We start from the raw sequence: 144179 nt of genomic DNA on the forward strand, positions 1-144179 counted from the left end.
TAGTTATCATGCAACCTGCTGACATTTTTGACAACCAAATTATAAGGTGAATCGCCACTTCTTAAAGTGAGCGGGCAACTTATTTTTTTTCTTAGCTTGCCTATCAAATATTCCAAGTCTTGTTGTTTTTTAACAAATGTTTTAAAAAGAGCAAAACTTGGAGGATTATTCTTAAATTTACATGTATGAATATAATACTTCAAAAGTAAAAAAAGGTATGAAATGAACTTATCAGTTGAGAGTCCGAACATTTTTTCAAAATTAGAACCATTTATTTGAACATTATTTTGGGAAATTTTCGTTAAAAGGGATTGCCAAATAGGAATTACCCTTTCACATTCGCAAAAAAGGTGGATAATTATTTCCTCACTTTTATCACAGAAAACACAATTGGGTGAATCTTAGTTTTTCAGTGATACTTCATTACCCTATTGTACAAGTTTCATGAACTAGGTCCATATATTTCATAAGTTATGATTACATTTCAAAAACTTAACCTTTGGTTAAGATTTTGACATTGATTCCCCCAACATAAGTTCATTGACCCTAAGTAACATTTAACCTTGGACTTGTGACCTGAAACTCAGGCAGGATGTTCAGTAATACTTGATAATCCTTGTGTCCAAGTCTCGTAACCTAGATCCATATACAATGTACTGCTAAGTTATGATGTCATTAAAAAAAACTTAACCTTAGGTTGTGACGGCATCGCAAAAGCGGCGCCTATTTTCATAAACTCGCTCTGCTATGCAGGCGAGACAAATTGGGCTTGCATTATTCATTTAGGCTTTATAAAATACCTTTCTTGTTTGTAAAATAAAGATATAAAGCTTCATTCTTTATTAAGGACTATCTTCTGATAAAAAATAATATTCCACTTTAACATGTAGCGGACGATCTGGACAAATGTTGACAAATACATTTTTCTACCCCAGCCTATTGGCAAAAGCTTGATCCGCCCCTGCTCATACAGCTGCCTATTTGAAATGGACCTACATGTTGTAAGTCCATGGTTCCCCAAAAATATATGGGGTGGAGACTGGTTGAGAGGGAATATGAACAGGCGATTGCATTTGTGGGAGAATTTATATTATATATCAATTGATATTCCATTGTTATGCAGTTTGGAGACGATGATGTATTTCAGTTTATAGCAATATTATTTAATCATAAAACATTTTTCAATTCAACCTTCATTTCCAAATGTTTATTAAATGTAAAAGCATAGGAGGATCCAGGGGGGCGAGGGGCCCTTTGCGGAGCAAAAAAAAGGGGAAAGAAAGAAAAAAAAAACAAGGGGAAAGAGAGGAGAGAGAAAAAAAGAGGAGGAAGACAAGTGAATAAAATAAGGTGAGGGGAAGACTTGGAAAATTTAGCATTAAAAAATCGTACATGTCAATATAATAACATTTTCGCCCGCACTTCGCTTGTATTGCATGTTCAATATACATATCTTGGTCAATAGGCTGATATGGAGCTTAAAATATCAAGTTTGGAAAATACAAAACATATTTCAGCTCGGAAATCACAACTTCGTCCGAAATACCTCAGTCACATTTGCTTTACGGCGGCCGTATATACGGCGAGTCGAAAACGGCCGTTCTTGTATTAATTTTTATTCAAACCACCTATATACGTAGCTGTTACGAAAAATGTTAAAACGGTTGTTTTCGACTCACTGTACTGCCACCGTGGGCAAATGTGACTGAGGTATACTCATATCAGGGGGCGGTTTCATGAAATGACTTTTATATGTTTTCTCCGATAGTTACCATAGCAACATTGCCTCTCGGGCAATCAAAATCATGGAAATTGTCAGATCTGACAGCTGGACGAAAAATCTTGATGGTTTTACCTCTCACCATTGATGTGGAGAGCGTTTCATCAAATTTTTCGTCAGACATGTTGTCAATATTTACTGTTAAAAATAATTTAAACAACGCTGTTTACTATATGTGAATCGCACAGTAGTTGTTTAAACATTTTTAAACAAGTGTTAAAAATCTTAAGCAACAAAGTTTAAATTGAAATATCTAATTATCAATAATTTAAGCATGGTTGTTTGAGATTTTAGACACTTGTTTAAACTGTTTACACAACTACTGTGCGCGGGTTCACATATATAGTAAACAGAGTTGTTTGAATTATTTTTAAGTGTATCAACTTTACTTGATTTTGATGGGATGAGAAGCAATTAATGTTCTGGGGCCTGTACAGACGCAAAGCTTATCGGAGGACATTTTTTTTTAAAGATTTTTTTTTACCGCCGTATGATTGCATTGGCTATTAATGTACAATTAATCATTTTATACTAAGAATCTCAATATGAAAACAGAGATCACGCAGGAGGAAAAAAATGCATATACGTATTGAAAACGTGATTGGATCGGTTTGAAATTATGCCAAGTTCTGGAAAATAAACCTGTATTGGCAGAAAGCTTCTTCTTCTTCTTCTTTTTTGTTTTGCTTTCTCTATGACAAAAATAGATGCATTATTGTGGATCAAATGTCAAATGTCATGGATAGTGCGTTATAAAGTGAACAAGAATAACATCGTGCATGGAATTGAGGTAAAAAAAAAGAAGAAAGAAGGTAGGCCTTTGATCTATATGTGTTTTGATATTTTACATGAAAAAATTATTTTGGATGGGATCTCGACCAAAATAGAAATAGACCTAATTGTGTATTTTCGACATTTTGGGGAATATAAAGCGATTTCTCACTAATTGGTTACACTCTTAAAATGTTGGGCCACATGTATACTGTCCACACAATAATTGGCTAAAACTTCTGGGTAGTTTTAAACCAATAAAGTGTGCTTTCGGTGAAAACTACCCATAGGGTTGGATAAATTGTTTTAACCAATATTATTGTTGTGTGGAAAGTATGTTGCCCAACATTTTAAGAGTAATAGGATATGGCCTTTTTTTTTATTTTATATATGCCGCAATCAGATTTGTAAGATATAGGGCTAGGCACATATTTTTAAGTGTTCAGTGTCTTTTCATAGAAAAATAAAAACATTAAATCAATATAAAGTTTGCAAAAATTTGCACAAAGAATCAATTGATAAAACAAAGAATCAGCAAGGCGTGGCATACATTTGAATGTTTCATATATCATAGGCGGATCCAGGGGGGCCAGAGGGCCCCCCCCCCCCCCATTGTCGGAGCAAGAAAAAAATAAAAAAAGGAAAGAAAGAAAAAAAGGAGGGAAAATATGGAAAAGGAGAGGAGACAAAAGAATAGGAGGACGACGAGTGAATAAAATAAGATAAGGGGAAATCTTGGAATGTGAAATAAATCTTTCATGTCACTATATAAAATTTTCGCTCGCGCTTCGCGCTCGCATTGCCTGTTAGGTATTTGCATATCTTTTTCAATGTGGAGCTGAAATATCAAGTTTGGAAGTCAATATACAAAACATATTTCACCTCGGAAATCGAACTTTCATCATATTTTGTGTGATTTCCAAATTATTATTTTTTAAGTGCTCTGTAACAATTTCAGTTTTATGGTCTGAATATGGTCACAGTTCACAGTTCATGATGTTGCAATAAATTCAGAAGATGTAGCTGATACCTTAAATTCCTTTTTTGTTAACTTAGGACCCTCATTGGCAAACAAACTTGACAGACCTGATGAAAATTTTGGAAAATTACTTCCCACACCCATTAACTCTTCTTTATTCTTTAACCCAACAAATGTTCAGGAATTAATTGAAATAACAAAAAATCTCAAATCAAGCAAATCACAGGGGAATGATAGAATTAGTACTTCCCTTCTTAAGCAGATCATACACCATATTGCCTCTCCTTTGTGTTATATTTTTAATTTGTCGATTAGCACCGGAATATGTCCTGATTCCCTAAAAATTGCAAAGGTAAATCCTGTTTTTAAAAAAGACAATCCGCATGAAATAACAAATTACAGGCCTATTTCTATTCTTCCCAGCATTTCCAAAATATTATAGAGAAGATTATTTACAATAGACTTTACAAGTTTCTAGATACTTTTCATTTTCTAAATTCAAACCAATATGGATTCAGGAAAGGACATTTGACTGATCAGGCTTTTATACAAATATACGATAAAATTACAAATGCAATGGCAAAAAAAGATCATATAATAGGAGTATTCATGGACTTAAAGCAAAGCCTTTGACACTCTTGACCACCAGATATTACTTACAAAACTTGAAAATTATGGAATTCGCGGAATTACACTATCATGGTTTAAGAGTTATTTGTCCAATAGAAAACAATATGCAATTCAAAATAATATTCCTTCTGATTTTCAGTTAATACAATGCGGAGTTCCACAAGGATCAATCCTAGGCCCGTTGCTTTTTTTAATATATATCAATGATTTGACTACTGTAATACCTTTGTTATCATATGTACTATTTGCAGATGACACCAACATTTTTTGTTCACATAATAGCTTAGAAACTTTAGTAGATAAAATTAACTGTGAATTGCCAAAACTATCTTTGTGGTTTAAATGTAATAAGCTTTCACTCAATATAGATAAAACAAACTTTGTATATTTCAAGTAAACACACTCACATGGTAACGAATTTCCTTCCAATATAAACATAGATAATATTCCTCTCAAAAGGAAAAGAGAAACAGAGTTTTAAGGTGTCACAATAGATGAAAATTTAAATTGGAATGAACATGTACGTTGTATAACTACTAGTATTTTTAGAAACGTAGGTATACTTTACAAAATGAAAAACATAATTCCACATACAACTCTTATCATAATATACAATTCATTAATATTACCTTATATATCGTATTGCAACATAGTTTGGGCAACATGTGCAAAAGCTAAAATTAATACAATATACTTATTACAGAAAAAAGCAATTCGAATCTGTACTGATTCCCAATATTTATCACACGCAAATCCATTATTCCATAAACTAAAGACTCTAACAGTATTTGACATAAATTCACTTCAAAGTTTACTACTTATGTTTAAGTACGTAAATAACATGCTCCCACCTTCATTCCACAATTTTTATACTCTGAATACATCTATTCATTCATACCCTACCCGTAACTCTTCACATTTCCATTTAATCAACCCCAAATTGCTTATTGCGCAGAGATCCATAAGACACCATGATCCAGATTTGTGGAACTCTCTACCAGAGTCTGTAAAACAATCTTCGTCTCTTCACTCATTTAAGGCAGACGTTAAATCTATGTTATTATCAGAATATTTGAAGTAAATTTTTTTGTGTCGTTGTATCCTTTTTTATCGTGAATTCATTCCTTTTTAGATTTAGTTATTACCAATAATATCTCCATCATGACCACCATCATCTCCATGGCCTTCATCGTCATCATCATCATCATCATCATCTTATCACCGTCACCCTCACCTTTATCATCTTCATCTTCATACTAAAAATATTGCATGAATTGATGTTTCGTATTTAAAAATATATGCCCATTCTGCTTTATAAATGTATTAATTAATTTAATTAGTTTTAGTTTGGGATTGTCATTTTTCTTCAAGCAATCTGCTTATGATGACAATCCTTTTCCTGCAAATTGTGAATATCATATGATAATTTGGTAGTTAATCATTTTTGTCTGGAATTATTTTTTTTTAGTACACTTTATTATGATTCATGCCAAATATGCTAACATATTTGTTTATTATGTTATGGAAAATGTATTATACAAATGCTCCATGGATGCAGAAGAAAACAATAAATCAAATCAAATCAATATTAACATTTTCTGATCGCTCTGCGCGCTCGCAAATGTTGATTTATCAGGTATATACCTATTATTTTCGTGTATTCCATAAAGTTTTTATCCCTTTTCAGGTCTGATTGTCAAAACGTATCAGCTAGCGCTGCACGCTCGCACTTTGATTGACGAGTTATGTATGTCTAAATATTGATTATACAACAAACTAATTAAAATCCCATTTTCATGACAGTTTATCAAAAATTTCGGCTCGCGATTTGCGCTCGCATTAACGGTTAAATTAACTGATGCATCCTATTCATAATTACAAAAGTGCTTGAAATTTCCAGTTTTCATGCCATAATATCATCAGATTTCGTGCCTCATTATGCATTAATAAATAAGATATTAATTCAATGATTAAATTGTCCCTTTTGTTTCATCTCGCGCTTAGCAAGAGGAATAAAAAGATATAGTCATCATTTTCATATGATGACAATCATGTTCTAAGGATGTCCCGATCCTATATGTTACTAAAAGTAATAATAATGAAAAATATCAGCTCTTTATTAACTGCGATCCATATCCACCTCACAATTTTCCTACAAAGTGCTTGAAATTGACCCTTTATTAAGATCTTAAGCTCGCGCTTCGCGCTCGCTTTGATTTTCATGATAAAAGATGTATTTAGAATGCCTATAGATTCTCGGTCTAAATCAGAAACACGCGTGCGCATGTTTATTTAGATACCCAACTTGTTCTCTGTTTAAATCATTATCCAGATTCAGATCGAAAAATTTCTGCTCGCACTACGGTCCTCGCATTATTAATATAGGAAGATCTCCTATTACTCATCCTTTTCATGATTTACAATATATGAATAGAGTGTCCCGTTTTTAGGTCTAAGTCTCGAATTTTTCCGCTTGCGCTTCGCGCTCGCATCAAGTGTTATATAGCGATCCTGTTCACGATTACAAAAATTGATTAAAATTTTCAATTTTTTATGTAGAAATTTCAAAAATTTTCAGCTCGCGCTTCGCGCTCGCATTATTCTATTGTTGATTATGTAACGTCTTCATGGCTAAGTGCAATAATTAAGCAGTCCTTAACAGGTACCTTTTCGATCAGTTTAAAACGTATATAAAAATTTTCTGCTCGCTCTTTGCGCTGGCATTATTAATGTAAGGATGATCACCAATTTCTCATCCTTTCCAAGATTTACAAAACATGAATAGAGTGTCTCGTTTTTAGGTCTAAATCTCTGAATTTTCCGCTCGCGCTTCGCGCTCGCATCAATTGTTTAGTTATATATCTATTCTGTTTAGATTACAAAAAGTGCTCAGAATTTCCATTCTTAAGGTAAAAATGTCAAACTGAAATTTCAGCTCGCGCTTCGTGCTCGCATTATTTGATTGTTGAAATATGTAACGTCTTCATGACTAACTGCAGGTACATTTTCCATCAGTTCAAAACGTGTATCAAAAATTTCTGCTCGCGGCTTCGCGTTCTTAGTAATAACTTAGTTGCATACACATCTTTTTTCAGGATAACATTGCCCAGAATTTTAAAATTTTAGGAAAAAATACCTTAAATTTCAAAAAAATTTAGCTCGGGCTTCGCGCTCGCATTATATAAATAAGGATTATGATATCATATGTTGATTTATAAGAATAAAGCTAAGAAGTGACATTATATTAGGACTACCCCTTCAAAGAAACAAACAAAAATCCTCTTCGAGCGGCCGATAGGGGAAAATATGGCTTTAAAAAATTCCGCCCCCCCCCCCTATTGGCGAAGGCTGGATCCGCCCCTGTATATATTGCAATTATGATACACGGGTCATATTAACCATTACCTAAGTTGAGTAGGCTCAGGAGAAATGGCCAATGCCACTAACCTCGGGGAAAAAAGAAGAAAAACAAATACCCATTTGACCACTGGCGTAAATCCGTGTTGATGGGTGGGGGGGATGACTGAAATATTTGTTTTGCAATCATGTTTTTAGATATGCAAGGAATTGTCATTGATATGTCCACAGTGGCGTACATTGGGGGGGGGGGGCACCAGCAAAATGTTTGAATCACTGAGTGAGTGCGCTAGTGAGCGCGCGAAGAGTGCTCAGTTGCCAGTTATACTGACCTAATAGAGACATTTTAAGGACAATGTTATTAAACGGATATGTATCTCACTGATCAAATAATGCGAGCGCGAAGCGCGAGCTGATTTTTTTTATATTCACACCTAAAAATGGACATTATAATCAAATTTGTGTAATCATGATAGGTACCTGTCTCGCTAAGCAATGCGAGCGCGAAGCGCGAGCTGAAAATTTAGATAATTCAGACCTGAAGTGGGGCATTTTAAGGTTTCTTTGTAGGAATTAACTAGGACCATACGTATTTCATTAACCAAATGATGCGAACGCGAAGCGCGAGCTGAAAATTTTTTATATTCAGATCAGAAGAAATGAAGAGCAGACATATCTCACCAATCCACTAATGCGAACGTAATCACGGACAGGAAATTTTTCATATAATACGAAGACCTTAACTTGGGGCAATCACTTTTTGAGTCATGAAAAAGAAGCATATGTCACTACATAAAACAATGATAACTCAAGTGCTAGGAAATATATTTGGTTTATATTGAATTGAAAACTGGATGTTTTAGTACAATATGATTATATATATCTCGTTAAGCAGACAATGCGAGCACAATGAAGACGTAGGCCCTGGGCAAATTATGTTTCATAAAGTTATGATAAAATGTTTCTTATGTAATGTAACATAACATAATTATAATATAATATAACATTATAATGAATAATATTTTTTTCTTTCCCACTACGTTTCTCTTCCTTTCTCCCTCTTTTCTCCTTTCCTCCCTTTCCCCGTTTTTTTTTTTGGTCAGCCGATGGGGGGGGGGGGGGGGATGTGCCCCCCATGCCCCCCGTAATTACGACACTGTATGTCCATATGGCAAATTCCCCTCCAATATTATTATCTTTTTTACCCCACGATGGTTTAATGGTTTTATTAGAGATTACATTCAAATTTTTTTGACATTCCATCTTATTCCCTTCCCAAAGACCCCAACATTGATGAATTGGAAGAAACGGGGGTTTCTCTTTAATTTTATAATAAGGATATAAGTATTTCGTTTGGAAATGGTGAACTGGCTCTTTATTTGCATTTTATGATTCAATAATATTGTTTCATTTGTTATGCGGTATTTTAGGAAGAATTTTCACCAATAAAACAATTATCTCTTGTGATTTTTTTTTCTTTTTTTTCGTAAAAAGTGGGGGGATGTTTGTACAGGCCATCCCCCCTCCTCGAAAAGTAGGGGGATATATCCCCCCCAGTGGCGTAGACAGGTTCGTACACCTGGGGGGGATGACTGGGCTGCCAACGCTAGTGAGGGCGCGAAGCGCCCGAGCGAGGGAGCGAAGCGACCGAGCGGGGGGAGGGTGTGGGAGGGGGGTGTCCCCCGTCCCACGGTAGGGAGCTTTTGCAATTTTGAACTTGAAATCGTGCAATCTGATGCATACTTAATGCGGTAAAATAACACACTCAAGCGCGCACGCACACACACACACACACACACACCCTCACACACACACACACACGGGTGCGCGCACCACACACATACTACGCCTTGAATGGACAGACATACATCGACAAGATCTACACACCGTGGCATACGAATACAGAATGGACTGACACATAGTATTGCATATTGAACCACACTACGTATTTATTTATCTCTGTGAATTTTGCTGTTACACCTCTTCAGAAAAAAAAACAATGTCAACTGTGTACACGCAGGTATAGTCTTTGTTGTCTTGATATGGGTATGTGGTTATGAATGAAAACAGCCTCTGTGGCCATTTGTGAATAGAACACATAAACAACAAACAAATAACAATATGTCTGTTCATTATAAAGCATAATGAATACGTACATACTATGCTTTTTTTTAACCTCAAAGAAACAGGCATAGTATCCATAGATGGATATTGGCTGGCGGCTCATTAACATACAGATACAAAAAACATAAACAGTATCACTATGATCCATGGAGTAACAATACTGCTTTGTAAGTTTGTGAAGAAATCGGAACCATAACGGCATTGCATCGTTTCAAATTAGGGCATTATTTACTTCTATTTGATCTCAGTCTTATAATAGTAATAATAATAATAATAATAATAATAATAATGATAATAATAATAATTAATAATAATAATAATAATAATAATAATAATAATAATAATAATAATAATAATAATAATACAAATAAAAAATAATACTAATACAAATAAGAATGCTAATACTAATAGGTTCCTTTTATCTTGCATTTCAAGACGGTAAATTCACACTGCGCTTTATTATTATTATTATTATTATTATTATTATTATTATTATTATCATCATCATAATTATTATTATTATTAATATTATAATTGCAATATTTGATCTCAGTCTTATAAGAGTAATAATAATAATAATAATAATAATAATAATGATAATAATAATAATTAATAATAATAATAATAATAATAATAATAATACAAATAAAAAATAATACTAATACAAATAAGAATGCTAATACTAATAGGTTCCTTTTATCTCGCATTTCAAGACAGGGTAAATTCACACTGCGCTTTATTATCATTATTATTATTACTATTATTATCATTATGACTTATTAAGTAACCAAATATCTTCCCCAAAACCTGGGGGGGGGATGATAGTCCCATACATGCCATCCCCCCCACCTTGTGAGGTGGGGGGGATGCATCCCCCTCATCCCCCCGTTGTCTACGCCCCTGATCCCCCCCCCCATCCCCCCGGGATTTACGCCAGTGCATTTGACTATTTGTGAGATAGTTCGGAAACCTCAATGTTTTCTGTTTTGGCCGGAAATCTGATCATATATATTTCAAAAGTAGTAAAGTTTCGCCAAGCACAATGATTTGCGTTCTGCGCAGTCGTCGAAAAAAGTTCATAGCGCTTGCGCAAGCCAACAATGAATGGATGGACGGATGGACAGGTGATAAGACCAAAGTAGAAAAAAGATTCGGGATATTAGCTGTTCAGACATGGGGCATGCCAGATATGGGGGCACGATATGGGTTGATGTTCAGATCGGGAAGGAAATAAGTCGATCCACAAATCGATTCGATATAGTATTTGACATATTGAGATGTCTTCATTTAATAAAACAACGTACCCTTATTCCACAATGTATCAATTATAAACCTTTATTTTTCCCTTTCAGCATGCAGTGCCATTATAGCTCAGTGGTTAGAGCACTGGTCTTGTAAACCAGGGGTCGTGAGTTCAAATCTCACTAGTGGCTACCTTTTTTTTTTTTTTTTTCAATCTTTAAATAAAAGGAGTTTTGCTTGAGGACGATCGCAAATACCCCATGCCACATTATACATGTCATCTTAATAATAAAAACAAATAAGAATCATCATGATTCGCATAAATCACTGTCTGTGCACTGTGTTTTGTAATGTTGCTCTGCACATCGGAGATATCTCACGCATGCACACAAAACATCCGGGTACTTTACATGTAAAATGGCCGACTTCTGTACAGGCGGGCGACGTGTGGGTTAATAAAGTGCCCGACTAAATTTTGAAATAGCTGTCGAAAATACGAAAAATTACGTTAATGTGTTTCATATGAGAAAGAAGAACGGTCAAACGATCAGAAAATGCAGAATGGTGGACAGAAGAAAGCGACAGGCTCGCGTAAAGAGAGTAAAACTGTGAGTAAGATTAACGTGCCGAACACACACGCAAATGCAAATTCTGCAATAGAAAAGGCTCAACTCCTCGCCTCACTTCAACAAGATTTAATGGCCGAATTATCAGGAAGCGAGGAGGGTGAAGTATCAGAGGTAAGTTCAAGAAGGATGGGTGGTATTGAAGTTTGTATATATTTCAACCATGTATATCTTAATACCGATTGTGAAGTGAATGAACCATTCAAATTTTACAGATCCCACAGCCACACACCTTCCCCCGCCGTCTGCAAGTGACATGAATCATTGAATGAATGATGATGATCATTGAATGATTGTTGTTATAAAATAGCTGTATTATTTCAAGCATCGCGATTGGTCAATACGCGTCACATGACATCCAACTTTTTTTGTGCACTGCACGGTAGTGCAAAAGGTGTGCAACGAAAATTGACATTGCACGCTCGAGCAAACCAGTGCGGTAGAAGTCCAACAAAACTGTACTGTAACTTAAAAAAAAATTGTTTCTGTGTTGCTATTTTATAAAACAAATAATGCACTTGCTCTGTCGTGCGTAAAAGTAAATGCAAAGAAAGCTCGGTTTCTTCAGATGGAGCACACTGGGCACTCGCCGCAAGCGGCTCGTGCACAGTGCGACTCCTATCTAAAGAAACCTCGCGTGCTCTGCATTTCCACTAACGCACTCGGCTGCATGCATTATTTGTATATTGCTCCAGCGTGGAGAGCATGCATGACAACTGTCGAGTATTTTTGTAGGGTAGGTCTAATGGCAATGCAATGGAAATGACAAAGTGTGTATGTGTGCTGAATGCTGTTAGACCAAGTTTGAAATATGCCTAGATTCTAGATCTAATTCCCACGTCGGTTTGCCCAGCTAGCAGCTAGCTAGCATTCAAAACTTCAAGTTCAATTACAATTACAGTTACAAAAAAATGTCATTAATTACGTAATTGATCAATTACCTTGTAATTGAGCCCAACCCTGCCCTTGTTTCTCAACTACGATGTTAAGAAGTACCGAGTGTGTTATTTTTTATGCAAGATATGGTCATTTACTATTTAGGTAACAAAATTTAACTTTTTGTCCATTTCACCGGATGATTTTGTAGTGTGGGAGTGAGTTAGTGAATGTGTAGTGTACATGTCTAGAGTGAGTTGGTGATTTCAGTGGTGTATTGCCGAGTCTGCTAAATGACCGCACATCAACCCCCGGCCGCGCACCGACGCAGTTACTCTTCTAGACTTGGCTAGAGACAAGTCATGAGACTAGAGACTAGCGCTAGACTAGACTGATAAATCTACTGTCTCGGAGGAGTTTTTCAACATTTTCTGATTTTTTTGTCCTCCTCCTACACAGACGGGAGATGGCCATTGGACTCGTAATGGTGGAGCAAACAACCGCCGCTTAACTACAGCATCTATGGAGAAAGGGTGTGATTTTGCACCCTCCTCGATTACTACTAAGCTTTGCTTTTTGACGGGGGTAAAAGGAAGAAATGATAAAGATAAATTTATATCAAATACAATCAGCTTACCCCCTTTCTGAAAAATTTGCTGGAAAATAACGAAAGGTGGTAAGCTGATTGTATTTGATATAAATTCATCTTTATTATTTCTTCCTTTTTCCCCCGTCAAAAAGCAAAATTCAGGAGTAATCAAGGAGGGTGCAAAAGCGAAACCTTTCTCCACAGACGCTGTAGTTAAGCGGCGGTTGTTTGCTCCACCATTATGAGCCCAATGGCCGTCACGGGTCTATTGACGGAGGGGATGCTGCGGAGCCAGACGAAGTCCCAGCGGAGCATATCCATGACAGAAATAGACCTATTTATCAGTCTAGCGCTAGATTAGAGTTAGACTCGATCTCAATCTTTTGGCCTTTCCCAAATTTGGAAAATTGGATTTGAAATTTATTTATTTGTTTTGAGTTATGTTTTTCAGCTCTGGCTTGGCCTTGGGGCCGTTCCACTTTAAAGTTCTAAATTCTGGGCGGAGGAAGTGTATCATGAATTAGCTGATCCAATCACAGTCACATAACTGACTGTTTAACTTTGTCATAAGTTGGGTCGGCCGTTTTATAAGGATATTCTTTTCCTTTTTGGCTGCTTCCCTCTCAATGCTTTTTTGTATTACTTTTATGTCTTTGATGTTATGTAAACTTTGTTCCCATGTATTTAACCACAATTATGTTCATTTTTATGCAGAGAGCAAAATAAACTTGAATAAATAAATATAAGTGATATTGATAACCCTTGTTTTTAGACCTGTAATGTAAATTATGTCCCAAAATTTTGGTTGAAAAAAGTTTGGCATTCGATCAAAGAAAGAATCGTGCCATTGTTACTTTATAAAAATGCACTTGTTCAAATGGGAAAAGTATGAAACGCTACATTTTACAGTTAAACCGCCCCAAAACTTCTGATATTGGACAACTTGCAAATTTGGAGTTTGTCTGAATTAAATTGGATGTAAGATTGTTTGACTCAATTGGTTGAGACTGATGCTAGGCTATACATGAATAAAGTGGCATCATTGTACATGAATGTGAAAGCATTATTTCATATTTTTTTGGAAAACGGGCAAATTCAACACTGATATTACATCTTAACACATTTGGGGATGCACTTTTAATATTTATGCAGTATGGAGAACATAATCAACGAAATTCAACTTTTTGATAATGGTCATCAATAGTAACTTAAAAGGGGAGTACAATATAAAAAGTCAGTTTAAAACTTAATTTCTTATAACTTATAAATTATGATTCTGGGTCTTATTTGACTGCGAAAATCTAATTGCCTGAACCAGAAGGTAGAATGGTTGTTTTACCTTTAATATTCTTAGCATGCACAGTATTCACTGTGTGTTTAAACTTTCTGATTCCATGCCCAAGCTGAAATCATCTCAAAACAGGAAGGTGTCAATACACATATGTCACCATTTTAACAGGTCTCGGTATTGCCCAAAACCTGGTAACATAAAGTTTCTTGTTTATCTTAATTTTCATCTACTCACCCCCATCACCCCAATTTTTTTTTTGCCTATTCAAGCATTGAAATGGTCTGTAGTAGATACAGTTTGAAATATCACAACACTTTTTTCTGTTTAATTTACTGATAAGAACCATGTACCTATCCTGCATGTATGCCAATGTCTCAGGTTGAATCTTTCATCTTGGATCAGGAGGAGCTGGAGAGTGGACCTACCATTGAGATTGCCAACAAACTCCTGAGGCTGGACAGAGAGGGACACCCAGACCTAAGGGCTGTGGATCCCGATACCTTGGAAGCATTCCTAGATGCAGCAGGTAAGTGAGAAATCCAGGGGGTGGTTTAAAGGTCAAGTCCACCCCAGAAAAAAGTTGATTTTAATAAATCAAACATGAATAACGCTGAAAACTTCATCAAAATCGGATGTAAAATAAGAAAGTTATGACATTTTTAAGTTTTGCTTATTTTTCACAAAGCAGTTCTATGCTCAACTCAGTGATATGCAAATGAGAGAGTTGATGATGTCACTTACTCACTATTTCTTTTGTTTTTTATTGTTTGAATTATACAATATTTCAATTTTTACGATTTTGACAATTAGGACCCCCTTGCTTGAACCACAAAATGTTAAAATAATGGAATTCTACGTGTTCAGGGAGGAATGAAACTTTGTTTCACATGGCAATGACGAGAAAATCAAAATATTTCATATATCATAAAATACAAAAGAAATAGTGAGTGAGTGATGGCATCGGTCTCCTCATTTGTATACAGAACAGGATGTGCATAAAACTGTTTTGAGTGATTAGGCGAAAGCATCCGATTTTGATGAAATTGTCAGTGTTATGCTTGTTTGATTTTTCTCTTTCTATTCAAATCAGCTTTTTGTTGGGGTGGACTTGTCCTTTAATGAAGCTGTTTCGGTAGTTGGGTATGACTTTTTATGTACGACTGGCGGTGATCCTTACACCCAATGGGTTACCCTTTTTGAAATAATATCTCTTTCTAGAGCTCACATGACACCCAGGAACATGTTCCAGTTATTCTTAAAGGTAAATGCCAGTTTTGGTAACGATATCAAAATGAGTTCGTACAGAATCCAATAAAATGACCACCAAAGTGTCTGTTTGTATAAATAAAACATATGTGCCAAAGGATTCTGGAAGAAATTGTGTAATTGCTGAGAAATCAGCAAATAAGCACAGGATTCGGGTCAAGCGTCGGGCCGACGCTCAAAGCAATAATTATACACTGCCCCACATGCGCTTATCTGTGTTGGTGATCTTCAACGTGAAAATTTTTCAGCGTAGATTTCAAGATTTCACAAAGTTTGGTTTATTTAACTGTACCAGATCTAGATCCTCGATGATATACTGACAATAAGCCTTGTTTTACAGACTTTCTCATGAAATCAGTGTTTACTGCAAATACTGGAATTTCTCTTCAATGTTGTCTGTTTTCTCACTTTATACTAGTTTGAATTGATGGTGACTCTTACATGACAAGACCCTGCACTTGATTGTCCTTATACTTGTAGATACATTTGTTCTCAAAAAGCTGGTGAACCCCACCTAAAAGTGCACTCCTTCATGCTGAGGGCTGAATGTAGACACCAACACTACAATGTTCAGCAAGCCCTTAGAAACATACTTTATTTAATGTTATATTTGATCACCTGACTTCACAATTAGATATCTAAAACCTGGCAGAACTTGAACACTTTGAATTTGTTCGTTTTTTGGTGGGTTCACTAACTTTTGAGTACCACAGTATATGTTAGCAATCAGTGTATGGTCTCACTACACTGGTCATTGCTTTGTGGCCTGATAGTTGGTCCTGATGTCTTGTATGGATACCCTTCTTTACAGGTATCGATAAGCTCGGAGGGCCATTCGATGGGAAGATTGAGGCTTATGACCCAGAGATCCTTGGGAGATTAACGTCTTCTGTCAGCTCTGCCCTGGACCAAGCGGAGGCCGCCCTCTATGGCATCAACAAGGAGAACACCGTCCTTCCAGGCCAACATACTGAAGGGTATGTAAAAAAAAAAAGTAGCCCTTGTACATTGTAAAAGAGTGCCCTTTAAGACTCTCCTATTGATATTTATAGGTTCCTGTGCTGGGATCAAAAGTCTAAGTTGATACTTTGTAACTTCTTTCTCATAGTGTCTCAGCAGTCAGAGTCTGGTATTCCAATAGGAAATGTCTGGAACGTGAACCCTTGATTTTTTTCCAAAGTCAGGTTTCATTTTTCAACAACTAAAATTCTGAGAATAAGGGTAAACCCACATTGAATATGTGGAAAGATGTTAAGAGTAAATTCAATTTGATGCAAGGAATGTGGGAAGATGATCCATGGGAGATGCACAAAGCTGAAGATGCGACTCCATGCTTGGCAAGGGATTCTGCGTATGGAAGATGCCAGAAGAGTTGGAAGAGCTGTAGGAAATTCATGAGGGCGATTTTCGCCCACATAACAGCCCAAATCGCCCCTAAAATTTCCTCAAAATGCGTGTTTTGGAGCGACTGTTCTTTCGAGATCGCCCAAAGATCTGTCAAAAACAATATTCAATATTCCTTAGAAAATCAGAATTCTAACTGGCAGAATAATGATACTTCCTTTTACTGCATGATTGCTTGTTACTCCTAAAAAAGTAGCCCTGAAAATGAAGTAATAAGCCCCCAAAATCCTGCAATTGCCCCCAGTGAGGAAAAAAGATAGCCCCTAAGAAATGAAAATTATTTCCTTCCCTGGTTGGAAGGAAGGGAAGGACAGGAGGAAAAGTTGTATGATCAGTAAAGGAATTCTTATACCAAGGAGACCAGGTAGGTATGGGTGGTGCAGGCGTAATTTCGGAACCACGTACCCGGGTATCACAAATTTGGTCTCAAAAGACTGAAGTAAAAAGTCGGCGAGCGGCGTGGTAAAAAAAATAATGTGCAAAATGTTGAGGGGGGCCTCTGAGGCCCCCCCCCCCCCCCCACCTAGATAGGGTTAAGTTTTTAAAGTGTCATCTTACATGTAACTACTTTCCCTATCGCAGAAAACTAATATATACCATTACCAAATGTCAGCAAATAGATGAATGAAATTATGGGTCACTAGGCGAAGGTCAAAGTTCATTTGAGGTCAATTAACTTTATTATTGTTTATATGAATGTTTTTTATTGTTGGGAAAATTGTTCATTTAAGTAGTTTGTTCAGTCAGCACCGCTGCTATATTGAATCTGGTAATGCAAGATAGACCGCCATTGGCTTTCCACTTGTTGATTAGTTGACACCAAAGGACATGGTGAGAATCAAAGACTTCTTTTTGTGTCTAAGGTGTTTTGCTCTGCTGGTTTTTCTTTAGAGCATTTGGTGGTGGATGTGAGGGGGCTGTGACAGCTAGAGCAAGGTATGGGTATAAATGAAGTTTAGAGAATGTAGAGAACTGTTACATGGGATAATGTTCATTTGAAGATGAGAGGAAATGATTGATGTTAAGAGTTGTCTAAGTTTGATGATGTTGAATGGGAGTGAGACTTGGGCCCGAATTCACAAAGGTGGTTTTGAAAACCCACGGTTGAATCCATGGTTTATGCAGATTTCCTGTAACCATAAGGTTAATCAAGTATTACTGAACATCCTGCCTGAGTTTCAGGTCACATGACCAAGGTCAAAGGTCATTTAGGGTCAATGAACTTAGACCATGTTGAGGGAATCAACATCAAAATCTTAACCTAAGGTTAAGTTTTTGAATTACCATCATAACTTTGAAAGTTTATGGATCTGATTCATGAAACTTAGACATAAGAGTAATCAAGTATCACTGAACATTCTGTGCGAGTTTCAGGTCACATGATCAAGGTCAAAGGTCATTTAATGTCAATGAACTATGGCCATGTTGGGGGTATTTGTTGAATTACCATCATATATCTGTAAGTGTATTGGTCTAGTTCATAAAACGTGGACTTAAGAGTAACCAAGTATCACTGAACATCTTGTGCGAGTTTCAGGTCACATGACCAAGGTCAAAGGTCATGTAATGTCAATGAACTAAGGCCAAGTTGGGGGTATTTGTTGAATTACTATCATAACTTTGAAAGTTTATTGGTCTAGTCCATAAAACGTGGACATAAGAGTAATCAAGTATCACTGAACATCCTGTGCGAATTTCAGGTCACATGACGAAGGTCAAAGGTCAATGAACTTTGGCCATGTGGGGGTATCTGTTGAATTACCATCATAACTTTGAAATTTTATGAATCTGATTCATGAAACTTGGACATAAGAGTAATCAAGTATCGTTGAACAGCCCGTCCGAGTTTCAGGTCACATGACCAAGGTCAAAGGTCATTTGAGGTCAATGAACTTTGGCCATGTTGAGGGTATTTGTTGAATTACCATCATATATCTGTACGTGTATTGGTCTAGTTCATAAAACGTGGACATAAGAGTAACCAAGTATCACTGAACATCTTTTGCGAGTTTCAGGTCACATGACCAAGGTCAAAGGTCAATGGAATTTAGCCATGTTGGGGGTATTTGTTGAATTACCATCATAAATCTGTATAAGTAAGTAATAAGTATATTGGCGCAGTTCATAAAACTTGGACATAAGAGTCATCAAGTATCACTGAACATCTCATGCAAGTTTCAGGTCACATGACCAAAGTCAAAGGTCATTTAAGGTCATTGAACTTTGGCCGTTTTAGAGGTAATTATTAGATTGCTGTCATAACTTTCAAAGTTTATAGATATAGTGTATAAAATGTGGATATAGGGGTAATCAGGTATCACTGACAAGTTTTAGGTCACATGATCAAGGTCAAAAAATGTCAATAAACGTAGTATTGTATCATTATATGAAAGGTGTTTTTTGTGAAAAATTATTTTATAGTAGTTTTCAAAGTCAGCACTGCTGCTACATGTATATTGAATCGCGTGATGCAGGTGAGACAGCCAGAGGCGTTCCACTTGTTAAGAAGTGTTGGACCGATTGGCCAAGGCTTCAAGGAGTACATGTACCGTACGTTAGTATGAATAAATTGCCATGGAGGTATTACAGGCATGGTTTAGGCAGGGTTTGTGAGTTGGAGATGGGCGGATCAAGGAAGAAGCACAAGAGGATGCACTCAATGGTACAAAGTGAAAGTGACTGTGGATGGCGGCAAGGATGAGATGAATCTAGGGAACTGCAAAATAATACATGACTCACTTCCACTGCATGTTGAATTGGCAATTGTGACTCTGTGCCCATAACAATGAAATTTATGAATTCAGAATTCGCTTTTAATCTAAATTAGGTTTTTTTTAGTCTTGCCTACATGGCAGAAGCAAGACATAGATGTACGTATGCACAGCTTTCCGATATCGACGTCATCAGCATTGAAATCATAACTGAGGTTAAGTTTTTGAAATGATACCATAACTTTTCAAAGTACATGTACATGTATGATAATTCTTGAAACCTGGACCTCAGGGTAATCTAGTATCACTGGTCGCCTTGCATGAGTTTAAGGTCATGTGATGATCAAGAACAAAGGTCATTTATGGTCATTGAACTTTGTCCATGTGGCAGTATCAAGATTGAAATCTTAACCAAGGTTAAGTTTTTGAAATGTCATAATTTTGTTGGTGGATCTATTTCATGAAACGTACTAAACACTTAATGGTCAGTAAAGATGTATTTTAGAAAATTGTTAATGAGTAAATTCATTTAGTAATTCATATTAATCTGATTTACATTCACACAAACATACATGTAGCTGAAATTTACATATAATTTCCTGTCATTAAATGATGATAATTGCATGGAATAAGTAATCATATGTTAAATAATAGAACTATAGGCCTATCTGTTATTAATGGAAATGCACACACGTAGCTTGTCCACTCATACATATCTGAACTTTCAAGGATTCTGGCTCATATCGCCCCCACATTTACCTCATTGCAAATGAGCTGCCTTTCATGTATAACTACCCCCCAAAAAAAAATCATGCTGAGATGGGGATTTGTAACCTTATGGTTTCCCTGTAGAGTATTGTAATGTGGGAAGTAGATAGTAGCTCCATGATTTTATCAATTATATGAGGGAGGCATACACATTGTAAATAGTAGAATTGGATTATAAAGGGGACATTTTCATTGGTTCAGTACAGACAAGCTTTACTGAAAGTGGTAAAATACATATCTTTATTTTTCAAAGGATTCTGCCATTCTGGCAAGCATAAGTCATTTGCGATTTTTTTCTTACACAAGTACATGTACACATGTACATTGTAAATATGTATTGAATCGAATCAATATTTTCAATTAATGGGAAATTGGGAATTAATTTCCACACTGCTTCTCCATCCTCAATCATCTAAATCTGTCTGTCTTTGCCTCTGTCTTTCTGACTCTGTCTGTCTGTCATTATGACTCTGTCTGTCTGTCTCTCTGTCTTTCTCTCTCTTTCTTTATGACTCTGTCTGTGTCTCTCTGTCTTTCTCTCTCTGTCTGTTTTTGCCTCTGTCTTTATGACTCTGTCTGTCTGTCTCTCTGTCTTTCTCTCTCTGTCTGTCTTTGCCTCTGTCTTTATGACTCTGTCTGTCTGTCTCTCTGTCTGTTTTTGCCTCTGTCTTTATGACTCTGTCTGTCTGTCTCTCTGTCTTTCTGTCTCTACCTGTCTGTGCCTCTGTCTTTCTGACTCTGTCTGTCTGTCTTTCTCTCTCTGTCTGTCTTTGCCTCTGTCTTTCTGACTCTGTCTGTCTGTCTCTGCCTGTCTGTTTCTGTCTGTATTTGCCTCTGTCTTTCTCTCTCTGTCTTTGCCTCTGTCTTTCTCTCTGTCTGTCTCTGTTTTTCTGTTTCTGTCTTTTTGTCTTTCTGTTTCTGTCTGTCTATCTTTCTATCTTTGTCTCTGTTTTTGCCCCTGTCTTTCTGTCTCTGGCTATCCTAGCATCTGTCTCTCTATCTCTGTTTGTTTTTGCCTCTGTCCTCCTGTTTCTTTGTCCCTGTCTTTCTGTCTATGTTTGTCTGTCTCTCTGTCTCTCTGTCTTTGCGTCTGTCTCAACTTGCCTGCCTGTCTGTCTCTCGGTCTCTTTTCTCTCTCTGATTCATCCATCTTGTGGAAATACATGCATTTCATTCACTGAGATCTATGTCTGTGTGAAGACTTTAATTGAAAGCTACATGAAGGAGAAGGGGAAGGATCTAAATTTGATTGGATTGCATAATGTATAGTGGATGGATATGAGCTCTAACCAGATGGAAGGAGGGAGTCTAGTGGGTTCATTTCCACTATGCTCGGGTGTCCATCCGTACAGATGACTACCTGCCTTCTTACCAATAGCGCCTAGTACACAGTCGATCAGTGTTTCTACATACATGTACACCTGTAGGATAGGCATGGTATTCCCTTCTTTCAACCCTGTAGCAGAATAACATTCTGTACAGCTATGTATCTCAAATTCATTTAGTATTCATCTTATAAATGAAGCGTGTTCTGCTTCCTCTTTCTGAAAGCTGGAAATATGACATACTTTATGTGTCAATAGTGAATAAAAGTCATGTGACCTTTGAAGATCATGACCTTTTATCACAACCATTGTTTCAGTCATTTAGCATTGTTGCAGCAACAGTACAAAATACATTGGCCTGTATTCTGAAGTCAGGTATAACTTAGACCACGGTCTAACTCTGTGCTAAAATTATGGGGAGCCAAAAGTTAAAAATATTCTGTTTATATTGTATATTTCTTATGTTTACTAGTTTGTTTCCTTTTGCTTTCATAATGAAAAAAAATATTTCAGTTATCAATATCATTCCCAGACAATTATGAACAATTTAGGTGTCATATGAGTTAATATATTGAATGTGTACTGTTAGGGATTTGTGCTCCAATTGGCTCTCCATAGTTAAACCACAACTTGAAACCAGCGTTGAATTTAAACCCGAGTTCAGAATACAGGCCATTGACTTGAATTCTGACAAAGAGAATGTTAACATGATTATTGGAAAGTATGTAGTCTTGGTCATTTCAGTTATGTACTGTGTGTAGCTTTAGTTTATAATGCAAAACATCCTCCCTCAACCTATGTCACAACCAAAAAAATTAGTGAAACTATGGAATTTGGTTCTAACTGTGCAGATTTGGGTATGGTATGCCCTCTTGTGCTGAAATCCTGAAAAGTGAATGTAATAGAGACTCATGTGAGAAAATATTGATTTCAGAAATTATGATCTGAGGCCTGTAATACAAAAGCCTTAGCAAACATTGTACAAATATATGTTTGTTATGATTGATTTCATTGACTGCAATGTGTAAAGTCAAGCGTACGATTAATCGCTAACCTTTGTTTTTCGGACTCTGTTTCCCGTTCTATTCAAATCAGGACAATTTATTTTAAATAGTAGCCTACTGTGTTGTGTGAATATGGATTAGCATAGGCCTACATTATTAAAGAAGAGGTTGCGCTGACAGCAGAATTATCAATATATTCTCTCCTAATTACACACCATATTAAAGCGTCCACTGTTATCAAGGAAACTACATCAGTTGCATACATGTAGATGATGAGTATTTTGAATGACCTTGATCATTCTTCTTCTCAAAACAGTGGATTGTTATACCCCCGTCACACTTATTCGGAATCAGCAGGAATCGAGCAGAAGCTGGAAAGAAAAAAATATTTTAAAAATCTAGAAATTTTTGGGAGGAACTTATGAATTCATCAAACTGGAGTTGAAATTCAGTAAATTAACCAGGTGTATCATCATACACTAGTAAAAATGAACCGCAATGGAGTCAGATTGATAATTCGTGCTGCGTTCTTGGACATTCTAGGGGCATTCTAAATATTCTGAGTGCATTCGAAATATTTTTGTCATTTCTTTTGGCCGTCCCGAAGGTTTTGGTCATGTTCAAAACATTCGAGGGGTATTCTCGAACGATGTTGGAAGTAGATTTAAATGACCAATTGGTGGTCAAACAATAGTCCTTTCATTCAGGCCAATTCTGCTTGATTCGGAATAAGTGTGATGGGGGCTTAGATGAAAGAAAAGTCTCATCAAACTCTGGCCTGCATTGTAAAGTGAGTGAGTGAGTGGATTGCCATAGTCTTTTCCATGAAAATGGTTCCTCACAGTGTGTCCTATTAATTGCAACAGGTGTTTGTTATGGCTAGACACATGGTCTCTAAGTGACAGGAAGTCAATGCTTTAATTATGCATTGCTTCCCTCGGGTGAAAGGGGGTGGGGCTTCACATAGTTCGGAGCATCAGACATATGGTATATATATGCAGGTATTTCTACACATTTGTTCCACTGTACATGCATGCAGTACATGTATCCTGGCTTCTCTGCATGGCTACATGTAAGACATGTGCCATGTACTTTGTGTACAATATACATGTATTTACTGTATTTGTAAATCATGCATATTTAGTACACATGTACATATATGTATTTGTAAGCCTGTAATGTATTCTTGCCCCTCTTACAGATGCAGTCCACCAGGGCGTATTTAGATATTTTTGAACAAAATTCTCTTGCCTTTGAATAATGATATTTAAAACCGGGGGGAGGGTACTTAGATTTGGTTTGGACGGGGGTGTGCGGCTGAAGGTTCAAAATCCATACCCATATTTACGGGTCATTTTGGCTAAAAAGGTACCCATTATTTATTTATTACAGGGGCGAATCCAGGATTTTCCAAGGGGGGGGGCACATTTTCCCCTGGAAATATGACAAGCAAAAAAAAAGGTTATCACCCAAAATGTAAGTTGGGAGGATAATATGGACCCATGTTTAAGGCCAGTATCTAGAAATTGGGGCCATGTTTATGGATTTTCCATCATAAAAACCATACCCCATGTTTAGGGATTTCTTCTCCGAAAAAGCGACCCGTTCCAGCGGCACATCCCTGTATGCCTTATTTTGTGAGGACCCCCCCCCCCCGGGATTTAAGAGTTGTTCGCAGGAGGGTACAAGAAAATGCAATCTGATTCCCATACACATGTATACATGTAGGCCGCCTAATATAGGCTTCCATGTGAGATTCTGGGCTCATGTTTCTGAGTTTATAAAATAGACCTTGCATAGTTTGTTTATGACAGCCCCAAAACCTGCCAGATATGGTTTTAAAAAAAAACTCACCAACATTGTGCATACAGTGTAAGAAGTACATGTATAGTGCTACATGTATATAACCATGGACCTACTACCCATGGTATACATGATAAGTTTATCAATCACTGTTGGGCTATTAATAGGTCCCCCGGAAAAGATGTTTGAATGGATTTAATTGAAAATGGGCTTTTCATGAGAAATAAAGACTTTCCATTTACTGAAATAGTATTTATTTTATTGATTCAAGGTTTCAAGGGCACAAAATTGATTTCATTGAGGAAAAGATGGGAAAATATGTGGTTGTTAGGAAGTTGAGGTATCCTGTATAAGTCCAAAGGGCAAGTACATAAAAAGACCACAAAGTGTAAAATTCTCTGTGTTCCAAAAGTACGTTTATCATCAACATGAATGAAAATGATGAACCATCCCAGCTGGATTTAAGATGAAGGGATGGGGAGGTTGCTGCAATGTAATCTCTGGGGGAAAATAGTTGATCCAATGGTATCACATATAAAATGCACATTCAAGTCTATGGAATGCCAAAAGTACACTGTATCAACATGAATGAATGTGAACTATGTTTTCCAGTTTACTTTGAGGAAGGGAGGGGGGGGGGTTACTACAATGCACTTGGGAAATGGTGGGAAAATTGTTGCTCTAATCTTGTACACATATCCCACAATGCACATTCAAGTCTATGGAATGCCAACAGTACACTGTATCAACATGAATGAATGTGAACCATGTTTTCCAGTTTGCTTTGAGGAAGGGAAGGGGGGGGGGGGGTGTTGCTACATTGCACTTGGGAAATGGTGGGAAAATCGTTGCTCCAATCTTGTACACATATCCCATAATGCACATTCAAGTCTATGGAATGGTTTGTCCTATATAGTATGAGGTTATACGGTGTCAAGGTCACTGGCACAGAGTAGTGCTTTATCCAGACATCCTAGTCTTTATTCAAGACTCTACCCTTACCATTTTACAGTCTTGGTAATATTTGTCTGGATCGTGATAATTGTGCTTTGTGTTTTGGCTGTACTTGATTTTAACATGGATATTTCAATGAGTTAAACAAAAAATGATCACACTTGGTAATTTTTTCCATTAAAAAAAGAAATAACATGAGGCGCTGGGCGAATTTACCCTCGAGGTACCAAAAAGAGCCCTGTAGATTCCCACAGGAGTCCAATGTAAATTGTAATTCAATGTAACAATGTGATGAGTGATGATGATGGTGATGATGATGATGATGATGATGATGATGATGATGATGATGATGATGATGATGATGATGATGATGATGATGATGATGATGATGATGATGATGATGATGATGATGATGATGGTGGTGGTGGTGGTGGTGGTGGTGGTGGTGGTGGTGATGATGATGATGATGATGGTGATGAGTGATGGCGGTGATTAGTTATTACAATTAGTGATGGCAATGATGATGATGATGGCAATTAGGAGTAGGAGGATAAGAGGGATGAAAATTTAAGATAATAGTGAATTGAGAATAATGGTAATGTTGATATTACTAAACTATAGGCCTATATGTACATGTCCTGTTTTCATATGAACTGATGATCAAAACGGTTGGTTATTATTTCCCCACTTTTGCACAGTAACTGCATTGAAGAAGCTCACACATGTATGTAAATTCTAGCAGGTTCACATTCAAACCTACATATTATACATGGTTTTTAGCGCTATACTACACAATACACTGTACATGGATAAATTCCTAGCTGAATAAAATAATATATTACTAGTACAGTGTACCAGCCACATAGTGTTGTCTTCTTCCCCAAACCAAAAACCATCATAAGTGCACACACCATATACTGCACTGTTAATGCACTGTGTGCAGAGACACTGTAGTGTAGATCAGATCTAGGGCAAAATCAGATCAATTTGCCAAAATTCCTAAAATTGGCAGAAAGTACAAGCACGATGACAAAGTCATTTGGACAGGGACTTTTTTCTGCACACTATAGATATCATTCAGTGTGGCAAGTGCATAATTCATTGCATTTCACTCCTTGGTGGTATCGTTTCAAACTGGGAAATCCCACACTGGCTGTGTTTTTTGCCCTATATTCTTAAGGTCTACCAGTATATTTCATATGAATACGTGTATCTATAGAAAAACTCAGATTGATACAAGTCTACAATAGAGTCATGTGACTCCTGTAGAAAAAGGAATTCAGCCGGGCAATACCTGTGTCTTTGCAGTATTGTATTTTACCTACATGTACATGTAAAAGGTTGACAAGACAAATTCCTCTGTTTTTAAACACAGCTCAAATCACTTTATGTATGAAAGTACATGTAAATGAAAATTTAGCAGGAGTAGGCCTATACAAGAAGAAAAAAAAAAGACTCATTACAAATACAATGTCTTAATAACATTGTGTACATGTACATACATTTATGATGTAGGGTTACATGTAACCTACTCCGATCAATTGAAAAGTGCCTCACATTCTACATGTACATATAGCATATGGAGGTAGTCAATGTCATGTTGTACATGTCCATGTAGACTTGATACAAATAAGGTACCAGTATTTAATTCATTCCCACATGTACAGAAATATACATAAATGCACACTAGGGGGGGGGGGGCGTTGGGACGATTCCAAGGATTACGCGTAGCTACAGTACATGCACTGTTGGACTTGTGAAGTTTACCTGAATTTAAAGTTGTATGTACATGCGGTTTACATGCCCACATAAGTTATGCTTTATAGGCCCTAGTACATGTTGTAAGTTGTTAAAGAACATTTAACATGAATGCCTTCTTGGAGTGTGCAGTGATATGTGCATTATTCGAATATTCTTCGTCGCCCCCCTCCCCACCCTTCCAAAAAAAAAAAGATTATCTGCTGTTGTATTTTTAGATTTTTTGGGGGAGGGGGAGGGGGGCTACTACCATTTTGATCTTTATAATATCAGGTATTATTAGCACATACATGTAGCCTGTTCATATTACACGATGTCTGTGTAAAGGTGCATGTATAAAAGAATTTTGTTCGGCCCACTTATCTGACCATTCAGCCTGTATGCTCTCTCTGATTTTTCTTGGCAATAAATATAAACATGATGATACTAATGTATATATTAGATGCATGACACCAGTTCAGACAGCCTGGAACACAAAGTCTAACTCCATGAGATAATCATTTTGACAAACATTTGTTCAATAAAGCTGTGTAGCCTGTATCATTCCTGTATGGATTATGTTTTATTGGCTCAGCTCCACTATGACATGAGAGGCTGTTCACACTAGGCTTATTTCACACTACACACACAAAACACCTGAATTGGCATGTAACCCGCAATATTTGCCATCGTTCTCGAGTGAAAACCTGTACGGTACCAAAAATGTTTCCCATTTTTTAAGGATTATGATATAATTATACAAATATACCAGGCTTTGAGCAAGTATAGCGGGAATTACTTGTCCGAGGTTGGATTGGCATTACTATTTTCCCTGAGGAAAGATAGTGATTTTGCCACTACAACCAAGGAACAATAGATCTTGATAATCTAGTTCTTGTTCACTACCAAAATATAGATAATGCGCTCAGTGCGCTGACTGACATACTTTTCCTGAAGCTACATGTACGCGCTTGTGGAACGCGGATTTGTGCCTGCGCCCAAGAGATTGCGCGATCTGTGTCAATGATTTTTGACGTTGATAATGATGGAATATTGCACTATTCCATCATTGACGTCACGGAATAGTAATTTTTCTTCAGTGGGCATTTCCTTTTCAACATCATCACAAATAGTGAGAATGTTTGGTCACATGATGCTATTTAAGCCAATCAGTATACATGATTGAATTTATGTAGGATATAAAACCTGTCTATAAATGTCATTTTTTCAGTTTCCAAGTTGGGTGGCCTTAATAGGCAGATTGGACTGCACATTGTTTGTAATGAGTTGGTCATCCCTACATGTATACAGTTTGGACATTTGATGCACTGATACTAGTGCTTGTTACTCTCGCGCATTAATGTGACGAATAAGAAATGAATCGTGATTCACATTCTAATTTCCTACTGTGAAATCCCCATACATGTATGTGCATGTCAAACCACTAGCAATCATGTTTCATGTGCACATATGTTATATCATTGATACCTTTATCAGATGTACATGTATGATCATGAGTGAAATGCCAGAATATTTTATATCAATTTCAGTTGTATGCCGGGGGGGGGGGGGGGGGTGCAACTCATGAATGTCTACACAATTTATGAAAGATGAATATTTAAATTGTGTTATTAGTTGCTTTAATGAGCAATTTCTGAAGACCAAAAGATCACACCAGTATTCTCTTATTTAAAAAAATAATAATAATAATAGCCAATTTTTATAATGCGCTTTTCCCAGAATGGCTCAAAGTGCGTTACAGCATATTACCCCCGTTATTGGATTCATTTCAATCCCGCACGAAAAGTGCACAAGTTCCACTCCCTGGGGAGCATTCCTTGCATTCATCGCAGCCTCATTATGACGCTGGCAAAATTAAACATACAATATCTTTCGCATCCTACCGGGTACCCATTTAGCACCTGGGTCGAGAGTGGCAAAGTGTGGATTAACGCCTTGCCAAAGGACGCTGGACAGCGGTGGGATTCGAACACACGACCCTCTGTTTACAAGGCGAGAGTCAGAACCACTACACCACGGCTCTTCCAGTTCCACCACGGCTAATCAGTTTTTTTCAGTGTCTGCCCAAAGAGATGGGCTGGGATACAATAAAAAATGTATTTTACATGTTTTTGCACTTTTCGCTTGTCATATATAGATTGGATGAGCGTGTTGCCTTCTTTCAAAAGTCATGGGAACATTATGCCCTTCGTTCTCTCTTAATTGAGCCATAACTACCTTGGATCTGAATTTATTACTTAATATTCAAGACAAAGTCATTTTCTGAAAAGTGAACTCTACTCATAATCAAACGGTAATATTTGTATTCACCTCATTACCTGTAATATTTCAGTGACATTTGTTGTCATCTTGACATTTGATTTACATAGAGCAGTGGCATTGATTTTTTTTCTTCTTAGCATCTGAAATGACAATGCCATAAAGGTTCGCAGAGTTCTGACTATTGTTTGCCTCTGTTTGTGTGATATCCTTGGTACATGTATATGCACAAGCTGCTAAGCTAAGGCATGGCACTGACCATTAACAAAATCAACATGTCTACATTGTCAAGCAGCTTCAGAATAAAACATACAGCCACAGACTGACAGCTTGATGTTGGGTAAAATCTTTTCTGAGTAATGTCACCACTGCACTGAATGCCACTGATAATGCCCGGGGGGGCCACTTCCATTGACGAGTGGATACCATGCGCGACCACGGGGTCTCGAAAAGCACCCTAAACACGTATTTTCCATGTTCTGAAAATGCACCCCTTAACAAGTATTGGCGTGTGAAACCCTACCCTTAACAAGTCTTGGAAACAAAACTATACTCTTGGCAAGTATCCCCTGAAATGAACCCCTAAACCAGTACAGGAATATTTTGTCAGGGGTCCTTCGGTCGTTGGTTTTACCTTTTAATACACATCATTTGGTTTAGTACGACCCAACCTTCCACACCTCGTGCAAATCGGACTCTAAAGTGTTGGGGCAAAAATGACATCCTTTATTAAACATTTTTATTTTGTTTTATCATCCCCGCAAATTTGACCCTAAACACGTAACTTTCCTAGCGAAATAGATACCCTTTTTTCATTATTTTTGTGTTTTTGACACCCTTATCACGTTACATACGTAACGTGCCCTATCTTGAAAAAGACATCATTTTTACGTGTTTTGTTGGTCGCGCATGGTATCCACTCGTCATTGTAAGTGGCTCCCCCGGGGTAATGTCACCACTGCACTGAATGCCACTGATAATGTTATGTTCTTGGATCAAAATAATGACACATGTCCATAAATAATTCAGATTATAGTTGGATTTCCACTCTGTGCCTTTATAAGCAAATGCAAGTCAAAGGCGCATCTCCTTGCTATGCTCTTTAAAGAAAGTTTCTTGAAAAATGATTGTCCACGTACAGTATACACATACATGTAATATCCCTGCATGTTTACATGCAAAGGAAGCTTGATGTTTAATTAATATCATTTTCCCTCCTTGACTACATGCATAGTATGTACATGTACATGTATGAAGCATTAGTATGTTAAACATTGAATATAACTGAACATGCACTTTGGAGTTCTTTCCCCCTGTAATGTGTATTACATGTAGTTCTTTCTGATTGCTCTGTGTTATTAGGCGATGTATGTAGGTTAATTATATTTCATTGCTGTGTTAATTCTGCTTCAGGCATATGCCACAGTGCTGTGCATGTACAGTGCATGTGAAGTACTCTCGTTAGAAACATGCATTTCGGGGGGAAAGTTGGTTGAACACTAAAACTAATGTACTTGTATTTTCAGGTATTTTCTTTCTTCAATTTGTTTTTCTTTTGAATATGATTTTAAGGTATGTAATTAAATTCAACATCACGTTTAGAAAGAGAAATGTGCCTCTTGACAATCCTGTAATTGAAAGTACAAGAGGTAGTGAGTAAAAAAGTCTGTCTAACTATCTTAGAATTATTTTTGTTAATTAAATTATTAAAATGTAATTGAGACAAGATATTTCACAATAAACAAACTGGCCCGTATTCTGAACTCGGGTTCAATTTAAACCCTGGTTTAAAGTTATGGTTTAACTATGGAGAGCCAGTTGGAGCACAAATCCCTAACAGTAAACATTCAATTTATTAACTGATATGACACCCAAATTGTTTGTAATTGTCTGGGAATGATAACTGAAGTATTATTCTTCATTATGAAAGCAAAAGGAAACAATAGTAAACATAAGAAATATACAATACAAACAAATTTTTTGAATTTTTGGCTGCTCATGATTTTAACACAGAGTTAGACCATGGTCTAAGTTAAACCTGACTTCAGAATACGGGCCACTGTCTCTAGTGACCATCTGTTTGATATGAAGTGTACAGTACATGTACAGTTTGGGAATGGTTATGAGACCACCTTAAGTACAACTAAGATTTTGTACATGTATTTGTCTATGACTTGAATATGTGTTAATCTCTAGATAGTTGTTTCATCATGCGAAAGGGATTCCTGATTCCTGAAGATATTTGTTTCATTTCTTTGTTTGTTATTTTATAATAGAAACTATCTGCATCTGAAATGAGGAGAGTGTCTTCCAGTCTGGCTTGCGCAGGAGGCTACTCTAAAACATTTTGATTTCATTGTTGTTGCAGGTTACAAGTTGCTGGTGTTGCCGGTGCTGTTGCCTCCTCTGCTGATCCTGTTGCCGCAAGAAGAGGAGAGGATGATAAGATGATACAAGAGACTAATGAAGAAGGAGAGAGTCTGCTGTCTCTGGCCTGCTCGGGAGGTTACTTTGAACTTGCTCATGTGAGTAATAGGACGGAGGGCTATGAATCTGTACAGAGGCCCGTTGTAATCAGTTGCAACTAAAAAAATTGAATGCTTCTCTATTTTCAGCCAATCCACAATGTGCATTTAGGAGCTGCGCTTGGAATTGTTTTGGATGCTATTAAAGGCAATTTTCTTTTGCAGTGGGCTACAGGTGCAGCACTCAACCTGGGTTAGGGGATGGGTACCTGGGGGCCGTTTCATAAAGCTGTTCATAAGTTAAGAGCAACTTGAAGAACGACTGGTGAATCTTTCTTACGCGCTAAATTTTCGCCAATGTATATACCATTTACCATAAGAAAAGATCACCAGTCGTTCTTAAAGTCGCTCTTAACTTATGAACAGCTTAATGAAACACCCAACTGGAAGGAATTTATTCCTTGAAACGCAGAGCGCGTAACAGCTGCTCTGCTAGAGCCAGGGTAATTACTGTATAAGCCGAGAGCGCTTTGAGACTTTTGATGAAGGAAGTGTTAAGCACTATATAAGCAAGTATAATTATTATTCATAAAGCCTGTAAAGTTACGAAAAGCCTTACGCATAGCTTTATGCATGACTAAAACATGTTGAACTAAGGGGCTAGGTCAGCTACATAGGGATATATCATTTAGCACAAGAAAGGATCACTGGTCATGCAATAAAGTCATTCGTAACTTCAATAGCTTTATGAAACACCCAAAGTCATGTTTACTGTACCCAATATAGTTCCTGAAATAGATTTAATTATTAATATTTTAATAAAGTTTTATTGTCTATTTTTCAGCATGCAAAAAAAAAAATCCTGTTGTGACTTGTGGATATTGCTTACAAACTAAGAAAAGATTGACAAAAAAAGAGAAAAATATGGATGAGATTACAGTGATCATATTTAATAGTAAGAAAAATAAAATCTGCTTGATTGCAGTTTTGTAATGTAGTTTGGCACAATAACAGTTGGGTAAATGGTGTTTTTGGTCACTGAGTCACGTAAATATCTTATCTGTTTCAGAAACATCTTCTTGTCTGAAGATTATTTACGGGGGGGGGGGGGTGTATTCACCTTTGTATTTATCTATTTTTATTTTATTTCCAGGTAAGATGGTAACAAGCATGACTAGATAATTTAAAGAATTATGTGAAATTGAGCCAGGGGATCACCTAAAATAAGTGAAATTCCTTATCGAGAGTTTCTCCACATTGGCTGTTGTCTACATAGAATGAATTAATGTCATAAATATGTTATTAAAATCAAACTTTGAAATAAACCTTCATTGCAACATAAGAGTACACAAAGCAAACAAATGTGGTTGTCAAATTCGTCAAACAATTCAAATTTGAATGTTCTTAGATTCATAGGCCCATATTCTGAAGTCTGGTTTAACTTAGACCACGGTCTAACTCTGTGCTAAAATTATGGGGAGCCAAACATTCAAAAATACTGTTTATATTGTATATTTCTTTTGTTTACTATTTTGTTTCCTTTTGCTTTCATAATGAGGAAAAATACTTCAGTTATCATTCCAAGACAATTACGAACAGTTTGGACATCATATGAGTTAATAAATTGGACGTGTACTGTTAGGAATTTGTGCCTCAATGGGCTATCCATAGATAAACTTTAAACCAGAGTTTAAACCCGACTTCAGAATACGGGCCATAGTGTCAAACAAATAACACAAATCATTGCCATCTTCCTCCAAATATTGCCCAGTTTTCTATCAATGAATGGTATTTCTCCGACCTCAGGTGCTGCTTAAGATGAATGCCAACGTTGAGGATCGTGGTAGTAAAGGAGACTGTACCCCGTTGATGGAAGCGGCTAGTGCTGGCCATGTGGATATCGTCAAGCTTCTCCTAGAGTACGGTGCTGATGCCAACGCCCAATCCAGTGCAGGTGAGTCTTTCACAAAGCAACTCGAGTGATTTTCCTCTGACATCTGTTATAAGCTATTGAAATCCTTGCATCTGATTGGCTAAGAGCATCAATTCACATCAGCAGGTTTCCCCACATATCAGGCATGTGACTTGCATGTTGTATGGAATTGCGCAGTTGGTGGTGGGGGGGGGGGGGGTTCTTCATATTATTTGGTAACCAGTTAATGTGTCTATTTTCACCATCATAAATATTCTTCAATTAAAAAAAAAATAAAAAAATTAGGGATTTCTTTTTCTTTCTTTCTTTCCCCCCTTTTTTTTCTCTTTCTTTTCTCTTTTTTTTTTAAAATTGTGATTATTTATGGTACCTGGATTTAAAGACAAGTAGGTGTGTCTTTATAATCCGGGGCTTTTACTGAAACTATATGTAGATAGTGTGGAAAACTTAAGAGGGATATGATAGAAAAAGGAAAATCGTAGCTCAAATCCTGCGCCTGAACTGGACTAGAATTGATTCCTGAATAGTCTTCGTTGAGTGATTTTAATATTTCTTTCTCATCACCACTAGGTAATACCCCATTGATGTATGCCTGTAACGGTGGACATGAGGAGATCGTCAAGATCCTTCTAGATCAAGGTGCAAACATTGAAGACCATAATGAGAACGGCCACACCCCCCTGATGGAAGCAGCCAGCAGCGGCCATGTCAACATCGCCAAGATCCTCCTAGAGAAAGGCGCTGGTATCAACACGCATTCCAATGAATTCAAAGAGAGCGCCCTTACCCTGGCATGTTATAAAGGTAAGAATTGCTGAAGATTAGGACTATGGCACGTACTCTAAACCTGGGTTTATAATAATAATAATAGGGTAATTAAATAAAATATGTATGTCTGACCCCCTATAGGTGGGATCTTTATGAAATTTTCTGTCTCTTATTTCTTGTTCTTTTGACAGTCTGTAATGTTCTCAAAGGACCATGACTTGGTCAGTTTATGAAGTGAAGAAAGACTTGGGGAAAAATGGGGGTCGAACGTACAAATGGGTTGATCATTTTATGGAATTGCCCAATAGTAATAATACATAACATTTATAAGGCGCGTACTATGGGTGTTTCTAAGCGCACTGTGTTCTGTTTATGGTTTATACTTGGGGGAAAAAGAAAAGGACACAACAAATATAACTTAATAATCAAAATTGGTGTGCACCTCCAATTCACCTACCCACAACTGTGAATCAAATCTATTAAACAGGCAGGTCTTGAGCAGGATCTTTAACTGACCAACAGACTTAGCATTATGAAACAAGGTTTAAAGCTGTGGTTTAACTATGGATAACCAACGGTGACACAAATCTCTAATAGTACAAGTTAAAGATATCATCTCATTCGCGAAACAAATTATCCATAACTATCAAGAAATAATAACCAATTTTTGTTTTCTTCACCATTAAAGTGTGAGGACAGAGCAAAGTTAACGTTATGAAAAAACTTCCGACATTTTTAGCTTCCCATAATTTTACCAAAGAGTTGGAACATCGTCTGAGTTAAACAAGACTTCAGATTATGGGTCGATATATCTATGTTTATTAAGAGTTAGATGCCATGTGATGTGTTTTGACCAATCATGGTGCTTGAAGTATTACACCTATGTTATAAGTGAATCCCACATTGGTTCAAACAGGAAGTATTCAAATTTCTCTTCCCGTGAAAGTTATTTGATGGAAGGAAGTTACAATATGAATACAAATATATATAAGTAAGGAAGTGTTCAAAAAGAAAATAAATGGAACACCCACACACACACACACACACGCCATTCAAATATATTTTGGTACATTAGTTGAAGAAAAATGAGAGGAGTAACAAAGTGATATTTGAGCAAAAAATAGGATAAACTAGGATTTTAGCCAGCTATTTAACCAAATAGGACACGTGTAAACTCTTCCCATTTAAAAGGAACTTAAATGGAGAAAAGAATTCATGTAATCAATATGTTCCTATTTCTCTAAAATAGATGATTTGTAGGAAATAGTTATTTTTTGGAAAAGAGTGATATTGATTATTGGTTATTATTATTATTATTTTTTTTTTAGATGTCAGTATTTTATCTTTTCATGAGTCTTTTTTAGCCCCCCCCCCACACACACCCACTGAAAAGAGCATTAAGAATTAATATTTCACATAATGAATTACATAATTAGTGACCACTCCAGGAAATAAGAAAATGGGATATATCTAATCTAGATGAATTAACTGAAGTTGCTTTTAAATTCTACCTTGAACGGTAAATAAGGTCATATATATGACAAAAGCTCCTCTTCTCTCTTCATTTTATATTCCTCTTTGGGTAATTAGACAGGATGTAGAAAGTAGGAAGTTTTCAGTCTATTTTAAGAATGCACTCTTGGAGGGGTAAAAAATGTGGTTTTATGATCTCAAGCAGAATTAGATTTATGTTTCAAAGAGGAACCCTGGGGAAACTTTCCAAGACTAATGAAAAGTCTGCAGGAAGCCGATGTAATAATTGAAAGAACGGGCACTTGGTGTTAGTGTATCAGTTATCAGCAAACACTTTTAACTTCATCACAACTTACATTGTGCCTGCTTTTGTCTCGCCTGCATAGCAGAGCGAGACTATAAGCGCCGCTTTTCAGACAGCGACGGTGACGTCGTCAACATCAAATCTTAACCCAAGGTTAAGTTTTTGGAATGTCATCATAACCTACAAACTATATCGGCCTAGTTCATGAAACTTGGATATAATGGTTATCAAGTATTACTGAACATCCTGCCAGAGTTTGATGTCACATGACAAAGGTCAAAGGTCATTTAGGGTCAATGAACTTAGACCATGTTGAGGGAATCAATATCAAAATCTTAACCGAAGGTTAAGTTTTTGAAATGTCATCATAACTTAGAAAGTATATGGGCCTAGTTCATGAAACATGGTCATAATGGCAAACAAGTATTACTGAACACCCTGCCTGAGTTTCAGGTCGTATGGCCAAGGTCAAATGTCATTTAGGGTCAATGAACTTTGGCCATGTTGGGGGTATTTGCTGATTTCCATCATAACTTTGATTGTTTATGGATCAAGTTCCTGAAACTTGGACATAAGAGTAATCAAGTATTACTGAAGACCTTGCCCGAGTTTCAGGTCACATGACCAAGGCTAAAGGTGATTTAAGGTCAATGAACTTAGATTGTGTTCTGGGAATCAAAACGAAATCTTAACCAAGGTTAAGTTTATTAAATATCATAACTTTAAAAGTATATGGATCTTGTTCCTGAAATGTAGACATAAGAGTAATCAAGTATTACTGAACACCCTGCCTGAGTTTGAGCCTTTGAGGTCACATGACCAAGGTCAAATGTCATTTAGGGTCAATGAACTTAGATTATGTTAGGGGAATCAAAACAAATCTTGACCAAGTTTAAGTTTCCTAAATATCATAACTCGGAAATTATAAGGATCTAGTTCATGAAACTTGGACATAAGAGTAATCAAGCATCGGTAAACATCCTTGGTGAGTTTCAGGTCACATGACCAAGGTCAATGAACTTTGGCCATGTTGGGGTTATTTGTTTGCCATCATAACTTTGAAAGTTTATGGATCTAGTTCATCAAATGTGGACATAAGGGTAATCAAGTATCACTAATGTCTTGCACAAGTCTTAGGTCACATGATCAATGTTAAATGTCATTAAGGGTCAGTGAACATAGTATTTTATCATCATATTAATGGTGTATTTTTGTGAATGGTTATTCTACAGTCGTTTTCAAAGTCAGCACTGCCAGAGGCGCTTCACTTGTTTTATATAGACATTTTGTTGTCAATTTGATCATTTAAAGTCTTAGGGCAATGACCAATCAAATATTATATTCTAACTCAAATATCTAACCTAAATTATACATGTATGTGGGATGAAATATCTTACAAACTAGTTGAAAACAACTCTAAATTCCATCATTATATATTGAATTAATCATCTCACAATGAAAGAAGCATTGCAATAAAGTCATCAAGCAATCACCTTAAACTTTCTGACCTTTGACCTTCAGGTCATCTTGAGATGGTGAAGTTCCTGTTGGAGGCCGGTGCTGACCATGAGCACAAGACCGATGAGATGCATACTGCCCTCATGGAAGCCTCTATGGATGGACACGTGGAGGTAGCAAGACTTCTGCTTGATCACGGTGCCCAGGTAAGACATACCCCTTTCACATTCCCATGACCTTTGACCCTCGACTCAAACTGTATACCAACACCTATCCTCATCTTCACATTATTCTGTAGAAACCACATGTTTTCATAGAAATCAAGCAATGAATTTCTTGTGGAATGAATATTGGGTCAGCAAGTTGAAATGAGGTTTTAGTTAATTTCATGACCCTTATTTGCATACATTATACATATACAGTGGCAGATGTATGGTTGCAGGAATTCAATGATTGTGAACAGGTATATGGAGATCCTGAATAGAATTGATGAATTGGCCAAGCTGAATGTCAACTCTGGCCAGTTTGCTCACTTGTTTGATTATGTAACATCTCAGTCAGAAACGAACTTAATATCTTTCTTCATTTCCATTCTTCAGGTGAACATGCCGGCCGATAGCTTTGAGTCACCTTTGACCCTGGCAGCTTGCGGAGGTCATGTCAAGCTTGCGTCCCTGCTGATAGAGAGGGGAGCCAACATCGAGGAGGTGAACGATGAGGGATATACCCCTCTTATGGAGGCTGCTAGGGAAGGACATGAGGAGATGGTGGCACTGCTTCTTGCTCAAGGTAAATTCAATATCATGCTATTCACTATGCACCAGGGCCCCTTTTCACTGAGTTATGATTGATCCAATCAACCTCGATTATTTGGAAATCCATCAATGTCATAATTGTTTCTCCAGGAAATTTGCACAATGTCCTTTTGTGAACAAAGATAAGCACACTGAATTGTCAAGAATGCGATGAATGTGTGAATATACACCATATCTAGAAAATATTTTGAATAAACATGAAATTTCTGGCTTTCCATAGTTGTGGTTGATTGCATCAATTGCAATTCTTTGTAAGACGGGGGCCCAGGTGGGTGTTTCATAAAGCTGTTCGCAAAGTTACACATAACTGGAACACGTTCTTAGATACTTGGTCAGCTACGTAAGGATATATCAGTTAGCACAAGAAAGCAACACCACCCATGCGTGATGTCATTCGTAACTTACAAATTTAGTATGCATTATACCATGCTGTTCTGCCAGCCATTATTAAATACCCAAGTACGCAATACAGTGCAGCCCTGTGAGTGTTTTATTGAAGAAGTTTCTCAGAGTTCATGTTCATGGAAAGCCAGGGTAATGAATGTCTCTTTCTGTTGTTGTTGGTTCAGGTGCAAACATCAATGCCCAGACTGAGGAGACCCAGGAGACGGCTCTGACGCTAGCCTGCTGCGGAGGCTTCCTAGAGGTTGCTAAGTTTCTCATCGAGGTTGGGGCAGACATTGAGCTTGGATGCTCTACACCCCTCATGGAGGCTGCGCAGGAGGGACATGTCGATCTCGTCAAGTTCCTTCTAAGCAAAGGTAAGGCAAAGATACCAGTCTTCAGGCATTTGCCTGATTTCAGCAACTGACAACTTCAATTCAGGCTTTTGGGGGCTTTATGAAATATCTTTCTTTATAAAAGGGCAGTTCCAAGGTAACGGAGTGACATTCAGAAACAAATTTTTGCATTCAAAGATATCACCCATATTTTAATAATTATTTGCAAAGAAATGGTACCTGACAGTAGTTGCTGAAACCCACTTTTCAAAATAATAACATTTGTTATTTTGATCCACTGAATTAATGAGATATGAATATTCATAAACATGGTTACGGGGTGACGCAAAATGGACATGCATATTTGAGGAGAAAATATATTGTTCAAACTCTGTGAACTTTAAATTGCTTTCATAATTTTGATTTATTGATATGATTCTATGTTCTAGCTTTAATATGCTGCATTACATTAAAAAATCAGTGTATTATTTCATTAATTATACGACTTAAAACGTAAACCCATACCTGGTTACTGAGTGACGGTTACAGAGTGACATCAGAAATATCCACACCCAGGCAACGTAAAATGAACTTATATTTGAAAATTTTTGTTTGATATGATGTAAAATGATGACCTTCAGATTATCCAAAAGAAAATTTACAAAACAAGCAATAGTTTTTTGTTAAATTGAAATTAAGTAAAAAAAAATAAAATAGTCCCATGTATAGAATTTCTTGTATGGTTTGGATTCTCCTATAACGAGGTGCGTAAGAAAAAAAATTGTGGCTTATTATGTTTCCCTTTTATATTTATGAAATTCCATATGAGTTTTGATAGAAAAATTTGATCCAGATTTGAAATAGAGCCAATATAAAATTTTGGAAAATGCACACTTTTGCTTGGAATTGCCCAAAAGTAATATTTGTCATTGTAATATTTGGTGGTAAAATTTAAATTTGTTCTTTTAATATTTTATGTAACATTTTTCATAGGTCTGAGAGTTGAGCTTTTTAGATGATTTCAGCTATTTATTTTTCAGCTTTTTTTTGTACTTCGTCTGTACAAAAGTATAGAAGCTTTTGCAATTTCAGCTATTTTGATTTTTCGCTGAAACCTGTGATTATTATGGAGGTGCCGTGGCCGAGTGGTCAAAGGCTCCCAACTACACACATTAAGGTCTGGGATTCGATTCCTGGTACATCACTCATGCCTTAGATCAGGGGTAATTTTATCTTCATGGCTCCTTTATCACATATAAAATGAATGAAAATGCTGTAGGCATTATTGATGTACCAATTTATGTATTTGCTTTGGAAAAAATATGGGTAATTCCACAAAATAATCAAACTTTTTGTACGTCCGACCCCCATTTTTCTCAAGTCTTACTTTACTTCATAAACTGACCAAGTCATGGTTCTTTGAGAACATTACAGACTGTCAAATGAACAAGGAATCAGAGACAGAAAATTTAGTGAAGGTCCCACATATAGGCGGTCGGATGTTCATATTTTGGGGAATTGCCTATATATGTATTATCGGTGATGATTTTGATTTCTTTGCTTATTTAGGTGCTATTGTCCACGCTCAAACAGCGACAGGAGATACTGCCCTTACCTATGCCTGTGAGAATGGGCATACTGATGTGGCTGATGTACTCTTAGCGCATGGAGCAAACTTAGTAAGTTTATTCCCTTTCAATAGCAATTCAATTAGTACTTGTAATTACTTTATCGTACAATTTTGTGACCAGTTATCGTACTCAATAGCATTTCATGTATTATACATCTATATAGTAAAAAATGCTGCATGCTCATTGCTTGATAATACACCCTACAATGGGGAAAAATGAATGATTTTAAAAAATGAAAGTGTATTCCATTTTCTTCATATCACGTTGATTTATTATTTTTATTATTGAAAATTTGTTAGGGTGTGCATGTCAAGATGAAATTTAACATTTATAATAAAAAACTGTTTGTTTCGAGACAAATCAAAAAATGGTGCTGAATAAAGACAGGGTAAAATTTCCTTTCACTTATTAAGAGCAAAGGCAAGAATAAAAAGGAAACAATATCAAACAAATTGTAATCGAAGCTCAGATGAAAGGATGGCGAAAGTGATTCTAAGCTCCGATTGGAAATAAGATGAAAATCCATATTAAGGTGATATAGGCCGATGGTATAAAATGCAAAGTTAGCTGAATAAAGTTCATATTTGATGTATGATATAATGTATTTAGTTATGGGTAGGTGATTGTATGAAGATAACCAAGAAAGCAACCCAAGGTTTACGGTTTCCCCATGAAACTTACAGGAACATCAAACTCTTGCCCTGCAGGAGCACGAATCGGAAGGGGGGCGTACACCACTCATGAAGGCAGCTAGGGCAGGACATCTTTGCACTGTGCAGTACCTCATCAGCAAGGGTCAGTTCACATTGACATTCTTATCATGGTTGATGGTGGTGGTGATGATGATGATTATGATTATGATGGTGATGATGATGATGATGATGGTGATGATGATGATGGTGATGATGATGATGGTGGTGGTGGTGGTGGTGGTGGTGGTGGTGGTGGTGGTGGTGGTGGTGGTGATGATGATGATGATGCTGATGATGATGGTGATGATGATGATGATGATGATGGTGGTGGTGGTGGTGGTGGTGGTGGTGGTGGTGATGATGATGATGATAATAATGATGATAATGATGATGATGGTGGTGGTGGTAGTGGTGACGACGATGTTGATGATGATGATAATTTATTAAGTTGCAACTCTTTTGAAGAATTCCTGTAATGGACTTTGTTTGTTTTTCTGTGACAGGTGCGGATGTGAATAGGGCAACAACCAACAATGACCATACTGTGCTTTCTCTTGCTTGTGCTGGAGGTCATCTGAAGGTCGTTGAACTTCTTCTGGCCCACAATGCTGACCCCTCCCACAAACTCAAGGTTAGAGACATTTAAAAATAATCTCATGCAGACAAGGAGAAGACTTCATGTTAAATGACAAGTCCACCCCAACAAAAAGTTGGTGTTAATAAAAAGAGAAAATCCAACAAGCATAACACTGAAAATTTCATCAAAATCGGATGTGAAATTTATTTAAGTGCCCATGTTCTGGGAAGTATTTCATCAACATTTTTGTCTGACACATCAGATCTGACATTTTCGTTGCCTTTCCTTGGCTGAGAGGATAACCGACAAGCCCTTTCATGAAACGCTCCCGTTGTATGCCTTATAATAAACATAGGTGGGGATTGAAACATCTCTTAAATTCAGGCCAATGGGTTTCTATGAGTTCATGTGTTGTCAATCATTTTCACCAAGAAAAAAAAAAATCATTTAAATTTGCTTGTAAGTGATGTATTTTGCTTAAAGTTTCTTCATTTAGAAAAAAAACCTGGATAATTAAATTTCTTTGAAAAAGCTCAGAAAGGCATCAATAAAAAAAGTGATTAATTGTGATTTTCCAATGCATCCTCTCTCTCTTCCCTTTCTCCCTATCCTTCTTTCCCCACATCCTTCTTTCCCCACCTCTTTTCTTCTCTTCCATTTTCTCCCTCTTCCTCTCTCCTCCTCCCCCTTCCCCTTCGCTCTCTTCTATACCTCCTCTATCTCTTCTTTTGCTTCTCCTAACCCCTTCCTCATCCTTCTGTTGCTTTTGTGGATGGAGATTTTCATCGTCTTTTAAATTATATGTGACCAGAATTTTTTGTCTGTAACGAACAACTTCCACCTCTCACCTCCAATCAGTCTCTGTACTTGGATTCGTATTTCTACTCGATGATTATTCCATTCCATTTATTTATTTTTTCTTTGCAGGACAACTCTACATGCCTGATCGAGTCTGCGAAGGGTGGTCATTCCGATGTGATGGTGCTTGTTCTAGAGTACCCTACCAATATGATCGCCCACCCGGAGGGTATGGCTACACCACCAACACCAGATCAAGGAGAGGTGAGTCCACATTGACAAAAATATAATTTAAAAGAATTTTGTGTAACTTTGTGGAGGTAAGTGTATGCAATAATATTTCGTGAGGAAACCCTGAAATTTTATTTCATAAGCATCCTTACATGTTTCGCAAAGTAAAAATTATTATTTTTCCCTCAATAGTCTACAATTTCAACTTAAGTAGTAGAATTATTTATTGTTCTTGTAGTTGTTGTTACAAAATGACATAAAAGCATGGTTTTGATTTTGATTTTAATTGGGTTTCCAATCAAAATGAAATTAATTGTATATACATATGTTGGATTTGATATGAATCATTTCTCAAGGAAAAATGGGCTGAAAAATTTCAGGATACGATCTAGGTATGTAGCTTTGTGAAAGCCGATCACTACAGGTTGTTGACGATGATGGTGTTTCTGTGATTGTTTTCAGGTATCTCGAGTCCCAACCCAAGCACTTCCTATTGTAGTCCCTCCTCAGGAACCAGATAAGCACCCGGAGGAGGCTCACCTTGTTGAGTTCAGTGGTAGGTCCATCAACATATTTCAACTCCACCCTAAATCTTGTGTGATGAATGCACCATGCAGAGCTCTGCCCTGTTCGCTTGTTCTAATATTTGTAATGCTCAATTTGATCACGGATATTAATATACAGTCCGACCTCTCTTATCCGGACACGTTGGGACCAACAACCAATCCGGATAAGGGATTTATCCGGATCTGGGAGACCCAATATTAAATACACGCAGCTGCCTCCCCAACAGCGGTGGCTACACGTAATATATTGTAGTGGGCGTACAGACAGTATTCACTGCAGTGTCAGTGCAAATTATAGGCAGTATTTTTACGGAAAAGAAATCGATCGATGGCCAAAACTCTCGGATGATTTACCTGCCAAAATGATTGAGGTATACATCGAGCATACCTCGAAAGAAAGAATGACTCGGTGGAACTAAGTTTTACAATTAGATCATCGCGGCTGGTATCGCAGCTTCGCAATGTCAGCCATTGTTATAAATGTAGGCTCAAAAATTATAGATGGCGCTGTCCGTATTGAGGCCTATAGCACTAGCTAGCGAGACATGTGTTGTTTTTTCCCGGGAAAGGAAAAGAGATTGTGATGAAATGTTTGCGCTGTGCCCTCATTTACTGGAAATATATCCTGTCTAAGTTCTTTCGGTGATTTGGGCAAGATGTTTTCATGTAAAATAATGTTGTAGGTAGACTATATTGGAAAATATATGTAATCAAAGTGAGTTTGCATATAGGATTGAGTTTAGATTGAAATCTCTTTTCCCCACATACTAGATTGAATTGGAAAAAAAAAATCTTGGCAAGTGTGCGTCCGGATAATAGAGAGATCAGGATAAGGGGGGCCGGACAAGAGAGGTCGGACTGTACCATATAATATAAAAAATATGAGTTCTGCTTTGAAATGTAGAATATAAAACAAAGGCAGTAATTGAGAAACTCTGAAGACAAAAAGAAATATGAATTAGGCCTTTATCAGATATGACAAAATTTGTTATTTCAGTCTTTGTATCAAGGAAAAAGAGCGCCAAGTGGAAAAAGTGCATAAGTGCCCTTGTGCTCAGATTATGACTATCCTGATAACAGTATTAGCATATCAGTATAAATCTGCAAGATTGGGGGGGGGGGAGATGATGCCACCTGCATCTGTATGACCTTGCAGAAGAATATCTTTCATGTGTCCTTGAATTTATCTGTTAACTGTAGACTCTGAAAGAATTGTGTATTACCCCCATCTTTTAAACCAGGGTCATCCCTCCTAGGCCATGGGCAGCAGACCACTGTTGTATCATCTTCTACTCCAGATGAATCCTTGTACCAAAGAATGGCGAGCTCTACGGTCGCCACCACCACCACCCTTACCAATACCATCACCACCCCTGCAGGAGCTCCCAGCTCCCTAGAAACCATGGATGCCACAGGGATCTTCAACAAGACCATCCCTTCCAACTTCTCTCCTACCAACATCGTGGCTTCCACGTCGCTACCCGACACTACCATCTCCAAGCTGGATGTAGCGGCAATGGCGCCAATCGGAGTCGGCAATGCCAAAGGCCACCATCGAACTGCAGAGGAGCAGATTCTGGAGAAGCAGCAGATCTATGCTGAACTCCAGAAGGTGGAAAGGGAGCTGCAGCAGCGGATTGAAGTGCCGGTGATTCCAAAGGGTTTCCAAGGACAGGGTGTGGATGAAACAGAGCCCTCCAAGCTTAATCTACCAGTGTCCCTTCCAGCTGGTGCTACTGTACCGAGTAGCATCCCCTCAGCGGTAGCGTCCCAAGCAGGGATCAGTTCTGCTCCTGTAGTAAATAGTGCTGCTGGTGTTGACCCTCCGGATAGCTCCCTGTTGGCTGGTGTCCCAGAGAGCAATAGCAATCAGTCAGGCAACCAGAAGCAGTCTGCGGTTCAGGTTCCACCTCACTTACAGCCACTCCCTCCGTCTGTGTCCGATGGTGAGGAAAGCGGGGATAACGAAGACGACTTGGCCCTCGATACCAGGGATATCCGAATTGTATCCTCCGTCCCTTCCCAGCATGAAGACAAAGGTAGTGGGGAAAGTTCTGCTGATGTCCTTGGGGCGGGTGTCCGACACGAGCCTCTGGGATGTGAATCCCAGTCACCGCCATCTTCATCAGTGGCACCTCCTACATATGAATCGTACAACCAAAGCAGTAACTGCAATTGCGACCCCACCACTACCTTGCCAGCAACGGCAGCATCACCATATAACCCAGCTCTTAGTTCACAGCTCATGGGACACACCCCTCTCCTTCCCGCTCCAGCCTCCGTACCGTCACCTCTCCCGGATGTGGAGACCCTCCTCAAGGAATCGTCTGGTACCCAGGTGGACTCCACTAGTCTGGCGGCGGCAGGTATTGGTCAAGCTGTGCTGAGCAGTGGTGCAGTGCAGATCACAGCAGGTACAAGTGCTAATAACATTGCAGGGATGTCTGGAGCCATGGTAACTGGAGCCATGGTCATTCCACATGGTTACCGGGAAGTTCATAGAGGTGAGCAAAACTTGTACTGTCCATTTATTTATTTTTCTCCACATCAACAAAAAATATGTTTAAGAAAGGGAAATACTATGTATTAAAATAAATACTAATATTGAAATTCATTGTCACATCTGATCGATAGTATGTTAACCATTTTATGCATTAATAGTCATACCTTTCACTTGATATTTCGTTTTGAATTACTCTAAAAATTCTCAGTCAATATTATTCTTAGCCAATCAAATATGACAAATTCAATTGTTTTGATTGTACAAGTTTCATGATATGTGGCCCTGGTTCCTCTTACTGATTAATCTGCAATTTGAACATGATTCATTTCTCTAAACCTTTGCACTCCATGTAAGGAGAATTTTCAAGGATTTGGGGTGTATCAAGTTTTGAAACATTGTGTCGACAAGAGCAAATTACCCAGTAATAACCAAAATATGGTAAACTTGTTCATGCTCGTATCAGTTGTGATTAAGCTTCTTTGTCAGCCATGATCAGGCATCAAGTGACTGGAAAAAATCAATTGATTCCAATCCAAAATCATCGAACTTCAAGTATAAGTAGCCAACAAGGGTACATACATCTCATAAAGCCAATATCCCTTCATCTGATGATTCTATACTTCATATTCACAGATGCTGAGAAGAGACCTGTTGAGTCTAAGAAGCCGGCTCGCCAAACCCAATCTGTGGGCACACAGTGCGACCGTTCCTCCATACCACACCACCACCAGGTCGTACCAGCTCCTATCATGCTGACCACCGGTGGAGCAGGGGTAGGAACCTTGGGGGCAGGGGTAACCACCACCACCGCTGCCCTTGTCCCGTCTCCTGCCTCACCTGGTAGCTACGACCAAGCCCACTTTGCACCGCACCCGCCCGTCGAGATCGATGCCCAGACAGAGAGCAATCACGATACGGCTCTGACTATTGCGTGTGCTGGGGGACATGACGACTTGGTTCAGATGCTTCTGGAGAAGAGTGCCAACATCGAGCATCGGGATAAGAAAGGTGGGTAACATCCTCATAGTTTACGACTTGGGATACTATGGGTGATTTCAAGGTCAGTATTGACCTATTGGTGTTGGTGTTAGGTCAATTTTTACACGAGTATAACACCAAACATAAAATGAAGATGGTCCTGAAAAGCCACTCGCTAGTTTTTGAGATGTCAATAATGTGATCTGGATCAGCTTTACAAACTCAGAATAGATTTTGGAGCTAGGGGAAGCAATCCAAATTCCAACACCAATGCCAACACCGGACTTGAAATTACCCAACGACTTAGAATTTCCCTGTGTCTCTGTAGCATGGTGCACACTTCCACCATCCATTTGTGATCAAATATACGTTAAAAATTTTCAAGCATTTTATATGAATATTTAGAGCAATGATATCTCAACGATCATTTCGAATATTGGAATATTGTGGAGCGTTGTGGCCCAGTGGATTAGTCTTCTGACTTTGAAACAGAGGGTCGTGGGTTCGAATCCCAGCCATGGCATAATTTCCTTCAGCAAGAAATTTATCCACATTGTGCTGCACTCAACCGAGGTGAGGTGAAAGGGTACCCGGCAGGATTAATTCCTTGAACGCAGGAGCACTGAAAGGCAGCTCAAGCTAAAAACGGGGTGGTAATAATCATAACATCGCGCCCTCGGAATAGAATATTTCGAGATAGATGGTGCTATATAAATGCCTATTATTTTAATATTAATGTATGAAACTACAATAAAAACTCCAATTGATTCAGGTCTTCTATAGTAATATAAGTGAATTCAGTTCCAAATTATAATGGATTATAACAATGAATCTTGCCATTGGCTACGATTTCAAATTGTAATTGAATTGCGCCTGCATAGTTACTCATGACTTGAAAGATTGATGATCACACATGTAGGTAAACTGCTTTTACATGACTTTAATGGTGTCTTTCTTAACCGTTCTGTGTGCAGGGTTTACACCACTCATCTTAGCAGCCACTGCAGGCCACTATAAGACTGTGCAGATCCTCCTCAATCACAATGCAGACATTGAAGCTCAGTCTGAGAGAACCAAAGATACTCCCCTATCCCTCGCCTGCTCAGGTGGACGATACGAGGTCAGTTCCATTACCCATAATCCCGCTCTTGCTATCCAAGTATAAACACGTTTCCTACCCGTTTTAGCCTCCATAATAGTAGTATTTATAGCCTTATTAATTTCCATATGTTCTATTGTCAAATGAATTGTAATTTAGCTAAATGCTGCATTTAAATTGAATTCAACTGAATTTAATTTGTATCCCCATTTGGAGGGGTAAAAAGTGTATTATTCCATGCATGGTACACTGTTTCAATAACCAACATGTATTAAATGTGAAATGAGTGGTTTCGGCAGGGTGTGTAGCGGTCAAAGAACTTTTGGAAAGTCAAGGAATTTGAAAAAAACCCAATATATCAGATAGTTTATTGAACAGATGCAAAATTTAGGGGAAGAGAAATAGGTTAATATCTTTTGGGTAATTATAAAAAATCACTTATCCTAAGTATTTTTGGGGTTAACCTTTCAAACTTGGCATGAATGCATAGGAATGCCGGGGTCCATGATAACACAAAGGTTAGCGATTAATCATGCACTTAATTTTCACGAATAGATTGTACAATGTCGTCAATGCGATCAGTTGTAAAAAAAATGTTCTGTGATCTTTGCTAAGCTTTGTGTTACGGGCCCCTGGTTATATTGTTCCTTGATCTGGACGGTAGTCATGAAAGTTTCCTTTGAAACCAATGTTTTTGATTGGCTGAGAAACACTGGTCTTTTACCAGGGTTCCTAGCCCATCAGGGAAAATGTTTTCCTGGTCATCAGTTAATTGCTCATTAAACCATTTTCCATCAGACAAGACAGAAAAGCATTTCACCAAGACGTGAGCTGATAATTGTTTCATTAACATTTCACGTAACCTAAAATCATCCTCTGTTTCCATATGACATCTACAACAGGTTGTAGAGCTATTACTGTCACACAGTGCTAATAAGGAACATCGTAATGTATCAGACTACACCCCGCTCAGTCTGGCTGCTTCGGGTGGCTATGTTAACATCATCAAACTTCTACTCAGATATGGAGCAGAAATCAACTCCAGGTAAGTCATGAGGCAGGTTTGGTTTATTAAATGGAAATATTTAAAAAAAAAATTACTATTGTTTTTCTCTATTCTGTCAAAATTTTAGGTTTTAAGTAAAACCAAAATTGGGATATAAGAGTTAATGTGACATCATTGTTCCCTGACTGGTGGAAGTTTAACCAAGCTTGCATAGTATTCATGTACCATGTTGGATACACTTCTTGATCATTAATGAAAAGGGTTGAGCGACAAAATATCTCACAAAATTCTTTTAAGATGCAAAAAAAATCCCGTAAATATTGGTTTCAATACAAAATGTAATTTAGGTGAACATAAGAATGAAAAAAATAATTATGCAGCAGACATGAAAATTTTTGTATTTTTTTTTTTTTTCTTTCTTTCTGGGATTTTTATCATTGTATCCCTTTGAGAAGGACAAATATTAGTTTGGGATTTTCACCAGACTTTTATTAATGTGTATGATACTTGTTGCTAGAGCTACCTACTGCCTAAAAATATATTTTTTTTTTCAATTATTCTATCATGCAAAAGTTCATCTTGGGGGAGTATTTAAAGATATTATGCCACAAAAAAAATGAGAGAGAGGACATATGATAAATAGTTTTTTTGTTGGTAATCTTAAATGTCTTTTTATTTTTGTCTTATGCAGAACGGGCAGTAAGCTTGGCATTTCACCCCTCATGCTGGCGGCCATGAACGGTCACACTGCAGCGGTCAAACTCCTATTGGACATGGGTAGTGACATCAATGCCCAGATTGAGACCAACCGAAACACTGCCCTCACGCTGGCTTGCTTCCAAGGTCGGACCGAGGTCGTCAGCCTGCTCGTTGATCGCAAGGCCAATGTGGAGCATAGGGCTAAGGTAATGAGAAAAATGAATACATTTGAACTTTAGGGGTGTTTCACAAAGAATAAAGTGTGACCTAAGAGTCGAGCATAAATGCCAACGCACACACACTCACTAATCCTTAATCTTAGGCAAAAAAAAAAACTTGGTGTAACAGGCCAATGAAAATTTGGGTAGGGAGGGCGGATTGTTCGTTGTTTTTTGTCTCACCTGCATAGCAGAGTGAGACTATAGGCGCCGCTTTTCCGACGGCGACGGCGGCGTCAACACCAAATCTTAACCTGAGGTTAAGTTTTTGAAATGACAGCATAACTTAGAAAGTATATGGACCTAGTTCATGAAACTTGGCCATAAGGTTAATCAAGTATTACTGAACATCCTGCCTGAGTTTCATGTCACATGACTAAGGTCAAAGGTCATTTAGGGTCAATGAACTTAGACCATGTTGGGGGAATCAACATCAAAATCTTAACCTAAGGTTAAGTTTTTGAAATGTCATCATAACTTAGAAAATATATAGACCTAGTTCATGAAACTTATACATAAGGTTAATCAAGTATCACTGAACATCCTGCATGAGTTTTACGTCACATGACCAAGGTCAAAGGTCATTTAGGGTCAATGAACTTTGGCCGAATTGGGGGTATCTGTTGAATTACCATCATAACTTTGAAAGTTTATGGATCTGATTCATGAAACTTGGACATAATAGTAATCAAGTATTACTGAACATCCTGTGCAAGTTTCAGGTCACATGATCAAGGTCAAAGGTCATTTAGGGTCAATGAACTCTGGCCAAATTGGGGTATTTGTTGAATTACAGCCATAAATTTGAAAGTGTGTTGGTCTAGTTCATAAAACTTGGACATAATAGTAATCGAGTATCACTGAACATCCTGTGCGAGTTTCAGGTCACATGATCAAGGTCAAAGGTCATGTAAGGTCAAAGAACTTTGGCCACGTTGGGGGTATTTTTTGAATTGCCATCATATCTCTATAAGTGTATTGGTCTAGTTCATAAAACGTGGAAATAAGAGTAACCAAGTATCACTGAACATCTTGTGCGAATTATAGTAGTTTTCAAAATCAGCACTGCTGCTATATTGAATCGCGTGATGCAGGTGAGACGGCCAGAGGCATTCCACTTGTTTGTAGTTGTTGTCGCCTAGACTAGATCTAGATCTATAGATCTATTTGCATACCGGTACATGAAAGTAGCAATTTATACACATACATACCAGTCAGTCCGCAAGCCCTGAAAAAGTAGCTTTTTTTATCCAAGTGATATTCATGACAAGAGGGTTTTTGCATAGTTAATGAGCTTGGTGCGAACCAAAACACCTCTTTTTATTCGGCCATTGCTGCTCTAAATATTGACCAAATTTCATGTTTTTGGTATCTTTGTAAAGAAGAAGAATCATTCTTTTAGGTCATGTGTTTGGATTTTTTAAAAAATGTTGTAATATAGGAAAAACTTTTGATCTAAAACATGAAATAAAATATTTTTTTTCATGCAACAAAAGTTGTTGTTTTCACACTTAATTTCTGTTTGGGCACAAATGATTTTTAAATCATGATAAAGCTGAAGATCTAAGCTTTAATATGATATAATTTTTATAAGAAGATGTATTTTAGATGGGTCAGCAGCCAGCTTTTCATAGGCCAAGTACATTTTGCAGCTCAAAAACAAGAATACTGCGCTCTGATTGGTTATAGACTCCACACACCCACGCAAATTCCAATGTTCCCCACACTGGCCTCTGCAAGGTCACACTCACCATGTGGTAATCTCTTCAAATTACCCGCGCCTGTTTGTTTTGAAAACAGTATTCAGCCAATCAGAACTCTGGATTTTATGTTACTCAGAAATTTCAGAAATCTCGTCTTGCATCTTGATGGAAATAACTGGCTGCTGACCCATCTAAAAGATACCACATGTCAAGAGTGACATTGTAAGAAAGTATAGAGTTTGAGCTTTCTGATGATATAAATAATGTTGGTGCCTAAAACACAAAATGTTGCACAATTTGCAAGTGAAAACAGAGGAAGAAAATTCTGTTTGATGCATCTTTTCAGGTAAAAAATTCACTTATTTATCAAAATATTTCATTCAAAAGAAATGACCAATATAAAAGGGTAACATTTACTCTTGCCCATGGTACAAAAATAATCAATATTACTCAAGGAGAAAGTGATTAAATTCTTTGAGAAAGAAAGTCTCACAATTCACGAGATTTTGCAGGGACATGAATTCAGCCACGAGAGGACTTGGATAAATCTTGCTCATTTGCTCATTAACACAGGGGCTTGCGGACTGACTGATACAGTGGTGTAGATAGGTCCTCAGACCCAGGGATGATCTGATGAGAGGGGTAGACCACAATATGTTCAAATAATTCTCCCCACATACACAATACACACACACACCAATATATATGGACACAGAATGAGCCAGAAATTGTTGAAATCTTGAAAGCGAAGAACATCCGGGGGTTTTTCCGCATTGTGATATTGATATTTACGCAATCGATATCGGATTAAAAAATAAAAAAGCATAGGGTCAGCGATATTTTTAGGGTCGGACGGGTTACGCCAAATAATGTTTTTGTTTTTTTGGCCTTATTGATGAATACCCAGAAGTGAGCATCCTCTGTGCATGATATGACCAATATGGTGAGGCATTTTACACTGCATGCAACCTTGAGTGTCATTTGTAATTACACTTACATCTCTATGAATCACCACACTGTGATAAATTGTTGTGATAAATGAGGATTAATCACAACTTTGTGATGGATCTCCTTTCTGTACATAAGTGGCATGAGTTGAGATTGATCTCAAAATTATCATTGAGCTGAATCAGTCATAAGATGCCTAAGATTCAGATTTTCATCTGATAATATCTGGTTGGCTATATCATGTTACGCTACCATTTACGATATGCATACGGTGGTCTCACATCTTCACAAATGCCTTTACATGGAGCAATGAAGGAGACCTGCCCCATTATTTAGTCAATTCTGGTACCATTTAAACATGATGTGTGTATCACATGAGGGACTATGGGGAAAAGAACTATTATGTCTACTGTTTGCCATAGCTAAGAGCAGTTTCAGTTATATCTTTGGCCAGAAAAGAACTTCTGTCTCTAGATTTACAATCTGGATCCTAACTGGCTGGGACTGATGAAAGAGTTTTGATTTTGAAGATATCCGGCGGGCATGGTTACGACACAAGCTAATGAAAGAGCGGAGTCTAAGCAATCATCATATCCTCCCTTTTTCCCATTTCTAGACGGGACTGACCCCTCTAATGGAGGCAGCCTCTGGTGGCTATGCAGACGTTGGGAGGGTTCTCATCTCAAAGGGAGCTGACGTCAATGCACCACCCGTACCATCCTCAAGGGACACTGCTCTGACCATTGCTGCGGACAAGGGCCACTATCGCTTTGTGGAACTACTCCTACAGCACAAGGCTGCAGTGGATGTGAAGAATAAGAAAGGGCAATCCTCACTCTGGCTTGCATGCAATGGTGAGTTAGAAAATGATACTAGATTCAACAAATTTTGCCTAGATCTTATGCTTGTGGAATAAGTTTCTGGATAAGGGAAGTTTAGGGTAAATTGAAAGATTTGGGTAAGTTTAGGATAAACGAATGATAAGTATAGAGGAAGTTGAATGATAAGTGTAATTTTAGGATAGATTGAACCAGACAATTCTATAAATCTGTCTGTCTGTCGACTAAATCACAATTTATCTCTGCTTTTCTAGTTCTTGTGATAAGGTATAAGGCTTTCATATAACACATGGCCCAAATAGTTCATGAAGTAAAGAAAAATGAATAAAAAAATGAAAATCCATATTTTATCGTTAGAAATATAAATCTTCTGAATAGTCATTTTGCTCCATTGATCTTGATCCTTGCAACCACTGTAGGATGAGGCTCTGACATAGATGATAAATATTGATTATTTTATTGATTTATAATAACTTTTGTATCCCATTTCTCAGGCGGTCACTTTGACGTAGTGCAGCTGTTGGTGCATGCTGGTGCTGATATCGATAGCCAAGATAATCGGAAAGTCTCTTGTCTCATGGCAGCATTCAGAAAGGTAAGAAAACTCTTTAACTATTTTTAACAATAATTGGTCTTATGAATGTATTTGAAATATTCAGGAACAACAGTACGAGGTGAAAGTTGGAAATTTAATTAGCATCATTCGACAATAACAGGTTGTTGCTAATAAAAGAATTACCATTTCTGTACAGACTTATCATTTACTGAGGTTTCAGACAAATCTGATGGATCCGAATAATGAAGATTGTGTTGCAGAATATCTTTGTCAACAGAATTCAGATGTATTCGTTCCATGTTTATTGTTCATGAACAGACTGATGTTTTACTATTTGGGGGTTCTTCTGTATTTCTATTTTGCAAGTTTGAATGGAAAAACAACATCATTTGATTGAACATATGTGTAAAGATTTTGTAAGATTTTAAAACAAACTGACGAACGATAAAATTCCTGAGTGTTATTGCACGGAAATACCAATAACGAATTGACCAATGCATTATAGATGCTGGCTTTTTATATTTGTTATTGATATGATTAATTGCAATCGTTTGTAAAACACGGCCCAGATAGGAATGTATTCATTAAAAATACAAAGCATATAACAACTGTTCTGTTAAGTGTTTGTAGAGGATTCTTTGTAGAAGTGTTATTGATTTTCAACCGTTTTATAGTTGTGATTGATATGATCATTTGCAACTGTGTGTGACACAGGGCCCCAGGTGGAAATCTATTCCAAATGCAAAGTGCATAACAGCTTTGATGTTTAATTGTTGTAGAGTGTTTGTAGAGTATTCTTAGCAGAAGTGTTATTGATTGTCAAACTTTCTCCTGTTTTAGGGTCATGTGAAGGTTGTACGGTGGATGGTGAAGCATGTCAATCAGTTCCCATCGGACACGGACAGTATGAGATACATCGCTACCATCTCAGATAGGGTAAGCCATTGAAATCCTTCCTTTGATTGGGGAGAGAAGCCAGCATTTGGTGTTGATATAATGATTTTAGAAACGGGATACTTTTATGAGTTTTGCACAGTTGTAACAGGTGGGGAAATCCATATGTATGTATGAGTATGACCCCTATCTGCTGGAGCTTCCTGAAATGATTTGATTCTTCATATGAATAGACGTAATGCTCTCAGATTATCAGATAGGGTAAGTGGGCCCTATTTCATCAAACTTGGAAAGCTTTAAGCCTTTGGAATCCTTCCTTTGGTGGAGAGAAGCCAGCATTTGGTGTCGGTATAATGGCTTTTGAAGTTGGATCCTGATAGGAGTTTTGAGTGTTTGTAACAAGTTGCCAATTTGTTAACGTATGTACGTCTAACCCTCAAACGGTCCATCTCTGCTTTGTTCTTCATATTTCAAGGTGTAATCCTCTCAAATTATCATGGATTGGGCAGTTCATGGAATGAAATTAACAATTTCGGCTGAAAATATAACCCATCTTCCTCTTTAATAGCAGACTCTTGATTGTCTGCAGAGAATCCATGGAGAGCTCTAGTCTTCCTGGTTATTAGGGAGGATCCCTGAAAATCTAAACATTTTTACTGTGAAAAACTTCTGAAAACTCAACATCTCCTTAATTCATGTATGATTGCTCTATAGGATTGGGATAAGTTATTTGAAAAAAATAAAGAAAATCACATTTCTATACTAATTCTGCTTGAAAGCTTAAAGGGCATATGAACCAGCGGCCTAAATATCCCTACCTCGAGTCCTGAACTACTCGTATCTAGCCAGTTTTATTACCCATAATGCCACATATTCTGAAGTGTAGTCTTGTAATATAGGCCAACTTGAATGAAGGCACACAACTATGCAGTGCATTCATATCACAATAATTATGATACCACGCAGCAAAACAAGCACGTTTCCACTCAAATACCTTTCAGGCTCTAACACCAATAAAATTATTAGTCATTTTACCCTCTATATTAGTAATAGTTATCTCAAAAAGTATATTTTAAGACTAGCCATTTATATCACTCAGTCAATAGGACACAACACAGTGTTGGCCAGTTCACTCCCCCTTTAAAGGTAAATGCTAGTTTTGGTAATGATATCAAAATGAGTTCGTACAGAATCCAATGAAATGACCACCAAAGTGTCTGTTTGTATAAATAAAACGCATGTGCCAAAGGATTCTGGAAGAAATTGTGTAATTGCTGAGAAATCAGCAAATAAGCACAGGATTCGGGTAGAGCGTCGGGCCCGACGCTCAAAGCAATAATTATACACTGTCCCACGTGCGCTTATCTGTGTTGGGGAAGTTCAGTCTGAACATTTTTCAGCGTAGATTTCAAGATTTCACAAAGTTCAGTTTATGTAACTGTACCAGATCTAGATCCTCGATGATATACTGACAATTAAGCCTTGTTTTACAGACTTTTTCGTGTCATGAAATCAGTGTTGACTGCAACTACTGGAATTTCTCTTTAATGCTTACTGATGTAGTTGGGCCTGACATTAGTCATATCCTTGATTATCTGTCTATTACAGGAGGTTCTGAAGAAATGCCAGCAGTGCATGGAGATCATTGTAGTTGCTAAGGAACGTCAAGCAGCTGAAGCTAATAAACATGCTAACATCCTCCTAGAGCAGCTAGAGTCAGAGAAGGTAAGAGATCTGGGCCCCGTCTTACAAAGAGTTACGATTGATCCGATCAATCACAACTATGGACGGCCTGCAACGTCAACATCTATTATTCATGTTTGCTCAAAATATTTTCCAACTATGATGTATATTCATGCATTCATTGTTTTCTTGAAAATTTACTGTGCTTCTCTTTGTTTGCAAAGGACATTGTGCCAATTTCCTCTAGAAAAAATTATGACACTGATGGATTTCCATAGAGTTGATTGGATCAATTGTAACTCTTTGTAAGACGGGGCCCTGATGGGTGTTTCATAATACTGTTTGCAAAGTTACGCGTGACTGGAACATGTTCTTAGTTGCCAAGACAGGATTCAGTCACAACTCAGAGCAACGACTGACCGATTAGGAGCCTGCCTGGAGCTGGAATTTAGGCATCGCCCAACGATTTTTGTAGAAGTCGAGCGGGCTGTAAAGACTTATGGATGGCCGAGCAGTGCCCTGTCCATTACTCAAGGCCAAATCGGGGAACGTTTCCGTTTGGCGTCTGAGCAGTGATCAGCTGACGAACCACCGATTCCTGGTCTATTTCCCACTGGCCACCGGCCTATTTTTAAGTAATCGCCCGGCCGATCTTGAATTCATCGCGAGATCATTGACCGATCTCTGAGCGGCCAGCGGCGGCCCAGTTTCCGCTCGACAGCTTTTAATCCGAGTACAATTTTTTACCTAAATGGTTCAACGGCAACCACTTCATTACGTCGACGCCCAGACGGCGACCACCTGGGCACCAAGCATATTAGGGCCGCGAGTGAAAAGTGAGCGGGCACGCCAAAATTTAACTCCGTGTTCAATCTTGAGCGGCGACCGAGCGATGCCCCAATATTCAATGGTGCCTGGACGGTGACCAGGCGAAATTGGCTAAAAACTTGCCACCTGGTCATCGAGCAGGCTAATTTTGGGGGTTGTGACACCTTAGCATCAGCTACGTGTGTATATATTTTTTAGGACAAGAAGGGATCATCAGTCATATGTAAAGTCTTCTGTAACTTACAAATAGCCACCCATAATCAAGGTTTCTATGATAGTTACCAAAAGACAAAGTTACCATAATTGTAAGTCGTTATGAAAGTGGCCCTTGACAATGGATCCAATCGTTCTTTGTGTGTCAAAAATTTTGAATTTAAAATGTTAAAACACAAGAAGATCATACAAACCCTTGGGAAATTACAATTACCCCTCATATTTTTCCTTTTTTTTTTCGTATTTAGACAAGAGAGGAGAGCCGCAAAATGGCAGCTGCAAAACGGCGCGAGAAGAAGAAAAAGAAGCGAAAGGAGAAGCAGCAGAAAGGAGGACCGAACAACAGCTCGCCGGAACCTGAACAAGAAGATGACGAAGAAGATAATAGCCTCGGGAGAGAAACCAGTGAGTCATATGAAAGTATGTACTTGCATGTCTCTATATATGCATGTGCAATTATGTAATAAGAATAATCAATGCTAATACTTATTATTCCAGTGATTGGCAGGTTTTTGATCTTTTCTCCATGATGCACACAGGGGGGAGGGCACAATGCCCCTCTTTTGAGAGGCACAAATAATATTTTTTAGTGGAATATGGCATGCATAGGCTAGTGAGGACCTTTTTTCTTTTCTTTTTTTTGCCTTTGTTTGTTGTTGGTTTTTTTTGGGGGGGGCTTGTCAAATTGTTCATGACAAATGACCTCGATTTGGTAGTGAAGACCTTTAGGTGCATGTTTTGAATCCATAAGACAATTTTGATATTTCCTTTTAACTTTTTTTTTCTTTGGACAGTCCTGATTTATACATAGGAAAGGTAATTTTTTAACTTTGGAGTATCTAATGTAAACATTTTCTAATTTTCGAATGCTTAGAGTCTTCTAATAGTAAATGTTAGGTGCTATATCAGCAAATATAAACTTTGTAAAATTGTTAAAATTAAGGCAAGCTATTTATGATGTTGTTTGTAGTTGAAGACCTTGTACCACTGGAGCCACCATCAGCCACCACCACAACCACCATCGGTAAGGTCCGTACCAAGGACACCACCACCACCACCACGGCTCGCAACAACGGTCAGTCCATCACCACCACAACCACCACCACCACAGTCAACAAGAAGAACAAGAACAACCTAAGCAGTATCATCACGGCAACACCACAGGGAGGAGGTGGCAGCAGCAGCGCTGTGGTTACCGCCACAACCACAGCCAGTACCACGCATACCACCACGGTTGCAACGTCTACCACGTCCTCGCATAGATCATCTGCATCATCACATGTCATCAACCAAGCCAGCAACAAAGCAGCTCTTCTAACCAACATGAAGGTCATTATAAAAGTCTTCTCAGAAAGCTTTGTCGTATTTTAAATGCATAAATATTGGTAAAAAAATATATAATATGAAGAATGATATTCATATTATATAGATTTTCATGGATTATCAAAAAATACAGAGTTTTAAATGAGTGTTTCAACTGAATGGGTTTTGAAATCACTTGATTAATTAAAAGTGTAGTTAGTTTGTCCAATTGATTTTTGATCATAAGTTTTTGCCCTTATTTCAATTAATTTTGTTTTCATTATTTTATTTCAATTCAATTTTACTATATAAGGTCAGTAGCCAAATGTTAATGAAATGTTTGTGAAATCAAATGTTGCATTTTTGCTTTGTCAAAGGAAATATATATGATATGGATCATGCAGTATGAATTTGAATCCTGTTTATGACTTCTCAGCTATTCTTTGTGTATATATGTAACAATGAAAAACATTTTCTGGTGATTTGTATTGTTTCTTGCCTGTTCAGCAGGAGAAATGTTCCTGGGCTTAGTTGCCATGAACATCCCTTGTGTGCGCCCTATAATTCAGGGTGTTAATTGAATGTGAAGCTCTTGCAATAACTAGTAAATGCTCTTATGATCCAGGCAAAAACATCAAGTGCAAAGGAACACGCCAACAACAAGGCGAACCAGAGCAGGAACATCTCTGCTTCAAGCAAGGAAGAGAGACAGAACAACAAGAACAGAGTGAATATGAATGGAGACGCTAAGGATGGAGGGAAGGAAGGAGCTAAGGAAGGGGGAAGACACGATGAGAAGATACGAGAAGAGAAGAAGAAGAAACGAATGAATATGAAAGAGAAGGGGCAGAATCACACCATGTAAGTAGTAACAATAATGATGATGATATTTTGTTCTTGTTGATATCTGTCTTTATGGACTTTATGTCTATAATCTTAGTCTAGTGGACAAGCATTTTAAAGAATCAATTGCTGCTTGTCACAGTCTGTATTAACCGGTGTGTTGGTAGAGCGTCCGTCTCACAACCAGGAGGTTGGGGGTTCAAACCCCGGCCTCGTCAGACCGAAAGATGTTAAAAGATGGGAGTTGCTGCTACCCTGTTTGGCGTTCAACAATTAAAGGGATAGAGCCTCGTCGATCTGGCGCTGCACAGCGGCTGCCAGGCCCACGATCAATTTGGCAAAACAAATTTTCGGAGTATTTCATTTCTGGTGTCTATTTTGAACAATAAAATATGGATTTTTTTCATGTACCCATTTAACTCTCCTGGGTTGAGTATGGCAAATGAAGATAAATGCCTTGCCAAAGGATAGAGTAGTCTAGATTTTTGTGATGATGGTGCGATAGGATTGTGAACAAACATTCATATAAGAATACCTTATAGTACATTCTTTATCTCAACTTTGCCCTGGCCAGACAGTTGCACTATGCAAAGCGGGCTTGGTCGAAGGATTTCCCTATGGTGCACCAAGTTTACTCTCCCCAGAGATGACCCTATTACAGATTTTCTGATGCTTGTCACAAAAGTCTGTATTCTGGGAATACTAGCCAACTCCCCTTGAAAGCTGATGCTCATGATTTTCAAGGGGAATCCAACCTAGGTATTAAGATATTGTGTGGGGAAAGGAGAAAAATAAATTAAACAGAATAGTTAAAGTTTGAAAGAAATCAGACAAGCAATAAGTAAGTTATGACGTTTTTTAAATTGAGATCCCTGAAACTATGTTAATTTCAAATTGGCAACTTGGTAAGTAAATTATTACAAGTGGGAAGTACAACTTTCCCATAAGCCATGTACTTAATTAATTATACATGATTTGTGGCTTTCTCTCAAGTATCTCTTCCCCGGGGCCGTAATCCAAATATAACCAATGTATCATAATGCTTTATATCCTCATGAAAGTAAAATATAGTTTGAAATAAAACTTTTGAAAAAGTGACAATTTTAACGATTTCATGTATTTGAGTAAACGGGAGAGTAGCCCTTGCCTCACATCACTATGACATCACCAATGCGGCCAATTTGAAGTCTCCATGGGTATAGCGATTACCAATTTCTGCAACTTTTAACAATTCATAACTTTCTCATAGTTCGTCCGATTTTGTCAAAACCACCACCCATGTACTTGTCTGATATTTCTTCTTCCAATTAAAACAACCTTTTGGGGGTGGGAGGATTGGATTCCCTTTTAACCCTTTGCACATTTTCTCTATTTCCTCACATGCAGTAAACATGAGGACCAGAACTCCACCGGTATTGACGGAGGAGGAGGAGGTAAGAAGTCGATGGGTCCTGGAGGAGATGCTGTTAGTCCTAACATGAAGGGATCCTCTATCACTGCAGCTAGCCCCAAGAGAGGACAGAAGAGAGAGGAAGGATGGAAGGAAGTAGTCAGAAGGTAAGCTTGCTCAAATACAACGCATTGTGTGAGGGTAAAATGACATATTTGTGTATATTGTGAGTTGAGTATCAACAAAGGGTTGGGAATCATTTTTTAAAAGGGGTGAGGAAGTAAAGACAAAAGTTGCATTAAGGTAACGCCATGCTATAGAAACTTAGAGTAGAAGTCCCCAGTTTTCCGAATCACCGAAAACGGATTCCATGGAATGTTACAGAAAACATAATTTTTTCTGGCCATATAAATGAATTACAAAAAAAACAGTGCAAATAATGAAAACCCGAAGAAAATTTGATTTGAAAAAAATGCACAAGTACATGTATTTAGTGAAAAATCTGTCCACCAAACCTCATATGTGTTCACCAAGGTTTATCTGTAAGGAAACTTTTAACATGATTTTGAAAAAAGTTATGATTTTGTCCACATAGTCATATGTAGTTAAAGTGGCATTTTGTCAACATGCATTCAGTAAATGTATTTTAGATCTGGGGCCTGTTTCATAAAGGACTTGCAACTGTTGTAATTTTCCATAATGGCAACTACCATGGTAAGAGGGCTCAGCAGCCAATCATAATCAACGTGTCCATGGTAGTTGCCATTATGGCAAAGTTACAACAGTTGCAAGTCCTTTATTAAATGGGCCCCTGATTTCCATATATTTTGAATCAAACTTTGCAGGAAGCACCATTGGAAGAAACTCATTGAATCTTATTTTGAAATATATAAGCATTGCCAAGAACCAGAAAAAAATGATGTTATTAGGACTAAAATAAATAAATGGTGAAAATTGATGTTTCTTTGCAAAAGAGATCTCTCTGCTTTGTCACCGTTTCAGACATTGTGGCCCGTATTCTGAAGTCAGGTTAAACTTAGACCATGGTCTAACTCTGTGCCAAAATTATGGGAAGCCAAAAGTGTCAAAATTTTTATTAAGTTTATTATGTTTACTGTGCTCTTTCCTGATGCATTTATGGTGAAGACAATCATCTATTTATACTTCCTCCACAATTATGAATAATTTGTGAGCCAAATGAGCTGAAATATGACATCTCTACTGTTAGTTATTTATGTAACAATTGGCTATCCATACTTTAACCACAAGTTAAACCCGACTTCAGAATACGGGCCATTGATGGTAAATAAGTTGGATAATAAGCAAATAACCACAGTTGGTGAAGGTGATGGGCAAATTATCACTTGCTGGATGTAGCTATTTGACCGTCACAACAAAACAATGGAGGGGCAATGCACTTTCATATTGCGCAAAGTTTTATACGGGCCATTGATGGTAAATAAGTTGGATAATAAGCAAATAACCACAGTTGGTGAAGGTGATGGGCAAATTACCACTTGCTGGATGTAGCTATTTGACCATCACAACAAAACAATGGAGGGGCAATGCACTTTCATATTGCGCAAAGTTTTACTGCTAGCGTGCAAGTACACTGTGCGCGCGCATCTAGACTCTGCATGATCGTCACTGCAGGTAATGGAGAATGATGGAACCAAAAAATTGAGTGGCAATGACCTCTTTATTTCGCGCATACTCAAACTAATTCATAACGAGTCATGACCCTATGGGCTGAAGTGATCAGCAAAACACAAAAGTTCCGCCATTGCAAGTGATGATTGATGGGGGAAACTACCCTTTATCATGTGACCGACTTCTGGCCAATCCTAAAACAAGATCCTTATTATGCAAAATGTAAATTCAAATAACTGAATTTTTATTAACTTGCATGATGATTTGATATGATATGTTCTCACTGTATCTTGTACAGGTCCAAGAAAGTAACTGTACCGGCCAATGCTATCAGTAGACTTATAGGAAGAGGAGGATGTAACATCAATGCTATTAGAGATGCAACGGGAGCTCACATTGATGTTGATAGACAGAACAAAGGAAATGAACGCACCATTAATATCAAGTAAGTCATTTCATAGGTGTTGTATTTGATTTGGTCTATACCCGATTTGTGTACTTTCCATTTGGTCTCATCCACATGGACTTAGCCTAGTTCTTCTGAAACCAGTTTGTGTACTATGTCAATATTGTCTTATTACCAGTTAGCTTATTTACCATTTTTTTAAATATTCTATTTGGGCTAAACCCATTTGGTCTAATATGCACCTGATCTAATACTACTTGGTCTTATACCGCTTCGTCTATGTTATTAGATAAGTAGACAAAGTTGGAATTACGCCATCTTGGCATTTGACTAAATGCCAATTTAGTCAGAAATTCATTAGAAATTAAGCGGTATAAGACCCCTAGTCAGTTTTAGACCAACTAGATACAAACAGCAATTCCATAAAATAATCAACTTTTTGTACGTCCGACCCCCATTTTTCTCAAGTCTTACTTCACTTCACAAACTGACCAAGTCATGGTCCTTTGAGAACATTACATACTGTCAAAAGAACAAGAAATCAGAGACAGAAAATTTCATGAAGGCCCCGCATATAGCGGGTCATACGTACATATTTTATGGAATTGCCCAACAATTTTTCTGGCCAGGAAAAGAGAATATAACTTTGAGCTGACAATTGGAGTATACAAAATACCACGTAACATCAAATGGTCATGAAATAGGATTCCACTTTTCCTCCTAAAAGTCAGTTTTAATTCAGAATTGATCAATAATCATTCTTGAAACCTAATAGTGATCAACCTTGTCTATTTAAAATGAGTTTTATTCAGAAATTCATTAGAAATTATTGATAACACGCAAGTTTGAACTTTGTCTTTGTAAATCAGGGGTTCAGCGGATGCGACACGTCAAGCCCACCATCTAATCAGTGCCCTCATCAAGGATCCGGATGAAGATCTAAGCAAGCTGGTAGCTAAGATAAAGAAGTCCGTTGCACCTGCTGCTATACCAATCACTATGTTTACATTGGCCTCATCGTCGTCCACATCAACCACGACATCATCGTCATCATCACAGGCTGGGACTAAGAGCAGTACACAGACTGGAACCACAGCGGCCAAACAGGCTACCAAGGTAGGCATCAAAATAGATTCTTCAGTGAACCAAGTGGAAATTAAAATGCATATTTGTTTCCTTTGGAAGTTCTTAAGTATAGTTTGAACCCAAGTTATGTGAATTGTTATGCTGTATATGGGAATGTTATAGACTATATCATACTTTCTGTCCAAATGATAACCAAGTATAGTGGATTTAGCTCCTTTATCTTTCAAACTATCATACAATTTGACCATTTGCTCTATGTCACATTGTTATGTTTGACTTGCTAGTGGAGCCTACCAAAGCTGTAAAGTCAGTATTAGTGAATAAGTTGGCAAATCTTCTGTACTGCTGAAAAAAAACCTGAGATAGATTTAACATGAATATCCCCATCCCCCCTACAATAACCTGAAATGAAGATATATTTTGATATGAGGTTCATATATGCATTGTTGACTTTTGTGAGGATACTGATTAAAATGTGTTTCCTTTATTTCTTTTGCTAAAGATCAACCCATCTAGTACTGCCAGTCACCAGCCTCCGTCATCTAAGCAGAACTCACTACAACCCGGTCATCAGCAGCTTACTCAGAGCCACAGTGCCCCAGCTAACACCCAATACCCAACCCAAATGACAGGAGGCATTCGTCTACCCAAAGGAGTTCAGCAGCACCAGATGGCAGCGCTGGCCCATCAGTGGGGTCGTCAACCTATTGTCAGACCGCCTGTCCCTACAACTATTGCTGCTCAAAGCAGGGTGCCCGATCCCAGCCAGCATCAACAACCACCGCAGCCTACTCAGCAACAAGGTAGAGGACCGATCTCGGTCAATGTAGCCCCTCCTGCAGGAAGTGCACCCCAGCAGGCATCTGCCAAGAGTCCTAGGACCGGTGTGGCACGGCAATTGTTCACCCAACCAACCGGTAAAGCAGTTACGACCACCGTCTCATCCCATCGACCCATCCAGAATGTGGCCGTGAGTGGATCTGGCGGGGTGATGGCCAGCAGTGCTCCGACGCCCGTCGGGACCATACCAGTATCGGTCTCGGCTCAGTCCAATGTCAACGCTGGTACGTTTGCGTCCAAGATATCTGACAGCCGCTCCGGTCTCCTCCACATGCCACAGATGATGATGCCATCGCAGAATCAGGGTATGGGAGAGCAGGTTGGATCAGGGATGCTTCAACAGCAACCTGATGGTAACCGTAGCGCTCCGGTGTCCACAGCTACAGGAGGGTTCAACTTCCTATCCCACATGAACCAGGGTATGAGCCAGAATCCTGCAAATGCTTTCGGCTGGAGTTCCTTGGCTCCTGGAGGTACCTTGAAAGAGGAAGGGAGTGGAGAGGAGAGCAGTTTCCCCAACTCTGAGGAGGCCAAAGCTCCAGGGTACAAACGGCTGTCGACTGGATCCATGCCTGTAGGAGATGCTGGGTTGCTTAGCACAGTCAACAACCTCCAAGGGAATCCAACCAACTACAACCCAATCCATTACATGCATACCCAACATCAAGCTCCACCCCATCCCCATGTTCCATCCAATCCCCACCCTCACTCTCAACAACACCTAAACACCCACCCTAACCAGCACCCCCACGTCCATCCAATAGAGCGACCGGACGTCGTCTCTGCATCCATGGCCCACGCCAACCTGTCCCACTTCTCACCCATCACCAACCCCCCTGCACCTTCCCCGACCCCACCTACCGCCAACGCCTCTCCAGGGACGTCTCCAAGGTCTGGTACCACTAGCCCCAGTACCTCTGTAGCCTCTCAGGATAGGAAACTACCACGCCCCATTGGGAACGAGCGTAGAGGGCAGCAGACTCATCGCCGTACACCTGTCGGGTTCGCTGATCTTCCTTTCACGTCTGCAGGAAGCATCTGGGCCCATCAAGGTAAAGATCTCATTGCTCTCTTGCCTTCAATTTCATCCCTATCTTTATCGTATTTCATTGCACCTTTTCACCAAGAAGAAATTAGGGAAAAAACAAACAATACTATACCATTTTGCACTTGTACTTTTTTGTTATAGCTTTACTTGATAGCTTCACCTCCATGTATGTTCTGCAATTTATTTCTATGAAGTTCATGGTATTAAAAGACCTTATATATTCCTTCCTTGCATCATGTTCATCTTTTTCATTCAGGAATAAGTTTTAAAAATTGTTATCATAATTATATCCGTTCTATTTTCTGATAACTCACTTTCATTCCTGACATTTTACGTGACATCATACTGTCCCAACATAATGTTAAATGCAATTGCTTTGTTATCTGAATATTGGGCAAACATTTCTATTTCATCCTTGTTCTTTATGAAGCTGGTGATGTGAACTGGCCCAATGCTTCAATCACTGTTGATGATATGGTAGTGAACACTCCAGCTGCCCCTATACAGAGACCCATCAGTCGACCAGAGAGTTACCACGGCCAACCTATGGGCGTACCTGTGGTAAGTACATATTTGTAATTCATCTATTTTGATCGTTTTGTGTAGACCTTAATTTGTGTCTTAACATTTGTGCATATCTTATGAGGATGGTGGCAGGGTTTGTAGTGGATAGTCTTATGAAACACACCAGCTGCAGTACAGACCTTGAACTTTGTCCACAAGATGTCTTGACATTTTTGCATATCTTTATGAGGGTGGTGGAAGGGTTTGTGGTGGATGGGCTTTCCAACCACCCGGACCGTGTTCCACAAAGTTTTGCGATTGATGATAGAGTGAATATGAATAATAGATTGATCATAATTAGCCTTATGCTACAGTCAGACCGATGAAACCGATTCCTAACCGACCGATAATATGTCATTGGTAATAACGTAATAGCTTTGATCGGGCTGGAATTGGTTTTGCTGGTGTGACTAGCATTCTGATTATTTGCTAATTTCTGTTTTATGGGGATTAGAGGATTTACAGAAGACGTAATAACCAAATTCAGTAGGATTTAATCATCCTCAAACTTCTAGGCCTCATTTCCTCAATGAATGTAAGATCAGAGACCAATCATGCTCAGGAATTAATGAGGAAATATCCAATGATCTTTGATTGATTTCTTCAAGTTTAATATTGAAAATTGGGCAACATCAGCTACAACGCTCAACTTGAAATGAGACCATTGGGCAATTTCACAAAGCTGTTTGTAAGTTACCAAGAGTTTACAATCAACTGGTAACCCTTTCTTGTGCGAAATGCCAAAATTTTGATTTTTGTTGATTTAGCTTCCAAGGAGGGGTCCACGGTTCTTAAAGTCATTATCAAGTTATTTCTAGAGCTGTGAGTCACATAAGAACAGCGATATGAAATAGCCACCATTGTAGGGTTTGATACGACTTTGTGTTGAGCGCTGTCATCGTCTCAGCTCATCTGCAGCAACTTGGGAGGAATTTGTTGACCGATGACTGTCAGCACTGACTCAATTTGAGATTGATGATTGGCTGAGAAGCGCTGAACTGTCAGAGAATGCCGAATGGTTGGTGCTGACGTGATGTGGTCTCCTAGGCCCTGTAACACAAAGGTTAGCGGTTAATCGCTAAATGAAATGGCCTATCAAGATCATCCTTGCATGCGCACTTTGCTCAGTAGACTGACGTAAGGACCAATCAGAATTGCTCTTTCAAATGAATTGCTAACCTTACTGTTGCAGGACCCTGTTCCCTTCTCTCAATCCTCCATCACTAACAACATACTTCGGTCACCGATTAAGAAGTTTCTGACATTAATCTCTGTTCTTTCTTTCAGGGGATGTCTTACAACAGAGAGATGTCTGACCAACAACCCCACCCCGGTGGATTGCCCCCTACCAACCACCAGCCCCACCCAGGCAGTCTACCCCCTGCACAGGCTATGCCCTATACCGCCCCACCCTCCATGGGTAATGGGGTCTGGACACCTGCTATTTCAGCCACTGATAACATGGATAACAGCCAGGTAAGATCCTTTCAGAGGAAGTCTTCCACAATAATCCATCTCTTTCATTGCTTGAAGAGGAAATGAAAATAGTTGTAGTAAACATTGATTTTATGAGAAATTCTGCAAAACCAAGGTTTTTTGTCACTATATCATCATAGATCTAGATCTATGGTCTAGTGGTTCTGACTCTCGTCTCTCAAACAGAGGGTCTTAGGTTCGAATCCTAGCGATGGCGTGTTTTCCTTCAGCAAGAAATTTATCCACATTGTGCTGCACTTGACCCAGGTGAGGTGAATGGGCACCCGGCAGGATGAAATTCCTTGAATGCACCGAGCACCGGTGATGGTAGCTGGAGCTAAAGCTGGGGTAATATTAGCAAGCGCTTTGTATCCTCAGGCAAAAGGCGCTAAATAAATCCAGCTATTATTATTATTATCTTGCCCTTTTACTAACTCAAATCATGAAATCTAAGCCGAAAAGTAATGATCCTGAAGATCACCGACAAAGAGAACCACATGTGGGACAGTGAATTATTATTATTGCTTAAAAAAGGCCTAATGTCATACTCAAACTTCATGCTTACAAATTTCTGTCAGAATATTTTGCACATATTGTATGTATTTATACATACACTTGGGTGGCCATTTGATTGGATTTTGTACGGAATGATTTTGAAGTCATAACCACCATTGGCATTTATATTTAAAATCTAGGCCGGGGTATTTTGGGAGTTCATATGGCCGGGGGGGGGGGGGGGGGGGGGCCTGGGAGGCCCCCCCTTGAGATCTCGGCCGTCGACCGCGCGATCGCGCCGAAAATTGGCACGCAGGTTGTCTGGGATATAATCTACAAAATTGTATAGTAATTTATTTCATGCGAATTGTTATTAAGTAATTATGCTAATTTATGCGTAATTAGTATGCAAAATCATACTTTTCCCTCTAACTCCCTAAATAAAGCTCCAAATGTTCTAATCTTTGGCATAGAAACTCTTTGTGGTAGTCTTAGCAAGGTTACATGAAAAAAAATTGTGATATCAGATCACTTTCTTATGTATTACATTGTTTTTTGCAATTTCTTATGTATTTCTTTGTGTTTTGGACCCTTTGATTTTCATTGTTTTTTCAATGAAATTCGTTGGGGACTCTTCTAAGATCATAAACAGCATAAAATACATACATTTAGACCAGCAAAACTAAAAATAATCATACATTTATGATTTTTGGTTGAAAACATAATTTACATTGACTTTGTACACGAAATCACGTTTTTGAGCAATTTTTGGTCTGACATGCACTTACATAACGTTGCGTAATTTTGGAACCGCGTACCCAAGTCAGACTGCAGGTCCCAAGAAAGTGGCTTCTTTCATCCAAGTGATATTCACGACTTGAGATGTTTTGCATATTTAATGAGCTTGATGCGGACCAAAACACCTCTTTTCATTCGGTCATTGCTGCTCTAATTGTGCATCGAATTTCATGAATTTGGTACCATTGTAAAGAAGAAGAATCATTCTTTCAGGTCATGTGTTTGGATTTATTCAAAGATTTTGTAATATAGGTTAAAATTTTGATCTAAAATATGCTACAAAATAAATATTTTCACCTGACAAAAGCTGCTATTTTCACACTTTATTTTTGTTTGAGCCCAAATGATTTTTATATCATGATAAAGCTGAATATGTATACTTTGAAATGATATAGGTTTCAAAATAAGAATTGGTTTAATCGGGTCAAGATCACACTTTTCATTTGCCAAGTACATAAAGCAGCTTGAAAACAAGAATACTGCACTCTGATTGGTCAAAGAGACCGCACACTGGCAAATTCCAACGGTTCCAGTGCCTGGGTTCGTGGGAAGGTCACACTTCCCATGTGGAAGTCTCCTCAAATACCCCGCGCCTGTTGTTCTGTGAATCTTATCCAGCCAATCAGAACTCTGGATTTCATGCAAGTACAAAATTTCAGAAATCTCGTCTTGTTCCTTGGTGGGAAAAGTGTGATCTTGACCCGATTAAAAGGTGCTGCATATCAAGAGTGGCATTGTGAGAAAGTACAGAAGTTCAGCTTTATGTTGATATAAATATCATTGAGGCTCAAAATAAAAAGTTATGCACAATTTGCAAAAGAAAACAGAGGAAGAAAATTCAGTTTTGAGGCACATTTTCAGACCAGAAATTTACTTATTTAACAAAATATTGTATACAAAATAAATGACCAATATGAAAGAGTAACTTTTACTCTATCTGATGGTGCAATAATATTTCATTTAACTTGAGGTTAAAGCAGGTAAATTCTTAGAGAAAGAAAATCTCACGAATCACGAGATTTTGCAAGGAGGAGGATTCAGCCACGAGATGATTTGGATGAATCTGGCCTCTTTGCTCATTAGCATAGGGACCTGCGGTCTGACTGACCCGGGTGACGCAAAATTGGTCTCAAAAGTTGCACAAGACTTGAAAGTAAAAAGTCAGCGAGCAGCGCGGTCAAAAAAATTTGCGCGGCGAAAATATTGCGCGACTCGTTGAGGGGGGGCCTCAGAGGCCCCCCCCCCCCCCCGGCCTAGATAGGGTTAAAGCCCATCTTGATCTAAAAAAAGCTGTTTTCTTGACACTAGTTAAATTCTTTTATAGCTATTATTTTGAAATGATGTTTGAGATTATTTTAAAACTCTTGAACTTCAGAGAATGACAGAAAATCAGATTTTTTAGAGCTTTGGTTAAATGGTCATATGATATGATATGAATTATAATTAACTGTTGGTATTCGAAATTTATAAAAGTGTAGTGGATCTTTTAGTGTGTAAAGCTTTGCTTCAGGGTTTATGATATGAATTAGACTCCAGCATTCTCTATCCTTCCAATCTTCCAAGAATAAGAGAAGAATGCCTGGATATCATGTAATCTCATTGATACTATGAAATTAGTCATGATCATTGAAACATTGCAAGTTACACTTCAACGATCTCAGAAAAGTCAACAAATCTGCATTATTGTATTAGTGATGTGTAATCAGTCATCCAAGACTTATCACAAATTGCAACTAGATGAAAGACAAAAGGCTATTTTTTTCTCTTTCATATGATGTGTGTTTAATTAAATTTTTAGGGAGAGGTTAGGAATTTTTGTTTATTTTTTGCATGGTTCATCTTCTGTTACAGTGTTATTATTAATATATTGTGCACAAATAATTCCTTGGGCACTATATTTTATTTACTTCTAATGAGAGTGCCATTAATATTTAAAAAAAAACATTTTTTAAAAGATTTTTAGAACCATTCAATGTATGTTTTCTTTTTGTGTTTTTCTATTATGACTACCATAGGGTTGGAGAATGTGGAATCCGCCTTCGATGTGATTGACATCAACTTTGAGATAAATTCATTACCCTTCATCATTGGACGGAACCCAAATCAATCTCGTATAATCTTATTGGATGGACAAGAAAAGCTCAGATGCTCGGATCATCAATTATCACTGCTTAAGTTCTCTTTTTTTTGTAGATTTTTCTGTATGTTTTCTTGTCACTGTAGTTAAATTCTTTTATAGCTATGATTTTGAAATGCTTTTTTGAGATGATTTTAAAACTCTTGAACTTCAGAGAATGACAGAAAATCAGATTTTTGGGGAATTTGGTCAGAAATTTAGAAAGGGCTCGTTTCTCCACCGATTGGAGTTACAGAAATGTTGTGGAGAAAAAAATAGCAATGGCATGGTTTTCAGAATTATGATTCAACCAAGAGCTAAAATATTTTAGGTTTGTTGTATCTGAAATTCAAAACATATAATCAATCTTCTTTAGAGAAAAAAAAATGTGACTGTGTTTCATTTCGACACTTTATACAGTCAGTGAGCAAACCAAGTATACGCTTAATTTCAAGAATTGAAGCTTGTTTGTTTTGAGGAGACTGTTCTTGGTGGATTTGTATTCCGTTGTCATTCTTAACTGCTAAGTTTAGAGATTGAATGGAAGTGCGCTATTTAGATAAATGAAATATACAATCGCTCATGTGCTTTATCTTCAACTACTTAATCCTATATCACTGATGTCGATGTAGGATAGAATCAATATACTGGCTGTGCATACATTATGCTCTCATAACTTCAACTGCACTTGCAAGCACTTTCAGCTCTTCACTTTAAAAAAAATTCTTTAAATTATATGGTCACGGCGCGAATGCAGTAGTCTAGCGTTTCATTTTCAGATGTGAATGTCTGGTTCATTGTCAGTCATATTGAAATGATTTTGATAGTAGCTTCTCTTGGAGAAACAACAGTTACCATCTGCTTTTAGTGATAGGTAGAAAGAAGGAAGGCCTGAGTTTTTTCTGCTGAAGACTGATACATATGTGAACTGATCATCATTGTAGAAACCAGCTCATTTATTTTGCTGATAAAGAAATTTGCGCATGGTGAGATTTGCGATGATATCATGTAACTGGTACGAGCATTTGTGAATCACAATTATTATTTAATCTTTTCTTAGTCATCAATGTATCTTCTGTTGGCCATGTTCAGTAAGTTGCATGGTACCTAAATTTTCATTCTTTTTATCTCCTTTTCTTTCAATTTCTCATGTTTCTGAAAGATAAAGCAGTGTTATGGGATGTTTTTAATCTAATACTCTCATTTTGTTATTAATATTGAAATTAGATGAACTGTGATGCAATTATCTTCTTAAATGAAATAAATTTTTCAAACCCTCACAGGTTTTCTTTAAAAAAAAATAAAGTTCATTTTTTTGCAATGAAGTTTAATTAAACTTGGTTTAACACACATGTAACCATATATACATGTTGAAAACCTGTTGTTCCAAAATAAATCTTCCTCAAATTTTTGTTCTTGGATCTGTTTCATGAAGGACTTATGATTATGGTAACTAACAGGGCTCAGCAGCCAATCAAGATCCAGATTTCCATGGCAGCGACCCTTCTAGTCATTCTATATAAAACAGAGTCGTGGTCAAATTTTAGATATTCCCTTTTTGAAATTCCCATCTAATAGGTATTCTAATGTAGTTTTAAACGTAAACATTTTCTTCATTTACCTGTTAATAATAATTTGAATTTGATGTACGTACCCTTCTTGAGAATATTTTGTGAAATCAGTTTGAAACTGAATTGGGTGCTTATGAGAATTAATTGGTTTCACTGTTGAAGTAACACAAATTCTTTGATTTAAAAATCAATTTTCAAGAAATCAATTTGATCTGTGGAACATTTAGAGACGTAGATCAGATGTATGAACCGCTGTATAAAGGCGGAATAGTAGGATTATTTTGAAGTATGTCATTGAATAAGGATAGCAGTTGATTAACTATCATATCACCATTATGTTCTTATTGGCATCATTATCCTCGCTTCGGAGGGTGATGATATTAAATGATATTAGGAAGAGACTTTGAAAATGAAGAAGGCATCCATTAGACTCATTTACTATTATAGTCTCTGTTTCATCCATCTCTTCATTTTTATTTTGCATCAGAAACAGAGGTACACTATCAAGCATAAGAGTGTTCAAATTGAGTATTCCTTTGCACTCAGCAATGTTGTGCATGATATTGATAAGTCCTCTGTCATTCATGACTAGATTAAGGTGGCCACGTTGAAGAGCGTTGAATGGCCAGGTTTTCATGATTATTATTATTTGACTTGCTTGAATATCACATCGTGATGTGTTTCTGTCGACTTTAGTAAGATAGAGATACAATTAGACTTGAAGTGAGGAAAGTATTTAGGATAGTAAAGTACTGTCTTAAAAACAGAGCACAAAACTTTTCAAAACAGAAAAGCTGTGAAGACGAATAATGCATTTGATAGAGGCTCATATGACCTCTGTTGGCATGATTAGTCTGGGTTCAATGTGTTATCTATTTTCTTTTCTGAGAAATTGGTAATCACTTTTAATAGTGTGAGTTGTTGGTACGAAAATGCACACATGTCAGCCCCTCTGTGCTTTTTTAGTGAAAGCCCCCCACTAGAAAAGTGGACTAGGCCCTTTTATTTTTGTCTCCTTCAGTTGTCGGTATAATACAAAGAAGACGAAAAGGCTTGGTGTTTAGTTTGTGTTGGTGTGGTGGTGTAGCATTTCATGACTAGAAATAAAAAGAGTCTGGATCAAGCCTAATTTGTGGTGGGTTAGGCTTGCCATGCCAGTCGCTTCATCCTGATTGAGACGATGACTGTGGCGTGTATGTTACCAGATGAATCAATGATTAATTTCAATTGGACTGTACTGTCAAGACTAGTTGGAGCTAATTTGTGGTGGATTAGACTCTGAACAATGTCTTGCGGAATCAAAGAGAAGAAATGGTTCAAATATTCTCCCATTTAACTGGAGAATTTCTTTGCTAGGAGTATTGGTGTGGTATATTATCTTTCTTGGGTGTGAGGTTAATTTTCTTTGAATAGAAGCCGAAAGTGAATGGAGTATTCGCATGTAGCTCGCACTCCCTCATATACCTACCCTACGTATTTAGGAGTATTTACTATTGTCATTTTACCGTATAATTATACCCAAAGTAGTACAAACTCTTGTTGCCTTTATTTTTTTTTTTTTTTAGTAGAACAAAAAATGTTCCCCTACTCCCTTTCGTATTGCCTTTTATTTGTTCAATCATAATTTAAATTAATCTTTTTATTGTTGCTTTTCTGTATAACTGGAGCTCATATTTAGCAAAATCAATAATGTGTCGTCGAAGCTGCATTTCTGATGGAGAAATTAAATGAAAAATACACCATTGGAATTGGCTCCGAATTGTTAATTTTGTTCCTCGGACATGATCATGCACGCACACATAGCTTGTGCAAGTGTAGCATGTTGTCGATATAGAGGAGGAGTTGAATCCAAACAAAACCAGTGTCAAAACGTTTATTCATGCTAAAAACAATGTGTTCTACCCATTAAAACATGAATTACTACAGTAATCATTTCTGATTTGTTTCATCTCTTTTTTTCCGTTTGTGTTATCTTTCATATAAAATTTTCTGGTCATTATTGCTAATTCGGTGGATTCACAATACGTTGCGCTTTCCTGTCGGTTGCAGCGGAATGGCCAAGAATCACAATGCCTCATGGGAAAAAGTCGACATCAAAATTATTCTCTGTGGCGCACGCTTCATGCTGCACTGACTGGCTTGCATAATGCTTAAAACTGGCGTCCAGGAGGTAGGAGAAAAAATTTGCCGCATATTTCTTCTCAAAATTCTTTCTCCGCTTCTGCCATTTTTGAAAGGCAGACTAGGCAGTGCAGTGGATGGTAAACACACGCACGGTAATATTAGAGTACACTAGCACTGTGCGCTGTGCTTCCACTTTTCAAAACGGAACTTCCTGGAATTTACTCTGAAAGTTCCTGGAATTTTCCGAATGTTCTCCAGTCTTCCATAAGTTATAATTCTCTTCCTTACACAAAAAAATGAAATATAGGGCCCAGTGCAGTAATTGAGCCAAACATTTTGAGGGGGCGAAACATGCGCAACGGGCAAAGTTTATAAAGAGTTGCGAGCGAGCAAAAAATTTGACATTTTAATAAAAAAGATCAAATTTTGTGATAGATTTTGACATAATATTTAGAAAACAATATCATTCCCGAAAATGATAACTTCCTGGAATGATCCTGGAAAATAGCAAAACTTCCTGGATTCCAGAAAGAGTGGAAGCACCGACTGTGCGCTGCCTGCGACTGCAATGTTGACCCCAAAGTTAGAAATTGGCCTCTCTGCTGCAACTGATAGGTGGCGCACCATATTGTGAATCCACCGAATTGATTAATTTGGTTACAGAGAGTGGAAAGGGTTTGATCTATCAACAGAGGAGCACATCTTTCATAAATTCAAAATTAATCTTCTTTTGTTCCTCAAATTGGCAACAAACATTCATTTTATATTTATTTTCATACTTTGCAAAAATAGAATACCCTTTAACAAAAGAGTAATAATAACAAAAATAAATGAATGGAAATGTTGCCAATTTGCATTTTTAATGAGTGATTTTTTTTCATGGTGTTGCCAATTTAGAGTGCATAATGATTAGCTCAAAGGTAAAGGGTTTTTGTCTCACCTGCATAGCAGAGTGAGACTATAGGCGCCGTTTTTTCCGACGGCGGCGGCGGCGTCAACACCAAATCTTAACCTGAGGTTAAGTTTTTGAAATGACAGCATAACTTAGAAAGTATATGGACCTAGTTCATGAAACTTGGCCATAAGGTTAATCAAGTATCACTGAACATCCTGTGCGAGTTTCATGTCACATGACCAAGGTCAAAGGTCATGTAAGGTCAAAGAACTTTGGCCACGTTGGGGGTATTTGTTGAATTGCCATCATATCTCTATAAGTGTATTGGTCTAGTTCATAAAACGTGGAAATAAGAGTAACCAAGTATCACTGAACATCTTGTGCGAGTTATAGTAGTTTTCAAAATCAGCACTGCTGCTATATTGAATCGCGTGATGCAGGTGAGACGGCCAGAGGCATTCCACTTGTTATATAGGAACGACACCATATACTGTACTGGGAAAAAGTATTAATATCTTCAGTACATTTTTCTCTGTTTGATAATTATGGCCCGTTTTCTGAACTTGAGTTTAATTGAAATTCTGGTCTTAAGTTGTGGTTTAACTATGGATAGAGAATTGTGACAGGTATCTCTTGTAAACTGGGTTCCAAAAGAAACTGATCAAACTTTACAAGGGCACTGCACAAATTCTACTCAGTAAATATGAACCATGTTTTTACACAGGCTACCAGGTAGCTTCAATAATCTTGACCAAGCACATGTCAATAATTGAGAGCACAGAGAGGTTATAGCCCCTCACATCAATTGGTTTCGGAATCCAAAGTCACAAAATGGTAAAAATTGAGAAAGGTATCTCTTGTGAACTGGGTTCCAAAAGAAACACATCGAACTTTACAAGGGCACTGCACATATTCCACTCAGTAAAAATTAACAATATTTTTACACAGGCTAACTTCAATAATCTTTACTAAGCACATGTCAATAATTAAGAGATTGGTTCAATCACAAAGAGGCTATAGCCCCTCACATCAATTGGTTTCGGAATCAAAAGTCACAATTTTTACCATTTTGTGACTTTGGATTCCAAGTTAGGTCCCGTTTTATTTCTTATACTTGTAAATGATGCTGTATGCGAGTGGGATTCCAGATGGAAGTACGTTGACGATTTAACATTGGGAGAAATAGTTAACGTAACGGAAATCCCTCTTTACAATCGTCACTTGATTGCCTCTCAAAATAGTGTACTGATAATGATGTTCTCCCCAAACCATCTAAATGTAACCTTATGCCAATATCCTTCCTCAGAAACTTTGTACCCCGTATTGATTTCCACCTTAACTTAACCCCACTCAATGTTGTCGAAAGTATCAAACTTCTAGGAGTTACACTTCAAAACGATCTCAAATGGAACCTACACATTGAAGAAATCGTTTCCAAAGCATCACGTAGGTTGTACACCCTCTGTATTCTAAGGAGATCGAAGGCAAGTTTGGCTGATATGGTGACTGTATACACTACATATATTAGGCCAATTCTTGAATATGCTTCCCCTGTCTGGCACACTTCTATCACAATCAAAGAATCTGATAAACTGGAATTTGTTCAAAAGCGGGCACTCAAAATAATTGTAGGATATGACATTCATTACTCTGATGCTCTGGTAATTAGCAAACTCACTTCACTATCTTCCAGAAGGGATTCACTTTTGTTAAACTTTGGACAGAAATTGATGAACTCTGATCATCATAAACACCTACTTCCAACACCAACATGACTGGGGCTGCGTTTATGCGACCTCAAGCCAGAATCATGATTTGTATCATGATTTGAATCATGATTCAAAACACAAACATGAATCACAATATCACAGAATCAGCGTTTAGACGACCTTCATTCCAATGCTGTTTCTCCTCAGATTCGGGCCAATCCAGTGCGCATCACTAGTGCGCAGTTTGACAGAGGAAGTTTTTCACACGTGTTTCGGCTCTCGAAAATTCTTTTGCTTCCATCAGAATTCAGTCTATACCTCATTTTGTTTACTTCTATCATAAAGGGTCCATATGCTTCTATTCATCTTGTTAGTTTATCCAAAATGGTGTTCGGAAGTGAATTTCAGCGTAGATCCAATTTGATATTGATACTGTATACTCAACAGCAACTGAGATCATTGTCTGTCCAGTTAATTCATTTACTAGAACCTGAAGTTGAAGACATGACCAAAAAATGAAAAGTAGTGGACGATGCGATGACCAACACAGAACTTGAACATGACAAGAAATGAATTCATAGTACATACAATGAGCATATAGAGCGCCTTGAGCTTGGCAAGAGTCAAACCGAAAGTAGCCCGACACAACAGTGAGGTCATATAATCATGATTGTAATAACGATATCGTTTATTCGAACATTTTCGTACGTGATTCTGCAGAAACGTCTTTCCAAACGCCCCTTTTTTCGTGTTTCATGTTTGTGATTCTAATCATGATTATATTCAATTTCGACTAAACGCAATCGTGATTCTGCAGAATCATGATTTGAATCATGATTCAAATCATGATTCTAGGGTAAAAAAGTGGCGGATAAACGCACCCTGGTTTCCCCACAATCAAATGCAATACTGAAAGATACCGTAAATCCACCACTCCTCACCTTGCAAAGATTTTGAAGTAGTTTTCCGCAATTCCTGTATTTTGATTATATAGCCATTCCTTGTCACCATTTCAGCCCACAATCCTTCTGTCTCCTTTTTTGTTAGTCTCGTTACAATGTAAACTTACTCTCTTACCTTATTTTTTCTCCCTCTTTCCTCTTTCTTTCCCTTTCCTATAGTACTATTTTCCTTACCTATTTTAGTCCTATCCCTTACACTTTTCTCTTTTTATTTTCTTGTCTGTCCCTCTTTCTTTCTTTAATCCTTTCTTTAGCTTTCTATCGGTTTTTTGTAGGTTAGGCCTACGTACATGGAAAATTTGAAATGATTACAGTTATTGTCTTGCTAAAATGTATTATACTACTTATTCTTATGTTGAATCTATTTATATATATAAATCATTTTGTATCTCATATAGGATATTCATATTTTTATGTAGTGTCAATCATAATTGACAGTATTTTGGCTTCTATGTTCTCCATGTCACTCTCCACTTCTTCACCACTTTTTTTTCTCTCTACCTCACTCAATTTTCTCTTTCTATTTGGAGGACATACTCCCTCTCTCCCTCTCTTTGTTTCCATTACTCTCTCTCTCTACTTCTCTCTCCCTCCTCCCCTTTGCTTATTTCTCTCTTTCTCAAACTTTTATTTATGAGATACATCTTTTAATTGGAGATAAGTTTTGACCAAGTAGCTGTGTTGGAAGCTCCTTGTTTTGACGTAGAATACTGTAATTACGTTTTTATTCATTTGCTTTGTTATATTTGTATATTCTACTTCATGAATTTTTGTAAATTGACCCTTTCAGCTTGTGCTGCTGGTCAATTTTTATGTGTATGTATACCAATAAATAAAAAAAAGGTAATTAAAAATAAAAAAGCCAATGAAAATGAGATGGGTTTAAACAATCTTCCCAGTTTATTACGCATGTCTTTCACGGGCATGTTTAATGACTGGCTCAATCACAAAGAAGCTACAGGAAATTAACATCTAAATTCTAAATAACTGGAAGAATTACACAGCCACACACATATCCCCAGAGGATTTCCACGGTATTTATCCTTTTTTTTTTTTTTTTTGGGGGGGGGGGGGGATAATCTGAACACGGTATGTGTCTGTGTGTATCTCACATAGATATAACACTGTTCAGAAATAGCTAGTTCTCTTCATCTTTAAAAGATGAGGAAAGAATGAAGTAAAGATATAAAACATAATTTGTTTTCTAACTTTCTCCTTTACCCTGGCTTGGTCTGGGCTGAAATATTTATATCTAAATAAATAGAGTAAAATTCACTGAGCAAACTGCTGAAAATTTCATCAAAATCGGACAACAAATAACGAAGTTATTGAATTTTAAAATTTATCAATAAAACAGTCATATGCACATCATCATGAATATTCATTAGGTGGGCTGATGATGTCATATCCCCACTTTTCCTTTTTTCTTAAGTTATTACATGAAATCATAATTGATTTATTTTTCAAACATGTGTAAATGATGTGTCTCCATCATGATGAAATAGGTTGCGGCAATAAATAACTAATGCACTTAATCAGTTGTCAATCCGATTGTTTTAGTTCTTGGTAGAAAAAAAATTGAATAAACCTAATTTCATATAATAAAATACAAAAGAACAAGTGGGGATACGACATCATCTGCCCACCTAATGAATACTCGTGAAGACATGCCTAGAACTGTTTCACCGGAATAATGCAAATATTCAAAATTCAATAACTTTATTTGTTATCCGATTTCGATTAAATTTTCAGCATTTCTGTGAATTTTACTCTATTTATTTAGATATAACTATCTCCAGCCTTGGACCATCCCCTTAAACCAGACCTCAGAATACCGGGCCCTGCTATTTGTAATCTAAATTTATGATGGGAGTGGCTCCGGCCTGACAAAAGATATCAACAGTGTAATGTGTGGATTGAAGATGATGGTTAGTAAGAACACCGAGGATTTGAATGGGAAGTTTACTCTGATGCTCAAGGTACTTAAGTAAGAGCAGAAAAAAAACATTTGTGAGTGTTCGACCAAAACCATTAAAAAAGTGAGAGAATTATGAATTTCTAAAGATTTGAATTTGTGATGTATTATGCAAGAATCTGCCCCATACACACGTCATAACAATTCCATAAATTCCCATTTTTTTAATGGTTTGTGGTGACTAAAATAACTTTTTTGTATAGAAGCGGTTATGAAATTATGAATCGTGTGATATAGTAATGAATGCACAACTGAATTAATTCTCAATTTTCTGAGAAAATGGCATTTTATGGAATTTATATTACATGACACATAAGGGACCTGGTTGCAAATGATGCCATAAAATAAGTTTTAAAAATCTAAAAAACCATATATCCATTAATGTTTGATGGATTTTTGCCAATCTTCACCAATGTGGGTTTTCTGCTTTTATTAAAGGGGAAGTTCACCCTCTGACATTAAATTGGATTTGATATAAGCAGACGATTTGGAATGAAATATCGGTGAAGGTTTGATGAAAAGCCATTAAACAATAAGAGTGATGAATACTTAAAAAGTTTTAAATATGTGTTGTCAAATGTGAGCAGCTTCTTCGCATATTATGTAATGTAAAAATCAATTAATTCAATTTTCAATGGAGTATGATAAAGGAATATGGTGAATACAAATATATTTCTTATTGAAGGGGATATGAAATTATGTATCTTATGATATATCGACCCAACAAATAAAATCGTTTTCAAAATTCTGAGAAAATGACATTTTGGGAAATTTTAACCTTCACCAATATTTTTCTTTTATCAAAACCAACTTACTAGCAGGGTAAACTTCCTCTTTAAAACAACTTTCTGTAAGGGTGAATTTGCACTTGAAGAAGAAATTTGAGTTTTTGTCTCTAGTTAGTTAGAAGAGGATAGTAGAAGGATTTGGGCAAGGTTGGAGGGTGCACTGAATAAGGCAAAGTGGAAGGAATGATGATAATATCCCACTTTTGAAAGAATCAACAAAACAGTGAAAAATTCATTTAAAATTCCATTATCAATAACGAAGTTGCTGAGTCATGAAATTTTACATGAATTGTTGAAAAAGTGAAACACATCAATGTTAGGTCTCTCTCTCTCTATACATATATATATATCTATGAAATATGAAATCATTTTTAATAAATTAAACTCTCCTTTGAATAAAGATAAGTCACAATAAGGATGACTTGAGACACTTTTTATAATGAATAGGATTTTGATTTCATTTGTACTCTGCCTCATTTGGGATACGTTGCATAACTGAAGATGCTGAACGCTTATAATTTTTCATCTGATTTTGACTCAAATTTCAAGTTTTGCTTTTCTCATCTCTCTTTCGTTCTCTTTGTTTCTCTCTCTCTCTCTTCTCCCCTCTTTTTTTTGCTCTCTCTCTCTCTTTCTCCAAATCATCATGACATCACAGAGTACCCTTTTCACACAGAAGTTGACTAACACTGATTTAACCCAAGCAATTGTTTATGCTAAACAAAATAATTTGATAAATTTCACTCAATCTACACACTAACACTTCTAACTTCCGACAAATAACACGTCACAAGAAAAATCATTTATCTGTTCTTGAAAAAGATGTTTATTTCACAAATGCACTAATATAAACATTTTTCGTTTCGGCCCAGTGTGTTAATCATTTTCAGTATTTTTTTTTCAAAATCTTCACAATATCTTTTTTTTAATCTCCATCAAATTACAATATTTTATACATTTGCAAATATGTGAAGGCTCTACAAAAAAGGGGAATAAATGCCACCCTCAAGAGCATCTATTATATGATACAAAACACACTAACAAAAAAATATTTGTTTAAAAAACACAGTCATTGACAAAACAAATTTTGATTTTAAAAGTCAAAACAAAACCATTCATGTTGAACAATTTGTGGATCAATCACTACAAATGATTCTCTCTTATTAAATATAATTTAACGATACAAAACCTTCAATAAATAAGCAAAAATTTATATTCTCATAATTCTTTTTTCGATTTCTGTCAGGCGTACCTGGGTTTGAATTCAGAGTGAAGTGGATTCGTGTATATCTTTTAGGAGAACTGTGGTATGTTTGGAACTCGATTTATATGGACAATATCATGAATATTTTCAGTTGGTAAAATAGAACTTTCAACAATTCTCATAACATCATCTAATTGCAATTCAAGTGTCATCGACATGATTCTTGAAGTGAAGTCTCTCTCTACTAGTTTATAAAATCATTAGGCTGTTAAAAGCTGAAAATACAAAAATTCGAAACTCGAGGGTAGCTCAGAATAAAAGCTTTATTTTAGACATATGGCAACGGTGGTATTATTGTTTGAAAACCGTCTCCTAATTCCTGTCGAGAACCGTTTCTCAACAAAAGAATGTTCCACTTATTTCATATGTCTAAAATGAAGATTTCATTTAGCTTTCCTCAAATTTGTTTTTAAAAACTTTGATAAGCAATGTTTCAACAGTCAAGTAATGAGATACCTCAATCTGTATTTTAATTTTAAAAAATACTGGTGATAATCTACACATGTATTCATATACACACACCCCCAATGTCATACAATGTTAAACTGAAAAACATGCAGAATTCAAGCTTTGTGCTGCTATGCAGTGTTATTTTTAACAAAACCGTTATTGCATTGAATTGAATATTATACTATAGCAGGGATGAATTAATTATATTGAACAAATCACACATTTCTTACCAGATTTTTACCTAAAATAGGGACTTTGAGCATTATACCTCTTCTGTTTGGGGACTATATTGTATATACTCGCATGAGGCAGTAAAGAAATGAAAGTGACATTATCCAATGAAGAACACCTGAAATTAAGATTATTTTGTTTGATTCGTCTGGATAGATTTGTGTACACTCTAGGATCACACTAAAGTTGTTGGACCACCGTACTTACTACATATATTAGAACAACTTTATTAGTCGGTAATTTTCTATGCACCTTTTGAGTCCCAACTGTATGATTTAAAGAAAAAACCCAGTTAAAAAAAAACAATCAACAGTCATCTGTATTGAGTGATTATTTCTAAAATCTTTAAAAAAAAAACACTTAACATAAGTTATTACCATTATTTCAACAACAAAAAAGGTTAATTCTACAGATAATTGTCAAAATGTAGCACGTCATATATTGTTGATGAGTTTTGTGCAGCATTCAGTGTTCTTACATAAATTTAATCCTCAGATGAATAACTTGAAAAACAAATTTATATCTTTCTTGTTTGTACACAAATCAATTACAGCCATTATTGTGAAAATCAAGAATGAATTTTGTATTTTTCAGGGGAAAAATCATGAAAGTTTCAGGGATCATCCAACATTCATAATCTTTTTCTAAAATTGAATAATGTAGTAATAAAAAATAAAGGCAAACTGTTATTTCTTTAAAAAAACTTGTAGTTTTATTATTTTTTTTGCCAAAAAATACAAATACTACAAATATTTAAATTATGCACTTTTTACAGTCATTTACTTTTCTAAGATGAATTACATTCAGCCTGATAGACAAAAAAACTTTGCAATAGATTTAACTTTCAAATTTCATTCCATTTTTTTCTAAGAGTTTAAACAGGACCAATACCAACTTCAGTACCTTTCCTTAATAGTCGATGAACATGGTGATTACCAAATGCAATAATTACAAAACTGAACATTCATGATTTTCAAAATAAGAAAATATATTAGACTATGTGAGACCCTATCATTATTTGTGTGAGATCCATGGCTGCAAAAACTTTGAAAGTTCTTATTTTCATTGCATTTTAAAGTTACTTCATATCCAATTTAGATTGCTTTCCAAAAAGCCCAACAACAATTTACAACTCCAGAAAACAAACCATACAAAATCATTATCCTCATGCAAGTTTTCTAGCCTCATGTTGCATCTAATTCTGGAATGTATTGTTATTATTAAAAAATATGATTATAAAAACCCCTCAAAAAATGTGCAGATCAAATCATATATCTTGTCACTATATAATCATGTAAGCCTAAAATAGCAATTAACCCTTATCCCTTATAAAAATATATTTTGGAACTCATCTGATCACATAAATAAACTTCAAATTGGCCAAATGTAAGCTGTTAAAGCTACCTGTTTAAATGGTTAACCCCAAGCCAAAATACACAAACTTTAAAGTTGTTTCAAACCCGACATTGGCAGACAGATGTATTGATTATGCATTGCTGAATTTCCAAATTTGTTGCAATTTTAATTACTAGTATTTCCTAACTTCTTTTGTTTCAATTTTGTATAACTATCTGTCCAGAAATGGGCTAAAATTCCTCCATCCTCTTAAAAATCACTTCCAAATTAGTAACAATGGTGTAATCACAGAGAAACAAAACTGCCAAAATATAATCACGCATGTAGCAATATTCTTTTTTTATATGACTTCATAATCAAGGGTGTTGAAAGTTCCTTGATAACATAATCATTGCAAATGAGACATTGCTAAAAAGGATATCCTCGGGTTCACCATGATCTCCAATACAGAGCTGCTAACCTGAACAACATCATTTCAGTATTTTTAAGAGCCGAAAATCAGTAAATTGGTGAGGAAATCAGTATTTTCAAAGAAATCCCTTAGAAAAACAAGTCCACCCCAGAAAAATATTGATTTGAGTAAATAGAGAAAAACGAACTAGCATAATGCTAAAAATTTCATCAAAATCGGATGTAAAATAAGAAATTAAAACATTTTAAAGTTTCACTAAACAGTGATATGCACAATTCAGTGACATGCAAATGAGACAGTCAATGATGTCCCTCACTATTTCTTTCGTTTTTTATTATTTGAAATTGGATTATACAATATTTCTTTTTTTACAGATTTGACAATAAGGACTATTTTGACTGAACTATGTAGTATCAAACAATGCTAATTCCACATGTTCAGGGAGGATTAATCGTTGTTTCACTTGACAATGAGGAGAAAATTAGAATATTTCATATAATAAAATACAAATACATTTGCATAACGAACAGGATGTGCACATAACTCTTTTTTGATATTAAGCGAAACTTTAAAATGTCATAACTTTCTGATTTTACAGCCAATTTAATGAAATTTTTAAGTGTTGTGCTTGTTGGATTTTTCTTTTTACTCAAATTAACTTTTTGTTGGGGTGGACTTGACCTTTAAGAAATCAGTATTTTGGAAGAAACCAATCAGTTTTCTTCTGATTTTTCAGTACTAAATACTTTAAATCCGACCTAGTTGGCAGCTCTGTACATAGCATTACCACACTATGATGATATAGTAACAAGATTAATATATATACTCAGAATTGAAGTGCAAGATATTTTTTGAAGGGTTTCATTCTTTTGTCTCATGTTAGAAAGTAGTATGATTTGGTCCTTGTGCACTTTTTAAAGCTTTCATTGATGACTCCCAAGCCAACTTGGATAAAACCTTACATTGCAAACCAAAATTAGAATCACATCGACATGTGACATTACTTGAAAAATAACACTTCAGGCCAAAGATTTGAGAAATCTCATTAACTTTTAAAACGGTTAACCCCAATTGTCTTACTAATGTATTAAATTGTTAATCCAGGGAGGCGGGTGATACAGTGTGTATTTAGAAAAAAAAGGTGATCCTCTTTCAAGGGTTAATATCCAGAGAACTGAGTATTACATTTAAAATTAAAAAAATTAAAAAAAAAGAATGTGAAAGAACAATTCCTCAGCTTTTTATTGACACCCTACTGTACTTGTACCTTTCACACAACTCATGTCTCAACTAATTGATCTTGAAGATAACACGTACAAACTCCAATTTTTTACAAGTTTTGGCAAGTATGGCTGAGATACTGATGCCTCGGCTGAGTGATTTCTTCATCATTGGACGTGATCACTTTGATATTTTTTGTAGGCTATGTTAATTAATGCAAGGATGAAAAGTTTGCTTTTTCCCAACAGACTGACCACTTTCCATTCAGTTCACCAATTTTTTTTACCAAAACTTGGAAAAATTTGATCTGTACCTGCCTTATTTCACATTCTTTCACATTCTGGTGAATCTTTATTGCAATATTCAATAATTTGATTAATTTCTTTGTATTATTCCCTCCATATTCAGATCGCCTTTAGTTTGATACACACTGTATTTGCAATTAGAAGTAAATCCGATTTGCATGACTTGATGATTAGATGAAGTATGAGGTATTCATTGAGATTAGCTCCTTCATGTTTTATGCGAATTGGCATGTAGGCATGAAGGTAAGTCCACATGAACTGTTTGTGAAACATCCCCCATAGCCCCACAATGGGGCCTGCTACACCAAGATAAGTGATAAGGCAGTGATAACTGTTCAGAATGCGAGTCCATAAGCAACCCTTAATTATTCATCATAAAAGTTCTATTGTACATTAATCATAATTTGCATGACATTGTGCAACTGTTAATAATGTTACGGAAAGAAAGAAACATTTCTTTGCATATTAAGTCATTCTTTTTGTACAAACCACCAATTCTCCAAGGATAACACATGTCTGAATTATTACAAAAGAGATAAAAGTTGAATACATGCGGGTTCAGTTTTGTATAAAAAAAAAAAAAAAAGTACTGACTAATAAATTTATAGTACTTATTTCTGCATTCATTAACTGCAAGTGGAGGTACATAATTCCATCTTTCAAATATGGGATCAGGGCATTTGAAGCAGGGATTACACAAAGGTTTTAAAATATGTTTTAAATGATTTTAAAACGTGTCTTTAATGTGATTTCAAATGATTTAATAAATAACAAACTTATTCTTACAACCCTGACTTAGAGCAATGGGATATGAGTACATCAATAAGAAAATCAAGTAAAGGATAAAAGAAGCCACATGCTTTTGGATTTTGGGAAGATAAGTTGTTCAAACCTAACAATTATCATAAGGTATTACCCGAAGAAAATAAAATACAGGCCACAATTTGAGATAGAGAAAACCTGCAGATATTCAAGGGGGTTAAATCATTGATAAGGATGAGAAATGTAATCTTTTAATACAAAATAGTTTAATTTTTTAAAAAATATTAAAAATATGAAACAAAATTATTTTAAGTATTTAATGAATACAACATGCGAGTGAGCATAGTTCTAATACACTCCGTAGTAGCTGTACGTATAGCTTTATTAAAATCAAAATTTCATTCTCATTTTTATCTATTCATTTATATTTTCTACATATTCCCCTGAATTAAAAAAGTACATTTGTATAAATTTCTATTTGAGATGTTAAGTACAAAAGGACAATCATTCTTTCAATTAATAGCTTAAACAAAGATTGAAAAATGAGGGAAAAAATTCAATAATTTCAGATAGGTACTTGCGTGTAATTAATAGATATATCTAAGGGGAAACATCAAACTAACATAGAATATAATTCTTACAACATAAAATCACATTTGTCACTAATATTATATAAACAAAATTATAAACAAAGTAATAGACCTTTAATGAATAAACATGTACAAGATTGCAAGTATGGTAATTCAGAATTGCATAGGGAGACGCATCAACTTGTATCGGTCACATGACTTGTATTGGTCACATGACTAGCTTAAGTCACATTACTTGTATAGGTCACATGACTTGAATAGGTCACATGACTTGAATAGGTCACATGACTCACATTGGTCACAAGACATGTATTGGTCACATGACTTATATAATTTAAAACAGATTTTTCACAGCAGAATTTTGTCAGCACCACTAAAACAGTAAAGAAAAATATAGGTGGAAAATAATTCCTTTATATCGATGGGAATTTCATGTTGATAGTTTTGAGGCTGCACCAATTTCACCTGATAACTGCTTGGTTATGAAGCAATCACTTGAATGAACTTATAAATGACCAAATGATTGTCAGACTTATTTTGAAAGTAAAAAGTAAAAATATAGATAAGAGTGTCTGATCATGAAACATGCTAAAATCACTTTTCATTCCATCATGGCTAATGAATGGAAATGAATCACATATTTCTGATATTATTCCTGTTTGTATTGGTAAAGAGAAAATAAACAAAACCCTGCAAATTACTTCTCTTCATTTACTTCTATTTCTGATTAAACACAAGGTTTTAGACTGTAATTAGACAAACAATGCGAGAATTTCTACTTCCTCACTAATGATCTCGTGCAACAAAGGTTGCGATAGTGCGAGGCCCAATTGATAGAGGGTAACAGTCGTAATATGCATGTGTGAAAAGAACTACACAAAGGAAAGCTAGGCAAAGCTTAAAAGTGAATACCTTTAATCTCTTTCCCATTATTGTAAAAATGACCACAACTTACAAAGGTCGTACTTCACAGTCTCTTTAAATTAAAAAAACAAGTGTGCAAAACCTTCACAACCGTAAAAAAATTGTAAGTGCTATGTCAGGCGTACCTTGTAAAAGAGAAAAGTGGGTGACTCAACAGATCTTTTTATCCATTTTGAGGGTGCATGGTCCTTCCATTCACATAAGATTGCAAGTTTTTTTTTTACTGTTGAAATTCAATCTAATTTTGTTATATTTTGTGAAGAAACACATACATTCCAGAGTTTTGACTCTCCAAGTATCACTAGTAAAAAGTCTGGGTATCAGCTTTGTGATATGCAATGAGTCTGAGATTAAAATAAATTAAAATCACGATTGTACCTCTCAGGGAATCATCAATTTACCACCAAATTCTGCAATGACCGATAATGTATGATGCGCTCCTATAGCAACAAATGAACAAAAACATCTCTTTTAAAAATAAAAACAAATACAGGAGTGAGCAAGTGAGTGAAATATATTACAAAGCAAAACAAATAAAAAGACAGCAATAAATTCAGCAGTCGCGACAGGTCATATATCAAACTCAAGAGTCCTTTTTCTCCCGATTTCCAAGATATGACAGTGGTAGGAGCGTAGATAATGGCCGTGCCAATGAAAGCAGTCGGGTACCTTGGGTCGATGTCTTTTAGAGTCAGACGAGGCTAGACGATACACAGGTGTCCCGTGCATATAAATAATTTACAAATTCACAACGTTGAGTAGTACATATTATCAGTTCATGTGGAGAGACTCACGCCGGCCGCAACGCAACACTTGGACAGACCTGCAGCAAGGCAGGTCTAAAAGATCAGAGTTCGGTAACACAACACGTATGATTGGTAGAAGGACTGATTTTCATGATTGATTGCATTTGTTATTGAGAGCAATCAATCATCTGTATGTTCATTTTCTAAGCTCTTTGATATGTGGCCCAGTATTTGGACAATCAAAGCTGCTAGGATCGTCGACAACACGGTGGGATGGTGCGAGGTAGGTTTATTAAAAAAGAAAAATTTAGGTGGACACATACTACAACATGCAGTATATGAGAAGGATGATGGGGACAGATCAGATTAAATAAATATGACATTAAAATGGACCAGCCACTTACATTTCAAATTGTATCAAAATCAACATATCAAATAAGGGGGTGGAGGGGGGATGATTGGTCATTAATTTCAGATTGCTTGAGAGGGTACAAGGCACTAGCCCAATGAATACATAGAGGAAAATCTTCCAAGATTTTGTTTTTCATTATTAATATCAAATTCATTTAACAAAAATACATCTATCATTCTCATTAAAAGGACAAAACTATTTAGGAGCCAGACTACAGTTGGTGAATTATTTCTTGAAGGTCAATAGAACAGTTTTCACCCAAACAAGGTTTGTGTTTGAATGGTCATTGTGCATAGAGGATTGAGGGGGGTGGTGGTTACGTTGCGACGTGGGCAAGGTCTCACCGGGATAGTCACGCCGTCACAGTTCCTGACTTGACTGATAGATCCTGAGGCATTTCAGAGAGTGGCATTCTAAGCTGCTGAGAGTGTGCGGCAGAGATGAGAGGAGGAGGAGGAATACCTTGTGGGTGGTGCATCGGTAAGAGACCGTGCGGGGGAAAACCATTTGTGAGGTGGGGACGGAATGCCTCATGCATCCCGGGAGGGGCCGGATGGTGACCCAGCAACGATGCCTGCGGCGAGAACATCACCATCGGAGACGTTGCACTGGAAAGCGACGGGTAGGACGCCGCCGAGGGATGAGGTAAGTGGACGATGGTCGGCGACGTCTGCGCTGCCAGGGATTGCTGTGAATGGTGGGAGATGTGCTGGGACGAGAGTGACGGAATGCTGAGAGTAGAATGCGAAAGAGACGACGATATCGACGCCGAGGAGCTCGGACCGCTCGACGACGTCGTGTGTAAGTGCGGTGAGAACAATGGACGACTTGTTTCCGGAGGCTTGCTGACACTCGACAGGCTCAAATGACTGGCAGAATGACTGTCTCTATGGCTTGATGCCTTGTGGGATGAACTACTTGATGACATTCCTGCAGATGATGTCACAGGCAATGATGATGTACTTGGTCCTTTAGATGTTGGCGGTTCACCGTTGCTCTGAGAGCTACTACTGTGTCCGTTGCTCCTTCCGCTACTGCTGCTGCTACTAGGGTGAGGAGCGATCACACGGCTCATTGGTCCAGGATGGATACCATTCTGTTTAGGAGACACCACAGCATCTTGATGAGGCCGATGGAGAGGAGAATGAGGGAGCACCCCTGACAGTGACAGGGGTGGTGGTGGGGGGTGGTCTGGATCAAGCGGTGGTGGTTGACTAGGACTGGTGTCGGATTGGTCATCGTCCATGTCATCGTCATCCATATCATCATCCTTTCCATGGTCATTCTCGTCAGATGAGATGTATCTTATGCACTTCTTCTTCCTCCTACATAATAATAAAAAGAAGAAAATATATATTACTATTTTCAATTATTATCAGCTTTAAAATGACAGAAAACATCATTCTTACTGGGTTTATCTAAAAAAGGATAAGTTAGTCACACAAAGTTATGTAGTGTGACTAAACGCTATGTCCATAGTTAGGGGTGTCTGAAGCAAATGAAATGCATGTATGTTCTTGATGCACTGATTAAGTATGGCTAAGAATAAACACATATATTCATTTATTGTAGTAAATAAAGATATTCGACCTGATAAAGGGTTGGGATTCGTTTAAATTACTGTGAGAATAGGGCCAAGGGTTAGCTTTGAGGTAAGGTTTTTTGTTCAACCCGACTTGTAGATTTTCCATCAGAGCAACAGCCTTGAAACTTCCTTTTGCATCATTACCTTCCCTAAAATCAGAGCTAACATCACACAGAACCTAAAAATGGGTTTTGATCAATTGTCACATTTCAGGTGAATGAATTCTAATCTTTCAAAACTCCTAAGGATCCAAAAGGTCACCATCAGGGGCCCGTTTCATAAAGAGATACAACTGTTGTAACTTTGCCATTATGGCAACTACCATGGTAACAGGGCTCAGCAGCAAATCAAAGTCAAAGTTACCATGGTAGCTACCACAATGGCGAAGTTACAACAGTTGCAACTCTTTATGAAACGGGCCCCAGATCTGCCTTCAGACAATGAAAGAACAGTACTCACCTACAAGGCTTACACCAGAAGTCTTGCTGATCCACCCCAAACCTTGCTCTACATTTCTTGGGTGTCGATGGCTCACCTGAAAGCAACGAAAATCGGTTTCAACAAAAGTTGACTTTTAATCACATTTTTTCTTCTTTCTTTCCTTTTTATTCCAGAGAATAAAAAAGAACCTTTATTTCATAATATAAACAAAACAATAACGAATCAAATTATTTTACATAACTCTTTTACATACAATCTTTTACATACATTCATTCTTTTTACATCTTGTCCATATAACAAACTATTTTATATAATGAGTACTAGTGATGCCTACTTCATAAAATAATTCAAAAATAAGGACCACTTCTGATGGAATTTCTCACATTGATTGTTTTTCATAAAAATTTACGTCTCTAAAACAAAATATCTCTGAATTTCACTTTTAAGTAGATTAAAATTAGGTAATTTATTATTCATTTTCATTTCATATATATGAAAGCGAGAAATTAATAGAAAAAAAAATTAAATGATCTAATTCCAAATAAACACAATTCTCGATCAAGCTGTAATTTAATATTTGAAAGTTCTCCTTTGAGTCACATATTATATCAAAGTCCAAGGGACTCAGTGGTCAGAGTAATCATGCTGCGACCCTACCACAGCTACTACTGACATAGCATCATCCCTATACATATATATAGGAGTCAACAACTGAATCACTGTAACCCTCAGGTCAATCCTAGTGATATCCTTGTTGTGAAGGCAGACCACTTCACCAGGGTTTCATTTTACTATTTTCGACCAAGCTTAGTCAATTATCCATAGATATTTGACAATGTAATCACGTGATGAAGTCATCAGAAATACTGATGGTAGGTCTTTCTTGAAAAAAAAAACAGTCATGTTCAACATATTTTTCTTGGAACCGTTTTCTTCATGAGGCATGTTGACTAATACATTCAAATTTGATGCATACTTTTCAAACAAAAGTTGTTCTTGAAAGCTTGCCAGAGACTGGCCAGACATAGCAACAAGGTATGGAAAATGGATTCAATGCACTGCACTTCATTCATTAAGCCGTCTTTGATAGTTCACAGCTGGAATACTCAACAGGGATTAAAGGTTATGACCGGGGGAAGAATACATTATTATAATGTGATAACATCATGAAAAACAGAATATTATTGTTATTACTACTACTACTTGATGTAAAAAAGAAGAGATCTCTGACCTGGATTCTCTCCATGAGATTTATCTCTCTTCTTCTTTTTCTTCTTGCCGTGGATAGCGTAGTTATCCCTGGCACTCCAACCTGGATACAGCTGCATATGAAGTTGTCTCTCCTTGCGTGCCAGCTCGTAGTACTTAGCCTGCTCTTCTCGCGACAGCGCATGCCACTGTAAAAAAAAAGAATAAATATGCAGTTCAATTGTCCAACCGTCCATTGAAAGATTCTATGTTTTAACAGAGAAATATTATAAACACTCTGAACATAACACATTTAGGTATATACTCATAAAACAAAATTGGCGGTTGATGTTTGTGTTTACACGCAACTCTTCTGTTGCAGCAAAAATTGCGATCAAACTCGACTCTAAACTTCAAACGTAAACATGATTTTCAACCAATGAAACGCGCGCATTATGGACTTGCGTTCAATTTTTTATGTTGATTTAAGCGCAACTCTTTCTGCAACATGCCTGCATGGTCCATTAGCATGCAAGCCTTTGTTGTTGTTTTTTCAGGTTTTTCTGCAGCTGGTCGTTATCACACAGACTAGTACTATCTTAGTGCTATAACACTCTTGATACCTTAGACTTAGCCAGCATATATGTGGTTTGGAGTATATGGAAAATATTTTATATATAAACATAAATAATTAAGTCTCCAACAGGTTAAGATTTTCCATTGAGGCGAGTATGGCTGGGGCATATGTCATGGAACTAGAAAGAATTTTTTTCAAAGATGAAAAAAAAAATGAAAATCCATATTTTATTGTTCGAAATAGACATCAGATATGGAATACTTCAAAAATTTGTTTAATTAATCTTGGGCCCGGCAGCCGCTGTGCAGCGCCAGATCGAAGAGGTTCTATCCCTTTAATTGTTGAAATCCAACAGGGTAGCAGCAACTCCCATCTTTTAACTTCTTTCGGTCTGACGCGGCAGGGGTTTGAACTCCCGACCTCCCGGTTGTGAGACGCTCGCGCTACCAACTGAGCCAACACACCGGTTGTGGGGGGCGTCATGATCTAGTGGTCAAGACTCGTCTTACAATCCGAAGGACGTGAGTTCGATTTCAAGCCATGACGTGTTTTCCTTTAGCAAGAGAAATTCACCCGCATTGTGCTGCACTCAACCCAGGTGAGGTAACGTAAATGGGTACCGGCAAGAAGTAATTCCTCAAAAACCTTTACGCACAGGAATCGGTAGACTAGCTTAGAAGGGGTAATATATGAGCGCTTTGAGCACCTAGCAAGGTGGATACGTGCGCTATACAAATCATATATTATTCATTATCTATCATTATTATTATTATTAACGTGATTGTGATTGAGACTTACCCTTCGGCCTAGTATTTGATTGATGGCAGCACTTTCTTTGAGCGTACATTCCTTGACCACACTGGCTCTCATTTCTTTCATATAAAGCATGAATGCATTCAGAGGTTTCTTGATATGTTGCTGTTTGTTCTTTGCTTCTTGGGCTGCTAGCTTCTTCTCCTTCTCCTTCTGATGTCTACAAAAAAATAAATGAATTATAAAAAAAGTGATTATTATTAATTCAATGAAAAACATTGTCTTTTTGTTGCTTACTGACTTGCAAGTGTTATTTTTTCCTGTTAGATGCCTGTAAATAAAAATAGTGATTATTTATTAAATGAAATATAGGTTGTTTTTTGCTTATTGACTTGCAAGCTTCTTCTCTTTCTCCTTCTGGTGCCTAGAAACACAAGGGGGGGGAGATGAAAAAATATGAATTCAATAGAATTTTGCTTATTGAGTTGAAACTTCGACTCCCTATGTTCTCTATATAAAGACAACCCACCCCCCCCCCCCAAAAAAAAAAGGGGGAAGTGATTAATTCAATTAAAACATTTTTTCTTCTTCTCTAATTCAGCTGCAAGCTTTTGACCCTTATAATGCCTAGCATGCCATTGCAGAAAGTTACTATTACTTTAATGAAAATATTGTTTCTTTGTTTCTTAACCTAAAGAGCTTTTATACATTAAATAAGATTAATCTGCCTTTTATCCTCACATTGGTGACATTTGTTGATTTTCAATTCATGGTATCAACATTTTCAGTACGTTTTTCTCTTTCTAAGCCATAGCATGCAAGATAAAGGAAACTGCAAATCTGTCTCTTGTCTTATCGTATGTCATATTTATTATCTGCATATTATCTTCTGTGCAAAAACAATAATTATTCATGAAATATGGATATGTGATCAAAATTACTATGACCTACAACTCTAACGATACCGAAAAGTAAACAATTGAGCCAGCAACGGCAAAGCATTGAATTATTATGAGAGCAATTTTCCATTCATTCTATTCCAACATTCTTCTTTTGTTTTCACATCCGCACTTTGGAAATATCCGTAAACGATTATTTCCAGTCTTCAGACTTCACTACCTTTTACAAGATTGTGATTTAAAGATGCTGTGTCACCACAGCTCCCGTACCAATCAGACCACGTTAACAAAACTCTGTTTGCATTTGTAATGTAGTTGGTTTCACGACACATTCCTGACAAATCAAAGGCGACGTTTATGTTGCGAAATCCAATATTATTGGATGAAACTAAAGACTGTAATCTGCTTGATGGAGACAACGAGCGTGCGATGCCTCGCGTCGAGTTCCCCCGCTCCACCTTCGTATTGAAGTAAAATTTATCCACAACAAGTTTGGCAATTGTGCCTTAATCAATTGGATTTCCCCTCCCCAATCCACCAACAATCATGATCCAATTAGGCAATACGGATGGTATACTACCCCATCTCATGATCATTACTCCCTATGCCTTCTGCACTGGGGGTGCTCTAGAAATGGGATATGTTACCAGTCTATCCTTGATGACTGGTGACAGATTCTCAGTGCTGATTTGCCATTCATAGACTGGTGTATTAAACCTTGGATGGGTACTGCCACCAGTACTTCATTTGTCTATGATTTGATCATCATGACTGGTAACCATATCTCAAGCTTAGGGCCTCTAGGGTTCTACAATAACCTTGTCTGTGAAACACAGCACACACCAATCTCTCCAATAAATCACCATACTGTTGTATTCTGCGGCTAACTCCTGGCTTATTGGATATTCCGCCGAGGTGAATTTATTGCTGATTGAACAAGATTGTTAAGGTCAATCTTTATTTCCAATCTCAAACACATATTAGTCAGACTATCAATCCCATTCTTCAAGCCTAAATATGTAGAATGATAGATAGTACACATATCACAATCAGGCTTGTTTATTAGTTTGTCTATAAAAATATAAAGTAATCTTCTTCCATGATATATAGTGCATTCAAGAGCATAATTTAATTTGTAATTTGAAAATACTGGACATTAATTGGTACAATGTTTCATGTGGACAAGATTATACTGAAATGCCTTTTTAAATCTTCAAATTGCCTCCATAAACTTCATGTTAGCATGCCAAAGAATAATAAAATATCAAATGTACTTCCTGATACAAGAAGATTTTTTTTCTCATATGATGTTGTGACTTGTAATACGAGGCTAATTAATGGTTGAATTCATTATCTGCAAAGTACAATGTTTGAAAAAACTGATTGGGGATTAAGAACACAAAACTACACCACCATATACATGTAATATTACAGTGTTGTTTAATATGTGGGAGTGAAAGTCTGACAATGCTAGTCACTTGCAAAAGCTTTTTCATTCAAATCCCTTGGCAGTGCTTTCAAATTACATTTTTTCAGTCCCTAGATCATACATATAAGAAATATTGAGAGCAAATCTTTTGCAGGATGATAAATACTCAATATTTTTTTTATTGCTAACAGAATGTAGCCTTTACTGTCAAGTTTCTTCATTTTATTAATATTTTAAAATACCGGTAGATGTCATTGAATTTGAGATGATTTTAAATATTTTTCTAGGAACAGAATCTCTTCAAACTACCTGCAAATGTCACATTCTCATGAGCAATATACCAAGGAATCATTAAATTTATCATCGCATAATTCATTTGTGTTGTTTGTTTTAAATGTGATAAACATGTGTACATGTGATGCACTGTAAGACATTGTCTGTATTCTTTACTTTCCCCAAGGGAGTCTGTGGATCTTCTACAAAAAAATGCAGGTTCCATCAAAATATGTCAAAAGTAAAATTAAATAAATGTCAAACGGAAGGAAATGCTTTAGATTACAATTCACTTTTAATCTGCTGATGTTCTGTATGTTGAAGTTGTTGGGCTCTCTGAATGTTTGAAATCTCACCTCGTCGTGCCGGTGCAGGAATGCCCTTAGCACTACACTTCCGCGCACCTTACCGGTGCAGAAACGCCCTTACTCAATGCCCTTATGCGCGCAACTAAGGGCGTTTCTGGAAAGTATGGTGCTAAGAGCATTCCTGCAACGACACAACGAACTGTGAAAATAGTAAGCTGTTTTAAATGTACATGGTATCAAATTGAAAATAATGTGGAAATGATGCATATATTGATGACTCTCTGCGGTAACAAAGTAAATCTACCTTACTGGTCAGTTTCATAATCTAAACCTCTTGATTTTAACAATGGATAGCCAAAAATTGTCATTTTTGCAAGTTTTGTAAGGATTATTCGTTTCACAGTAACAGTAAAAAAAAAAAACTCCTATACAGTTTAAGCCAGTCTTCCACTGTGCAATTCGACGTGCCTTGATTTTTTGACGACTTGATTGTGCTCGGATATTTTATTTAAGATTGAAAGGTAAATTCTTTCCAAATTATATCCTACATTGCTGTATGAATATGAGTACCGAGCTTGCAGAGTGATACAGCCCATCTAGTTTAAGACATGTAAAAGCCAAGAATCGCAGTAACATAAGACCAATCACAGCTGGCCTGTAACTGGTTTCTAATTCAGCTCTTTCTCTGACTTAAATAAAATGTTATTAATTGAAAGCAGTTTCAATATCTGGCCCCGTCTTACATAGAGTTACGATTGATCCAGTCAATTGTAAATCTATGGAAATCCACCGGTGCCATAATATTTTCTACAGGAAATTTGCAAAATGTCCTTTGTAAACAAAGGAGATCACACCAAATTGTCAAGAAAATCAATGAATTCATGGATATACATTCATATCTAGAAAATCTTTTGAACAAACATGCATTTTATATGTTGACTTTGCTGGCTTTCCATAGTTGCGATTGATCCGATCAATCGCAACTCTTTGTAAGATGGGCCCCGGCGGATGACCATTCTGGACCTCAGTCAGATACAATAATAATCGCAAGGCCCGCTGGGAGAACAGTTTTCAGAACTGAAGTGGCTACCCTGGGTAAACATACCGTTATTATTATTATCATTATTATTAATTTACATTTAGAGGCTCCATATCCAAGCTTTGGGGAATTTCTCTTAACATCCAGTCACAGTTTATATTGCATACTGTGGGTTTACACATAATCAAAGGAAAAACGACACCCTTGAAACAAGTTGGCTTGCATGAAAACAGAAAAGTCAAAGAATAAGATCAATAAAAGTTTAAGAATAATTGGATAAGATATGAGCATTTGAATGTCAGGAACACCAATGCTACAGAAAGCCTCCCATTGGCAATGCAACTCGGATCCATGATGTCACATCTGACGAACTCTCCCCTTTGAACTCTGAACATATACTTCCAAAACACCTCTTTATGCTCATTCAAATGATAGGAAAAAACAATTTATCCATATCTTTCTAAACCCTGTATTATATGCCCTGTCATAAGTGACATCACACATATTCGTCGCATTGCCAATTTGAGGATCTCTAGATCAGTAGTGATCTAAATGCTCATAATTTTCTAACAATCTGTCCAAAAATATTTGTCAAAATTTGTGTTGATCTTATTCTTTGATTTGTTTTAACACGTGTACGCTAACTTGGAGCAAGAAGGGTTTCATTCAGCTTGAGTTGTGGATAAGTGTTGATTATCATTACCTGTCGTTACTCTGCTGCTGAGCGTCGTGTTGTTGTGATGATCCCATGGGATGCATGAGAGAGTGTGGAAGGCTACCGACGGGTACTGGACCAGAACTGATAGGTGACGGGCCCAGACGGGCCATGCTGGCTGGACTAACGGCTAGACTAGGTGGATAAGGGGACCGTAGGGCGCTGCTTGTCAGAGGGTAGAATGGTTGCCCAGGCCTGGAGGTGAGGAACAGCATCAAAACAAAAAAATGTATTAGCCAACATGAAACAAGTTTCAGGATGGAGGAAGCATACAATACTCAATGGTAGTGATAGTTTACCTGATTGCTAAGAAAGCACGAATGCTTGAAAGCAAGCAACCAGAGGACCGACGGCTTAAGGTCCACTCTGAGGGACCTGGTAATGAGGATTCAAATGGCTTAACTAAGGGCACTAGCGCACCAATTGGGAATCGAACCCGCGTCACCGGAATATGAAACCCCCGCTCTACCGACTGAGCTATCGCCCCTCCCCAACAAGCAAAAGACTAAGCCTACATAAAGATGGGGATACTCAAAATGGCAACAGTAAACCAAATAATACTTCTTTTTTTTTTCCTCAATAAAAATATCACTATTCAAATTACAAACTAAATTTTAGCTTCAATCACTGGTTTTTCATAACCTAAGTTTTTTTAAATTCAACTCCCACTGTCACTCAACCTGAACTAACTTTTTACTCATATTTTTGCAGGCATACACACACAAAGAATATATTTAAAGGAAAAGTCACAAAGTACCTACATGTAGTTCCAAGTATCATGATATATAAAAAGGTATCATCTGTTCATAAGGAACTTTCTATACTAATTTTGTGAAAAAATTTGTGCCTATAAAAAAAACCCTATAAATGCCAGATGTACTATAACTACATTCTTTAAAAATGCTTGCACCAAGACTAACTCAGCTAATACGATGATGTTCATTTCTTGATCCAGCTGATATATCATGTTCACTATGAACTATGAATCTCATGCTTTATGGAATGGAGGGCGGTTCATTAAGATCATAGAACCTAAACTTGCATGATTAATCAGCTTCTCTGGATTTGAGGAAGCAGGAAAAAAGACATTTTTATAAGCCCGCTGCGACAAGCATTATCATTCTTGAACTAAACAGAGACAAAAAGTGCACATCCCCCTGTTTTAATGTTCTCAGGTATTGGTAGGAAAGTGTGCTGTCGCGGTGAAAGGTTGACGATCGCGCCATAGATTATGATTGAAATCTACGGGAGGTGCCAACCGCACCAAATACCCGTGAAATCGGGGGGCTTGTCAAGCGACTACCTGATCAACGTCAGGTTGGGAGAGACAGAAAGGGAAGTTAAAAGGAAGAGGGAGGGGAGGGGAGGTGGGAGGATTAAAGGGGGAGAGGGATAGGAGTGAAAGAAAGAAAGAAAGAAAGAAAGAAAGAAAGATGAAAGAAAGAAAGAAAGAGAGAGAGAGAAGAGGAGGTGGGGAGGAAAGTGAGATAGGGATAGAAGAGAAAGAGAGAGGAGGATAGAAAGATAGAGAATAACGAGACAGAAAAAGACAGAAAGAGGGATAAAGAGAGAGAAAATGAGAGGAAAGAGAGAGAAAAAAGATGTATAGATGGTTAGCAGGGGAGCGAGACAAGGGAAAGGGACAAGCAGGAAGGGGATAGAGTAAGGACGAAGGGTTTGAGTAAGAAGGAGGAAGAAAGGAATAAAAAGGGGTGAGCAGAAGAACAGATTGACAGTATAAGAGAAAGGAAAAGATGTGGACACACAGAAGTAAAGAGATACAGTAAAAAAACAAATACCAAGGCAGAGCCAGTGAAAGAGATGAAATGACAGGGAGTCAGAGAGAGTCGGGATGGGGGTAGATGAGGTAGACAAGGAAGGGGAATACAGAGAGAGGGGTAATGACAGAGAGACAGACAGATGGAGAGAATAAAGAATGAGTAGCAGGTGGAGGTATAACGCCGTTGGGTGTGGTCTTTGCCACTGTTTCTCTCATGCTAATCTCTTCTCCCTCCACCACCTCCAGCCATCGGGGTGAAAATGAAGAGAGGCCGGTGTCAAAGAATTGAAGATGGATGCGGGGGGGGGGAGGGGGGAGGTCGTTGGTGTATGCCACATGGTAGGTAGGACCACGAGGATGACAAGGTGGTATCACACTGGAGGAAAGGAGAGAGAGAGAGTGCATCATTCAATACTGTAAATATCATAACGAAGATACAGTTAATCCTATAAGGATCACTCAGAAATACCACATTCTCTCTTTCATTTGAAAGTGAATTTGCAGTAGAGCTTTAAGTGAAAGAAACCTGTCCATAAAGGTCATTTTCTTATCTCCCTTTAATAGCCTTTACACACAGGTTCCTTTATAATAAAATCATTTTATAAACTCACACAAAGAAGTAGAAAAGAAATGGTAAAGAAGGGTGTGTCGCTATTAGTGGGGGGTGGTGGGAAGAAGTGAAATGAACGTAGAGTTCCAGTTATAAACAAAACATGGATGGCATGGTTGGCAGACAAAAAATGCTACACAGTTGAGAACAAGACAGGATAAAGGTTGACGTAATACTAAAAGGGTGGAAGAGAGAATTGGAGGAGGGGTAGATGGAGTCACTCTGGAGTTTTAGTACAGAGGAGCAGATTGAATCCTACGACGCAGCAAATGCATTGAAACGCAAGTCAACTGACAATGAAGTCTTTGCCAAGGGTAGGTGACTCAAAACTGCAGTTTCGTCCAACGTTTCAGAGCTGATGAACAATTGCAAATATGTCAGTTGTGCAGGGAAGGGACAGTGATTTTCCGCGATCACGGAAAACAGACGGAATTCACGGAAAACCGCAAGGCCTTTTGAAAAGGCCTTTAGATAGGAAAGTGGCTTTTCAAACGGAAAATCACGGAAAACATACTTTTCCTCAAAATGCACAGAACAGCAACAGAAATTACCCCCAAAATCTCAACGAAATATGAATACTAACTGGCCACAAAACACGATCTCACTTAGCTATAATCATTACAATCCAAACATTGTAACTGCACTCGACTCCATCACTTGATCGGGTCGAAAACATTCACAAGCGCAAGCTGAAATAAGCGACCAAACTTCATTTGATTATAACCAACAAACGTAGAGGCAGCAACACGGCCATGTGTTGCTGCCCTCTACATTCGTTGATGGTAACAGAATGATGACTGTACTCCTCAAATCCAAAATGGCAGATAGGCAAAAGTCGTAGAATGCTCAAAACGATGTCCAAAAAAGTCCCAAAAATCCTAATGGAGGAAGGAGGATCAGAGATTTATCAGGGCTTCAAATAAAGGGAGAAAGGGGAAAGAGTAGATAAATAGAGGATAAAACATTGGATCAAGGAAGTTGAAGGATGGAAGGGAGGATGGTCGTGGTGGTGAAGACCTGTAGAGCAAGGAATCATACGGGTCATGACAGGGGAGGATGGATACAGGAGGGGTCAAAGGAACCAAGAAGACTAAAGGAAGGGGACTAAAGGGATGAAGGGGGAATAGAAGCATTTAGATCCAGGTAGGAGGGGATGGGATTAAATAGGGGGGTGGTGAGGTGCAGAGTTCAATGATAGGACCCACAAGGATGTAGAAAGATCCTGGAGGACCCACACAGACCTGGCAAGATCCTAGACACTTCGGAACTATCTAGGATGATCCTGGAGGGGAGAGAGTAAGGGAGGGAGGAAATAAAGGGGAATGAAAGCAAATGGATCCTGGTAGATCCAGATAGCATGTGGATGGGATGAAATGGAGGGGAAAGTGAAAACTTGAACAATGGGACCGAGATGGATCTAGAAAGATCCAGAAGGATCCACAGAGATACTTGGTGGGTGTTTCATAAAGCTGTTCGTAAGTTAAGAGCAACTTTAAGAACGACCGGTGATCCTTTCTTACGCGCTTAACCATCGCCGATGAATATACCATTTACCACAGGAATGGATCACCAGTGATTCTTAAAGTCACTTTTAACTTACGAACAGCTTTATGAAACACCCACCTGGAGGGAGGGAGGGAGGGAGGGAGGGAGGGAGGGAGGGAGGGAGGGAGGGAGGGAGGGAGGGAGGGAGGGAGGGAGGGAGGGGGAGGATGGACGATGGAGGAAGGTAGAAAGAAGTCATCAAGCAAGGGATCCAGGTAAATCCAAGGAGCATGCAAAAAGTAAGGAGTAGGAAAAGAAAGCAGAGCATGAAAGGAAAGGAGAACGCGAAAACGGTTAAAAGAGTAGACAAAAATAATGAAGACTGAGTTTGAGAGAGAGAAAAAGGAGCTTGGGAGTGAGGAGGAGAGCTACATGAGAAAGACAAAGATGATGAGGTTTTGAGAGCATGTTAGCCCAAGACATAGTAGCTTGATATGAGAGTGTGAAGTGTGCTTAATACGCATTATGCAGCCGGCTAGTCAGGCTTCTCCTTTGAATGATGAGATGTGCCCATTTCTTGACCGGTTGTAGAAGGGGGTTGCTGCGCTTGGCTGGACACACATCACGCCGTGGCAGAACGCAATCAAGCCTGCGTGCCTTCACGTGGAAAGGACGTACGTGCCACACATAGATGGAATGGGACTATTGGAATGATGGGGAATGGGAAGGAAGGACTGAGATGCGTAATTATTTCATCAAAGGTTTAGTTCTTCCATGAACATCAGAAAAAATATCATAAACTGGGCTTTGGAGACATAGTTAATTACAAAAGGGAAGGTGGAATGCTTTAAAAAATGACTCCTGGTTCCCGTAACACAAAGGTTAGCGATTAATCGTACGCTTGATTTTCATGATGAACTGTATATTGTAGTTAATGAAATCATTGTAGTCAACCCCAGACCAGAATATTTAATTAGGATACATAATGAATCAATAAATACAAAGATAAAAAAGGAGTAATTGTTGTCAGAGCATTTGTTGCAAATGAAAAAGTTAGTCTTACCAAGGCATGTTGTAGACCTCTAATGGATGTGATCCAAGCGAGCTTGGTGACAGAGGATGGTAGGGTGAAATATCAGAGTGGCTCCGTCTTAAGATACCTGGAGAGAGGTAAGATGGTGAAGAGAAAGAGGGGAAGGGGAGAAGAAGAGGGGAAGGGGAGAAGAAGAGGGGAGGGGGAGGAGGGGGAGAAGGAGGAGGAGAGGTAGGAGGAGGAGGGGGAGGAGGAGGAGGGGGAGGGTGAGAAGGAGGAGGAGGAGGAGAAGGAGGGGGAGAAGGAGAGGGAAGACAAGAAAAATAAAACGGTCATAAGGAGGAATAGACGGGGAGGAGGGGGGGCAAAGAGGGACAAGAAGAGGAAAGTGAGGGGAAATGAAGCAGAGAGAAAATTAAATAGAGAGGAAATAACATGGAAAAAGGAAAAGGCAAGGAAGAGGAGAAACAGATAGAGCCGAGAGGGAAGACAGAGTGGAGTGAACAGGTGGTAAAAACAGACGGGAGTAGAGGCCGAACAAAAAATTAAAACTTGATTAGAAAAATAGTACAAAATTAAAAAATACAATGATCAGAGCTGATGCGAGACAATGAGCGATGACCCTCTTCGGTGAGATAATAATCCATAACCTCCTGGATCTTGGCTGGGAATTTGCATGTTTTGAATTGGTTATTATGCCCTGATGTGAGGCATCTGACAACAGGGCACATCCCATGTAACTGTGTGTTTTGAACTTGAATTTATGAACCTGAAGGGCTAAAACTCTGTGATGAATGTGGGTTCATCATCCTAAACAAATCTTCAGAAGCCTTTAGTTTGTGGAGATACCCAAAAACAGACCTGCCAACCTCTGGGAATGAAAAACTGTATTCTGTGATTACAAAAACTGTATTTTTCCCAAAAAAAGTGTATTTCATAATAAAATGCTTGGCGCACTTGCTCATCGCGGCGCTCAAGCTGCATGCAAGCTAAAATGCGCACTGCTCTTGCAGATGAAAAAAAAAAACATTAAAACATGTGTATATCTTCACCCTGGTTTGAACAAAATGATTGAAAAAAAAAACAAGCAACCTGAAATTACATTGATCTAATAACCATATTTGTGCACGTTTTATGAAATAGAGACATATAGAGATTATTTTTCTCAATAAATTACGATTTAGTTTTTTTTTTTTTTTACAAAAAACGTATTTTTCAAAGAAAAAACGTACTGCCGTATTTTGGTTGCAAAAACGTACTAAATACGGCTAAAACGTACTGGTTGGCAGGTCTGCAAAAGCCCCTGTGGTTTTATTCCTCTTGCCAAGGGTAGAATACATTTTTTTTTTTAATTAGAGACTATTTTTTATTCACATTGGGGTAATTGCTGAACGTAGGGAGCTATTTCTTTCATTTCAAAGGCTACTTTACAACAAACAATTTCTACAAAATCTTGAATATTGTTTGTGGCAAATCTTAAGGTGATCCAAAAGCATACAATTTGAAGAATTTTAGGGGCGACTCTGGCCGAGATGAGGGCGGAATCACCCGATGTCCTTGTGTATTTCCTAGACCACTCTTACCTGTTTTTGAGTCGACCTCTAACCCTCTGACATGAGGTGGGGGTGTTCCTGATGAGTATTGTTCCTGGTACATCATCAGCTGGGCCAGGGAGGGTGGATAGGCCCCTGCCGGATGTAGCACCGGCATCTTCTGGCCCTGCAAGGAGGAAGAGAAAAAAGAGAAATAAAAGATTAATGGAGGGTCCTGAATTTATGACAAACGTGAAATAGGCTATGTGCTTTATATGAGACATAAAGCAACCACCTTCAGATGACAATGAGAAGAGTGTCTTTTGACAGACAGACATCCACTTATTTATTCTTTGTTTAAGTTTTGAAACTTATAGTGGATTTCTAATTTGCTCTAAAGTGCCTTGAGCATCTAATCAAGGTGGAAAGTGCACTTCATAATATCTTCACTACAGTAACATATCACAGTGGAGTCGGTGCACAGCTCAAAAATTGTAATATTAGTCAAAGCAACTGAACAATGGACTCTGACTATTATAGAAGACTCGTTCAAGAAACAACCATAATAAGAAGCCCAACTTTGTTTTGACACAGCTCCATACGAGAATCTTGCAGGAGCTGAGTTTGATCGCTGCTGCTTTTGCTACAGAAGAAGAGGGGGCAGGGGCGGGATGGCTTTATGCAATAGGCCAGTATTTCACTCTGTTGATATTTGACCAAGAATGGCCAAGAAACACCAAGTATCTTCAAGATATTACATGATTACCATATCAGTGATAGGCATCACACAAAGCATCAGGTTACTCGACGGTGGACCTTCCATCATGGTGTCACCAATTCCAGAAGAACTTCAAAGACAGTATTTCCCTCTGGACACAACTCTAGAGTCTATGTCATCACATTCACTAGCTTTGTAAAGACCTAATGTCTTGCAGAGAAGTACTGGTTCTCTCACACCAATGACTCAAATAGTTATACTTTCAATATTCAGCTTTAATGATTCCAACGGATTAAAGAACTTCAAGAACACTTGCGGATATCTGAAGAAAAACTGTTGTAAATTCCCTTGTAAATTTTACCCATACTCTTTTGAAAGAACCTCTATTTCCAGGTAAGCATAGCAATAACTTCAATATTGACAAAGCTCGATTGGTCAAGAATCATTCACATGAGTATATCCTGTGCTGGAACAAGCCTTGTACACCCAATGGTGGCAGCAGTGGGATCAGTATCACCTTTTACTAAAACCTTCCACCCAGTACTATGGTTCCATTGAACCATTGCAGGACAGATCTTCAAAGAGCATCTTCATTACACCCGTCAAGACGGACAACTGCACAAATTTCAAACCTTCAACAAAAATTCTACCAAAATTCACCAATCTACATAAAAATCCCTGTAAATTGATATATATAAAAAATAGAGTATTGATTGTCAAGGTTTCTCAAATTCATTATGGAAAGGAGGGGGGGGGGCTTAACGTTCTGAAATCTTGATGTGGTTTTATAAATCTACAGTTCATTACAATCCACAGAGATTAAAGAAGAAAATGGAAAGGTTTGTAACTGTCTATATTGAGGGTAACTTTCTTCAACTTTCTGCAAGTGATTCCATCATCTCTGTCGCTCCTGCCTCAAAAGAAAAAATGCTTTTTTCAAACGAAAGTGCCTTTGTACATCTCAGATACTCATTAGTGGCAAATGTCAGAGAGAGTGGAGTACACTTTTTCTGTTTCTTTGTCTTGGTCAAGGTATATACTGATAAAATACAGAAAAGGCAAAAAAAATGTTGCCATGTGATTTTATGTCAATACCGATAGTTTATTATTGGTAAATTGGACAAAAAGGAGCGGGAAACTGGACTGCCTTTGAAGAGATATATAAAACAAAGAAGCCTTCATTTTGGCTTATATCACAAAAGGGTATATCATATGCTCACAAACATAGACTGATTTTACGAGAAAAGTAATGATTTGGCATTGGGAGCTTTTCTGATTTTCTCAGCACTTACATATTGCATAGCATAGAGATGAAAACAATACACCGGTAATTCATAACTTGTTTTAAAAGTTAATATTTAAGATAATACCCTGGCTGGGCTAGAAAGATCAGTGTCATACAGTGTGTTTCACATAGTGGACTATGTACAGATGTGATCCACATTGTTCAAATGCTTAACATTAACAAGAAGGAGATTATTTCACAATGTGGAAAACTTTACAGTGTGTGTTCACACTGTGTACTGGACAGAGATTCACAACTGCTAAAATTTAACAATGTGAAGATAAATTCACAATGTGGACACCTATATCGTGTCAGCGTTTACAGTGTGATCACATAGTACAGTATGAAGATTTCATATTGTGTTCCACACTGTGAACATACTGTGAACACACTATGAACATACTGTGGGGCAGTATACTTTCCAACAGGGTTCCGTCCCCCTCCTCCTGCTCTCTTCCCTTCCCCTTCCATCCCCCTCTCCCTCTTTCTCTTTCTCTCTCTCTCTCACTCGCTCTCTCTGAATATTTACCATCCTTTAGACCAGAAGTAATATTCAAGAGAGTTTAACAGATTTTTAACCTGAAGTAACCTAACTGCACCCACTTGCCCCTTCTCACTCCATCTGTACATCAAATCTTTTTACAAACACTTACTGATAATCCAATAAGCTCATAACCCATTTAAACCTTTAGACTGTTATCTAACAAGTTGAATGAGAGTTATAGGATTACAATAGTAGAGTGATGAACACTTTCAATCAAGTGAGTGATGCCTGTCATGAGGCAGAACCACGCTGTAAAAAATGGGGTGTTAAGCTGACACCAACTGGTGTCCCTAAGAGGACCACACCCCAAAGTGTTAAAAGTACACACAAGAGATTGAACGTAACACCAAAGTATGTCAAAGTAGCAACTAAAGGTGTTGTAATAACATCCATATGTGCTGAACTAACACCAATAGGTGATCAACACCAACAATTTAACACTTGGGTAAAATGAATGCTGTGGTGCTTTATGTAGGCCAACACCAATCAACAGCAAAGGTTTTACTGAGCATGGCAGAACACGCCATCAGTTATATAAAGACATGATTTGTTGGGGTTTTTAAATGAAAATGGAGTTGATTTTCCATTACAATAACTTTTCGATCATTTTTCATGAATCCGAATATAAGAAAGTTTTGGACAGCAGATATATTGCTAAACTACACTGATGATTATTTGCAGCTTAAAATCATAATCTTGTGAGTTTGCAATCAGATTACCACAATTGTCCACAAACTTTGACTTTCTCCTTCATCCCAATTTCTACTTCCATTGAAATCGATTGTAAAACTGATCCAATAATAAATTATGAACAAGTCATAGACTTCAGACTTTATACAAGAATGGTTCAACATTGAATCAAGAGGTTCTATGTCAAGGGTTCACATCCTGATGAGATAGTCTGCTTCTATAAAGTATTCAATGAAATTTAATTTATTAACAGATCTTCTGCCCTTTCACACGGTAAAAAAAAAGTAATTTGAATGATGATTCCAGTGATAAATGAGGCTAATGACAAATATTTAGCTCGTGTGAAACCAAACTAGAACATGATTAGAATCACGAACGCTAATCACAGTCACGATTAAAATAGCTATCATCATTACAATGATGAGTCAAGATTCATGTGTGAAAAGGCCCCTTGTCTCGTGTCATTGTTAGATAAAAGATATATTCTTTCAAATAAACTGGATTGCAATCACCAATCTGAATAAGATCAAATGAAATACTGTACTGAAATCTGCAACTCCCCATTCTCTCTACCCCCCCCCCCCCCATGTCACCTTCCATCTGCTCTGTCCCCCCCCCCCCCCCTCCTCTCTCTCTCTTTCTCTCCCAGTCTTTCTTGTTAGTTTTCTTCCCCCCACCCACTAAGTAATTTCACCTCAGCTAATATGTCTCAGAATTTTTCCTCACTAGACCGCAAAATCTCCTCCCAACAATAGCAAAGCAAGCAACAGGGCGCAGAGCCCTATTCAAGATCGTCAACACGACAACAATGGCTTGCCGTCTGTCACGGGGTTTGATGGGGTGAAGGAACCTAGCTTCACTTTCACCTCCAACCGTCCGTCCGTTAGACACTCACACCAACGGGAGGCACGGATCTTGGTGGAAGTACTCAAGACTGTGACGGAGTGCGGTTATACAGTACAAACATGAAATACCGAAAAAAAAGAGTTTCCTTCGGTCTGCATACATACAGTGCATGAAGTACAACTAGTTTCATAATGCGCAATAGCTGCCACACAGTTTCCTTTTATGCACAAGAAACAATACTTAACCATCCAAGCCAGCATCAGACACTTCGCTTGATGTTCCTCAAAGACTTCTAGGGCAACTTTTCCTACTTGTGATTGTTCCCTATTAATAGAAGGCTCCCACATGATATCACTATAATGAAGGACATAACGATGGGAAACCTGCGCATTAGACCACAAAACAATAACTGATCACTTATTGATACATAGGTTTTCTTTCCTTTTTTTTTGTCCTCCATAATGGCTGCTTGTGGGAACAATCTACATGTATGCTGTATTGAGCCTGATGGCAACAATTTACTTTCATGTAGGCTTTTTAAAAGTTTAACAGGACATTTTTTTTGGGGGGGGGGGGTGCAAACTGTGCTTTTCACCTAATATGTTCTTGCTCCTGTGGTGCTAATAGAGACTAGTATTCATAATACCCTAAATCTTAGATGTTGTGAGTGAAGCAAGTCAGATTTACCTGCTCAATAGAGCGCACAATGTAGGATTTCAACAAAATTATTGTGTATGAGTATAGAAGCAAATTAGCCCCTCCCCCCCTCCCCTCTTCAACTGCCAGTGTTAATTATGGGATCTCTCCACACAGCATCCCTTTCTCTCCTGAGCCCTCCTATTTTTTCACAAATTGAGAGACAGGTTCACAGCTTCTGAGGTGAATGACCTCTAACCATCCACTAGCTTCATGGACCAGTAGTCTCTGACAAATCTCAACTTGCCAAAAATACAAGTCATTCACCGTTTAATGACCCATGGAATTCTTAGCAAGGAATTGTTATGCAAGCCGAAAGTCGCACTTTCATTCAAGGTGGCAAATTTAATAATTTATACTAGCAGTGATGCTTGTTTTGACCCCTCCACAAGTAATTTTTTTATGTTAATGAATTGTATCAATTTGTTTTCAAATATGGAATAAAGTTGAAATTGAATTTAACTTTGAATTTAAAGTAGACCCTATTAAACCATCTGATCATTTGTTGTTTTCGTGGAATGCTTCATTTTAAATTTACATTTCATTTTTTAGAACATTCTCAGTGGGTTTACTTAAATAAATGCTCCAATGAGAATCCATATTCAAGAAAAACAGAATACACAGCTTTTTAAAAACAGGTTGACAGGTATCTGTATACAATTGTTGGTCAATAAACAAAGTTTTGGTTGTATATCAAATCAACAGAAATATAACTATTGAAAGGGTTCACATTGACATTAGCCCCCCCCCCCCCTCCCTTGAAGTAGGCCACTGCCAGTCATATAATGACCTCTTGAATTCAGGCTAAAAGAATTTGAGTCTGCATCAACACCTATCCAGTCAGACCGCAGGTCCCTATGCTAATGAGCAAAAAGGCTAGATTCATCCAAATCATCTCGTGGCTAAATCCTCCTCCTTGCAAAATCTCATGATTCGTGAGATTTTTTTTCTCTTAGAATTTACCTGTTTTAACCTCAAGTTAAATGAAATATTATTACACCATCAGATAGAGTAAAGGTTACTCTTTCATATTGGTCATTTATTTTGTATTCAATATTTTGTTAAATAAGTAAATTTCTGGCCTGAAAATGTGCCTCAAAACTGAATTTTCTTCCTCTGTTTTCTTTTGCAAATTGTGCAAAACTTTTTATTTTGAGCCTCAATGATATCTATATCACCATAAAGCTGAACTTATGTACTTTCTCACAATGCCACTCTTGATATGCGGCACCTTTTAATCGGGTCAAGATCACACTTTTCCCACCAAGGTACAAGACGAGATTTCTGAAATTTTGTACTTGCATGAAATCCAGAGTTCTGATTGGCTGGATAAGGTTCACAGAACAACAGGCGCGGGGTATTTGAGGAGATTACCACATGGGAAGTGTGACCTTCCCACGAACCCAGGCACTGAAACCGTTGGAATTTGCCATTGTGTGGTCTTTTTGGCCAATCAGAATGCAGTATTCTTGTTTTCAAGCTGCTTTATGTACTTGGCAAATGAAAAGTGTGATCTTGACCCGATTAAACAAATTCTTATTTTGAAACCTATATAATTTCAAAGCATACATATTCAGCTTTACCATGATATAAAAATCATTTGGGCTCAAACAAAAATAAAGTGTGAAAATAGCAGCTTTTGTCAGGTGAAAATATTTATTTTGTAGCATATTTTAGATCAAAATTTTAACCTATATTACAAAATCTTTGAATAAATCCAAACACATGACCTGAAAGAATGATTCTTCTTCTTTACAATGGTACCAAATTCATGAAAATCAATGCACAATTAGAGCAGCAATGACCGAATGAAAAGAGGTGTTTTGGTCCGCATCAAGCTCATTAAATATGCAAAACATCTCAAGTCATGAATATCACTTGGATGAAAGAAGCCACTTTCTTGGGACCTGCGTCTGACTGCTATCTCACTATTCTTCTCATCAACCTTTTTCTGTCAAGAACACACTGAAGTGTTACACCAAACAGGAGAGCTGACATGCCCATATGCCACTAATATCCTTGACTGGACATGAGACTATTCAGATGCAGAAGGGGGTTACTGCAGTCATGACACTTGGTATAAAAATTCAAATTAACAGATTTTCTCATTTTGAAGAAAGATTCAACCAAATATTGTGATACCTAATACCATATGGGTTCACGCTTGATCTGAATGACCTTATGGCACTGTATTCTCTATCATGACTATTATTTAAAGACATTCTTGCACCAAATAAAACACCCTCATGTCTTGTACATTCTCTGTTGCATTTAATTTAAATCCTAAGGATTTATTTTTCAAATCTACATTATTACCTAGTCAATATTCATGGCCGCACTCGATTTACATATTTCAAATCCATAAAATCAAGAGCATATAGATGTAGTGACTGTTCAGTGCCAAAAGGAGCTTTAATGTTTACATCAGACACAAACATGTCCAAAGGCCTTTTTCAAAAACTTGTTACAATAACAAATTTGCAATAACAGTTAAAAGCTACTGAAATCATTCAATTTGATATTTGGCTGAAAGTTAATTTGCTATGAAAATTTTACATTTGTTATCTTAACAAGTTTTATGAAAAATGCTTCAGAGCCAGAAGGATGGATGGGAAAATGGCCTTTCAACCACTTCTGTCGCTTATCCCACCACCATATGCTACACGAATCCAGATACTTGGATGGACACAGGCACTTTTTGGCGCAAGGAAGACATAAAACCTTTATGAAGCACTGGTGTTTTAAGGTCTTTCTGTTTCTCAGTCAATGACACATCCAGTGAAAGTCTTGGTAAAGCAGGTAGAGTACATGGTAATTGATGGTGGTGAAGTAGACTGACCTTTTGGACCCAACTTAATAACAATCTACCCAATTAAATCAATTTCTACATTTCAGATCACGCTCTGTATGCCAAGCAGAAATGACGTATCGGATATAAAGCCAGGCGTCATATTCTGACCCCGATATCTCAGGTAGAGATGTTAAGAATAAATTTGTATTGAAAAAGTTTTTTAAAACATCAAAATATGTTGATCCCTTTGACATATTTCAAAAGAAGCTTATTTTGATACATGAAAATGGTTTCCAAATAAAATCTGTAGTTTAATATTTCTAGAGTCATTTTAAAGTGAATACAGTTTTCTGAGCCATTATTTGAAAACATCATTCTTTTTTAATCACTTGATCATGAAATGCAGTTTTAATATCCAAACTAGATTTTTTTTTTTGAAGTCATCATTTTAAGCAAACTCAAATCCAAATATTTCAATGGTAAGTATTTTTTCTACCAAAAGATTTATTTTCATTATTTGTTCTCTGTGTAGGAGTGGAAGTCAATTGACAATGCTAACCATAGAAATGAGAGTGAAATTGGACTTTCAGCGGCTGTTCTATATATGGGGATCAAGAAGCAGCGATTCCGATATACAAGATGGTGCAGAAAATTTGAGGTTGAGTTGCAAAGGACAGTAGCTAAACATCTCCTAGATACTTCAGAGAGCGGTCTCGGGGTGTATTCTATCTCATCCGTGTATGCATACCCACAAACTGTACACATACAGTCGTGGATTTCCTACAGATTATGGTGAAATCTAGAATAAAGGAAAAATTAGAAGCGCACACTCTCTTTCTCCTCACTAGGCGGGACATCCTCCGACGCACATGAACAAAAAGTGCATCAAAGGGTCGGCAGATGATGGAACGAAAGAGAGAGAGGGGGAGGGGGGAATTGCCTCTCGTTCCCTCAAATGGGGACTACGTTTGGGCAGAACCATCGTAGGGTTAATAATGGCAGGGAATGACGATCGCAATCGGCGCCCCAATCAAACGTCAAGCCGTGACGCCAGAACGAGCGCAGATATATTGCTTGATTCAATATTATGAACTTGACATAGCTAGTCAGGGAAAATGTCCATTCATTAGGGGGATAATCCAGCCTCCGAGAGCCCTCGCTCCTCCCCGATGACAACGCCGGGGCTAAACTAACGCATACTGCTGGGGGTGGGACTGCACAATGCCACTGCAAGGAAATATATTTATCCAGATATGTAGTGAGGCAATCTAGGAGTTCCCAGTGGAACGGTAGAGTGACATTTATCAGACAAATTGAAGGAGTCGCCTCTCGTCTGCCAAAGAATTCACTTTATTGTCAGGATATTCATCTTCAGAGGGAAGTGATATCTGAAAGCAAAACTCAAGAGATCGCTTTTTGATGACTCCTCTCGTACGCCAAGAAATTAGTAGGTCACCTGCTCGGAAAGAGACCCATCCTCAGCAAAGGGAACGCACTACTGTACACAGTCAGAGTGCATCAACATCGTGTTTACATAAAACTACACATATTGGACTAAAGAAGAATATAGCGCTGACATCATCGGTGAATCTCTCACCACTAAACATGCTATTCCACATCTCCGCACACCCTTCATTCTTACTATACCATGATAATAATTGAATTGAAGATAGATCTCAGAAGACTTGGTTAAAGCAATCGCCCTTCAATTTCCCTTGCCCTTTCCCCCTTTATTTTCAAGATCTACTTACTCACTCCATATTCTAGTGGCAGGATCAGAGAACACAGATAAGATGCATTATATGTCATGTAAATGTACACTTTGTCTAGATAAATGTCAGACTTGGTTTTGGGTACACATTCGGGGGTTGACAAGTACTTTTTCCCAACTACAAGTAGTCTGTACACCAGACATTTTGGTTGAACCCTCTTACAGGAATGTACAGAAGGAATGCATATTTGTCAGTCGGTGGATGATAATCAATTTCAAAATATAAGGTGTAGAAGCAAAGTATTTCTCGGCCGTTTCATCAGGAGCTCAAAAGATGATATCGCCGAACATGTCTTTACAATTTTCCTCTTTTTTACAAAAATGATTCCTATAGGCCCTAATAATAGAAGATGGATTTACATAGCGATTTCTACTTGAGGATACAAAGCACATCTACCATAACCCCGGCTTAACCTTCAGCTATTACTTGTTCAATGATATGATTTCAAAACAACTGGGGAAAATGGTCTATTCTTACAAACATTGCAGTTTATATTGTAGCATAGGAAATCCTATTCTGGATCATATGATTTAAGAATGTTTTTCTCAAAATAACATATACATGAATTTACATATGAAATGAAAATTTGCTTTAAAGGTTTAAACTTCTTAATGTAAGATACGGTATTCTATTTTTATCATTACAGACATGTGACAAATGAGATTTTAATAACTTCTAGAATTTTCAAATCATCTTTAATTTTGGAAGTCAAAATTTCTGACAGGCAGCATTAAATATTCCCCATTCAGCTGAGCTGCTATAAGCCTGTAGTCATCAAACCAACTGCTTAAAAAATCAACAACACTTTGAATTATATGAATTAAGCCCTCAATAATTAGAAGTTGATACTTTGTTAATTTTGTGTTTCGATGAATAGAGAAGAGACCGTGCAGGTGAACGTTTGTTAGCTACCTGTGTTACGACAGCATCATCGAGATTCCGATCCGCTAATTTTTCTCGCATGGAAGACTTCATTCTTCCCGGTACCAGAAGAATTCATGGTTTGTGAGCTGAGATATCGATTCACTTCTTTTGCCCAGGTGGTGTTTCAACAAGGAAATTGGAAAAGACGTAGAAGTTTTCTCCAAAAGAAACATGAAGAAAAGGAGTATTTTGGCCATGCATGAAGACACCTGTCTCCTACAACGCACAGGAAAGGCTTCAAAAGAGCACTGACAACAATTCTCAAACATTTTGATTACAAAATTGTTGTTTCTCTATATTCTGTCATAATACAATGTGAGGACATTTTTTTTTCATCAATAAGGAAGGGATGCTTACTCCATATAGGCTATATTATACTTACATCAATCCAGGATTTTTTCAAGGGGACCAAACTCTGTATTTCTAATTTTGTTTGATAGAAATTTTATGAATTCTGACAATAGAATGTAAAATCTTCTGTATAATGTCCAAGCTTTGTCTCACAGCAATCTCCCCTCCTCAAATGTCAATAAAAAACTACCAACATTTCCATAAAAGAAAAAAAAGGCTTCGTTCAAAAACTGTACAGAAATCTATTACATTGATAAATTTCATATTATTTATTTTTACACAATGGCAAACAATTAACTGTGGCTGATGTAATCATGGACTCAAGATGATAGCGTCTTCACTACTCGAATATAAGAAAAATGTCTCTCTTTGTCCACGATGACTGCATAATACGGTCAATAGCTTTCCCTCTCTGACCAAGCGTCATAATAGAACTTTATAGTAAATAGAGATCCTATCTCAAGCCTTTGATGTACTAATGACCTCTTGACATATGCAAATGAGGTGTCTAGTCACAGGAAGTGATTGACAGACGTCATTGCTAGGGATGCTGGGATGCTCGGCATGGGGCCCATCAGACCGCGAATGATTTCTTGGAGTGTGGGAAAGAACGACACAAGGTGACGGTGTGATGTCTTCAGTGATTAGTATTATTAAAGGAGAATGAAACTCTTGGAGCAAGTTAGCTTTGGTGAAAGCAGAAAAATCAAAGAATAAGATCAACAAAAGTTTGAGGAAGATTGAATGAATAATAAGAAAGTTATGAGCATTTGAATATTGAGATCACTAATGCCATGTAGTTCCTCCCATTGGCAATGCGACCAAGATCTATGATGTCACAGATGAACAACACTCCCCTTTTGGACACTGAAAATATACCCCAAAACATCTCTTTTTGCTCATTCTAATCATATGACAAACGATTCATCAATGATATAATGTTGTGAAACCTCTGTACTTGTCCTCTCATAAAGAGAACACCTCACCTTGTGATAGACTCTATAAAAGTGAGAATATAAGTGAAATAAGTACTAAAGTAATGAGGGAGTTGTACGTGTGTGACATCACAGATCTTGGTCGCATTGCCAATGTGAGGATCTACATGGCATTAGTGATCTCAATATTCAAATGCTCATAACTTTCTTATTATTCATTCAATCTTCCTCAAACTTTCAACAATATGTTTCTTTGATTTTTCTCTTTGATATGGATTCAGCTGGTTTCAAGGGTTTCATTCTCCTTTAAGGAAAGGAAGTTCACAGCTCCATGTGAATGGGAGATGTATCGAGGATACCAAATATGATACCTTTCATTTTATTGTACGATTACATATATCTGGGCAATTCCATAAAATAATCAACCTTTTTGTACGTCCGACCCCCATTTTTCTCAAGTCTTACTTCACTTTATAAACTGACCAAGTCATGGTCCCTTGAGAACATTACTGACTGTCAAACGAACAAGAAATCAGAGACAGAAAATTTCATGAAGTCCCCACATGTAGGGGGTCGGATATACATATTTTATGAAATTGCCCATCTATTATTTCCGGAAGCAGAACATATCAATGTCCACTGATTTGTAAACATTTATTATATATATTTCACAATGACAAAAAGCATCCTCTGGTCAATATCTTTATTAGAATGAGACATCAATAAGATATCAATACTGTTTTGGGTGGAAATAAAGTTCACTTGTAATTTCAAAATTCTTAGAAGTAATAGTTAGTATTGTTAATGCCCGATTCATGCAATGCACAAGTAAATGTATCACTATACAATTCCCTGGTTGTTTTCAGAAACCATATCTGGGAGAGCGAACTGGGAAAATAGTTTGCATTCATTTAATCCCCCCAATAAAAAAAAAATAATAAAAATAATTGTAAAAATAAGAAACAAATATATAAATGGGTGGATGGATGGATGGATAAATAAATATATAAATAAAAATATGGAAAAAGGTATTATTACTAGTATTGTCACTAGCTCACTCCCTTCCCCCCTTCATTCCTTCCTTTACTCTGCCCCTATATCACTGTTTAATTCTCTTTGTCTCAAATGATATACAATATTTCACCCTTGCATTTGTTGCAAACAATCAATATTATGAAGTATTTCATTGGTGACCAGGGTGTGGTTTAGAGTTGTAATAACCCTTGTGCATGATTTTATGAATGACCTGGGTCTCGTACCACAAAGGTTAGCAATGATCGTAGAACATTTTTCTACGATTGATTGCACTGACTACAAAGTACAATCAATCGTGAAAATCAAGCGTACGATTAATCTCTAACCTTTGTGTTAGAGGAACCCAGAATATGAAGCAACTGAACGGACAACATGAACCCAAATTGTTCTATGACCATATTTCAAATGATTCCATTCAAGCAACAAGAAAAAGAACTTTTCCTCGAAAATGAGTTCCAAATTTTCAACAGTGAACTTGTTAATCAACGTTAGCATATTCAACTTTAGTTTATACACATTAGGCTTCCTATAGCCAGTTTCAAGATTATGTATGACATTAAAAAGTGACATGAGACATGCCTTTAATTCATAGACAATTATGTGTAGAGTCAAATACACAAAATATAAATAAATTAATGAATTATAATAATAATAATAGCCAATTTTTATAAAGCGCTTTTCCCAGAATGGCCCAAAGCGCGTTACAGCATATTATTACCCCGGTCATTGGATTCAATTCAATCCCGCACGAAAAGTGCACAGTTTCCACTCCCTGGGGAGCATTCCTTGCATTCATCGCAGCCTCATTATGGCGCTGGCAAATTCAAACATACAATATCTTTCGCATCCTACCGGGTACCCATTTAGCACCTGGGTCGAGAGTGGCAAAGTGTGGATTAACGCCTTGCCAAAGGACGCTAGACCGCGGTGGGATTCGAACACACGACCCTCTGTTTACAAGGCGAGAGTCAGAACCACTGTTAACAGTATTTTGCATCTCACACAGGCCATCTCAAAATCAAGTCAGTCAAGTGCACTTTAACAATCGAATCATCGGTGAATCATAATATTGACTATTTATAGAAATGATAATTTATAGATCATTGTGATGGAAGTCAATCAAATTATATCTGTACTTCAACAGTAATCAAATCATTAATATCAATAGGTATGTCCACACCTGCCCAACCACAAAAGATATTTGTAAATTACAAAAAGTTTTTCAGGCTTCTTGCCTCATAATACCGATTATTATTTTTTGCATTCATACCTGCCTTTAAGAGACAAAGTTCTCATAATTCAGTACAGGTTACTAGACTTGCACTCACATTCCCAAAAAGACGAAATGACACACCTCACCAGAAGCGCCAGAACATTCTGCTGCCCGTGACATAAAACTTTGTTTGGTTAGAACGTTGCCTTTTATCAAAAGTACTCATAAAATTTACTTGAGCCTGCAAAAAATCTTGCAAATTTTTTCATTATTTTGAAAAGTACTTCCTATCTTGCGCATATCTTATTTCTGGAATATTACCTGTGCTTTGCTTTCCACACTGGAAAAACACATGGTATTTGTGAACTCGCTAAAAATCCACACCATAAAATATCAGGTATATTTTGTTACAAGGAGGAGGGTATGAAAGCGTCTAGTGTTAATGTTCAAAATGTTCTTAAAGTATGTGAACTTTGTTATTTGTATATTTATTCTTTTCTTATTATTCCATATCAATGAATACAATCCTGTAGATATTATGCAGATTCTGCACATTGTACCTATCAATCAAATGAATTTATTATCATTAAAACTATAAACGTGAATAAACTTTCCTCAGAGGATTTGACATGGTTATCGGTCACTAACACTTCAATCATATTTTGAAGTAATTCAAAGCAATTACAGAAGATAACCCCGACAATAAAAACAACTATCTATCTTGATATATCAATTGACAAACAATCATTCAACAATGAGCTATTGTAACTCATATGTCAATTACTTCGTCAGCATCAAAATTAAAGGACACTGATATTACAAGCTTCATTCTAATTCAATACCCACAATGTCATTGGTTAAACTACTGTATATTAGTATTGTGTCAATCTTCAGAGTTTAACATGCCTTTTTCAAACATGTAGGCATACTGAACTTATGGAGGGGATAAGGAACTGAGTCAAACAAAACTGAGGTTACATTTTATTTGAATCAATAATCTTCTTGTAAAAACTTTTGTCCATAGATTTCAATGCCCCCCCCCCCCCCCATCGCCCCATGAACATCGTACGGAAGCATACCACAACCTAAGGAGAACCCTCAGGAGAGCAAGCCTTCCTGGCAGTGAAGGAGATTATTTTTAGGGGCTATTTTTTCACATTGGGGCAAAGGCTGAAGTGTAGGGGCTCTTTCTCTCATTTTGCACAATTAGCAATTATGCAAAAGGGGAATCCAGCCTTGGCCATAAAATGTTGTGTTCGGAAGGAGAAAAATAAATTAAACAGAATGGTGAAAGTTTGAAAGAAATCGGACAAGCAATAAGAAAGTTATAGCTGCTTTAAAATTGAGATCACTAATACTATGTAGATTTCAAATTGGCAACTTTGTAAGTAAATTATGACAAGGGGCAAGGACAACTTTCCCATAGGCCATGTACTTTATTATCAGGGATTTGTGGTTTTCTCCTAAGTACCCATTCCCCTGGGGCAGTAATCTAAATATAACCCAGGTAGTATATTGTTTTATGTCCTCATGAAAGAAAAATATAATTTGAAATAAAACTTTTGGGGAAAATGACATTTTAGTCATAGTATGTATTGGAGTACATGGAAGAGTAGTCCTTGCCTTACATCACTATGACATCCCATATGCGGCCAATTTGAAGTCTCCATGGGTATAGTGATTACCAATATTTACAACATTAAAAATTTCATAACTTTCTTGTTTTTTTGTCCAATATTGTTCAAACTTTCACCTTTCAACTTGTCTGATTTTTCTTTTCCTTATAAAAACAAGTTTTTATTTGGGTTGGATTCCCCTTAAATGTATTAATATCATTATTCTGACAAGTGGTCTGGGGGAGAGTCTAGAATGGATAGTAGCCACAAAGCAATGAGTTCGGGGAATTTTAGAAGCTCTCATCAGGGCGCGATTACCCATCACCCTCATGTATTTTCCATACTGCTAACGGAGAACTCAAATGACAACTTGAAAATCATTGGGGCAGTTGTCCTAGAACCCCTCCCCCTTTCTTCTTCTTCCACTATAGATGTGCACCAAACAAGTGCACCAAATTCCCCCCCCCCCAAGCTCTGCTGACATTATAAATATCCCAGTTTTTAAGAGAGACTTTTAAAGGACACTTAACTACTTTGATTTACTACCGCATCCTCCTAGTAAAACAAGATGGCAGGCAGGAGGCCGTATTTCTTATGAATTGCTGAAGTTCAATCCCATAAACTTATCCAAATATTCAGGAGACTTCCCCTGGAGATGTTCGGAACTTCGGAAGCATAAGACTTTGTGCATGAACTGACTTTTTTTTATGAAGCCACGGAAGAGTTTTGAAAATATTGAAAGGGATGTTGATACACTCCGATAGAATATGAATGAAGGCGAGATACCATCATCATCCATATACTACTATAATAATTTCATGAATGAGTTATATGTTCTATTCATCTGTACCCTGCTTTGATACACACTCTTCTCTCTTAACTCTTGATGCATCTGGAAAGTAAAATACCAAACATCCAACAGAATTAGACATAAAAGTCTGCAAATATGGCATATTTATTCAAAAAATTCCATCTAAAATCTTTTCTCTCCACAACAAAGCAGTTGAATGACCGAAAATGCTGTGTTCAATATCCCTAAATACACGTACCGAAGAGTAAATATTTTTCCAGGCAAAAAATAAATATGCTTCTGCTATCAAGATTTATCTTTTTATGCAAATATGTATATGTATACATATGTTGGTCCTCTCCTGTGCCAACAAACTTGTACGATTATGGACCAAATTCCACATGTGTATTCAAAGTCATCTATGATTTATGCGATGGAAGTAGGCCCTATAAGATCATTTTGATCTGCTTGAAGGAAAGAATATCTGAACAGTATTCACCCTGCACCGTGCTTCAAAAAAATTTTTTTCGCCAAAACAGAATTCGAAAGCACCACCAGTCAACCTATTCATCCCAAATAACTCAGAAAAAAAAATAGAAACTGGATGATAAGTTCATGCTCCATCTCTTCCACTCTAATCAATTCTCTACCTTCCGCAAAAATACCTTTAAAGAAACAAAAAAGAGTGACACTTTTTCAGAAAATTTGATAAGACTAAACTTTCTCCATCTTCGCCCATTTATTGCCACCCAAAAAACGATTCACCACGACTAATAAAGCGGGGAAAGTCAGGCCTTCTATAAACAAACAAGTTTCGATTCTCTCAATTTCCAGCCCACCACAAGAAGGAGGGTTCAACTGTCTGCCATTTTTAGCAACTAGCCAATCACTCAATTGTTGCAAATTTGAAAGTGTTTTCGATCCATATTGATGCTCGTATCGTCGGGAAGACAGGACGAGCAACAGCGCATACAGATGAATGACCCCAATTGAATCACTTTTCTTGTTTTCTGCCCCCTCGCGATTGTTTCATCAATTTCTTGGCAGCAATCATCATTGCATAAGGGATCAAATTAGAGAGAATATCCAATGAAAGGAGTCCTGCTCCCTTATCAAAATCAATGCAAAAGCAATGAAACCGCCAAAACGCCCGATACTCTCCTCACTACCGCTATCATGCACCTCGGGCAACCGTTGCGAGCTCGACTGGACACACTACTCTATCTTGATGTGTCAGCTACACGCATGGGTGCATTAGAAGGAATATGTCACGCACCATACTATTTTTCTGACATGTTTTTGACAAGTTTAGACATTACTAAGAGTAAGACTAATCTAATTGTGGTGAATGAAAAAACGAAAAGGATGAGAATTGTTTCTTCTAAATTAAAAATGTCATCCCCAAACTTTCAGGCACATCAAAAACTTGTTTTCTACCAAACAAATTTTGCCAATACATCATGAAATATCATTCATGAAACTGATCACAACTATTTGCACTACAAAGACTATTTCACATTCAATCATATACTGATCAAGTTAAGATAACAGGTATAATATTAAACATGTTTTAATTTTTCTCTTTGTTTCAATGCTGAGCATTGCGGACAATGACATATGAAACCAGGCTGTCTGTCAAATTGGCAACCCTCAAAGAGAATGTCTTGCCTTCCATGCTTGAGTGAACACAGCCAATCTTCCTTGCAGTGTATGGTCGGCTTTTCATGACGGATGCTGTGACACAAGCAGAAATTTGTTTTCCTTGTCATTTCCAAACACTCATCTCCAGGTTTTTCTTCCTCGTTCCCACTTCACAATAATTTTTCAAGGATTGGTGAGCAGCATGCCTGCCCTGCTAGTTGCAACAGACACAGACGGTGTACCTCCGAGCACAATGTATCCCTTCATTCTTAGAGGTTTTACTTTCTTTTTTAGAGTTGCTTCCATCTACTCATGCCATTTCCTTAGGATAAGAGACAAGATCTTCAGGGATTCATAACCTCTTTCAGGGGAATTTCCCTCAGACCCTTTCCATTATCATAAGTGAGTCAATTTTTAAGGACTCGCTTGACCTCTTTAAAAGGACTCCCCTCATACCCTTCCTTGGCAAAAGCAAGTAAATATTGACAGACTTGAGATGAGTTAGTTTTTGAGAGATTTTACAGGGATTCCCTTCATCCCTTTCCTTAGAATAAGTAAGCTTTAAGGATATCTGACCTCTTTATTAAACAGGTATATTCTAGTCCTTTCACTTAGTATAAGGGAATTAGTTTTAATGGGCTTGTGAGTAATTTCTCTCAGCCACTTTCCTTAAGATAAGGGAGTAACTTTTGAGGAATTCATATGGCCTCTTCATCAGGGATGTCCCGTGTACCTTTTCTTAAGATAAGGCAGTTAGATTTTGGTGGTTTGTGTCCGCTTTGAAGGAGACTTCTCCGGGGCCCCCATTCCTTAGGATAAGGGAGTAAGATTTTAGGGATTCGTGACCTCTTTCAAACAAATATAACTCAGTCCCTTTCTTTAGGATAAGGAAAATAATTTTTAGGGATTCATGACATCTTAAACAGAATAATCAGAGTCCCTTTTCTTAAGTTCAGGGAATGAAATCCTGAGATAGGTGATCATGAGATAAATTCACTGGTGAAAGCTTTTAAAAATACACAATTTGAACAAAGAAAAGTGAAGAAACAAAGCATCCACACTAACAACAGCATTTTGATTTTCCCACTTAATTTCTTTTTTACTTAAAACCATATTAAAGAGTGAATCATTGTCCATGGAATCGTGGCAATCTCTGTTTCAGACCCTTTTTTTCGATTCTTTTCAATTCCATTTCCATTCAAAACATGATACAAAGTAACATAAATCAGATAACAATTTAACAGACGAGCATTCTTATACTTCGTAAAAAAACAGGATACAATTGAGCATTAATGGAAATGAGGGGGGGGGGGAGGTCCACTAAAAGCAAAGCTTGTAAAGTGTGGATCCCTCTTGGAAATGAAAAAAAAATATTATCGACTTATTCTATATGCATATACATATACACAACAGGAAAGAAAAAAGGGAAAGAACAAAAAGGTCGAAATCAGATTGATGTAAACATAATTACTAACCAAATGCAAAGCTAGGCACACAAAGAGGGCTTTGCTATGAAGAATATATTGTGCACTAGAATATATTGCGCACTTCATTCACTTCAGATGTAAGCAAATCAAGTCCTACAAATCATCCTTATGAAAATTGTTCCTTTCATTGGGTATGACTTTGAACACAATATCATAAATGTCACTTAAAGGACAAGTCCACCCCAACAAAAACTTGATTTGAATAAAAAGAGAAAATTCAACAAGCATAACACTGAAAATTTCATCAAAATCGGATGTAAAATAAGAAAATTATGACATTTTAAAGTTTCGCTTCATTTCACAAAACAGTTATATGCACATCTCGGTCGGTATGCAAATGAGGGAACTGATGACATCACTCACTCACTATTTCTTTTGTATTTTATTATATGAAATATGAAATATTTTGATTTTCTCGTCATTGTCATGTGAAATGAAGTTTCATTCCTCCCTGAACACGGGGAATTCCATTATTTTAACATTTTGTGCTTCAGGCAAGGAGGTCCTAATCATCAAATTCGTAAAAATTGAAATATTGTATAATTTAAACAATAAAAAACAAAAGAAATAGTGAGTGAGTGACATCATCGACTCTCTCATTTGGATGTAACTGGCTCGTTCATATAACTATTTTGTTAAAAATAAGCGAAACTTTGAAATGTCATAACTTTCTTATTTTACATCCGATTTTGATGAAATTTTCAGCATTGTGCTTGTCTGATTTTTCTCTATTGATACAAATCAACATTTTTCTGAGGTGGACTTGACCTTTAAGTAGGTGTTTTACTGTCTAGCCATCCATCATTAATGAAATAAGCTTTATTCTTCTCCGAATCGCTTGAACCTCATTTGCATACACTTCATATTTTCTCAAATCAATCAATTTGGATTGCCGCAAGAATCCATATTTCAAGTGCATCTTAATTGATCAATATTTTTTAACACCTTCCAAACCTCTGAACTTCCTTTGCATACAGTTCATACTTATGCAAATCAATAAATTTGGATTGTAGCAAGAATGCATATTTCATAACCATTTGCTTTAAATTAGCATAATCTCTTTATGTCTTTGATTCTATATTCCATTCTTCTTCCATTTTATGATCTTATGATGTCCGTTTTTGCATTCAAATATTCTTTTAGAATAGTCTTCAACTTCCAAGGACAGAGATTGGTCTCTCGAGGCAGAGATTTACCCCCCCCCCCTCTCCTCCTGCATCCATCAAGATTCTTGCCTCCTCTGCTCCTTGATAAAAACAAATGTGCCTACCCCCAGGGCAAGACCAATATAAGATCCAACGCACCATCGCCCCGGTCTTTATCGTCGCCTAATAAAGCCTCTAGCTATCTATACACATCCCTATCTTTCTCTATCTGCTGCCATATTTCTCTCTCCATCTAATTTCTTTCCTTGACGTTTCCTTCACTCCACAGCCCTTGCACTTTTGTGTTCAGCCTAAATCTTTGTACAGTATCTTTCGGTCTTGCATTGTTATCACTTTCTTTGATGCTCTGTATCTCTTGTATCACGCTCCCTTTTGCTGATGTCTGTCTATCTTTCTCTTTCACTGTTCTGTCTATCCATCTGTCTCCCACCCCCTCTCTTTCTCTCTCTTCTGCTCTCTCCTGCTCTCTCTTTCTCTATATCTCTATCTGTTTGCCTTAAGTTGAGTGTCATTTATCGACAGATATGTGCGCTTTATAAATTTTTTTTGTATTTTTTCATTATCATCTATCTATCTATCTATCTATCTATCTATCTATCTACCCATCCATCCATCTATCTCTATCTGTCTGTTAATCTAATCTATCTATCTATCTATCCATATATATTAATATTTATATATATATATATTTATATATAAGATATATATATGTCTGTCCATCTGTCTATCTATCTATTTCTCTCTGTCCATCTTTCATTTCTCCCTCCCCCTTACCTTGCCCCTCTCTCCCTCTCATTTATTTTAGATCTCTCTCTCTCCCTCTCTCTCCATCACTCTATTCTTCCAATCATCCTGGGTAAAAGCACTTTGCCTGCACCCCACCCCTCCCTCCCCGTTCCTCCCCCCCCCCCCCCCCCCCCGCTTATCCATCTCCTGCCCATCCATGCATTGTCTATGCATCCTCTTCATCTTCCTTCGGTGGGTGGGATTAGTAAATGACATATGCCGTAGCATGCGGCTTCTGAAGATGTTTCCTAATGCAAGTATGCAGAAAGAAAGAGAGCAACACACCAGGTTAGATTGGGGGCATTGCCCCTTCCGGCCGGCCAGGCAAGCATGCACCAGATTAAATTGGCAAAATCAGGCGAGAGGGGGCGTAACCAGTGAACGATTACAAGAAAAGAGGGATGAGGGGGGCTCACTTCAAAGACCATTCACAGGCTTGAAATTAAGGTACATCGAGCCGTGGACATTGACTGTCTATGTCTACATTTGTGGGTTCGACAACAAAAAATACACATGCATTCAATATCATTTAGAGGTAAAAACTTGTTATTGTATCATGGCATTATTTTCTTATATTCTATATGAGATAATTATGTGATCATGATTTATAACACTATCTTCTCAAATTTCTTTTCAATAATGATTTGTCACACTCATATTCACCTTGAGGGGTGCTCCAGGCACTCCTAAATTACCCCCAGCCAAGGCAGGGTACCTGTTTTAGTGCTAGCTTTACTCTGATTATAAACAAAATAGAGAACCCCTTTATAGGTGCGCTTTTTATTATGTAAGCAAGAGTAATTAACAATTAGTAGGCTATTTGTTGTAACTACTTTTAATACACTGCAAATTACGCTTCATAGAGCGCACAGAAGTAGGCATATGGGGCTACACACATATATCACATTCTAAAAGTAACCTGAAGGTTTCGATTTACTTGGATATGAAATATGATAGATGGCACCACGACAATAATAACTCCATACCGTACTTGACTGCATTAAAAGTCTTCCAGTGGGAATTTAACATTCAAGCTTTATAGAGATCTAAAAAATAAATGATCACCTTTTCAAAAATTCAATCATATCTTTAACTACACCACCTCCTCTTGATTAATTAGTCTCATTCTCCCGTTCTATCTCTCTCTCTCTCTCTCCATCTCTTAATCTCTTTGCTCACTCAAGCCTCTCACGTTCACTTTTACACCCTCGCAGACAGAGACTACTTCCTAAATGAGGAATTAAACTAGGCATTAAATGATGGGACCGGGCATCAATCCATCTCGGGTTGAATGTACTATTCCTTGGCTTTTGGCGTTTGAAGAGCGAGGGCTCACTCCGTATGTTCGCCTCTCCTCCTGCTCTCTGCTCATTGCCTGTGGCTGTTTGGGCCCTCCCGTCTTGGTTGAATTTATTCACCGAGGTGCCTACATCCCATACGTATTTGATTGAGACTTCGGGCCTCGAGATGCGGCGATTGGCATCACTGTTTATCCATTCATCCAGATTTGGTTTATGGCTTTCTAGAGCAGTGTTTGTCAAGCTCTGTCTTTCTATCTATCTGTCACTGGAAGTCTTTATTCCATTTTCTCTCACTCAATGACCATGCACTATCAAAAATATTTTAACTAACCTACTGCGTTGGTCAACAGATGAATTTACCTCTCTCTATATCCTACATGTAAAATCATTTTTTCCCCATCCATCCTGTTGCTGCCTATCAATTCCCATTCTTTCTTCCTTCCATAATATCACCTACCCCCCCTCTCTCCCTCTCTGTCTCTCTATCTCTCTCTCTCTCTCTCTCTGTCTTACTATCCCACTCTCACCCCTTCTTCTCAATCTACTAATCTTCCCATTCTTTCCCAAGATCATTCAATCTCTCCCTCTCTTAATGTCTCATTCCTCTGTTCATATCTCATGAAGATAACAATACACACACTCATATCGTTGTGTCATTGCAGGAAAGCCCTTAGCATCATACTTTCGCGCATTGTATGTGCCCAGAAATGCCCTTAGTTGCGCACATAAGGGCATTGCATAAGGGCGTTTCTGCACCGGAGAGGTGCGTAGAAGTGTAGCGTTAAGGGCGTTCCTACACCGACACAACGATATTACAGATAGCCATTGCTTATAAGCTACTGAAATAACGTATTTGAATTTCCCATCATTAAATCTTACACTCTCATTGCTCATTCCTACCTACTACCTCTTTTGTTGACTACATACAGCAGGCAGCAAACCTTCTTTTTTTATTTGTTTTTGTCTTATTTTAGAGGGAGGTAGTTTTTAAAAGATAATAAGTTCAAATCGGCATGAAGAAAATCATACTCCAAAAGTACATACTGAACAGTATTTCACTCAATATACAGGGGATGCAAATAAGGAGAACTGGGCCCCGTCTTACAAAGAGTTGCGATTGATCCGATCAATCACAACTATGGACGGCCACCAACGTCAACATCTATTATGCATGTTTGTTCAAAATATTTTCTAACTATGATGCATATTTCAGGCATTCATTGTTTCTTGAATATTCACTGAGCTACTCTTTGTTTACAAAGGACATTGTGCAAATATCCTGGAGAGAAAATTATAACACTGATGGATTTCCATAGAGTTACAATTGATCGGATCAATCGTAACTCTTTGTAAGACGGGGCCCTGATATACTTGATGTAAAGATCACCTTGGTCGAGAGATAATATAGAAGCACAGATAACAAGCTGTGACACAGTTCCTACCTGACCTACCATTCAAAATGTCCACTCTAATATCTTCAACATTGGTCAATCTTGACCTTGCCTTATCCATTCTGTAAAAGCCAATAATCACCAAATTCTAGCATGTCTCTCTCTTTTCCGAATGCCTTCATCATCTGGGAGCGATCGAGTAATTCCAGTTCATCTGTTAAAGGTATTGCTTAACTTTGTGAGCAGCCGATTAAAAAAATTCTCAAACCAAGATGAAACATGTGTACAAGTGCATGTATTAGAACTAATAAACCCTGAAAACAACCATTATTGAGAATGAAAAGCTAAAACTACAAGGCAAACCCCGATTTTGTAAATAGGCGTCTATATAAATAGTACACATAAGTGTATGGGATGAAATTAAAATGGTGTTTTCGGTCACTTTATATTTCAATTTTTGAAGCACTAAATAATTATTTTCAAACGCAATTTTTTCTGGGCTTCATTTTTGTAACATATCACAGACTCAGGTGACAAGTGTGACCTTCTAGCTCAGATTTTTTCAAAGTCAAACCAATGTTAACCAATCACTTTAAGCCCACGCACGATGACCAACTAAGAAAAAAATACTCTTTAATTTTCTTTACTTTGTAAATCTGTACAAAGTGAAAGTTAAGGTGTGTTCAGTCTCATTTCTAATACTAGCATCACTTACAATAATCATAAACCCATTAAAGGGGGTGTGAACTGTGTGTGGTCTCTTATTGACTTTGTGTTATGAATACATAGTCGTAAAATATACGTTTTCAGATATCTACTAATACTACAGAGAATAAATTGACCTATAATTGTATTTGTATAGAGAAACTAACATGTTTTGAGAGGAAAAGTAATTGTATTATTTGTTTTGCTACTTTGTAACATAATTATTGAGGTATAAATATATTGAGTAGTTAATAAGCATGTTATCATTCAAGTGGGTCTATATTACTAGACTACACTAGCATTATGGGTCAGGAAACTGGGCAGGTATGAGTAGTTGAGAACTCGAGATGGCGCTATTGGTTCGCATCTGCTTTAAAATACAAAATCACACCAAGGTTGATTTGGGAGAGTTTTCAATTTCTCTGTTTCAAGCCCAGCCACCATACATCACAGACCGGTGACTTTGAAACAGGAAGTATGAGGCCTTGTCACATCGTTCCGTGGAAGCCTAACGAGTGAGTCGGGGGGCAATCACCAGCAACTCACCTGTAACAAAGTTTTCTCGTACAAATCAGACTCACGTGCGCTTCTGCGGGCAACTGCTTGTGAGATAATATGTGAGATACTATCAACGCAGGTGACCTGCCAGTAGCAAAAATAGTCACACGCAAAACGATGTGACAGGGTCTTAAGTTGAACCTTAGTTTATGATATACATCTAAAAATAGTATTAAGGCACGGGGTAGAATCGTGATTGAGATTTCTGTTGGCTTCAATCGACTTTTAATTTCTGTGGTTCTATAGATTCTCCCCTCAAAACATATACTTTTCAATGTTTCATGTTTGCATTAAATTAAAAGATGTTTATCTTCATGACCGACGATATTGACTGAACGCAACTTGGGTCTGACCTGAACGTCTTTGGAAAATATGAATGTTTTCAGGGTAAAATGGTAATGGTTGAATGCAGGCCTGGATATTCACTTAGAAATCTACCAGAAATTAATTTCTAAAATTAAAGTAGATTTTTCAGTAGATTCACAAGAATATAATTATCCTACCTTGAATTTTTTTGGTTTAATTTTGGTTGTGATTACTGATTCATAGATGGAATTAAGTGCTTGCTTATATCAGGGTCTCCCTCTCACGTCCCTGCTTATATCTTAACCTCGAGATTCATTGCCATATATATCTGAATAAATATCATTCAAATTTTCTCTTTTTTTTCATAATATGTACAAATATGCGCAAAGTAATTCTTTTAGATAGTCACTCATGTCGCATTCAATTTCATTCCTTATTGAAAGTAGGATTACAATACAACCATGCTCTACAAAATTAACATCCTTGCTTTCATTACATTATAAAGGGGATACAGTTCTACTCCTAATCTAAGCCTTGGTAGGGAGTAGAGAACTAATTCCAAGTCTACAAAATTAACATCCTTGCTTTCATTACATTATAAAGGGAATACAGTTCTACTCCTAATCTAAGCCTTGGTAGGGAGTAGAGAACTAATTCCAAGTCTACAAAATTAACATCCTTGCTTTCATTACATTATAAAGGGAATACAGTTCTACTCCTAATCTAAGCCTTGGTAGGGAGTAGAGAACTAATTCCAAGTCTTAAGAGTTAAAATTAGGGTGGTGATCTCCTCTACGGTGCACTGAAAAAAGATGAAACAGAAACAGAAATGACATAAATAAATAGAGACTTTATCAAACAAATTTGTTTGGATACCAATAGGCTCAATCAGCCCACGCAGGGATTGTGGATGAAATATAATACAGATTATAAGCCTCTGAATATTTTCCTCCCCTACAAATAAGAGAAAAAAAGGTGATGTATATTTTCGGTTTGCTTCAAATATATGATACAATTTAAGCCAGGATAACATAAACTCAGCTTGCTAATACGTTATCTACAATCATATCTAGACTCACATATTCTGAATTTTAAAATGAGAGATAAGACTAATTAGACTATACTACTCTACAGTCGGAATTAGGGTATATTTTTGGTGGTAAACAACTTTACAAAAGAAAGGACAGATTTTTTGTTTAAACAAACAGAAAAGGCTTCTACATTCTCAAGTATAGTGATTACACCCTGACATTTTATCATAAACAGCAAGTGTTATGTATGAACAATCAAAGATATTATGATAAAATTACACCACTTGGTGCTGACCTGAAGTACAAGTGTATTTTTTGTCCTTTATATTATACTTACTGGTGGTTTAGTTTTAATGAATATTAGAAATGTGCCAATGCATTTTAAACATGCTTGCTAGGAATGTTCCCCAAGGAGTGGAGATGGGGCACACTTGTGTGGGTACTTGTCATACGTGTATACACTGGTAAATGATTAAAATGTTGTAACGCATAATGTATAAAGCTATAAACTATATCAATGCTTGTTTTATCATTATTATTTAATGTATCCCGAATGGTTGAGTCATGCAAATATAGGAATGGTCTCTTGTTATTTACTTGAGTGGGTTCTAGACAATCAAGCTTTTTCATCTGTTATTGATTTCAATCAAAATTGAAAATTACAATTCTCCAAAGAGCACCATTCTGAGATCATCTAGAATGTCATTACAGGATTCCTTCAGCTTAGTTATCAAAATATTAACACCTACTTAAAATATGTATTTCCGATGTGAAACACTGCTAGGGATAGTGATTTTCATTCCTGGAAATATTGAAGCTCCATACTGCGCTTCCATTACTACACGTCTACAGGGATGGGAAGCGCTAGATAGCTTGACCGTCAGCGTGACCATGGCAAAGCCATTGACCACTTATGGATCATTAACCTCCCCTCACACTTCCACCCATCGCTCTGTTGTTAACCTTCCACTGTGTGGTCATACTTGTAATTTAGCTTCTCTCTGCAGTGCTGCACAGTCAGTCTGGCCAGGGGGACTTTACACTAATCACCTAAGGGCTGAAGGTGCTCTTTCACACCACACATAAAATTATTTTTTATCGACTTGCTACTTCTTGTCAATAATCCAATCTCCTTCTAGCTTTTAAACCTATTTCATTCTCTGGATAGTTTGTGATACAAGATATTAAAGAATATTTGTAAATGTACATTAATGATTTCTAAAGGGATATCTAAAGCTCTTGGCAGGAAGCACAATTGCAGTCAAATCAACATCTGTAAATTTGGAACAGTGTGGAAGCACCCATAGAGTGACCACTATGCTCAGATGAGTATTATCTTCCTAAGCTATTTATGGGTATAAGCAAACACACTCTGGGCTTGGGGTGTGGGATTAGAAATTAATAATCCATAAAGTGGTTGCGAAGAACAGTATTTGGTTGAACAAACTTCTGTAACAGTTAAGTGTTACAAGGGGGCATTGGCCTTGAAGTGGACATCATCATCACCAAAATAATCACCATCATCATCATTATAATAATAATAACGTCAAATTTTACCCAGGGTAGCAACTTCAGTTCTGAAAAATGTTTTCCCAACAGGCCCTGCTTAACATAATAATGTTATTATCACCATCAACATCATCATACTCCTTATCACCATCATCATACTCATCATCACCATCATCACCTTCATCATCATCACTACCACCATGACCATCATCACTACCACCATCACCATCACCATCAGCATCATCATCACCATCATCATTATCACATCATCATCATTATGGAAGGAAGGGAATGTATGTTATCATGTATATATCATGTATGAAGGGAATGTATTTTATCATGTATGTTACTGGCATGCTCAGGCATAATACACCGGTGACACGACATTTGCTCCTGCGACAATTGCTCCAGGCTTAATTTCATCTAAAATGTAGGGTTAGGGTTGCAATAGGGTTTTATGTTAAGTTTAGGGTAGGGTATAGTGTTAAACCCAGGGTTAAAGTTGGTCATTCGATTAGTGTGTGGAATTTAGAGCAGAGCAATTGTCGCCAGAGCAAATATCATGGGACCAATACACCTGCTCTAAAACGTTGTGTAAAAAAATCCTTGTGTGATGACCAGAGCAACAATACACACTGCTAAAATGCATGTATTTTCATTGTCTCCATTTATCCAGCTATTTGGTAACTCATTTTTTTCTTTCTTACTGGATACATAATCCCTTGACCAAATGACCATCACCTCTCCCCTTTCACCCTTCCTTTCATGCTCCCTTCTTCCCTCTATCGTTGCCCTTCCATCCACCTAACACCTCTCCCTTTGTCTTTACTCCTCTCTTCCAACCACCGCTCTACATTTAGAAGTCAAGAGGACTAACATCTTAGGACTGAAGGTAATTAACGTCTCTCGCAGATCTCATTAATACCCTCATCCTGCCAATCATCGTCGCATTCCGCACAAGCGGTTTTCACGCGTTTCTCCCGCGTACCGTCATCATGGCCGGGGTTCCTCTCTCGGAGCCTGTCACTTGCTCACCTCTGCGTTCCGACGCCAATCTCTAATGTCGGCTGGAAGCGGAGGAAGCCCATTAATGGTTTAAGCCCCGCCTGAGTAAACCAATTTCACTACCATGGAATTAAATTTACAAATTGGAGGTGGCCCGTCTGCGTCGGGGACCGTGAGATATAGACTAGATAGGGGGATGAATGGACGGAGAGGGGTGTGAAGAGGGACTGGAACATTACAAAAAGAGACGAAAGAGAAACAGAGAGAGGGTGATCAAGAGAGAGGGAAAGAGACACAGAATGTTGGTGGGAATAGTGAGAAGAATAAGGAAAAGGGAAGAGAGAGGGGGGGGGTGAGAGTCAATGTGTGATAAAAAGAGAGCAAAAGACAGTAAAGAAAAAAATGATATAGCCCAAGAGAGAGAAAGGGCAAAAAATAGACAAGAGGGGGGGGGGGTAAAGACATTTAACTAGACATAGATGAAATATTACTTATAAACTATATCATTATTCCCCCTGTCCCCCTAAAACATGTTTTTTTAAAATGCCTAATATTGAAACAAATGTACTAAGTAATGTATTTTACTTTATATATATATTTTTTGTTAATAGATTCAATCTGGATGTATTCCATTTCAATTTCAGGTGGATCATAGGAGATATGGCCAGCTTTCTATAACCTATTTGGCTCATTCTGTCATTGCCTGAATATTAAAGATGCAATCTTAAAATCTCTGAAGATTAAGGTCACTTAGCTCTTACAACCTTTGAATAATCAAGTAAGCAATTTATACATTTATTCATTTTCATTATAAAAAAGAGCATAAACCTATTTCCGAACCCTAAACAAGGAAAATATTTGTAAATGCTATGTAGATGAATCATCCCAACAAAGCAAGAGAAGTCGTTACTTATCAATATATGAGTCAAAATGAGAAAGCAAAAAAAAAATTGGAACAGGGAGAGAGTGAGAAAGAGAGAGATGGGGATGCAGAGATAGATAGAGACTTGAGGACCGAAGAACAATTTTGTAAGATCTTTTAATATAACCATAAAATCTTTATTCATTTTCCTTAAAATCCAAATAAAGAATAGTGACAGATCACAAGATAGCATGATTGAAATTGCCCTCCCTCCAAAAAAAAAATCGAATATAACTTATATAATAAAGAAAGAAAGAAATTAATTAATACATAAATAAAATAAAAAACAAATGAACAAATAAAACAAAATATACAAATACAAAATTAAAAAAAATCATAATTACACATTTACAAAGAGAAATAATTCTAAACGTTCCTTTGATAATGCTTATTTCAACTACAATATATAACAGATGCAACATCCGAAAATATTGACCGCTTCAACCACCAACGTTGCATTTTTGCATACTGGCATTTCAAAAAACCTCAATTCCCAATCTGCTCCATTTCACATAATGCAGAGAAGCTGCAGCGATTAACTAAGTATGTCCATTAAATCAATTGGATATGTCAGGGGCATTAAAAACATGGCGAATCATATCAAGAAATCGTAGATGGAACCACCAATTTCGGCTCGTACTCCCGGCAAATTCTGCATCGGATTGGCCCAGGCTCCAGACACGGTGTCTGCGAATTCAATAATCGTGGTATCCCTGGTCGTTTATTCTCCCTTCAAAAGGCTAATATGTTGCGATCTGTTATCACATTTCATGAACAAGCCTTCAAACATACTTTCAACAAAGATATAGCAGCTACTTTTGGAGAAAGAGAATGAGAATGATGTTTCGTAGAAGAAGTAGAGCCCTCGAGCATCATTTGCATGAGGAAAAAGGAATTGATTTCTAGATTGATTAAGAACATCTATACGGATGATGATTCAGGAAGCTTTGTGTTTTACGCTCTACATGATTATATCCCACTTGAATTGATATCAAAGAAATTCACTGCAATGCTGTAAAACCCGATCCATTCGTTCCTATGTCTTTGGTAATCTCTAATAAACCACTAGTTTTGCTTCACATAAATTTCCTATATTCTTTTTTTAAAAATACAACATTAAATACAAGAACATTCATTTGTTAAACATTAGGAGCACCTTTCTCTTCTTTCCCATTATTTCATTGAAATTTGGTTGATAACACAAATAGAATAAAAGCAATATATCAAATTTCTTAGCGAGAAAAAATCTGGTCTTTCATGCTCTAGATAATGTTTCTCACTTCAGTAGATGATAAATGGCTAGACATCATTAGCGACACCTCAAATACAAGCAAGGCTGTGTATTGTCTCTCAATCTTTCAAATGTTTCTTTTCCCTCCCTATACTTCTGAACAGGCAGGTGAGAAGCGTGAGGTTTTCTTTTCTTCTTCACTATCAAAATGATGCAAGCGATTAATTGAACCCTCCGGAGAGCCGTGGTAAGCCGTCGCAAATCAACTGACCAAAGTGACCAGAACGAATGGTCAAGCAAGATACCATGAATACATACATCCAAAAGACATTTTCGAAAATTGCACTTCATTCCAGATTGTTGGCTTGAGGCGAGATACGCCATGCTGGGCGGGACATAGAACGGCCCCAGTGGGACTACACAATAGGCTCTGTGAGGGATGCCATGAAAGCAATACACCAAATGAGATGAATGGGACTGTAGGTGCAATGGGCTTCCTGATTAAACCAACTGAAGGAAACAAAGGAGGGATTTGAACATCTGAAATCACACTTATCAATGGAGGTTCCCTGCATGATACTTGTTGTATTGCTTTATGATACAGATTTATTCAGTTTTAAAGGGACGGATAACTACTTCAAAATTTGCCGTTCAGTTTTATGGTGATAACCACAAAGGTCTGCCAGGTTTGAAAATGTTAAATTGTTGTACCAGAGAGTCAAAATCATTGTTTTTCTAGGAAAGGTTTTGCAACACATTGAAAATCAATAACATAAGTAATATTAATAAATAATAATTTGTCCATTTAGACAGCGCAGTCACTACACGTATGTGCATATACTCAACTGTGCTTTGATTCTTGATATCATGTATTACCCCGGCTGTAGCTGAGCCGCCATATTAATAGGCGCTAAAGCGTTCAAGTAATAAATCCTACCGGGTACCCATTCACCTCACCTGGGTCAAGTGCAGCAAAATGTGGATAAATTTCTTGCCGAAGGAAATTACACCATGGCTGGGATTTGAATCCACGCCCCCTCTGTTTCAAAGTCTGGAGACTAATCCACTGGGCCACAATGCTCCAAGTCATAGGAAACTAAAAACCAATGAATGTAAATGGGGCCTACAGATGTGATCTTGTATTCCTTTCTGAAATTTGGGCTAGACCTTTACATTGAATATCATCTTGATCTTGACTTTGATGATGGTCCACTATGAGTCTGTAAAAATCAAACTTTGTTTGATCATAAGGAGTCCATGGTTATAATCCAAACATGAGACAATTGTCAAAATGGTGAAATTATTGTCTATTTGCTTTTTTTTTAATTAGTGATCATCCATCGTACAGAGGGTCGAATAATCGTACATCTGGCAATGCAAGAGTTGATAACCTGTAAATGACATTGGTGATCAATGGTGCTGTCCATCGCAAATGGTGATAATGTTTGAAATCGCCCGTAATATACCAAACCAGTATAGATACATGCATGATGGCACATGGATCTTCTATGTATGTAATACTACATTTTCTATTTGACCACTGCCACTCCATATGCTCGTTGACTCGAGATAAGACTCTGAAAATGTTATTGAATCTGAATAAAGCCAGCAATTCTCAATCAAAACAGTGTGAACTGGAGTAAGAAAAATCCTCTTCCTTTTGAATCGTCCATGCATCTTGCATTCTGGTCGCTAGAAAGGGTGATGCGGACGGACGGCCATGGGGGCAGGCAGGGCCCTTTCTCTCTTCCGCCCATGCTGCTCCGAACCCATTCAAAACCAGCGGGGCTTGCTAAAAGGGTAAGATTGAATCCACGCATGACGTGCTGGGAGGAAAACTGGTAGAAATTAATCTTTTCCATCTCTCCATCCATCCATCAACGCTCACATCTTCACTGATTCTGCTTCCTTTCCGCTCTCATCTACCTTTCTAACATTGACTTACAGTTCTTGTCTGTTATCTTTATCTCCTTGTTCGTTCTCCTTGGCACAAAGTCACAAAGGTGATTCTCAATCCATGGACCAAAACCATGGTTTAGGTAGATTTCATGCATTGATTTTGATTCCTTCAGCGCATAATGAGAAAGCATCCAATAATAAATGTACTTTAATCATAGCACGTTAAATTGACACTTGTTACTACGGTTACAGCATTAATTAACACACTGTTTTCAATTGACAAAGCCCGCTGTTATGTTAATCAAATGATAAACAGTTGGCTCATTAATGTGGTTACCATAGTAACAAGGTGCAATTCAGCACCTGGAAATCAAAACATGAATCCACTACTGGACGATTTCTCAATTTATACACAAGGAATTCAGCGCATGAAATCTGCATAAAACATGGTTTCAAGCCACTGAGCCAAAACCAGTTCAGTCTGAGCTTAGCTCATTTAAGTTATCCTAATCTGTCTTCTTTCTATATCATGTTTACATAAATATGTACTAGGCCTATGTACTTTCCTTTTCATTACCTGCCCAAGTTATCAAAAGATGAGCAAAATAGGTAGGGTAGGAATAATAATAATAATAAATAGTATTTATAAAGCGCCAAATCCACATTGATTATGTGCTCAAGGCGCTGAAATATACTTGGTATATTATCATTACCCCGGCTGTAGCTGAGCAACCATATAGGCGCTAAAGCATTCAAGGAATAAATCGTACCGGGTACCCATTCACCTCACCTGGGTCAATGCAGCACAATGTGGATAAATTTCTTGCCGAAGGAAATTACGCCATGGCTGGAATAGGTACATTGATTTAGCAAACTAAGTGACATCTACTCAGCGTTTGTTATGTCAAGAAAGAATGCCCATCGGAAATGATTTTTTCAAAGCATAATATTTTGCTATATGGCCGATACATTGCAAATGGTCCATAAGCAACGGTGAGCAAATTTGGCAAACAACGTAAGACCATAACTGCTGCAGTTTTTATTCATTTCAATATTAAAGACAACTGCCCGGTTGCTTATCCAAGGACAAAAAACAAGAGAGTACTCGAGTGCCCCACCTATTTCCTTTCCATTGCTCTCATTTGGTTAATGAGGCAAGGCAGCAAGGTTGACCAACAAAAGGAGTGCATCGTGTCTCCTCATCAACCCTTCGCCATTACCGGACAGCACAATGTACATGTAGATACCCTACAAATTACTAAACTGGTCGTCTATTCACCACGGCAGGTCCGCCGACAGCGGCTAACGTACTTCTCTGAAGTAGACCCGGTTTAGCATTCCGACTTACGATGATAAATTGCCATGGTGATCTACGCTAGAACGGTTCATATTAGACTGCATAAACAACAAAGTGACTTTTATGGTATGTGTAAATGAACAAACACAACAAAGGCTTGCAAGGATGTGAAGCTCAATACAAAACAAGTATGTTGTTATACTGACAAAGTGATCCCCTTATTTATAGATTTAACCAATTTTGTTTATTCTGACAATGAGATTGTATATCAATTTTTGTTGACTTACAATGTCACAATTACCCCCCCCCCCCCCATAGTTAACAAAACAATGTACTTTCGGTTTGACACCAGAAAAGAAATACATATAAATATCATAGATACCATTATCAGATACCATGAAATCATTAATGAAAGTTATCAGGGACATATCAATTATACACCCTAAACCAAGGACAACCCATTATGGACCATGAATTCTACCTTGAACGCAACCCCATATGCCTTGCAGATTCTATCAATATCACAAATTGATAGAGTGAAGTAGTTTCCTTGAACTGTGCAGCAGAACTTTCAATCTAATGGTATTTGTTTCACTCAGACGAGTAATTATAAGCAACTTTCAAATTCAGATCACCGTGCTAAGGTATTGTCTGTGACTTTTTTTTCAAAAAGGCGGCCCAGAAATTCATTAAAAGGTAGTGCTAAATACTTCCAAAATGTGAGATGTATACAATTAGTGATGATCAAAGATGGCTGGCTCCTTGATTTCCCTAATGAAAAGGTCCAACAAAAGTATTTATTCATAGATATTTTAACAAAAATATCACATTTTACAACAATTATTATATATTTCTGATTGCAGAGCTTCAATTAATCCAAACAAAAAACGTTGGCTCATTTGCTTTGGATATTTCTTGGTGCCCTTTTCAATTTATTCCTACTAAAGCTGTAATATGAAAATATGCCCTTGTAAGACGTGGCCTTGTCCTATAAGTATTGAAATTGAAGGCCTGTGACAGCTAATCTCTATTTGGAACAAAATTCTTCAACATAAATTAAACATTGAGAGAATATAAATTCTAATAATAAACCCAGCCATCTATAGAATTGTTAAAAATTCCATCCTTACATAACACAATTTTTCAAGAAAAAACCCCCCCATATATTTATAACATTTGGTAGAAATCAAGAAAGCTCTAGTATCAGTAATTAGAATAAATCCACATACTTGTTTAGTTACTTAGTTAGTTACAAGAATAGCAAAAAATGTAGAGCAAACCGCTCAAAATAGAGAACAAGAATCGTTATCATGTCCTTAAAACACTTCTAATGGGAGAATCGTGATGATTACTGGCATGAGAGTAATTTTCCACCACAAGTTAGCAGCCAGTCTGTAATTGATAATTTAAGCCTAGGCGAGACTGCAGCTAAATAAACGGCGTAGTTCAGGGAGATTAACGTGCCATAAAATATTTACTTGGCGCATGCTAGAACACACCTTTCGGCACTATGGTGTATAGGCTGGATAATTTCTAGTCAAATTATTTCACTCTATAGGCAGGTTCTACCTAATCATTCAAATCATTATCTTATTTTTTCTATTGTATTAATAATAATTCCTTTTCTAATGTGTCATTTTGACTTTGTCAATATTATTTCCTGAAGATATACACTCAGTATTAACAAAATATGTATTAAATAGACCAGGCAGTATTACATTATACAATTTGGGAAAAAAAGGATTTTCGCCTTTTGTACATAACTAAACAAGCAATTCTTTCATTTAAACCAATTAATTCCCTAATCATTATCATATCCACAATTTTCCATTAAAAGAAAACTGATACATGTACTTGATTTTTGAAAAGTATATTTCATGCATGGTAAAGAATCAAATAAATATTTGATTCAAACCTCAAGGTTTTATATTCCTAAACATACTGTGACACATTTAACAGAAGCAGTTCCAATTTGAGATCTACATTGCAAAACATGCTCCGACACAGACTTGGGATGGAAGGAGCATGCCAAATCAGAAATCCATTCTCTGAGAAACAGGTTATTGATTTCCGTTGAACACTCTCGCACTTTAAGAGATGCATTAAGCCCGGCGTTCGCTCGTATCCATACTACTTCCACCCGTTCACTTCCAATCTGCACTCCACTGACATTCACTGGGGATTTGAATCCCACTATGCACATTCCGGCGCCTAATGGCTGACAGGCGAGCCACCTGGGGTCCACTGCCCAACGATTAGCATGCGTAAACATGCAAGGGGGAAGCGTTAACACTGCTTCCATGGGGCTTCACATATTCCATGCCTTGGAAAACACCTTGGAATTCCCAGAAGGGGGAGAGGGGGGGGGGAATGGTGAGCATTGGGGTATCATTGGCCTGTTCGGCAAACCCGTCGCTAGGAATAACAAACATATTCGGCATCGCCCAACATAATGCACTGTAAATATTTTCCTTGCAGAACTCCTCGTTGACACTCATCATCCCCAAAGGACGCTTTATCGATGCAAGTGATGGAAAGAATGAAAAGGGAATATAGGGAGGATGAAATTTGCTACCCTCCACCAAAAAGTGATGTCTGCCTCCAAATTGTGACATCTGATTGTGATATCACAATAATGGCAGACATTATTCTTTTAATTTGAGTAAAAAATTGCATTTTCACCCTTATAAATGGATAGATGTGGAGCCACACATATTTTCAACTATTTCAGCAAAAATATATAAATTCCATAAAAGATTGAACATCAATATACTTACATCAATAGCTTTCCATTTTTTTCTCTTTATATTAACTTTCTTTCCCTTTCAAATTATCCATCCATCCTTTACTCCCTCTATCAGCCTTTTTCCATTTGTTTGCTCTCTTATTTTGTATTCATTTCTGAACTAAAATCAAATATAACCATATCAGCCATTCCTTCACAAGTCAAAGGTCAATGCACTTTTACTACATTGAGTCACACGTCAAGAAAAGTTCAAAGGCTGTGTTCACAGACATATTGAGCAGACAGGCTTTCAAAACAAAAGCTAAAATATGGTTTGTGTTCATAACTTATTAACCATTCATATACAAAAGTAGATTGACTACGCACAGTATGTATAGCATAGTCCCATCCCATTCCCCTCATTCATTGCAATATTTATCAATAAATCTCTCATATGTCACAATCATATTCTTCCATTCTATGATGTTATTTGATTTCATTCTCATTTATGATTTTCTGAATATTTAGTATCTTTAACATG

The 144179-nt window shown here is 37.3% G+C and overlaps 3 protein-coding genes and 1 non-coding gene across 8 annotated transcripts; 3 read left to right on the forward strand and 1 right to left on the reverse strand.

Moving 5' to 3' along the window:
• The first annotated feature begins 11001 nt into the window (after window positions 1-11001).
• TRNAT-UGU (transfer RNA threonine (anticodon UGU)) lies at window positions 11002-11074 on the forward strand. Its single transcript has one exon. It is a non-coding gene; the product is annotated as a tRNA-Thr (tRNA).
• Window positions 11075-11291: 217 nt separating this feature from the next.
• On the forward strand, window positions 11292-20446 carry LOC129282248 (ankyrin repeat domain-containing protein 17-like). 2 transcript variants are annotated; one of them, XM_054918176.2, is made up of 3 exons: window positions 11292-11623; window positions 14644-14791; window positions 16343-20446. In XM_054918176.2, exons 1-3 carry the CDS (start codon window positions 11438-11440, stop codon window positions 16543-16545), a joined length of 537 nt encoding a protein of 178 aa, XP_054774151.2. In that variant the 5' UTR covers window positions 11292-11437; the 3' UTR covers window positions 16546-20446. The 2 variants fall into 2 exon arrangements, with proteins under 2 accessions (XP_054774151.2, XP_054774152.2); XM_054918177.2 differs by having other exon boundaries at window positions 14668-14791.
• Window positions 20447-31889: 11443 nt separating this feature from the next.
• LOC129282036 (ankyrin repeat domain-containing protein 17-like) lies at window positions 31890-75628 on the forward strand. 4 transcript variants are annotated; one of them, XM_054917971.2, is made up of 30 exons: window positions 31890-32042; window positions 33789-33936; window positions 34486-34719; window positions 37982-38124; window positions 38518-38707; window positions 39303-39494; window positions 41022-41131; window positions 41767-41878; window positions 42279-42406; window positions 43280-43414; window positions 43844-43937; window positions 45189-46451; window positions 47084-47458; window positions 48403-48548; window positions 49430-49572; window positions 50225-50438; window positions 53718-53955; window positions 54435-54535; window positions 55337-55432; window positions 56999-57115; window positions 58363-58534; window positions 59085-59443; window positions 60042-60277; window positions 61646-61816; window positions 63598-63744; window positions 64575-64821; window positions 65294-66683; window positions 67110-67240; window positions 68531-68719; window positions 72028-75628. In XM_054917971.2, the coding sequence occupies exons 1-30, from the start codon at window positions 31965-31967 to the stop codon at window positions 72058-72060; spliced, it is 7332 nt and encodes a 2443-aa protein (XP_054773946.2). In that variant the 5' UTR covers window positions 31890-31964; the 3' UTR covers window positions 72061-75628. The 4 variants fall into 4 exon arrangements, with proteins under 4 accessions (XP_054773946.2, XP_054773947.2, XP_054773948.2 ...); XM_054917972.2 differs by having other exon boundaries at window positions 58363-58519; XM_054917973.2 differs by having other exon boundaries at window positions 41791-41878.
• Window positions 75629-86998: 11370 nt separating this feature from the next.
• LOC129281687 (transcription factor 7-like 2) lies at window positions 86999-106656 on the reverse strand. The gene is made up of 7 exons (XM_054917603.2): window positions 106524-106656; window positions 104971-105067; window positions 100021-100227; window positions 95415-95589; window positions 94083-94248; window positions 92870-92945; window positions 86999-92150 (listed from the first exon to the last, which is right to left on the reverse strand). The coding sequence occupies exons 1-7, from the start codon at window positions 106648-106650 to the stop codon at window positions 91178-91180; spliced, it is 1821 nt and encodes a 606-aa protein (XP_054773578.2). The 5' UTR covers window positions 106651-106656; the 3' UTR covers window positions 86999-91177.
• Window positions 106657-144179: the final 37523 nt, after the last annotated feature.

This window comes from Lytechinus pictus, chromosome 18 (assembly GCF_037042905.1).
Source record: "Lytechinus pictus isolate F3 Inbred chromosome 18, Lp3.0, whole genome shotgun sequence".
NCBI lineage: Eukaryota > Metazoa > Echinodermata > Echinoidea > Temnopleuroida > Toxopneustidae > Lytechinus > Lytechinus pictus.

Bases quoted from the DNA above. Each gene is read 5' to 3' on its own strand.
- LOC129282248 (XM_054918176.2), top strand. From the start codon at position 11,438: ATGCAGAATGGTGGACAGAAGAAAGCGACAGGCTCGCGTAAAGAGAGT. The intron at 11,624-14,643 runs GTAAGTTCAAGA...CCAATGTCTCAG, and splicing joins AGGAGGGTGAAGTATCAGAG to GTTGAATCTTTCATCTTGGA. The intron at 14,792-16,342 runs GTAAGTGAGAAA...CCTTCTTTACAG, and splicing joins AGCATTCCTAGATGCAGCAG to GTATCGATAAGCTCGGAGGG.
- LOC129282036 (XM_054917971.2), top strand. From the start codon at position 31,965: ATGATACAAGAGACTAATGAAGAAGGAGAGAGTCTGCTGTCTCTGGCC. The intron at 43,415-43,843 runs GTGAGTCCACAT...GATTGTTTTCAG, and splicing joins CAACACCAGATCAAGGAGAG to GTATCTCGAGTCCCAACCCA. The intron at 53,956-54,434 runs GTGAGTTAGAAA...CCCATTTCTCAG, and splicing joins ACTCTGGCTTGCATGCAATG to GCGGTCACTTTGACGTAGTG.
- LOC129281687 (XM_054917603.2), bottom strand. From the start codon at position 106,650: ATGCCGGTGCTACATCCGGCAGGGGCCTATCCACCCTCCCTGGCCCAG. The intron at 95,590-100,020 runs GTAATGATAATC...ATTTTTTTGTAG, and splicing joins CAGCAGCAGAGTAACGACAG to ACATCAGAAGGAGAAGGAGA. The intron at 92,946-94,082 runs GTCAGAGATCTC...CGTTGCTTTCAG, and splicing joins ATCTCATGGAGAGAATCCAG to GTGAGCCATCGACACCCAAG.